Source organism: Capricornis sumatraensis, chromosome 14 (assembly GCF_032405125.1).
Source record: "Capricornis sumatraensis isolate serow.1 chromosome 14, serow.2, whole genome shotgun sequence".
NCBI classification, from domain to species: Eukaryota; Metazoa; Chordata; class Mammalia; order Artiodactyla; family Bovidae; genus Capricornis; species Capricornis sumatraensis.
This window is the reverse complement of record NC_091082.1, coordinates 70,764,760-70,885,938: the sequence shown is the minus strand read 5'-3', so window position 1 is coordinate 70,885,938 and position 121,179 is coordinate 70,764,760. Positions and strand designations below refer to the sequence as shown.

General features: G+C 42.5%; 1 protein-coding gene across 1 annotated transcript; it reads right to left on the bottom strand.

Annotated features, from left to right (window-relative positions):
* Positions 1 to 12,321: 12,321 nt before the first annotated feature.
* On the bottom strand, positions 12,322 to 78,131 carry RGSL1 (regulator of G protein signaling like 1). The gene is made up of 21 exons (XM_068986520.1): positions 78,119 to 78,131; positions 74,680 to 74,762; positions 71,239 to 71,313; positions 69,695 to 69,824; positions 66,556 to 66,717; positions 64,531 to 65,498; positions 57,245 to 57,307; positions 56,589 to 56,811; positions 52,875 to 52,982; positions 42,300 to 42,405; positions 38,565 to 38,758; positions 36,031 to 36,148; positions 35,517 to 35,631; positions 32,959 to 33,085; positions 31,168 to 31,339; positions 28,096 to 28,234; positions 27,720 to 27,844; positions 20,034 to 20,143; positions 14,571 to 14,663; positions 13,472 to 13,538; positions 12,322 to 12,358 (listed from the first exon to the last, which is right to left on the bottom strand). The coding sequence occupies exons 1-21, from the start codon at positions 78,129 to 78,131 to the stop codon at positions 12,322 to 12,324; spliced, it is 3,228 nt and encodes a 1,075-aa protein (XP_068842621.1).
* Positions 78,132 to 121,179: the final 43,048 nt, after the last annotated feature.

Below are 121,179 nucleotides of genomic sequence, written 5' to 3'. Positions count from 1 at the left end.
GACTGTAGCCTACAACACTCCTCCGTCCACGGGATTTTCCAGGCAAGAGTACTGTAGTGGGTTGCCATTTCCTTCTCCAGAGGATCTTCCCAACCCAGGGATCAAACCTGGGTCTCCCGCATTGTAGGCAGATGCTCTACCATCTGAGGCACGGGGAAGTCCAACTAGTATGTCTAAGCACCAGTTATATGAACTGCATCCCTTCTGGAATCACCTGCGCTGGTTTCCTATAACCTAAGGCAGTATTTTTGAACTGTTGACAATCTTGCCCTTCAGGGGCTATTTGGCAGTTAAAATGGCTATCCGAGCAGAGGGTAGGGGGTGGTACTGGCATTGTAGTAGATAGAGGTCAGGGATGCTGCTGAATGGTCTATGATATGCACAGGACAGCACCCCCCAAACAGAATTATCCAGCCTAAAATATCAGTGGCTCTGAGGATGAGAAACTCTGCATTAAGAGGCTGTGACACCTCTGAACTGGCTGGGAGCCCAGGACTATGGAGTGTGTGGCCCACTTCACGAAGGAGCGACCAGAGTTTGATGTCTTGCTTTAGGATCTGCAATGAGACAGCACCAGGGTCACCTCCTCAGGAAGTCCTCTGAAGCCCCTCACTTTCCCGAGTCTGAGTGTCCTGTCTGCTCCCTAGCACCCACAGCCACCCCAGAGCACGCTCCTCTCCACCCAGAGCATCATTCTTCCTCTCTGGAATCTAAGCTCCTTAGGGCCCATGATATATTGATGGGTGTCATTACAGCCTAGCAAAGTGTCTGCCACGTGGCAGTGATCAATAATTATTCACTGAAAAATGAACGACCCATCTTATAGATGAGTAATATTTGTAGATGACATTCTGATGGTGTTTTATAATTTATAAATTACACCTGCATATTTTATCTTTTAGTTTTAAAAATAATCCTATAAGGTAAGTGTTATGATCCTCATTTCGCAGATGAGGAAACTAAGGTTAGAGACAGATTGATTTACTCTAATGCATAGGAAATGTGACTGTCTCAATCTGAAAGGACTTTCTGGCATGAAGTCTTATTTCTTTCTATTTATCCTCACTGGCCTGATGTACTGCAGTTCATGGGGTCACAAATAGTTGGACACGACTGAGTGACTGACCTGACCTGAACTGAACTGAATCCTCACTGTGGTGGTGAGGATGAAGCTTTGTAATGAGAGGACTGGGGAAGAACATGTCTCTTAGGTTCTTTTTAAAAAAGGATGTGGGGACTTCCCTGGTGGTCCAGTGGTTAAGAACCTGCCTGCTAATGCTGGGAACAGGGGTTTGATCCCTGGGCCAGGAAGATTCCACAAGCCAAGGGGCAACTAAGCTCCTCATTGTTGTGTGCCACAACTACTGAGCCTGTGATCCAAAGCCCATGCCATAACTAGAGAAAGCCCAGAGCAATGAAGACCCAGCACGGCCATAAATAAACAGATAAATTAAAAATTTAAAAATGCATACATAAAAAGAAGGTGGTCTCTGTATAGCTCAGGGAACTCGACTCAGTGCTCTGTGGTGATGTAAATGGGAAGGAAATCCAAGGAAGAGGGGATATATGTGTATACATATAGCCGACCCACTTTGCTGTGCAGTAGAAACTAACACAACACTGTAAGGCAACTGTATACCAATAAAAAGAAATAAAAAATAAAAAGGAGATGTATCAACTTCCCCAGTTGTCCAGAGGTTAAAACTCTGTGCTTCCAGTGCAGGGGGCACAGGTTTGATCCCTGGATAGGGAACTAAGGCCCTACATGCCTCGTGGCACAGCCAATAGATAAATTAAAAAATACTAAAAGGAGATGGTCTAAAACGAGTGTTATGGAATGAAATTAACAAGTGCTGGAAGAAACTTGACTTCTCTTTAAGGTTTCAGGAGCAGTAGTTTTAAGTTTTAAAAGTAAGATTTGATTTTCTGATTTGTAGTCAGTATCTAGATATGACAATCAAATGTCCTTTAGTAAAATTCAGTAAAACTTTGAATTATCTAAATGTCTGATTTTCTGAGTGACATTTCCACTTTAGAAAGTGGTGATATCTACAGTAGCAAATGCTCAATGATTAACTCCTGGGTAAATTTTAAGAAAAGCATTCTGCTCTTTAGTAATGGGAGAAGGAACCTAATTTTAGCCCTCCATTAATCTGGGACACCCTGGGTGTCCTTGTAGAAAAAGATCTGATCATTTTTCTCCCTGCTTTAATCCTCGAAGGGTTTCTGTGGATATGCTACAAATATTTCTGATTCAGTTGCCATTATCACAAACATTTAGTGGAGCTTGTAGTTCATGTTAGGTACTGTGTTAGGCACCGTGATTCTGTGCATGGACTTGTCAAGCAGAGGTGCCAGTTACACAGAGATGAGGGGAGCTTGCCTGCCTAGAATGCACTAAACAAGCAACATAAGAGAGAAAATTATGTTAAGAATAACCATTGCCACCTCTTGAGCACCTACCGCTTTTTAGAGCCAAATACTTTTACATATGACATCCTGAAACATACATGACATTGCCATAAGATGCAATTATTCCCATTTTATAGAGGACACAACTAATGCTCAGAAAGGATTGCTAAGTATGGGTAGTAAGTGGAAGAGCCAAGGTGCAAACCCAGTTCTGCAAGTCCACAGAGTGTGGTTTTTCTGGACAGCCAAAGATGGCTTTTCATCATCTAATCCTCAGCTACAGGAGTTCAGGTAGGCTGGGTGGTCACTGTGAGGATGTGTCTCGGGGCTTTTCATCCATTCCTTCATTGAGCCTAGGAGGTCAAAATTACCCATGACCTTCAGAGCAACCAAATCCAATGGTCCTTCTCTGTCTTCATCAAGCTGACACCGCAGCTGATTCAGATAACTGTTCTTTTGCCCATGCCTCTGTCTTCCTTAGCACCCTCAGCATCACACTCACCTGCTTTCCCTCCCCACTGGTTGGTCCTCCACACTGTCCTTTGCCAGCTAGCTCCTCCTCTGCTCAAACGCTAAACACTGAGTGTCCCCAAATTAATCCTCAAGCAAGTCACTCTTTTCTCTTTCCCTGGAGTGTTCAAGAGCCATGACTAGTATCGTCATAAACAGGCAGATGATATCCATGTTCTGAAATTTATCCACCTAATTGCCTACAAATTATCCGTCTTTTGTGTCTCTTTTCCCCGTGCCCCTGCATCCAGTCTATTAACAAGTCCAGTAGGTTCCTGCACCAAAATAAATTCTAAATCTGTTCACAGCCATTTGTGTCTGCTGTGCTCTGACCATCACCATTTCTTGTGTGGAATGAGTCATGAGCCTTGAAATTGGCTACTGTGCTTTCGTCCTTATGCTCCAATAATCTTTTATCCACAAAGTGATCTTGAAAAAACATGGGTCATATTGGATGAAAATCCTTCAGTGACTTTCCATGGCAGTTAGGATAAAACCCAACTGTTGCCACCATATGCAGAGCCTTATGTGAGCGGACGGCACCTATATTATTGTGCTCATTGCTTTGCTCTCTTCCCTGGCAGGCTCGACTCCTCCCATACTGGCCTTGTCTCTGTCCCTCAAGAATGCTGAGACCTTTGCCTCCTGGAGGTTGTGGCTCTTGTTCACCCCTCTGCCTGGAATTTGTATCTAGCTCCTTTTCATCATTTAGTTCTCAGCTACAATGTCTGTACTTTGATGGGCCTTCCCCTTATCCAAAGTTGTTCATTACTGTTGCTATTTTTGAGGACACCATAGCACTATCTGAACGTTATCTGAGATTGTCAAATTTTGTTCACATTAAAAAAAAAAACCTTTCTTATTCATGATGATGAGAACATTAGCTCCGTGATAGCAGTAATGCTGTCTGTCATATTCACTATTATATTCCATCTCGGACACTTAGTACAGTGCCTGGAACAAAGCAAATTTTGATATATTTTTATTGAATGGAGAAGTAAATGCTTCTATGAGTGTAATATATCACCGCTAAGTTAGAATTATCTCATTATAAGCCTTTCTTTAATATATAAACATCTAGAAGGTCGAGATTTTTTTCTTGTTCATGTGTTTGGCACTGAATAGGTGGTTTGGTAAAATTCGTTGTGTTTGGTTGATCCTTCCACCCCCCGGGGGCTCTGTCATGTTAATATGGGTCTCTCAATGAATGCTGAGGACCCGAAAAATATACAGTTGAAAAGTGTGATAGCAGGTGTCGTGTGGGGTGGTAGGGAAGGACATTAGGATGCTTTCTGGTGTCTCTCAAATTATTTCAAGACATTTGCCTATAAGAGAAGCAGATGTCAGGTCCCTAACTTCCCCTGTGGAATAACGAAGTTGTGATAGTCAGGCTCATGGACTCTCAGTCTGGCATCCCTCCCACCAGCCCAGCTTCCTCTGAAGTTTGCAGATGAAACTTTCTTTGGTGTTAGCTTGCACACACTTAAGGCAACAACTCTACCCCACGTGCTGTATTCAGAGGTAGGTGGCATTTATGCCTGTTTCCCTGGAGCCTGGTACAGTGTCTGACGTGTTATAGGTGCATAGGAGATGCTTCTTAAATTCACTGTAATTGATTTTTGAAGGGTTCCTCCTGCAGCCTGGGAAACTGGTAAGTCACGGAGCTAACTCCAAGGGCAGCTTTTTCTCATTGCCTACTCGCCTCCACTTTAGGAGAGTGGGGTTTCAAGATGCTTTGGATAAAGTGCTGCAGAATCTCCCTCCAGAGGAAATGTTGGGAAATCCAACTTTCCCTTTGGGCTCTCAGGATTGCCAACATGGCCAGCACAGTGCCTGATATTTAGTAGGCGCTTAATATCAGTTGCTGCTATTGTTAATCACCTAGCTCATGACAGGCTTGCAGCAAATCTTTTATGCTCCTTCTCTCTTCTCCTATTGGAGGAAATAGAAATATCAAGGGAAAAAAGTGTCACAGTGTCTCATTTCTTCCAGTGTTTTTCACCAGAGTCATGCTTTAATTGCTTTATGGACTGTTTGCTTAGCTTAAGAAAAGCTTATAACAAATAGAGAGAAGTGAGTGGAATAAAACAGGGGGATTGGATTTTCAGAGGCTCTAGAGAAACATTAACAGGATTAGTTATTAATAATACTTATTGTTTTTAAAGATTAGTATGTGCCTATCACTATGTTTATCCCTAATAGAAGCCTATGAAAGCTTAACACAAGAATCTTAAAGTGATTTCGTGTTTCCAGGAGGGATGAACTCCAGCAGGGAGAACTATCGATCCAGAGATTTTCATTCTTTCTTTCTCTCCTGAAAATTCTCTCCTCTTCTGGAGTATTAGGTGGGATTCTGTTTTTGTGATTTTGTAAAACTGAGATAATCAAGTAGGATTTTACTTAGTAGCTCTTTTAATAAAGCCCAAATGAAAGTGACTGAAGTATGATAGCTTTGTATTTCCTTCATGATAAAGCCTCAGTGGCAAGAAGTCCAGGAAGGAGGTGATTATGCCCCATGAGTCATGGCGAGAACAGTGTTTTGCTATCTTCAGTGATTAAAGAACAAGAAACACTACAGTGAACAAACCAAGACCTCTGTCCTCACAGAGAATTAGAGAGGTGGAAGATGGAATTAAACATTAATATAGGTATAGAGGGACTTCTCTGGTGGTCCAGTGGTTAAGACTCTGAACTCTCTATACAGGGTTCGACCCCTGGTTAGGGAACTAGATCTTGCATGTTACAACTAACATTCAGCACGGTCAAATAAATAAATAAAACAATAAAATACAAAAATGATATGGCACACTAAAAGGTGATAATGACCAGGGATGAAAGCATGGTAGATTAAGAAGTTGGAAATTAGAAAAAGTGAAATTAAAATAGGGTGACCAGAAGAAAAAGCTGTGTGTGCTCATTCTCATTGTTAGCTTCCTCTCTTCTTTGGGCTTCCTGGTGGCTCAGCTGCAATGAATCCGCCTGCAATGTGGGAGACCCCGCTTCAATCCATGGGTTGGGAAGATCTGTTGGAGAAGAGATAAGTTACCCACTTCGGTATTCTTGGGCTTCCCTGGTGGTTCAGCTGGTAAAGAACCCACCTGCAGTGTGGGAGACCTGGGTTTGATTCCTGGGTTGGGAAAAATCCCTGGAGAAAGGAATAGCTACCCACTCCAGTATTCTGGTCTGGGGAATTAATGGACTGTATAGTCCATGGGGTTGCAGAGTTGGACACAACTGAGCAACTTTCACTCACTCACTTCTTCTCTAGAAATAAACTATATACAGCACATATCATTAGTTCTTGAAACTAGCTCTGTTAGAATCATTTGGGGCCCGTCCTAGACTAATTCAGAACCTTGGTGGGGCCCAGGCTTAAGCTTTTCAAAAAAAAAAAGAAATCTGGAAACTTCAGGCTTCTTTCTGATCCAGCACATACGGAGCTTAGAAATCATCACTCTATTCTCACGGTAAGTAAAAAGTTGAACTGAAAAATCAACTCATCTTCGATCTGTCAGAGAAATGAAGTCACAGGACAAATGACTATTCCCCAGGCGAGAGAGGTGAATACAGAGAATCCTATCTTCCAGAGCAGAAACCCACCTCGGCGAGCACCAATAACAGGATAGGAAAACCTAAGTTGTCAGTTCAGTTCAGTTCAGTCGCTCACTCGTGTCTGACTCTTTGTGACCTCATGGACTGCAGCACGCCAGGCCTCCCTGTCCATCACCAACTCTTGCAGTTTACCCAAACTCATGTCCATTGAGTTGGTGATGCCATCCAACTGTCATACTCTGTTGTCCCCTTCTCCTCCTGCCCTCAATCTTTCCCAGCATCAGGGTCTTTTCAAATGAGTCAGCCCTTCGCATCAGGTGGCCAAAGGATTGGAGTTTCAGCTTCAACATCAGTCCTTCAAATGAACAGTCAGGACTGATCTCCTTTAGGATGGACTGGTTGGATCTCCTTGCAGTCCAAGGGACTTTCAAGAGTCTTCTCCAACACCACAGTTCAAAAGCATCAATTCTTTGGCTCTCAGTTTTATTCACAGTCCAACTCTCACATCCGTACATGACCACTGGAAAAACCATAGCCTTGACTAGACGGACCTTTGTGGGCAAAGTAATGTCTCTGCTTTTTAATATGCTGTCTATGTTGGTCATAACTTTCCTTCCAAGGAGTAAGCATCTTAATTTCATGGCTGCAGTCACCATCTGCAGTGATTTTGCTGCTGCTGCTAAGTCGCTTCAGTTGTGTCTGATGCTGCGCGACCCCATAGATGGCAGCCCACCAGGCTCTGCCATCCCTGGGATTCTCCAGGCAAGAACACTCGAGTGGGTTGCCATTTCCTTCTCCAATGCATGAAAGTGAAAAGTGAAAGTGAAGTCACTCAGTCGTGTCTGACTCTTAGCGACCCCATGGACTGCAGCCTACCAGGCTCCTCCGTCCATGGGATTTTCCAGGCAAGAGTACTGGAGTGGGTTGCCATTGCCTGAGCCCCCCCAAATAAAGTCTGTCACTGTTTCCACTGTTTCCCCATCTACTTGCCATGAAGTGATGGGGCTGGATGCCATGATCTTAGTTTTCTGAATGTTAAGCTTTAAGCCAACTGTTTCACTCTCCCCTTTCACTTTCATCAAGAGGCTTTTTAGTTCTTCTTCACTTTGTGCCATAAGGGTGGTGTCATCTGCATATCTGAGGTAATTGATATTTCTCCCAGCAATCTTGATTCCAGCTTGTGCTTCATCCAGCCCAGCATCTCTCTCTGCATATAAGTTAAATAGGCAGGGTAACTAATGAATTTCTGGAGGCTCAGTGTGGACAAGTCTGAGAGATGAAAACTCCAGAGGGACTCTACTGTTAAAGGGATGGTAAAGGCTCACACCTCCATGGACCATGTATCTAATTGGAGGAAGTCCTTTTAGAATTTTCTCAGGATTTAGTTCTTCAGTTATACCGCTCCTAGTCAATCACTTTCTTCATGTTCTGAGAAGTTAGGGGAAAATGTGGAAAGAGGGAACCAGCAACTAATGTCCCCTCCCCCAACTTGGTACCTGGTCCCTGTGGTGTGCACTTGGCCTGCAAGACTTCAGCTTAGTCTCCACATGACCCTGTGAGGGTAGACACTGTCACCTCCATTTCACAGAGAAGAGTGTTGGGAATTCAGGGAGGCTGAGTAATTTGCTGGTGATCACAGAGTTCCTAAGGAATGGAGAGAAAACCAGCTTGCATCAGGGGAAAACTGGAACTCTGAAGGAAAGGCAGAAGGGCCTCCTGGTTGGACTCTGCTGCTCAGGGGAGGGACCCATGTGCCAGAGACGCTGGATGACAATGGCTGGCCCCTGGTTTTCATCCAGAATGGGGAGAAGTATTTTTACTAACCTCTTCAATTGGAAGTGACCTTAGGAGTCTTCTGGGAAGTAACATCCCTGTGCTCTTTAATGAGACTATGGGAGGCCCACGATTGTAAACATGGTCGGTCGTCTTCTATTCTGGTTAATGATATGCGGAGCTGGTTGAGTAGGGGTGAGGACTGGCCCCCTCGAGGTGCTGCACAGGAGAGCGCCTCTCTTCTGCAGTGACACCTGGGTCATTTGGAGGCACTCATGATGATGGACTACTGCTACAGAAAGAGGGATGATTTATATCACTTCTAGGCCCACAGAACTGAAAGGTGGAAGACAGAGCTCTCAGGCTCCTTTGCTGTTTCTTTCGGCCAGCCTTCAGTCTGAATGGGTCATATGAGCTTCCTTTAAAAAACAAAGTTCTGAAAGCATCAAGTACTACTGGAATATGAGAATGTTTCATAAGGATATTTGGACATTTCTTCTTTATTGTGCTGGTCACAACTGTATTGATTACTAATTCGATTTTCCGGTCAACAGCACCGTCTACTCTAATGGACTGTGAGGTCAGGGCAGCCATGAACTGCATATTCTGTTTTCTCCACTCCATTCTCAGCGCCCAGTTCGCTTACAAATGCTTTCAATGTGCATTGATGGGGCAACTAGTACGTGCATTACTGTGCTAGGTGTTGGAGGTATGAAGAACGATAGGACATGGTCTCTGCCCTATAGAAGTATATAGCCTAGTAAGTGAGGCACAGACATGCATGTTAAGTTGCTTCAGTCATGTCTGACTCTTTGCGACCCATGGACTGTAGCCTGCTTGGCGCCTCTGTCCATGGGATTCTCTAGGCAAGGATGCTGGAGTGGGTTACCATCTCCTCCTCCAGGGGATCTTCCTGGCCCAGGGATTGAACCCATGTCTCCTACGTCTCCTGCATTTGCAGGTGGGTTCTTTACCATTAGCGCCTCCTGGGAAGCCCATACACAAACAGGTATCTCTGAAAAGTGGGGGGAAACTGTTGCAGAAACAGAAGGGTAAAAGGAGAAAGGAGATAACCAGAAGATGTCGGCGCTGTGATGTCTCTTATCACCCAGTGGAGAAGAAAGGGAAGGTCATTTTAGATAATCGTGTTGCTGGAGGTTGGAGTTCATGAGCAGGAGAGGCAAGAGGTGAATGTGGAAACCTAGCCTGTGGTCGAGTTGTCAATGGTCTTGTGTCTGCCACTAAGGAGCTGAGGCTTTTTCAACTGTGCAAAGAAAGCCTGACAGTCAGCAAGGAAAGAGGACCTTAGTCTCCAGTCACAGGGACTGGATTCTCCCAACAACCTGAACTAGCAAGGACACAGATCCATCCATAGAGCTTCTATAAAGGAATGCAGTCCTGCACATCTTGATATTAGCCCCATGAGTCCTAGGTCAGACTTGTGACCTTCACAACTGTAAGGTAATAATTTGATGTTGTTTTAAGCCACTAAGTTTCCAATCATTCATTATGGTAGCAACAGAAAACAAATACAAGGGATTTCCCTGATGGTCCAGTGGCTAAGACTCCACACTCCCCATGCAGGGGGTCTAGGCTCGATGCCTGGTCAGGGAACTAGACCCACAAGCAACAACTAAAGCCTGCATGCCGCAACTAGAGATCCTGCCTGAGGCAACTAAGACTCAGCGCAGTAAATTAATTAATTAAAAAAGAAAAAGAATACAAGGGACAAGAGTAGACCAGCTTCCTTACCTGTCTCTTCTGCCTCAGCCCTTTCCTTAGAGGTCCGTGGCCCCTGTAGGTCTATTGTGGGGACATCTCTTTCTCCATTCTGATGACCCAGGACCCAAACATAATTTCACAGGGAAAGAAATAGCTCAAAGCAAAAACTGCAGCTCACTGGGCTGTGGACCAAGTATGGCAAAGCCAGGTTTTGCTTAACCTGCACATTATAAAAATTCTAGACATCTCATTCTTTTTTATTTTTCTTTTTTCCTTCCTTTCCCCTTTTCTCCCCCTCTTCCTTCTCTCTCTCTTTCACTTCCTCCTTCCTTTTCTTTTTTTCATTTTTTCCCAAGTAAAGAACTCTGACAGCACTGGAATGGCAGCTCGAGCTGATTGTCAATGTCCCCTTTGAGCTGTGTGATCCAGCTCATCACAGCCTCTACCACCTTGTTATCTCTTGGGGGTTGCCTTACCCTCTTACATGACCCACCTGCATCCCTCAGGTGATTGCCTTTGGGACATTGACCTACTTCTGGTGTTGTCTCTAACACCAGATCTCTGAGGATCTGAAGTTTGGGTCTCTGAAGTGAGAGAATAAGAAACCATGGGAAGCAATCAGTGAGACTCAATAAAAGAGTACAGTTTTTTCCTACTCAGAGTGGTCCTCCTAAGTGTCATGAGGCCTTTTAAATAACATGTTTTCATGTTATGCTTGCATACCTGTGCATGAATACGCCTATGAGTGAGCGTGCAGAGAGAAAGAGAATTGAAAAACAAGTAAAGATCACAGTTTTGAATGAGCCCACTGAACGTTTCTTTTCCTTCAGTGGGACCCACTTACTGCCAGCCTATGGGTCCAGCCTTGCCTCAGCCCACGGCAAGGGTAGGCAGGCAATGGCCCTGAGTCGGTATTATATTAGATCCTTATCTGTCACCTTGTTGCTGGCCTGACATCTCTGGTTCCACGTTCTGATTCCTATTCTTTTGGACCAAGCTCATTCCTGGCACCTCAGTTCCAGCAACAGGGCTCTTCTCCATCCTTTTCCTGGCATCTTGCCTTAGTTTCTTGCCTGAGTTTTGGGAACTGGAATTCTGTCTCATGCCCTCTGCTGCTTCTGTTAACTGAAGCCCTTTTCTGGAGCCCTGGCCCTGTTGGGGGAGGAGGAGGCCTTACTCCCTTCCTCTGGGTCCCCTTATGTTGAATGCTTGCTCTGCCGGACTTTGTCCCAGTGCCCGAGAGGCTCCCCACTCCTCGTCTATATCCAGACCCACCCTAGTCATATTTGCCTACAGTATTCCTGGACCTGTCATAGTCACAGCCCCACCCAGATGATTCTACAGTCCTGGGTGGGCATGAGCCCTGCTGTCCTCACATCTCAACACCTATCATCTTGAGAAAAGTCTAGGGAATAAAGGCCATCAGCATAGCAGGATACTTTGTTTGGAAATTAGACCAGTTTCTCCAATAAGCTTTCTAGTTTTTCCTTGTCCTGCAACCCATGGAATCAATGAGCCATGTGGAGGGCTTATTTAGGATATTCTGACTCATTTTACTCCCAATTGTCTTCAAAGGACAGAAAATGGGCCTGGCCACTCTGATGACAGTAATTTGGCTTATAGGCTAGACATTTTCCTGAGTCTCTTAATCGATTAATTTGGCAAATGGACAGAATTCCAGGGAAGAACTCTTCCTTTGGTGTGGAAAGCTGTGCAGATGGTCACCATGCAATGAGAACTGGCCAGAGAATCGGAAGTGGTGTGTTCTGGTCCAGACTCTGCCACTTACTACTTAGTGATCTTGAGAAATTCATTTACCTTGTCTGTGTGCCAGTTCTTCATCTATTTAAAAATAAATGATCTCAGACATGGTCACTCACAGGGTTGTGAGGATCTGCTGAGACAACAGGGGTGTGAGTCATTGTCCGAACGGGAGGATCCTCGCAACAAAAGATCCGATCTGATAAAACAGTACCTTGCTTCCTAGAGTGTTTAATGCCATCTGCAATAGGTCTCCTGGGATTCTTCAACCACCTTGCGTCAAGGATTTGCTCAAGGCCATGTGGCTGCAGAGCAACAGGTGTCCAGACCCTGAGGGTAGGTGTTCTGTTGCACACCCACCATGGAAAGACTGTCTCTGACTCCAGGACGGAATGGGGTGGGGGGCAGAGGTGCTTCTCTCCACTCCCATCTTAGCCACCGCAGTCTGGTCCCACCATGTCTGGGCTGCTCCCACACTGATCTTTCCAGGGGCAGATGGTGTCAGGGCATTTCATTTCTGACCAGAAAAGGTTCTGTCAGTGGGAGGAGGCTTCTGAGAGATGATGTGTCTCTGTTGGGGGTCTGACTTGATTACTTCTTCCCCTTTTTGGTGCTGGGTAATTTTGGTCTGAAGGAAGAGAGGAGAGTGGCCAGTTATCACAGTGGCATTGAGGAAACTAGTGCTGTACTCTCTGCTGGTTGGTTGCTGTCCTCCCCTTTAAGTGTGGCGATGGCCAAAATCTAAACCCTTTTAACCCCAGCATTCTTATCCTCATCTTCCTCTTCAAGAACTTGTAACTCTGAAGCAACGCATTGCCTTTCTGTGCAAAGAGCCCCCAGGTTTCTGGCTTGTCTTCCAGGCACCAGCACCAGCAAATGATACTTGGGCAGCTCCAAGCCCCTTTTGGACTTGCAGCAGGTTTGAGAAGGTGGGATGGCTGGTGAGAAGCCAGGCCTGCCATTCATAGAGCCTACTGTCTATAAACTTGACCTTCCAGTAGCTCTTTGGAACTGTTTCCATGACACCCCTAGGGACTCTCCTATAGCCCTAATTTACCATCAGTGCCGCTCTGATGCTTGTACCGAAGTGAATTAGGCTAAATCAGATTTTGACAGTCTCAAATCCTTTCTATCCTTACTGCAATATCTGGCCATGCAGAAGAATAGCTCTTCTTTCCTGTCTTATACTCTGGAGGACTGGAGTATTAGTGTGTTATGTTGCTTCACTCAAGTCCCACTCTTTGTGACCCTATGGACTGTAGTCCGCCAGGCTCCTCTGTCCATGGGATTTCTTCAGGCAAGAATACTGGAGTGGGTTACCATACCCTCCTCCATGGGATCTTCCCAACCCAGGGATCGAACTTAATGTCTCTTACATCTCCTGCATGGCAGGCGAGTGCTTTACCCACTAGCACCACCTGGGAAGCCCCCAGAGTATTAGGGCAGCCAGCAACAAAAGATCATCTGGGACACTTCCCCCAACAATAGCATTCTACTGGGATGTGGGTCAGGGGCTCCAATTTCTTAAAAGTGTCCGTTTTGATGGAGGTGGACAACAACCCATAGAGAAACCCTTCCCTCACTAGCCTGACTATAAGCCTCTTGAGAAGCTCAGCTCCTTGGTTCTGTATGCCAAGGGGTGTCGGAATGTGGAGCTAGGCTTCTCCCCCTTCTCCCATCGTGTACTTGGACAAAGCAACTTCTTCTGGACCAAAGAAAAGGACTTCCAGCTCATTCCTACCCTGAGACAGGACACAGCTGCATGGCAGAGATCGCATGTCTTGACTGAGTAAAGCTGCTAGATGAAGCTAAAGACAAAAACAGAGGAAAACACATCAGCACGAATGGCACAGGCACTCATCGGAAGGCCATTCCAGGACAGCCTCCAGGGACGGAGTCGGGAAAGGGAGGGGGGAGCAGCGGTGCTCCAGGGACATTTAGGAGCCTCATTTCTGGGCTGCAATATATGTATATATATATTTTTGTCTTAGGAGACATTTCATTTGGATGCAGAGGTCATGATGCCAACCTCATAGATCCAAGGAAGTAAAATAAGGAGATTAATCTGCCAGAGGAGCACTAGAATCACAAGACTTGAGGGCTGTTTGGATTTTACGGATCATGGGAATGTTCTGTAGCTGCCTCCCTCATTAGGCAACAAGGGGACATAAACGAACAGGCAGGTAGGGCAAGCTGGCACCTCATGCATTCAGGAAGCAGAGAAGCAGTATCTCCCGACCTGGAAACAAATGCTGACAACTGGGATAGAAAGGAAATGCTGGCTGGGAGAGACCGTGTAGACCACAGAGGCAGGTTTAGTGCTTGGGGGTGGAACTGGCTCGAGGCTGAAGATGGGGAAGAAAAAAGGATATAACAAGGACCCCAAAATGTGAAGCTAGAGCTAGAGAGTTTATTACAGGGATAAGAAGATCAGTAGCAGGAGCCTCTGGAAAGTAGATGGTGTGGGGTGGAGGTCCTGTTTCAGTCAGCAGGTACTCTCAGTGGGAGGAAAATGTTCCCATTGGGATGTTACTATTGTCTCTTAATAAGGATCACACACCATGCCTGGGAATGGTCGAAAGCCAGGAGAGAGACAGAGAAGCTTAAGGCATTCCCCTTGAAGGGTCTATACCAGGAGCCATTATCAGGAAGATATAATTATTCAAATGGGAACTGTGCACGGAGCCGTGGTTCTCACCCCCCATCCCTTGTGAGTGGCAGTCACTTCACATTTTGTGGGTCTTGGTTTCTTCCTGGTCAGTAGGGAGACTTGGCCTTCCTGTCACCCTCTAAATGAGCAGTGGACTTTTGATATCAGTGGACTTCCACCTCCAACTCACAGTTTTGGATTGGACTTCCTGGCACATCCCGAGGTAGAGGCTGCAACCACTCAATACCTCTGCACAAGGTGAATCTTAGGATGGCTTGGTCTCCTGGGGAAGGAAGAAGGGGCACAGTACAGTGATGCCCAACAGAGTAAGTCTGTGTAAGTCAGCAAGAAAGCCCCTGTTTACCATTCTTCAGATTATAGGATGTGAGTGATAGAACACTACCTCCAACTCCACCACCTCTGCAACGGAGATCAGGGGCATGAGGCTGAGACAGGGAAGCAAGATGGCCCAGGACTCTCCAGGCTGAGAATCCAAGTGGCCTGACCCTTAGCTCAAGGTGCCTTGCTGCCCTCTTCAGACATCAGAAAAGATTTGGGCATTTACTTCCTGGGAGCTCAGCAGGAGGAAAGGAGCCAAAGGCGGGAAGCTCTGGGGCCACTGCTAATGGACACTTTCTGGCTCTTCTGAGTGAGCAGCACTTGCCCTTCCTGCCTGCCCCGCTCCCTCTCCTTTTCCTCGTACTGCTCCTCTCCTCCCCTGCCCCCACCGGCATCACCAATAAGCCCTTGCACCCCAGGGACATTCTGCCCCACATCCTAAGTAGACTGCTGATTTCCGTCTGCCTATGTGACACTTCCGGCTGCTGAGACAAGGATGACGAGCAGTATTCATAGACCCTCGGGGTGACTGCAGCGAGAGAGGAAGGTGATGTGTTTCGGACTGAGGTGAGGACACGCTCAGAGGGGCAGGATGCTCTACACCAGCCAGCCTTGCTTCCCTTACCATTTGGGGGGTCAGCCAGAGATGGGCTGAGGTCTCAAGGACTCTTGTTTGCACTCCAGGAAGCAGGTGGGGTGCTTGCTTGTGGGGGATGGGGTAGGGGCAGGGGTAGGTATCTGGGGAAGTGGACATGAGAATGGGGCGGCTTAGAGCTGAACCAACAGAACACTCAGCTCCTGTTGTCTCAGGACAGTTCGTGGCCGTTTTTAAGTTTCTTGTCCTGTTTCTGTGTCTTGTCCTGATGCTGGTACAGTTCACAGATCTGTTAGCTTTGTTCCCCAAAATTTCTACTGCAGAGACATCCAGCCTTACCCCTCACCAGGCACTTCCCTGTGAACCCTCCTCCCTCTCTTTAAAATTCCCTTCTTTGCTCAAGTACTGATCTCACAGCAGGTATCTGGGAAGGAGCTGAGTTTAACTGCTCTGCATTAAGAAAACATACATACGTATATATTTATTGATTAATATATGTTAATAATAACTGTATAAGCCTCTCATAATCACACTACCCAGAGATAATTCTATCGATACTATATTTCTAAGTTCTTTCCTGTGTTTCATAAATATTACATAAATACATATTTATATTTACCATGCTAAAATCATACTCTCCCTCCACTTCCTAATTTTCTTACTTAACACTATACCCCATGCCCGAGGTCGGGGTGGCGGCCAAGTGGAACAACCCCACATCCAAGGAGTGATGGCTGTGCAGACGCAGGAGGGCCCAGAGGATCTACTCCATGTTCAGGGTCAGGAGGGGTGGTAGTGAGGAGATACCCCTCATCCAAGGTAAGGAGCAATGGCTGTGCTTAGCTTGAGCAGCCATGAAGAGATACCCCACGTACAAAGTAAGAGAAACCCAAGTAAGACGGTAGGTGTTGCGAGAGGGCATCAGAGGGCAGACACACTGAAACCATACTCACAGAAAACTAGCCAATCTAATCACACTAGGACCACAGCCTTGTCTAACTCAATGAAACTAAGCCATGCTGTGTGGGGACACCCAAGACGGGCTGGTCATTGTGGAGAGATCTGACAGAATGTGGTCCACTGGAGAAGGGAATGGCAAGCCTCTTCAATAGTCTTGTCTTGAGAACCCCATGAACCGTATGAAAAGGCAAAATGATAGGATACTGAAAGAGGAACTTCCCAGGTCAGTAGGTGCCCAATATGCTACTGGAGATCAGTGGAGAAATAACTCCAGAAAGAATGAAGGGATGGAGCCAAAGCAAAAACAATATCCAGCTGTGGATGTGACTGGTGATACAAGCAAGATCCAATGCTGTAAAGAGCAATATTGCATAGGAACCTGGAATGTCAGGTCCATGAATCAAGGCAAATTGGAGGTGGTCAAACAGGAGATGGCAAGAGTGAACGTCAACATTCTAGGAATCAGCAAACTAAAATGGACTGGAATGGGTGAATTTAACTTAGATGACCATTATATCTACTACTGTGGGCAGGAATCCCTCAGAAGAAATGGAGTAGCCATCATGGTCAACAAAAGAGTCAGAAATGCAGTACTTGGATGCAATCTCAAAAATGACAGAATGCTCTCTGTTCATCTCCAAGGCAAACCATTCAATATCACAGTAATCCAAGTCTATGCCCCAACCAGTAACGCTGAAGAAGCTGAAGTTGAACAGTTCTATGAAGACCTACAAGACCTTTTAGAACTAACACCCAAAAAAGATGTCCTTCTCATTCTAGGGGACTGGAATGCAAAAGTAGGAAGTCAAGAAACATCTGGAGTAACAGGCAGATTTGGCCTTGGAATATGGAATGAAGCAGAGCAAAGGCTAATAGAATTTTGCCAAGAGAATGCACTGATCATAGCAAAACCCTCTTCCAACAACACAAGAGAAGACTCTACACATGGACATCACCAGATGGTCAACACTGAAATCAGATTGATTATATTCTTTGCAGCCAAAGATGGAGAAGCTCTATACAGTCAGCAAAAACAAGACTGGGAGCTGACTGTGGCTCAGATCATAAGCTCCTTATTGCCAAATTCAGACTTAAATTGAAGAAAGTAGGGAAAACCACTAGACCATTCAGGAATGACCTAAATCAAATCCCTTATGATTATACAGTAGAAGTGAGAAATAGATTTAAGGGCCTAGATCTGATAGATAGAGTGCCTGATGAACTATGGATGGAGGTTTGTGACATTGTACAGGTGACAGGGATCAAGACCATCCCCATGGAAAAGAAATGCAAAAAAGCAAAATGGCTGTCTGAGGAGGCCTTACAAATAGCTGTGAAAAGAAAAGAGGCGAAAAGCAAAGGAGAAAAGGAAAGATATAAGCATCTGAATGCAGAGTTCCAAAGAATAGCAAAAGAGATAAGAAAGCCTTCCTCAGCGATCAATGCAAAGAAATAGAGGAAAACAACAAAACGTGAAAGACCAGAGATTTCTTCAAGAAAATTAGAGATACCAAGGAAATATTTCATGCAAAGATGGGCTCAATAAAGGACAGAAATGGTATGGACCTAACAGAAGCAGAAGATATTAAGAAGAGGTGGCAAGAATACACGGAAGAACTGTACAAAAAAGATCTTCACGAACAAGATAATCACCATGGTGTGATCACTCACCTAGAGCCAGACATCCTGGAATGTGAAGTCAAGTGGGCCTTAGAAAGCATCACTACAAACAAAGCTAGTGGAGGTGATGGAATTCCAGTTGAGCTCTTTCAAATCCTGAAAGATGATGCTGTGAAAGTGCTGCACTCAATATGCCAGCAAATTTGGAAAAGTCAGCAGTGGCCACAGGACTGGAAAAGGTCAGTTTTCATTCCAATCCCAAAGAAAGACAATGCAAAAGAATGCTCAAACTACTGCACAACTGCACTCATCTCACATGCTAGTAAAATAATGCTCAAAATTCTCCAAGCCAGGCTTCAGCAATACGTGAACCATGAAATTCCTGATGTTCAAGCTGGTTTTAGAAATGGTAAAGGAACCAGAGATGAAATTGCCAACATCTGCTGGATCATGGAAAAAGCAAGAGAGTTCCAGAAAAGCATCCATTTCTGCTTTATTGACTATGTCAAAGTCTTTGACTGTGTGGATCACAATAAGCTGTGGAAAATTCTGAAAGAGATGGGAATACCAGACCACTTGACCAGCCTCTTGAGAAACCTATATGCAGGTCAGGAAGCCACCGTTAGAACTGGACATGGAACAACAGACTGGTTCCAAATAGGAAAAGGAGTACGTCAAGGCTGTATATTGTCACCCTGCTTATTTAACTTATATGCAGAGTACAATCATGAGAAACGCTGGACTGGAAGAAACACAAGCTGGAATCAAGATTGCTGGGAGCAATATCAATAACCTCAGATATGCAGATGACACCACCCTTATGGCAGAAAGTGAAGAGGAACTCAAAAGCCTCTTGATGAGAGTGAAAGGGGAGAGTGAAAAAGTTGGCTTAAAGCTCAACATTCAGAAAACGAAGATCATGGCATCTGCTCCCATCACTTCATGGGAAATAGATGGGGAAACAGTGGAAACAGTGAGAGACTTTATTTTGGGGGGCTCCAAAATCACTGCAGATGGTGATTGCAACCATGAAATTAAAAGACACTTACTCCTTGGAAGAAAAGTTATGACCAACCTAGATAGCATATTGAAAAGCAGAGACATTACTTGTCAACAAAGGTCCATCTAGTCAAGACTATGGTTTTTCCAGTAGTCATGTATGGATGTGAGAGTTGGACTGTGAAGAAGGCTGAGTGCCGAAGAATTGATGCTTTTGAACTGTGGTGTTGGAGAAGACTCTTGAGAGTCCCTTGGACTGCAAGGAGATCCAACCAGTCCATTCTGAAGGAGCTCAACCCTGGGATTTCTATGGAAGGAATGATGCTAAAGGTGAAACTCCAGTATCTTGGCCACTTCATGTGAACAGGTGACTCATTGGAAAAGACTCTGATGCTGGGAGCAGTTGGGGGCAGGAGGAAAAGGGGACGACAGAGGATGAGATGGCTGGATGGCATCACCGACTCGATGGAGGTGAATCTGAGTGAACTCTGGGAGATGGTGATGGACAGGGAGGCCTGGCGTGCTGCGATTCATAGGGTCGCAAAGAGTCGGACACGACTGAGCGACTGAACGGAACACTATAAAATAGATGTGCTTCCCTGGTGGCTCAGACAGTAAAAGATCTGCCAGCAATGTGGGAGACCCGGTTTGATCCCTGGGTTAGGAAGATCCCCTAGGAACGCATGGCAGTCCACTGGAGTATTCTTGCCTAGAGAATTCCATGGACAGAGGAGCCAGGTGGGCTACAGTCCCGGGGTCACAAAGCATTGGACACAACTTAGTGTAAGACTTTTGCTCTTTCAAATGGTAAGGTTGGATGGAGATAGTTGGAGCAGGAACCTTCATCCATGGTAGTGAAGTAGCTTGCCACCTCTGTTACTGACCATGGAGTCTGAGATCTATGTCCCCACAGGCACTCTGGGAGGTACTGCCGGGGAGCAGTGTGTGGGTGGGGTACCCTTTTGCTAGCACTGAAAGCCACTGATAAAATAAGGTGTTAATGAGGGCCAAGTTAATAAGATGGCCACAGCCCAGTAAACACCCTCTGTGAAGTATTACAGCTGGTCCTTCTGGGCTTTGTTCTCCCTTTGTGAGTCTCGTCTGCTAGAGAATGGGGCTGTGTGTCACAGTGAAGCTTACCTCCACTCCAAGGAGGGTACTTGTACACAGGTTTTGGAGAAATTATTACGTCCTTGAACTTCTTTCCCATGTACTGGAAGTAAGACTGGATTGCCTTCCAGGCACAAAACCTGTAAGAAAAATGGCTTCAGGTCACAGAGAGAAAACCACCCACTGAAGGGGCTAGACCACTGAGCACAAAGGAAGTGGGTGGGGACCAGTCCTCACAGAGAGGGGGTGGTGTCCTATAGAGAGGAGGAGAGCCCTGGGCCTCAGAGTGCTGCCTGTCAGAGGCCCTCTGAGGCCGCCTCTTTGTCCAGGCCCAGCTCCAGTGAATGCCTGGCCTGGGTGGGATGTTAGGACTTCCTTCTGGAATCACCAGTGAATGGAGTCTGTAAAGAATATGCAGCGCTGAGGCCTTGGTGGGGCTAACTGCTGGGATGCTGACTTCAGCCTTCGACTGGGGCGGTGGGTGGGGGGTGAAATCACTATCTATGACCCTACCTGGAACAGTCAGAGTGACTGGCCTCCTCCAGGGGCCTGATTCTTAGTTTCCAACCTGTCCCTTAACTGGGGGCTGTGATGCCCTCAGCTCATTCCCCAGAGCCCTTTCCCTGGAGTAGACCCTGGTTCCTCATGCAGACTCACTGCAACCTGGGAACTCTCACTCCCTAGAAATCCGGGAACACTCCCCACCCCTTCCTCCATGGCCTCTAGCCCTTTGCTCTCCATCAGCCTGCCCTTGGATGGCGACCTCTTGGAGGTCAGTCTTGGTGTCTTGACCTCCACCCTTCCTCCTCCTCCCTGAAGGGTACTCTATTCATTCACAGTTGGTTTTTCCCATTCCACTTAGTGAACTGGGTGTCCCTTTCATCATGAACCACCCACTATGCCACAAATGCATTCTTTATGGTGCTTAAGAGACCAAGAGACCTGGCTTCTAGTCCTGGTTTTACTACTTACCAAGTGATCCTGGGCGAGTCCCTTAATCACTCTGAACCTCCGTTTCCTCATCTATAAAATAGTGACAGTAAGACTTTGCCCCACCCACCTCACAGTGTTGATGAGAGGCTGTCGGGGTAATGTGCACGAACACAGTTTGCACAACATGAAACTCTTTGTAAGTGCACAGGAAAGGAAGTAAAGAACCAGCTCCATGAGGATTAGGGATTCAAAGCCTGCCTGAAGCACCTCTATACTTCCTTAATAGGTCTGAGCTGAGCACTGACTCCAACCAGGAACAGCACGTATTTCTCAGGGGCTTCTAAATGTCTGGAAAGTTTTAGGATGAGTTTCCACTGAGTCCTGGTTTGGAGAACTAGAATCAAGTTTAAATTTAAGTGCTAGATAAAAATTGGTGCTCAAAAGACTAACCTGGGAGCTTCCTTCTTGGTCTAATGGTTAAGACTCTGTGCTTTCACTGCAAGGGGTACAGGTTCTATCCCTGGTTGGGGAACTAAGATTCTGCATGTCATGTGGTGGGGACATACACAAAATAATAATGAAAAATGAAAAATAAAAGGCTAAACTGATTATCTTGATCTTAGATTTTTGTATTTTTTAAATTCTACATTAAATAATTTATTACCTTGGTGATTTTAAAGTAAAGGCTGATGATGGGTAAACAACCTGTGGTTTAGTCACTTGCCCGGAGCCAGCGTGAGGAACTCCGCCCATGGCAAAGGTCATGAGGAAGGAGGCTCAGCATACGCAAAGGTGGGATGGAGCCTCAGGAGACCCCCTGTTACCGAGCATTTACCCCCAAAACCAGAGTCTGCCTGCTTTACTGTGTTATGCTTTCCACCTACTCTTATGACATTAACAGGGGGCTGTCCCCCCACCACCTTTTTCTGGAAAAAGTTAATTTAGAGCTTTTAGATAATAAATCTTCTGGGCGTGGTCCCAAAAACTCCTCTGATGGCTCTCTAGCCTGCCTGACAGGATTATCCAGCCACATGTGATTGTTTACTGCCTCCCAACCCGCGCTTGAGGCCAGGGCTGGCACAGGGAGGAGCAACCTGAGGAGCTGTGGCTATGCAGGCACAGGAGGGCCTAGAGGAGCTATCCCATGTTGAAGGTCAGGAACGATGGCGGTAAGGAGATACCCCTCATCCAAGGTAAGGAGCAGCGGCTGTGCTTTGCTGGAGCAGCTGTGAAGAGATACCACACGCCCAGGGTAAGAGAAACCCAAGTAAGATGGTAGGTGTTGCAAGAGGGCATCAGAGGGCAGACACACTGAAACCATACTCACAGAAAAGTAGCGAATCTAATCACGCTAGGACCACAGCCTTGTCTAACTCAATGAAACTAACCCATGCCTGCAGGGCAACCCAAGACAGGCAGGTCATGGTGGAGAGATCTGACAGAATGTGGTCCACTGGAGAAGGGAATGGCAAGCCACTTCAGTATTCTTGCCTTGAGAACACCATGAACAGTATGAAAAGGCAAAATGATAGGATACTGAAAGAGGAACTCCCCAGGTCAGTAGGTGCCCAATATGCTACTGGAGATCAGTAGAGAAATAACTCCAAAAAGAATGAAGCGATGGAGCCAAAGCAAAACCAATACCCAGCTGTGGATGTGACTGGTGATAGAAGCAAGATCCAATGCTGTAAAGAGCAATATTGCATAGGAACCTGGAATGTCAGGTCCATGAATCAAGGCAAATTGGAGGTGGTCAAACAGGAGATGGCAAGAGTGAACGTCAACATTCTAGGAATCAGCTAACTAAAATGGACGGAATGGGTGAATTTGACTCAGATAACCATTACATCTACTACTGTGGGCAGGAATCCCTCAGAAGAAATGGAGTAGCCATCATGGTCAATAAAAGAGTCTGAAATGCAGTACTTGGATGAAATCTCAAAAATGACAGAATGCTCTCTGTTCATCTCCAAGGCAAACCATTCAATATCACAGTAATCCAAGTCTGTGCCCCAACCAGTAACGCTGAAGAAGCTGAAGTTGAACAGTTCTATGAAGACCTACAAGACCTTTTAGAACTAACACCCAAAAAAGATGTCCTTCTCATTCTAGGGGACTGGAATGCAAAAGTAGGAAGTCAAGAAACACCTGGAGTAACAGGCAGATTTGGCCTTGCAATATGGAATGAAGCAGGGCAAAGACTAATAGAATTTTGCCAAGAAAATGCACTGGTCATAGCAAACACCCTCTTCCAACAACACAAGAGAAGACTCTACACATGGACATCACCAGATGGTCAACACCGAAATCAGATTGATTATATTCTTTGCAGCCAAAGATGGAGAAGCTCTATACAGTCAACAAAAACAAGACCAGGAGCTGACTGTGGCTCAGATTATGAACTCCTTATTACCAAATTCAGACTTAAATTGAAGAAAGTAGGGAAAACCACTAGACCATTCAGGAATGACCTAAATCAAATCCCTTATGATTTATACAGTAGAAGTGAGAAATAGATTTAAGGGCCTAGATCTGATAGATAGAGTGCCTGATGAACTATGGACGGAGGTTTGTGACATTGTACAGGAGACAGGGATCAAGACCATCCCCGTGGAAAAGAAATGCAGAAAAGCAAAATGGCTGTCTGGGGAGGACTTACAAATAGCTGTGAAAAGAAGAGAGGCAAAAAGCAAAGGAGAAAAGGAAAGATATAAGCATCTGAATGCAGAGTTCCAAAGAATAGCAAGAAGAGATAAGAAAGCCTTTCTCAGCGATCAATGCAAAGAAATAGAGGAAAACAACAGAATAGGAAAGACTAGAGATCTCTTCAAGAAAATTAGAGATACTAAGGGAACATTTCATGCAAAGATGGGCTCAATAAAGGACAGAAATGGTCTGGACCTAATAGAAGCAGAAGATATTAAGAAGAGGTGGCAAGAATACACAGAAGAACTGTAGAAAAAAGATCTTCATGACCCAGATAATCACCATGATGTGATCACTAATCTAGAGTCAGACATCCTGGAATGTGAAGTCAAGTGGGCCTTAGAAAGCATCACTACAAACAAAGCTAGTGGAGGTGATGGAATTCCAGTTGAGCTCTTTCAAATCCTGAAAGATAATGCTGTCAAAGTGCTGCACTCAATATGCCAGCAAATTTGGAAGACTCAGCAGTTGCCACAGGACTGGAAAAGGTCAGTTTTCATTCCAATCTCAAAGAAAGACAATGCAAAAGAATGCTCAAACTACCGCACAATTGCACTCATCTCACATGCTAGTAAAGTAATGCTCAAAATTCTCCAAGCCAGGCTTCAGCAATACGTGAACCATGAACTTCCTGATGTTCAAGCTGGTTTTAGAAACGGTAAAGGAACCAGAGATCAAATTGCCAACATCCGCTGGATCATGGAAAAAGCAAGAGAGTTCCAGAAAACATCCATTTCTGCTTTATTGACTATGCCAAAGCCTTTGACTGTGTGGATCACAATAAACTGTGGAAAATTCTGAAAGAGATGGGAATACTAGACCACCTAACCTGCCTTTTGAGAAATCTGTATGCAGGTCAGGAAGCAACAGTTAGAACTGGACATGGAACAATAGACTGGTTCCAAATAGGAAAAGGAGTACGTCAAGGCTGTATATTGTCACCCTGCTTATTTAACTTATATGCAGAGTACATCATGAGAAACGCTGGACTGGAAGAAACACAAGCTGGAATCAAGATTGCTGGGAGAAATATCAATAACCTCAGATATACAGATGACACCACCCTTATGGCAGAAAGTGAAGAGGAGCTAAAAAGCCTCCTGATGAAAGTGAAAGAGAGTGAAAAAGTTGGCTTAAAGCTCAACATTCAGAAAATGAAGATCATGGCATCTCGTCCCATCACATCATGGGAAATAGATGTGGAAACAGTGTCAGACTTTATTTTGGGGGGCTCCAAAATCACTGCAGATGGTGACTGCAGCCATGAAATTAAAAGACGCTTACTCCTTGGAAGAAAAGTAATGACCAACCTAGATAGTATATTTGAAACCAGAAAAATTACTTTGCCAACTAAGGTCCATCTAGTCAAAGCTATGGTTTTTCCATTGGTCATGTATGGATGTGAGAGTTGGACTGTGAAGAAAGCTGAGCCCCGAAGAATTGATGCTTTTGAACTGTGGTGTTGGAGAAGACTCTTGAGAGTCCCTTGGACTGCAAGGAGATCCAACCAGTCCATTCTGAAGGAGCTCAACCCTGGGATTTCTTTGGAAGGAATGATGCTAACACTGAAGCTCCAGTACTTTGGCCACCTCATGCGAAGAGTTGACTCATTGGAAAAGACCCTGATGCTGGGAGGGATTGGGGGCAGGAGGAGAAGGGGATGACCGAGGATGTGATGGCTGGATGGTATCACGGACTCGATGGACATGAGTGAACTCCATCTGAGTGGACGCCGGGAGATGGTGATGGACAGGGAGGCCTGGCGTGCTGCGATTCATGGGGTTGCAAAGAGTCGGACACGACTGAGCGACTGAACTGAACTGAACCGTGAGAGGCCCAAGATGCTTTAAAGTTTCTAAAAACGGATTCTTTTGAGAAGTTAGCAACTTAATAGAAGAGTACTAGTGAGTTAGTTAGAAATCATGTTGGTGCAGGGTTTCATTGCTGAGTTGATTGCTGCCAGGCCTCCATTTCCTTAGGCACCTGGGAGTATGTTAATCAATGTAATTGAAATGTAGAAAAGGAAATATAGTGGTTTTGATGTTAGCAATACTAGACTTTTTGAGTTAATGTATTTTCTCTTTATAGATCATTGTACTCCTCTTTCTTTGTTATAAATCTCTGTGTCCTTGCTATGTAAAAATGTAACTTTATCACTATCTTAAGACTAAATAGATCTTAAGGGGAACAACTTTTCTGATCGATTAACCTTTATCAATAGAAAGTAAGGTGGGGCCATAAAAATGTTAATCGGTCTCCAGACCAGAAGATATTGTAAAACAAATGTAAGACCCTTGTAAGAACAAAGATATTCTGAGAACACATTTATCTCTATGTATAACTAAAAGTATAAAAGTGGATTTGGAAAATAAAGAAATGGATCAGTTCCCGGAAAGACTGGTCTCCTCATGTCATTTTTTCTCTCACCTTCTGGCTGAATTCCCATCTGGAGCATGGAGGCTTGCCAAGCCTGCTAATTTTGCCCTGGTTTCTAAGACCCACGCGAGAGGTAGCCCAAGGTGGGGCACCCTCTGCTATTCAAGTGGGTGCCGGTGGCCTATGTAGGTGGTGCAAACTCCTTGTCTCGTTATTTTATTGGTTCTCCGCGTAAACCAGGTTATTCAGCCTCTTTTTTCTACTTATTTTCCTACTACACTATTTCTTTCTAATCTCCCCCCATATTTTTAATTAAGCAATTAATTCCTAGAATGCCGACTCCATCCCCGCTTCAAATTACCCTGGATCTGCCAGGGTCCAGCCGACTATTATGACCCCATGGACTATAGGCTGCCAGGCTCCTCTGTCCATGGGATTCTCCAGGCAAGAATATTGAAGTGGTGCCATTCCCTTCTCCAGGGGAATCTTCCTGACCCAGGGACTGAACTCAGGTCTCCTGCATTGCAGGCAGATTCTTTACTGACTGAGCTACAAGGGAAGTGTAAACAACCTTTACACTTCTATTTTAATGAACAACATTTTTTTTTTTTTTGTAGGAGAGGGGAACCCTTAAGAGTCAGAATCACATAATGGTCTAAATGTCCAAATCAACCTGGTCTGGGAACATTTCAGCCAGCTGTCCTCTGGTCACTATCCCTTAGGGTACTGCCTGTCACTATGTCGATGGCAGGAGCTGGAGCTGGAGTAGACCACAGGAGTTAATAACCGGCTGGGAAGACTGTGAGGACCTGGGCTAGTCTCTCAGCCCAAACCATGACAAGTAGGTTCTGAAACCATTTGGCTTCATGTTGTATCTGTCATGTGGCCATTTGGTTAGTTTAATGTTTGTATTTTGACCTTCACAGATTCCTCACCATGTTTTCACTTTGAGTTAATGGCCACATTTGCTACTTTAATCTTGAGAGATACGGCATGCAAATCTGATTGTCCATCTCCTTTGAAAATGGAAATATCTAATAGTCATGCCCCTAGTGATAATTATGGGATTTCAGCCTAACAGAGCAAAGGTTTTCTGGTTACTGCCTCCATGAGACTCCTTAAGCACAAATACAATTGTGTTGGTCTTGACAGAATTTCCCTCCAAGTAGTTGCAGTCCATTCTCATCCTTGGGGCTTTCCCAGGTGGGGATAATGGTAAAGAACCTACTTGCCAATGTAGAAGATGTGAGAGACACAGGTTCAATCCCTGGGTTGGGAAGATCCCCTGGAGGAGGAAATGGCAATCCACTCTGGTATTCTTGCCTGGAGAATCCCATGCACAGAAGAGCCTGGTGGGCTGCAGTCCATGGGGTGGCAAAGAGTCAGACACGACTGAAGCAACTGAACACACACATACCCTCACCTTTAGGTGAGGAACCTAAACCTAAGAAAACCTAACACCTCTTCCAAGCAAGCCCAAAAGAGAGGGGGATCCAGTTACCCACCGCTTGCATGGGCTTCCACCCTCTGATTCAGTGTTCAGTGTGAGGGATAGAGTGGGTGAGCAGGATAAGGATATATCACTGTAGTTCCCACGAAAGTAGAAACTGAAGCAGAGGGCTAGAGGAAGACAGAAAGGTCTCTCAAAAGTCAAATGTGTTTTTCTGACCTCATGGTCCTCAGATGAAGGGAGACAGTTACCTTTTCCAGAAGTACATAATGATGGGGAAGACAGACATGATAGCCCCATGGAAGATGCTCCGATCCAGGTGGCCGTCTGAAATGGCAGTAAGGATCGCGTCCTTCTGGGCATCAGAGATGTTCACCTACCCACAGAGTGGGAGCCTGTCACTGGCAGAGGTTCCATGGAAGGCAGGAAACCTCTTCTGAAAGTTTTGAAACCTCAGGACTTTTAAGACCATTCCCTCCCCAAAGGCAGAAGTTTTTAATGGGACTGCTATGTAAAGGTCATTGGGTTGACCCAGACTTAGGAGGCGCCTTATGAAAACTTTCAGGATTCTTGTAGGGGCAAATGCTTCTTGGCAAAAGGCCAGAGAGGAGTGGGAGTCCTCCTTACTCTCAGCCTTGGAGGGACATCTGCATGCAGGTACAGCTTTAGGATGATACCAATTTTGGACTTCATTAGGATCACATCATTTTCATTGTATGCCCGGTTGACTTGTAGCACACGAGCTGAACTCACCAAATCATTAAATCTAAAAAGAAGTAGTGAATAGGAAATCAGCAAGGAGAAAATGCAAGATTAAACAGTGTTTCTGGCCCAGATCTGTCCTAAAAACATAAGAGCTAGTCCCGAGCCAGGTCATTCATTCAATCATAATTCATTCATTGGCAAATGCTGAGCACCTACCACATGTCACAGGTTGTGCCCAGTGCTTCTTCAAGTATATTTCTTCCCTGTAAGCTCCCTTATTTATCCCATCCTCCCTTCTTTACCCATCCTGGACCTTTCATCAGTTTTGCCTGCAACTATTTCACGAGCTAAGTGTTATCTTGCTCTTTTTTCCCCTCCTGTGCTGACCCTCTCACAATTACCACCACTCTCTGAAGCAACATATTCCTTTCCTTAAATTTTTTTTTATTATAGTAAAATATGCAGGACATAAGATTTCCAATTTAATCATTTTTAAGTGTAGAGGTCAGTGACATTAAATACATCCATATAAACTGCGACGTCATCACCATCGACTGACTCCAGAACTGTTTTCATCTTCCCAAACTAAAACTCCATACACAATAAACACTAACTCCCATTTCGCCTTTCCTCCAGCCCCTGGCAGCAACTATTTTTTGTCTTCTAGCAGTATATTCTTTTACTAACCCAAATATCTGTCAGTTATACCTTAAGTATGCAGCATAGTTCTCTCAGGCCATTTTAAATCTTAACCGCTTAAAATCTTCCTAAGAGTAGAGTACCATGGGCCTCCCATTATCAGCCTATTCTGCATGTTCATTCATATACTTGATCAGTGGGTAGTTATTAAGATTTTACTCTGCTGGTGCAGTTCCAGGAGCAGTGAACACAGTAAGCAATATCCTGCTTTCCAGGAGCTCATAATCAGTGAGAGGAAGAAGACACAGTTAAGTAAACAGATGGATAATTCAATAGGCAGTAGAATTCTAAGGAGACAACAAAAGGGGATGAGTGATAGGAAAGGGGGTGGGCACTGAGACTTGTACAATGAAAAAGAAAGAGACAGTCATCTGTAGATCCGAGGGCAGGGGCTTCTTCTCACCAAGAGGGCAGGAGTGCAAAGGCTCTGAGGCAGGCACCATCTTGGGAGGGCACTGGTAGGACAGAGCAGAGGCCCTCCTTGCTGGAGTGTGGGGCGAGTGGCGGGTAGCGTGAGGTAAGCTCCCAGATAGAGACAGGCTCTGTTCATCAAGGCTCTTTAGGCAGTGAGAGGATATCTGGACTTCCTCCCAGTGGGAATGGGAAGCTGCTGGCATGCTTTAAACAGGAGAGTGATATAATCGGTCTACATTGAGAAAAGGCTGCTCTGGTTGCTGTGTGGACAAGTTTGTAGACGGCAAGTGAGAAAGCAGAGAGGATGGTAGCAGGACTTGGAGCACCAGGGAGGGCTGTTCACGCTGGTATTATTTTTCTGCCCCTTACTTGCCTCCCCCTTGAACACTTAAAAAAAAACAAAACCTCACTAACCGCTACTCAACCTTCAAAGTTCAGCTTAGGTAACCTGTCTCCCAAGAAACCACTCCTAAGCACTCAGTTGTCTAAATGTACTTCCTGGGCTTGATGTGACAACTATTATCCTACTTCTTAACTTCTATTTGTGTTTTTTGTCTGCCATCCCATTAGTTGGTGGGGTCTTGGAGAACAGAGAACATGCCTTAGCAGGTTTTTTTATATTTGGAATGCTAAATTCAATGCTTAAGAAATAATAAACAATCAATAAATATATGTGAAACTGAGCCAAACCCTTCCTTGGGGTACCAGTGGGAGATCTCTTAACCAAACACCCCTAACTTGTGTGCTGAGTTACCAGGTAGGTGCCCTGCACGTCTAAAGAACACACTGCCTGATACCGATGGCACACCCACCATACACACTGCTGGGACATTTTCATGAACTCTCTCACTTTTCTGTAACTAACTGAGGCAAATAGTTACAGAGAGCTATTCATATCTCTTCCCAAATATTTTTGCCTGTTGTTACTTTAATTCGTAATTTATGAAAATTGACAAACTATGAACATGAAAAGAAAAGGAATTTGTTGTTTTTGTGAAAACAAATTTGAATGCTTTGGGATGTTCCAATAAAGGCAAGTTTCCATTAAAAAAAATTGCTATTGGGACTTCCCTGAGGCCCAATGGCTGAGACTACCCACTTCCAATGCAGTGGATGAGGGTTCAGTCCCTGGTGGGGGAACTAAGATCCCACATGATAACATAAATTTAAAAAAACTGTATTAAAAAATGGCTAGTGAGATCAGCTAGACTCCAATTTTTAAAAATTAAAAAATTAAAAATTACTACTAATTACTAAAATAGTTGTGGAAGGCAATTTTAAATGTTGAAAAAACAAGTATAAAAATCCGGAAGGATTAAATTTCTTTGCAGTAACTATAGTTTCTCCCTCCACTACAGAAGAGAAAACTTAGAAATAGTAGATCATATTTTGGGTATGGTTTACACAAGAAAAATATGTAGACCTCCAATTAGTGGAATGGTTTTGGCTTTACTTCAAGTTTTACAGGTAAATTTACATGGATATGTTTTAACTTAAAAATTTATCTGCTTAATGTCATACATTCACACACATGCATTTTATTGTTATACTTCCTTGCTTTAACGAAAGAACTATTGGTCCAGTTATGCAACATAAGTGGACATCTATCATATTAACAAATAATAGGAAAAAAGTGATCCACTTTCTGGGTATAAATAAGTACATTTCAACACTGGGGACTGCAGAATATGGAGGAGCTTTTAAGATTGAGAGGAAAGAATGGTGGGCATGGATTCAGGGACCTTTCACAGGGGGATTTTCAGGTGGAGACTGCTGCCTGGCAGAGCTGAAGTCCTTGTGTCACTTCCAGGCCACTGCAGCCTTTGCTGGGAGGAACTAAGTGTGGAAAGCCATGAGGGGAAGGAGAAATAGGAAACTTACTTTTCCATTTCAGAAAAGAAATAGAAATCATTGACGGCGTAGTTGATGATGATAACCCTGTTACCAAAAACCCGGCGCTTCATAAGGACTATGTCTCCATTTTCATGATCTGTGCTCCAGACACTGGGATTTGGCATTGGGCGTCCTGATATGATTGGGGCTGTGGAGAAATCTGAGAGATGGGGAGAGGGAAGGAGGGAGAGAGAAAGAGAGAAAGAAGAGAGAGAGAGAGGAATTAACATTTATCAATGGGATCATTCATCACAATTCTATAAAAAAAGCAAGAATACTGACTAAACCTTTTATGTGTGCATGCTGTGTGTTAGGAGTGGGTTGCCAGGCCCTCCTCCAGGGGATCTTCTCCATCCAAGGATCAAACCCATGTCTCTTACATCTCCTGCATTGGCAGGTGGGTTCTTCACCACTAATGCCACCTGGGAAGCCCCTACCCTTTTACAGCACTTACTATTGCCAAGAATAGTTCTAAGAGGCCTTACATGTATTAACTCATTTAATTCTCACAATAACACAATTATTATTTCCATGCTACAGATGAGGCACAAAGTCACTTACACAGGATCCTCCAGTTAGAAAGTGGCAGATTCAAATCTAGGCAATCTGGCTCCAATATCTGTGACTCTCGTTTTCTGTCTTGCCCTAAAAATGGGATGCCATAAGGGCAGATCTTATGCTGCAAATTCATTACTGTATCTCCAGCACCTGGAAGAGTGCTGGCCACACTGTGGATTCTCAAAAAGTGCACTGAATGAATAAATGAACTAATGAATGAGGTAGTTGAATATATCTATACAAATAACATGAGGAAGTAGTTTTGTAACATGTGAGAATTCAAAGTTCTCGAGACTGATCATTACCCCTGTCTTTTCTGGCTTCTGAAATAGAATGCACTGGGCTCACATCCTCAGTATGTGGAACTAGGCTTGCCTTCATACCCAGGACCTGGAGTTCTTGCTAGACCCCAGGCTAATGCAAGCATTGAAAGCAAACAGGACCCTGCAGGGCCTTCCCAGGGACAGACACCTCCACCCCCCCCCTCCCCCCCAATCCCCCCCCCTCCCCCCCGCCCTCACCACCCCATGTCCCGTGCCTCTTGTTTGTAGAAAAGCTTTAGCCTTCTGGGCCTTCTCTGAGTTCCAAAGGACAAATTGAATCAGAGAAGTGAGAAAATGCAGCAACAACTAAGGAAAAGTGTCAAGCAAGACAATAGTGGTTATCATTAGTTTATCCAACCAAGGACATTTGGTTCCTCTTCAAAGGCTATAGATAATAATCTACGTGAGCCATATCCTTGAGTTGTTTTATGGACACTAAAACCCCAGTCAGGTGAAAGAAGTTAATTGCATGCTGACCACCAGCATGTAGATCCCAGACCAATTTGAACTAGAAGGTCGATGAGGTTGACCCCCAATTATCTCACTACCAACCAATCAGAGGAATGTCAATGAGCTGATCAGGTACCCTGCAACCCTCTCGCTCATCTTGCCTGTAAAAATCCTTCCCTAAAAGGCAACAGGAGTTCGAGTCTTTTGAGCATGAGCTGCCTATGCTCCTTGTTTGGCTCTGTGTTGGATGCCTTGCAAAAAATGCTATACCTTTCTTCACCACAACTCAGTGTTAGAAGACTGGCTGTACTGCAGGTAAGTGAGTGAACCCAGGTGTGGTTCTGCAATAGTATGACGTAAAGCAGTAAGCTCTGTAGCTTCTTACCTGGGTTAACCCTTGTAGCTAAAATATCAACAAGGAAGAGGAATAAATAGGGAAGTGACTTACTTTCCTTGTTGTGTACTTCCAGGTGAAGATAGTCTTCAAGTTCCTGGCGTTTATGGGGATGAGACATAAATCTGCGGTAATTACAAAAGCTCCTAATAAAGCTGATCATCTTCAGCCAACCTCTCTTCTGGGGAAAGAGAAAGGAGAGTCACATACTCATTAGCATATCCTGCTGTTCACTGAGTCTACTATGTGCCAGAAACTTGATATTCATTATATTGAATCCTCACATCTCCTTAAAAAGAGTAAGTTTTAGCTTCAATTTAAAAGTAAGGAAACTCAGGTCAAAGAACTTATATAACCTTCCCCAGAATAAGCCAAAATCACCCAGGCATGGTTGAGGCCACTGACAGTGTTCTTTCTACCATAGTTTTCCTACAGTGAAGATTTGAGATGCCATGAATGGGAGAGGGCATGTGAGAGCTAAAAACAGAGAGACAGAGGACAGAGATAAGCATGACTCACAGGAAGGGGAATAATAGATCAAGCAGATTTTGAAATGTTGAAGAAATAAGGAAATGAGTAAATCATTTCTAAGCATTATAAAAGAAAAATATAACTACACATGCACACACTCATACACTCCTCCCCCCCCCTACCACCAACACACAGGGACACATTAAAAATGCATGTTACATTTCTTCACCTATTTCTTAACAGATTACCAGTGACAATTCTCTAGTTTATTTACCCCTTGATAAGCTGATATTCAGAGCCAGAAAGAATCTTGATTAACTAGTTCAGTTGTCTCATTTCATAGAGAGGAAACTTCAATGTAAGCCTGGCTTTAGAGAGCCAGTGAATGAATGAATTTTAGTCGCTAATTTGTGTCTGACTCTTTTATGACCCCATGGACTGTAGCCTGCCAAGTTCCTCTGTCCATAGGATTTCCCAGGCAAGAATACTGGAGTGGGTTGCCATTTCCTTCTCCAGGGTGCCTTCCTGGAGTTCCCTCCAGGGATCAAACCCGCAGTCTTCTGCAGGCGGAGTCTTTAATGCTGAGCTACCTGGGAAGCCCATAGAGAGTCAGTGGCAAAGCACATAAACTACTGGATTTAGCGTCAGAAGTTTTGAGTCTGGAGCCTATCTTTACCTTAATTGGGTAATTTGGGTCAACTTCCTTAATGTATGTCTCAATGTCTCCATGTGAAAGATAGAAACAATAGCCTTCAGGGTTACGGTGAAGGTTAGTCATAATATATGTATATCACTATGTGCAGTGCTCAGCACAAAGCAGGAACTAAGTACGTGCTGAATCCTTTTTACACCTTCTTAACTAACAGCAACTGAAAGACCTGAATTAAAACTCAGCATCCTGGTGTTGGATGCAGTATTCTTTTCACTCTCCCAAGTGATCATTCATGGTACCCTGACATAGAGTTGAGCTGATCCACATATGGAGGAAATAAAAAGGAGAAAGAAGGGAGCAGCGTGTTATTATACCTGGGGTTCGGCATCAGTGGGCATAGGCATTATTTTTTCACTATTCTAATATAAGTGTTTTTATTTCACCCAGTGGGTATATAATTTGATATAGTTGTGATTATAATACATATATGATTTGGAGTTCTGTTGGGTTAAACATTTCTTTGTCACATCTTTTTTAAAAAAATTGAATGAAAATTTCTTTAAACTGTACTCTACAATTTTCAAAAACTTCACACACATGATTTCATATAGTCCCATAATAACTCTTCTTTCCTGACCCTTGTCTTGTTCCTCCCTACCTCTCTCTCCTCACTGGTAACCATAAATTCTTCCCTATATCTGTGAGTGGCATAGGCATTCTTTCCCGAGATTCTCTGGCATGATCTTTAGTGTCAAATAGAGTTGGGTGCAAATCGTTCTGATGACCAGTTCTACAACACGCTGATCAAGTGATTATTTAAGAGGAGTATGTACTTTTTCCCTCAAACCCTATGAAGAGACTTTCCTGAATCTTATTCCTGTCTCCTCTTTCTTTCCTTCTTCTGTCCTCCCATGGGAGAAAGCATGAGTTTGATAATTGATGAGCTTGGAAGCAGGAAAGGGTAGGCTTTGTTCCTTAGCCTCCAGAGTTCTCTCTGGGAGCTGCTGGTCTGCAGACACCTGTGTTCAGACCGACCTTTTGTCATACAGTAGGGAGCTCACCCAGCTAAGTGGGGGTCTAACTGTTCCTCTTTGTTAGTGACTGGACATGTAAGTAAGTAAGGGTACAGAGAGGATTATTAAACCCACTTGACTTCACAGTCAATCCATGTCCCCCAAATCAGCTTTCAGTAGTTAGAAACAAACAAACAAACTGACATTTTGATCTCCATATGACCAGCCTCTGTGCCTGTCATTCAACTGGTTCTAATCACAAATAGTGAAGACAGGGGTTTCTCGAAATTCCCTCTGTAACAATTGCTCTGAGCCTCAAATTCTTCAGTTGTAAATGGGGATTTGAAAACCTATCCCAAAGAGTAGCTGTTTTGATGAATAAATAAGCTAACAGGGAAACTCTTCTGTGTGGTCGGCAACGCCTAGGCAGTGGTTTCCTGGTCCTCAGGCTTGTCTTTGCTATCTTCCCCACTGACCTGGGATTTGTGCAGGTAAACTGCTGTCTTTGAGGGCTTCTTGGGTGAAGCTATTGGTATTTCAGCTTCCTTCTCTGAGGGATGAGGTGGAAACAGTTCTTGGTAATCTTTAAACCTGCCAGCAGGAGACCAGGAATATTAAAGAATGCAAAAACATGGTAGATAAAAGATAACAGTCCAAGCAAACCTCTCTCAGCTTTTGGAGGAAAGGGGAGTTTGGTGAATGGTGAGATATTAAAAAACACTCCTCTAACCATTCCAATCCTTTGCTCACGTCAGTCTGTTCTTCCTGACCAATACTGTAGTGTTCCTTGCTCAGGGAGGTGAACAGAAATGTGTGTGTGTGTGTGTGTGTGTGCAGGTAGGCAGGTAAGAGGGTTCAGGGCAAGTTCAGCTTTTGTTTTGTAGGGACGCTCTGGCAGTGAACCATGAGAGTAGACTCTGAGACTAATGTGACTTTCAGAAGTCAACAAGCAGCTTCAGAGAATCACTGCCTTCACCCAGCAACACTCACCACTTTTCTTCCAGAGATCTCATGACATAGCCCTGGAGCATTAACAATGTTGTTGTGCTGACATGATGCATGAGAGAGACTTCCTTGATAATAGGGGCATTACACTGCAGCATTTGTTCTAAAAAATGCAAGAGAGAAGAAAAGTCATCATCATTTTCTTATGTACCATTTCTGAGGTGGCTAAGATTTTTTTCATCCAAGAGCCTTATGGTTCCTTGTTCTCAATCTGGCCAGATTTAGCTCTCCACAATTTGTTTGAAAATCTCAAAAGTACATTTGGAATGCTATGTGTATGCATATTTGTAGAGCAAATACTTCCTGGTTTAGTCCATTCCAAATTTCAAAGATAAGTGTTTAAGGGGAAAGCAATGTTTAAAGGACTCCATTTCTGCAGCTAGTTTGAAGTTTTCAGTTAAGGAAGAGAATAGAGGAATACAAGATTAAAGTTAAGTGGCTGAGGCAGATGGGAAACCCAAGGTTACCAATAAATATTCTAAGGGCAATATGATTCTCCAGGAGTTCAAAGACTACTGTGTTCATTAAAAAAGATTTAAGAGCTTATTAAGGACAATATCTGCATATTCTTTCTCTTCTAGCTCATTCAAAATGATGCACAAAACTTAATATCCTGAGACTCAACAAATAAATATTACTTACAAGTAAAGACTTGCCCATTTTAGCTTCTCAGATGGTAAAGTGTCTGCTTGCAATGTGGGAGACCTGGGTTCGATCCCTGGGTTGGGAAGATTCCCTGGAGAAGGAAATGGCAACCCACTCCAGTACTCTTGCCTGGAAAATTCCATGGACAGAGGAGCCTGGTAGGCTACAGTCCGTGGGGTTGCAAAGAGTCAGACACGACTGAGCAACTTCACAAGTAAAGATCTGCCCATTTTACTGCTTTTTCTTCTTTCATAATTTATAACCTTATCTTGGTTTAACACAAGCTAAACACACACAAGCCTATCTGTTCATCTGTGTCAAAACAGGCGGCTTCTTCATTGCTTTGCAATAAGATTTGTTTACCTCCAGGATGGGATCATGCTCACCCCTTTTTGTTTTCCTCTAGAATTATGGGTCAGTACTTTAATTGCAGTTTCTGCTTCTGGACAAGATGAATTTACATGGATCAGATTTACCCTCCTGCCTTAGGCAAGAAAATAAGACAAAACTTCTGCAACAAAGATTTTCAGGGAGACAGTTCTCCTTCTCAGCACCTTTCAGTACCCTTTACATCCCACAGATGGTGGACACTCTAGCTTTGCATTCTGCTAACACGTGATTTTGGATCTAACTCCAGTCTACTTGATGTGAAGGATCAAATGACTGGAATTTGAATTCAAGTTTCACTAATTGGACAAGTTAGTTAACTTCTCCATGTTTTACTTTCCTCATTAGAAAAATGGAGTTATTTATCCATACCTTCTAAGTTATTTATACCTATCTCTTAAGGATTAAATTAAATCCTACTTTCAGGGTTGAGAGGATATATTTCACATACAAGTATCTTCTTTTACTTGTGGTATTATATTTTAGATTTGTTATTATTATTTTAGTTTTTCTATAGCAATTTTCCTACTTATAAAAAACTAAATACTAACACATGTTAAGAATTTAAATAAAACTCCTGCGTCAAGCACATTCTGATTTTAACCCACAATCCATTCTGTCTTATCAATATTATACTTCAGAATGGTTACATATAAAAGAACAACAATGCGTGTAGTTTTTTGGGGCCTATGTGTCTTTCTTTCAGTTTTATCTTTAAGAAAAAGAATTATAGATTTGATTTATTTTTTCTTCTTTGAAACACTGCATGTTATCACTTATATGTGGAATCTAAAAAATAAAAGAAAAATGAATATAACAGAACATAAACAGACTCACAGATATAGAGAATAAGCTAGTGGTTATCAGTGGGAAGAGGGGAGGGAGGTGGCACAACATAGGAGGAGGGGATGAAGAGATATGCACTATGTATGAGATAAATGAGATATAAGGATATGTTGTTGGATAAAGAAATGGCAACCCACTCTAGTAATCTTGCCTGGAAAAATTGCATGGACAGAGAAGCCTGGTGGGCTAGTGTTCACGGGAACATGACTTTGTGACTTCACCACCACCACTAAGGATGTATTATATAGCACAGGGACTATAGTCTTTGTATAATATATAACTTTATATAATATAACATATAACTTTATATAATATATGTTATTTATATATAAATATATAACTTTATATAATAATATTATTATATAATATAGTAATTTATGATAACTTCAAGTGGATTATACTCTATAAAAATACTGAATCACTATGCCCTATATCTAAGACAAATCTAATGGAAATTAACTATACTTCAGCTTTTAAAAGTGGATTTGTTATTCTCTGCTTTCACCGTCTTCAGCTTTGTCTCAATACTGCCCCCTGTGGCCGCTGCTCTGTTCTGCTTTCTCAGGGAGAGAGCAGTCTCTTCCCCAAACCTAAGATTCTCAAGGGTAAAGGAAACAAATTCAGGAGAGGAGAATGCATACCAGGAGAGTGTTTGCCGTGGAAGAAAGTCTTGATTACGTTTTCAAAGAGAGACCTATAAATCTTTTCATTTGTCTCAACGCTGATCTTCTGTATGGCTACCAGGAACTGCAGTGGGGTTTCAGCCCTCCGTTCTCTGAGGAACTCCCTGAAGAACTCCAAGTGCTGCGTGTTTAGGAGGACTTCTGTCAAGTTTCTGGAAAACAAGAAAGCATCATTGGCGAAGAGAAAGAGACGGTGACCCTGGATTCTGCTCCAATTAGGAAATGGGGAAGGGCCTCTCCCAGACTTCAGGGCTTCGAACTGTGATTGAAGAGCAGAGTGGATAAATTGGTTACTCTTATTTCCTAGAGATTAACTTAATGTAAATATATATTATATAATTATATATCATATATATTATAATTATATAATATATAATATAATAAGTAATGATATAAATTACTTATTTCCTAGAGATTAACCTAATGTACCCATCCTAAGCTTGGTCTAATCATTTGACAACCCCAATGGAAGAAGAGAAGGAATATTTTAAAGGGGGCTTTTTTTTTTTCCCAAGGAAAACTTCTTCCATTAAGGATTCATTGTCAGTCATTTCAGCAAGACAGAGCATGAGTGACCAGCAGTCGTTATAGATCAATATTTCTAAATTCCCACTGCTGATTTCTTCTTTCACTGTTTCTTGTGTACAGGTGTTGCCCTAATGTTTCAACTCAATTCTCTTGACTCTTGCCTTATGATTTTTTCTGCTAGGTAATCTCTACATCCTCTGTGGTTTCAGTTTTCATTGATATGAGGAAGTGATTCACTGTTATGGTGAAGCTATATCTCTAGTTTCTGTGAACTCCACTTCACAATTTCAGCTGCCCATTGAACCTTATCTTTATGTCATTTGTCATTGGTAGAACCTCTCCATACAAATTCACAAGTTGTCCAACTTGTTCTCCTATTAAATACTTGTCTTGTTAAGAATGATGTTAGCTATAGGTTTTTTTCTTTTTATTTATTTAATTGAAGGATGCTTGCTTTACAATGTTGGTTTGATTTCTCTCATTCATCAACATGAATTAGCCATGAATTAGGCTCCTCTGTGTATGGGATTCTCCCAGCAAGAACACTGGAGTAGTTGCCATTTCTTTCTCCAGGGGATCTTACGAAGTCAGGGATCAACCCCTTGGTTTCCTGCAACTCGTGCCTTGGCAGACAGATTCTTTTACCAGTGAGCCATGTGGGAAGCCCATGAATTAGCCACAGGTGTACATATGATCTTTCCCTCTTGAACCTCCCTCACATTTCCCACCCTTTCCCACCCCTTCAGGTTGTTACAGAGCCCCAGTTTGAGTTCCCTGAGTCAAACAGCAAATTTCCCTTGGCTATCTATTTAATATATGGTAATGTATATGCTTTCCTGCTACTCTCTCCATTCATCTCACCCTCTCATAAATGTACTTTTACAGGATGAGATGATTCCCTTCTAAGTTTATTGAGAATTTTTATTATAAATGGATGCTAGATTTTATAAAATGCTTTTAATGCATCAATCAAGATACTTGTGTGAAGTTTTTTCCCTTATTTTATTAACATGATGCATCATATTAATTTATTTTCAGATGCATTATTTACATTCCTGGCATAAATCTCACTTGGTTATGGTATATAATCCTTTTTAAATGTGGTTGAATTTGGTTTGCTAATATTTTATTGAGGATTTTCATACCTAGGTTTGAGAGCGTTATTGGTCTGTAGTTTTCTTATGATAATTTTGTTTGGCTTTGGGATCAGGATAATACTTGCTGGCCCCATAAACATATTAGAGGCCTTTTTCCTCTATTTCCTCAAAGAGTTTATAGACTATTGATAGCATTTATTCTTTAAATATTTCATTGCTTTCTCCAGTGAAGCCATCTGTCTAGACTTTTATCTGTGAGATTTTAAATTATTAATCCAATTTCTTCTCTTGATATAGAGATTTACTCACATTTTCTATTTCTTGAGTCAGTTTCAGAAATTTGGGTATTTCTAGAAATTTCTCTATTTCCTCTAATTGTCATTGTCATACTCCTTGCATTTTCTTACAAACAAGTTAGTTTCTTTAGGGTCAGTGGTTCTCTCTTCTGGTCCAGGTTTTGGAAATCTGTGTCATCTCACTTTTTCCCTTTTGTCAGTATAGTTAATGGTTTATCAATTTTGTTAATCTTTACAAAAAACTTATTTGTGCTTGGATTGTCTCATTTTTCTTCTCTTCATATTATTGATTTCCACTCGTTTATTATTTACTTCCTTCTACTTCCCCCCAGTTTAGTCTGAATATATCATCCCACCACCTTTAGTCTCCATTTTTTTTTATTGAAGTATGGCTGATTTATAATATTATATTAGTTTCAGATATATAATATTGTATTCACAGACTTGAAAATACTAAATTTTCAAATAGACTTGAAAATCTGTTAAAACATAGAATACACAGGGTGAAGGGACATAAAACATAATAGTAGAAAGCTAGATTGGGGGAATCCCCAGGTAGTCTAGTGGTTAGGATTCCACACTTTCACTGCCAAGGGTGCAGGTTCAATCCCTAGTCAGGGAATTAAGTTCCCACAGCTGCATGGAGTGATCAAAAAAAAAAAAAAAAAGAGAGAGAAAAGGAAAAGAAAAGACTTATTTTATATTCAACTAAACTAGGAGCTACATATTTCTGTAAACATAGTGGAGAGTGGTGAATAGCACAAACTGGAACAGCAAAAGGAATAAATGATTGAATTTCAGGGAACAATTCCAGTTCCTTAAAATAAATAAATGATTGAACTTCAGGGAATAATTTTAGTTCCTTGAAGAGGAGGAAGCTCCATCTAGAGAATTTAGAAGAGACAGAGGACTTATAACCCTCAATGAACATTATCAGTAACTGAAAACATACTTCTGGAAGCTTTCTCTGTACAAAATATTCTACCAGTGACATTGACTAACAGATTTGTATGTGCTAATATATCTCTATCATCTATAAGAGAACTTTTCATACAGCCAGTCATTAATAGATAATACTAAATTAAAAATAAGTGCCTGAATGAATAACGTGCATAAGAAAATTATCATCAAGTTGAGAAGGTGGAAAACATACTTAAAAAATTAAAAAGTAGTAAAAAATGGAACATGGTAAGTTCTTGTATTTTAAAGGTTTATTACTTCAGAGGAGGTGGAAGTCATAGCAGATATACAACTGGAGAACTTTATTTTGTAGAGATGGAACTTATGCTAAGGTGAGTGGAAAGAAAGAGTGGGCATTTCTGAAAGAAAAGATCACAGACTCTTTGTCTAGCATTGGGAACTTATCAGAGGCTGAGACAAGAAGTAAGGAGCTAGTTAGGAGACTACTACAGCTGTATGCAATCCACAAAAACACAAACTGGCAAGGACATCCATACAAAAATGTTTCTTGGAGTACTATTCATAGAAGTGAAAAAGTAAAGATAATATACATGTCCATTAAAAATATATAGTTAAATAAACCATGCAACATCCATAGTATGGAAGAAGGTAAATCTATTTATATTGACATGAAAGGATATCCATGATAGCTTGTTAAGTTTTAAAAGGTTATTGTAAAATATATATTGCATGGTGCAAATTTTAGAAAATAGATAGTGATTTAAAATAACAAAGTATCCCTGTGCATGTACAGAATAATTAAGGAGAGCGTGTGCCTGGACATATTGCTGTGACCAGATCCTATGTCTTACCTGGGTCTTATCGAAGGCTTCCTCACATTAGCCCTTTTAAATACTGACATTCTCCTTTTTGAGGGTAAAATCATCTTTGGTTCTCTGAAAATTTCTACAGTAAAATCTAAAAATAAAATTACAAAAGTATGGAACATCATATTATAAAGAACACTGCAGACAGTAAGAAAGAACAAAGTATGAAGGACATTATCATACATTGAATGTGTGTAGAAAAACCAAAGTCCCCAGTGGCCAGTGGCCTGAGATAGCAGCTATTATGGGGACTTGCTCCCTAAAACTCCCCTTCATGGATCACAGTCTTGTGGCAAAGGGACTTATGTAACCCTATGAAGCTATGAACCATGCTGTGCAGGGCCACTCAAGATGGATGGGTCATAGTGAAGAGTTCTGACAAAACCTGGTCCACTGGAGAAGGAAATGGTAACCCACTCCAGTATTCTTGACTGGACTAACCCATGAACGGTATAAAAAGGCAAAAAGATATGACACCGGAATATGAGCCCCTCAGGTTGGAAGGTGTCCAGTATGCTACTGAAGAAGCGCAGAGGACAATGACTAATAGCTCCAGTAACAGTGAAGCAGCTGGGCCAATGTGGAAACAGTGATCAGTTGTGGACATGTCTTGTGGTAAAAGGCCGATGCTGTAAAGAACAATATTGCACAGGAACTTGGAATGTTAGGTTCATGAATCAAGGTAAATAGGACATGGCCAAGAAGGAGATGGCAAGAGTGAACATTGACATCTTCAGTTCAGTTCAGATCAGTGGCTCAGTTGTGTCCAACTCTTTGTGACCCCATGAATCACAGCATGCCAGGCCTCCCTGTCCATCACCAAATCCCGGAGTTCACTCAAACTCATGTGCATCGAGTTGGTGATGCCATCCAGCCATCTCATCCTCTGTTATCCCCTTCTCCTCCTGCCCCCAATCCCTCCCAGCATCAGGGTCTTTTCCAATGAGTCAACTCTTCACTTGGGGTGGCCAAAGTATTGGAGTTTCAGCTTCAGCATCAGTCCTTCCAATGAACACCCAGGACTGGTCTCCTTTAGGATGGACTGGTTGGATCTCCCTACAGTCCAAGGGACTCTCAAGAGTCTTCTCCAACACCACAGTTCAAAAGCATCAATTCTTTGGTGCTCAGCTTTCTTCACAGTCCAACTCTCACATCCATACATGACCACTGGAAAAACCATAGCCTTGACTAGACGGACCTTTGTTGGCAATAATATCTCTGCTTTTTAATATGCTATCTAGGTAGGTCATAACTTTCCTTCCAAGGAGTAAGTGTCTTTTAATTTCATGGCTGTAATCACCATGTGCAGTGATTTTGGAGCCCCCCAAAATGACGTCTGACACTGTTTCCACTGTTTCTCCATCTAGTTCCCATGAAGTGATGGGAGCAGATGCCATGATCTTTGTTTTCTGAATGTTGAGCTTTAAGCCAACTTTTTCACTCTCCTCTTTCACTTTTAGCAAGAGGTATTTTTAGTTCCTCTTCACTTTCTGCCATAAGGGTGGTGTCATCTGCATATCTGAGGTTATTGATATTTCTCCCAGCAATCTTGACTCCAATTGTGCTTGTTCCAGCCCAGCGTTTCTCATGATGTACTCTGCATAGAAGTTAAAGAAGCAGGGTGACAATATACAGCCTTGATGTACTCTCTTTCCTATCTGGAACCAGTCTGTTAATCCATGTCCAGTTCTAACTGTTGCTTCCTGACCTGCAATTAGGTTTCTTAGGAGGCAGGTCAGGTGGTCTGGTATTCCCATCTCTTTCACAATTTTCCACAGCTTATTGTGATCCACACAGTCAAAGGCTTTGGCATAGTCAATAAACCAGAAATAGATGTTTTTTTGGAACTCTCTCACTTTTTCGATGATCCAGCGGATGTTGGCAATTTGATCTCTGGTTCCTCTGCCTTTTCTAAAACCAGCTTGAACATCTGGAAGTTCACAGTTCACATATTGCTGAAGCCTGGCTTGGAGACTTTTGAGCATTACTTTACTAGCATGTGAGATGAGTGCAATTGTGCAGTAGTTTGAGCATCCTTTGGCATTGCCTTTCTTTGGGATTGGAATGAAAACTGACCTTTTCCAGTCCTGTGGCAACTGCTGAGTTTTCCAAATTTGCTGGCATGTTGAGTGCAGCACTTTCACAGCATCATCTTTCAGGATTTGAAAGAGCTCAACTGGAATTCCATTACCTCCACTAGCTTTGTTCATAGTGATGCTTTCTAAGGCCCACTTGACTTCACATTCCAGGATGTCTGGCTGTAGGTGAGTGATCACACCATCATGATTATCTTGGTAGTGAAGATCTTTTTTGTGCAGTTCTTCTGTGTATTCTTGCCACCTCTTCTTAATATCTTCTGCTTCTGTTAGGTCCAGACCATTTCTGTCCTTTATCGAGCCCATCTTTGCATGAAATGTTCCCTTGGTATCTCTAATTTTCTTGAAGAGATCTCTAGTCTTTCCCATTCTGTTGTTTTCCTCTATTTCTTTGCACTGATCACTGAGGAAGGTCAGGTGGTCTGGTACTCCCAACTCTTTCAGAATTTTCCACAGTTTATTGTGATCCACACAGTCAAAGGCTTTGGCATCTTAGGTATCAGTGAACTAAAATGGATGGGAATGGGCAAATTTAATTCTGAAGATCATTATATCTACTACTGTGGGCAAGAATCCCTTAGAAGAAATGGAATAGCCCTTATAGTCAACAAAAGAGTCTGAAATACAGTACTTGGGTGCAATCTCGAAAACAACAGAATGATTTTGGTTCATTTCCAAGGCAAACCATTCAACATCACAGTCATCCAAGTCTATGCTCTTACCACTGAAGCTAAAGCAGTTGAAGTTGATCAGTTCTATGAAGACCTACAAGACATTCCAGAACTAACACCAAAAAAAAATGTAGTTTTCATCATAAGGGATTGGAATGCAAAAGTAGGAAATCAAGAAATATGCAGAGTAACAGGTAAGTTTGGCCCTGAAGTACAAAATGAAACAGGGCAAAAGCTAAGAGAATTTTGTCAAGAAAATAAGCTGGTCACAGCAAACATTCTTTTCCAACAATGCAAGAGATGACTTTACACATGGACATCACCCGATGGTCAATACAGTAATCAGATTATATTCTTTGCAGCCAAAGATGGAGAAGGTCCATACAGTCAGCAAACACAAGATCTGGAGCTGATGGTGGCTCATGAGTTCCTTAGTGTAAAAATCAGATTTAAATTGAAGAAAGTAAGGAAAACCAGTAGCCCATTCAAGTATGACCTAAATCAAATCCTTTGGGATTATACAGTGGAGGTGATGAATAGATTCAAGGGATTAGACCTGATAGAGTGCCTGAAGAGCTATGGACAGAGGTTTGCAACACTGTATAGGAGGCAGTGACCAAAACCATCCCAAAGAAAAAGACATGCAAGAAGGCAAAATGATTGTCTGAGGAGGCCTTACAAATAGCTGAAACAAAGAAGAGAGATGAAAGGCAAAGGAGGAAGAGAAAGATACACCAAACTGAAGGCAGAGTTCTAAAGAAGAGCAAGGAGAGATAAGAAAGCCTTCTTAAGTGAACAATGCAAAGAAATAGAGGAAAACAATACAATGGGAAAGACCAGAGATCTCAAGAAAATTGGAGATACCAATGGAACATTTCATGCAAAGATGGGCATAATAAAGGACAGAAATGGCAAGGACTAAACAGAAGCAGAAGATATTAAGAAGAAGTGGCAAGAATGCACAGAAGAATTGTACAAAATAGGTCTTAATGATCCGGATAACCATGATGGTGTGGTCACACCTAGAGCCAGACATCCTGGAGTGTGAAGCCAAGTGGGCCCTAGGAAACATACTACAAACAAAGCTAGTGGAGGTGATGAAATTCCAGCTGAGGTATTTCAAATCCTAAAAGATGATGCTGTTAAAGTGTTGCACTAAGTACTATATATTAGCTACTGAATATACTGACTTTACATATAAAAACACATATAGATTATAAGTAAATGGATAAGGAAAAATATACTATGCTAACACTAGTCAAAAGAAAGAAAGAGGACTTCCCTGTAGTCCAATGGTTAAGAATCTGCTTGGCAATGCAGGGGACACAGGTTCTATCCCTGGTTGGGGAAGATTCCACATGCAACTGAGCCCATGCACCACAACCACTGAGCCCTCACTCTAGAGCTCATGCTTTGCGATGAGAAGCCACAGCAATGAGAAGCCCACAGGCCACAACTAGACAGTAGCCCCCACTAGCCTCAACTAGAGAAGGCCTGTGCATAGCAACGAAGACCCAGCATAGCCAAAAATAAGTTTTTTCTTTTTTAAAAGAAGAGTATTAATTTTATACAGAACAGTCTTCAGAGAAAGGAGTGATATCAGAGATTAAAAAAAGTATTACATAATGATAGAGGGGTCAACTCTCTAAGAAGATAGAACAATTTTTAACATACATGTGCCTACTGGAGTATCAAACTATGTGAACAAAACAAGAGTTCTATGTGTGACAGAACTACAAGGAGGAAAATGTAAATCCGCTTTCAAAGTTGGACACTTCAACACTCCTCCATCACAGATGGAAAGATCCAGCTGGCAGGATATCAATAAGGATCTAGTTGAAATCAACAACACCATTAATCAACTGGAGCAATCAACTAGATAGCTACAAACCATTATATCAAACAGCAGTAGAATACACACTTTGCTGAAGCTCACATGAAACATTTACCAGTGCTGAACACATTCTGGGCCATACACATACCTTAAAAAATTTAAATGAATAGAAACCATACATCTGCTGTCAGACCACAAAGCAATTAAACTAGAACTCAATGACAGAAAGATAGCTGGAAAATCTCAAAACACATGGAGATTTAAAAACATACTTCTAATAACACATGGGTCAAAGAAGAAATTTTAAAAGTATTTTAAATTAAATAAAAATGAAAGCACAACTTATCAAAATTTGGGAGATGACAAAAAGTAGCAATTAGAGGAAAATGTATAGCATTTCATGCATATATAAAAATAGAAGAAAGATCATCTAAATCAATCATCTAAGTTTCTACCTTAGGAAGGTGAAAAAAGAAGAGCAAATAAAATCCAAAGTAAACAGAGGAGAAGAAATCATAGAACTTAGAGCAGAATTCAATGAAATTGTAAGGAAATCAATAGAGAAAATCAATGAAGACAAAACACAGTTCTTTGAAAAAATCAATAATATCAATAAGTCTCTGGCTAGGCTAAGAAAAACAGAGAGAGGACACAGATTACTTGTATCAGAAATGAAAGCAAGAATATCACTACAGATACCATAGACATAAAAAGGATGCTAAGAAAAGAATGCTAAGAACAATTCCATGTCATATAGATGAAATGGATCAATTCCTTGAAAGGCACGATTTACCAAAAGTCATACAAAAAGAAATAGATGATCAGAATATACATATATATATATATATATATTTGAAATATGAAGATCTTTGTATGGTATCTCAAAGCCCATCAATAAACAACCACTAAGAAAGAGGCACTAAAGGATCAAGAAGATGGAGGGACTTAGCCAGTTGATATCAGCAAGTCTGATATCACAGTCCATCTGAAATCACTGTCTGTCACAGTCCATCCTAGCATTGGCACAATGAGCTCATGAACAGAGTAGGCAGGTGAAAGGGATGGAGGCTGTGTATGGACCCAGTAGCATGGGCCCCATACTCATTAAGGCTGATTTAGCTACCAATGCTGCCAAATGTTCAACTTGCCAGTAGGAGACAAACACTAAAACTCACATATTTCAACATCCTTCACGGAAAACCAGCTACCCACTTGGTGGCAATTTGATGACATTGGACCTTTTTATTCTGGAAGGGGCAGCTGTATTGGACGGGAACTGACATGTATTTCTAACTGTGAGGTTTCAGTTAGCATTCATATTTGGGGCTTACAAGTGTTTGATCCCCTGAATAGGATCCCCCATAACGTTGCCTCTGATCAAGAGATATCCTTACAGAAAAGCGAATTGGCAAAGGGCATACAATAAATAGTTGGATCCACTGGTTTTGTCACCTGTGAGAGCTGCTGGCCTGGTAGAGTAACAAAGCCATTTTTTGAAGGTCTAGCTGTCTGTCACATCAGCTTGGAGATGATACTTTTTGAAAAATGAGGCATCATCCTCGAGGAAAAACTGAAGACTATAATATGGTGCCGTGGCCCCCAGTGAGTCGAATATTGAATATGAGAATCAAGGGATGACAGTAGAAGCGTCACCATTTACCATCAGTATTGGTGACTTACTTAGGGAAATTTTTAATCCTTACAACTTTAGGTTCTGTGGATCTGGACCCGTGCTGCCCAATAGAAATATAATGGGAGCCACATGTATTACATAAATTTAAAATTTCTAGCAGTCAAATTAAAAACAAACTGAAAGGAAAAGAGTGAAATTAATTTTAGTAATGTGCTTCCAGACTCCTGGAAGAACTGTTTCAAGATGGGTTAAAATTTCCTTACAAAGTAAGTGGACAATACTGAGTGCTCTGGTGCATTGCCTTAGCTCATTTCTTTAGGAGAAAAGCACTCATTTTCCCAGCTGCCTGGAGTTATTGGCTGCTGCCACGGTGAGGTCCCCTCTGGAAATAAGTGTCTTTGGCCAAAGGGCACTGCCTGACCCAAGGTTATGTCCTCCCAAAGTCAGTCACATCCCATGTGAGTCAGTAAGGAGGTACAAGTTTCTTGCCTCAATGAGGGATAACTCTGCGGCAGGGCTGAGAGGAGCCACTCCACATTCAAGGTCATGAGGGGCAGTGGTGAGGAGATACCCCTCATCCAAGGTAAGGAGCAGCGGCAGTGCTTTGCTGGAGCAGCCATGAAGAGATACCCCATGTCCAAGGTAAGAGAAACCCAAGTAAGATGGCAAGTGTTGCGAGAGGGCATCAGAGGGCAGACACATTGAAAAATAATCACAGAAAACTAGTCAATCTAATCACATGGACCACAGCCTGGTCTAACTCAATGAAACTAAGCCATGCCCTGTGGGGACACCCAAGACAGGCGGGTCATGGTGGAGAGGTCTGACAGAATGTGGTCCACTGGAGAAGGGAATGGCAAGCCACTTCAGTATTCTTGCCTTGAGAACCCAATGAACAGTAGGAAAAGGCAAAATGATAGGATACTAAAAGAGGAACTCCCCAGGTCAGTAGGTGCCCAATATGCTACTGGAGATCGGTGGAGAAATAACTCCAGAAAGAATGAAGGGATGGAACCCAAGCAAAAACAATACCCAGTTGTGGATGTGACTGGTGATAGAAGCAAGGTCCAGTGCTGTAAAGAGCAATATTGCATAGGAACCTGGAATGTTAGGTCCATGAATCAAGGCAAATTGGAAGTGGTCAAACAAGAGATGGCAAGAGTGAACGTCGACATTCTAGGAAGCAGCAAACTAAAATGGACTGCAATGGGTGAATTTAACTCAGATGACCATTATATCTACTACAGCGGGCAGGAATCCCTTAGAAGAAATGGAGTAGCCATCATGGTCAACAAAAGAGTCTGAAATGCAGTACTTGGATACAATCTCAAAAACGACAGAATGATCTCTGTTCATTTCCAAGGCAAACCATTCAACATCACAGTAATCCAAGTCTATGCCCCAACCAGTAATGCTGAAGAAGCTGAAGTTGAACAGTTCTATGAAGACCTATAAGACCTTTTAGAACTAACACTCAAAAAAGATGCCCTTTTCATTATAGGGGACTGGAATGCAAAAGTAGGAAGTCAAGAAACATCAGGAGTAACAGGCAGATTTGGCCTTGGAATATGGAATGAAGCAGGGCAAAGACTAATAGAGTTTTGCCAAGAAAATGCACTGGTCATAGCAAACACCCTCTTCCAACAACACAAGAGAAGACTCTACACATGGACATCACCAGATGGTCAACGCCAAAATCAGATTGATTATATTCTTTGCAGCCAAAGATGGAGAAGCTCTATACAGTCAGCAAAAACAAGACTGGGAGCTGACTGTGGCTCAGATCATGAGCTCCTTATTGCCAAATTCAGACTCAAATTGAAGAAAGTAGGGAAAACCACTAGACCATTCAGCTATGACCTAAATCAAACCCCTTATGATTATACAGTGGAAGTGAGAAATAGATTTAAGGGACTAGATCTGATAGACAGAGTGCCTGATGAACTATGGATGGAGGTTTGTGACATTGTACAGGAGACAGGGATCAAGACCATCCCCATGGAAAAGAAATGCAAAAAAGCAAAATGGCTGTCTGGGGAGGTCTTACAAATAGCTGTGAAAAGAAGAGAAGTGAAAAGCAAAGGAGAAAAGGAAAGATACAAGCATCTGAATGCAGAGTTCCAAAGAATAGCAAGAAGAGATAAGAAAGCCTTCCTCAGCAATCAATGCAAAGAAATAGAGGAAAACAACAGAACGTGAAAGACCAGAGATTTCTTCAAGAAAATTAGAGATACCAAGGAAATATTTCATGCAAAGATGGGCTCAATAAAGGACAGAAATGGTCTGGACCTAACAGAAGCAGAAGATATTAAGAAGAGGTGGCAAGAATACACAGAAGAACCATACAAAAATATCTTCACAACCAAGATAATCACGATGGTGTGATCACTCATCTAGAGCCAGACATCCTGGAATGTGAAGTCAAGTGGGCCTTAGAAAGCATCACTATGAACAAAGCTAGCGGAGGTGATGGAATTCCAGTTGAGCTCTTTCAAATCCTGAAAGATGATGCTGTGAAAGTGCTGCACTCAACATGCCAGCAAATTTGGAAAACTCAGCAGTTGCCACAGGACTGGAAAAGGTCAGTTTTCATTCCAATCCCAAAGAAAGACAATGCAAAAGAATGCTCAAACTACTGCACAATTGCACTCATCTCACATGCTAGTAAAGTAATGCTCAAAAGTCTCCAAGCCAGGCTTCAGCAATATGTGAACTGTGAACTTCCAGATGTTCAAGCTGGTTTTAGAAAAGGCAGAGGAACCAGATATCAAATTGCCAACATCCGCTGGATCATGGAAAAAAGCAAAAGAGTTCCAGAAAAACATCTATTTCTGCTTTATTGACTATGTGAAAGCCTTTGACTGTGTGGATCACAATAAACTGTGGAAAATTCTGAAAGAGATGGCAATACCAGACCACCTGACCAGCCTCTTGAGAAACCTATATGCAGGTCAGGAAGCAACAGTTAGAACTGGACATGGAACAACAGACTGGTTCCAAACAAGAAAAGGAGTATGTCAAGGCTGTATATTGTCACCCTGCTTCTTTAACTTCTATGCAGAGTACAATCATGAGAAACGCTGGGCTGGAACAAGCACAGTTGGAATCAAGATTGCCGGGAGAAATATCAATAACCTCAGATATGCAGATGACACCACCCTTATGGCAGAAAGTGAAGAGGAACTAAAGAGCCTCTTGATGAAAGTGAGAGGAGAGTGAAAAAGTTGGCTTAAAGCTCAACATTCAGAAAATGAAGATCATGGCATCTGCTCCCATCACTTCATGGGAAATGGATGGAGAAACAGTGGAAACAGTATCAGACTTTATTTTGGGGGCTCCAAAATCACTGCAGATGGTGATTGCAGCCATGAAATTAAAAGACACTTACTCCTTGGAAGGAAAGTTATGACCAACCTAGAAAACATATTAAAAAGCAGAGACGTTACTTTGTCAACAAAGGTCCATCTAGTCAAGGCTATGGTTTCTCCAGTGGTCATGTATGAATGTGAGAGTTGGACTGTGAAGAAAGCTGAGTGCCGAAGAATTGATGCTTTTGAAGTGTGGTGTTGGAGAAGACTCTTGAGAGTCCCTTGGACTTCAAGGAGATCCAACCAGTCCATCCTAAAGGAAATCGGTCCTGGGTGTTCTTTGGAAGGAATGATGCTAAAGCTGAAACTCCAGTAGTTTGGCCATCTCATGAGAAGAGCTGACACACTGGAAAAGACTCTGATGCTGGGAGGGATTGGGGGCAGGAGAAGAAGGGGACGACAGAGGATGAGATGGCTGGATGGCATCACTGACTCGATGGACGTGACTCTGAGTGTACTCCGGGAGTTGGTGATGGACAGGGAGGCCTGGCGAGCTGTGATTCATGGGGTCGCAATGAGTCGGACACGACTGAGCAACTGAACCGAACTGATAGGATCTGCTGATGTTTATCAAAACTACCTCACAGTTCAGCTTCTACCTCTGCCCAGTTCTGCTTTCCTCACCCCCATATGGGTGTTATTTCTAAGAACATACCCTCCAACAAATTTCCTTTCACAAAACTATGACTCCAGAAATCTTAGTAGGAGACAAATCTGCATTGTTGAAAACCCCAGAATGGTAACTAGTTAAGAAAGTAGGAATTAACAATTTCATCATCGTCTTCATTCATTTACAATTGCGTCCGACTTTCATGATGCCCTTCTTTGGCTTTGTAGGAGAAAAGGCAGACGTGGTCATTCTCTGCTGACCATCCTTCTTTTGGTTTATGCCTCTTGAGATTTCGAGATTATCTCTTACCTGGTTGTCTCACATCTTTCCTTGAGTTTAAACACTTACCTAAATGAGGTAATTTTTCACAATATATTTTGTAGTCATCACTGATCTTCTCTATGGCCACCTTTGGATACTTATAACAGAGTTCCTCAAAGGCCATTTTCTCTATGTCTATCAAATAGGGAAAAACAAAAATGGAGTCTTGTTGTCTACTCTGGTTTCAAAGATTCACGCACTTTTTTTTTTTTTTTGCAAGTATTGTCTTTAAAATGCTATTTAAGTAGGACAATAGTGTTTTACTGGAATGTTTATATAGGAAATACAAGTTTCCTAGGCCAAATTAGAAGCAAGAAAATACTGCCTCCCCTGTCCTCTAGAATGAGGGCTTTTGCCCTTCTTGGGGAGACCTGACCCATGGAAATTTTCTGCCTAAGGATAACTGATATGACTTTGAAAGAGGCACTAAGTGTTAACATATATACTAGAAGGAATTCATCCAAATGAATATGGACCCCTTCAAACCCCATCTGGTATAGGGAGGAACTGAAAATGCATTCAAATATTCTGCTATTGTGCCAAAAAATTTGATGCAATTACCTTCAGAATTGACAACTCATATCTCCGAATATCATCAATAGTTGTGAATAATTGTCCTTTGAGAGTGAATTGTTTTTTTCTAAAGGTAACTATATATCATGTCTAGTCATGCATGGTGAATTGGGAGGGAAAGATTTTCTGTATTCGAAAAGAGATGGGACTGTAAAGCTGAGGTAGCAAGAGAAGTTTTAATGAGGTATTAGGCAATCCTAAAGGAAATCAGTCCTGAATATTCATTGGAAGGATGAATATGAACTGATGCTGAAGTTGAAACTCCAATATTTTGGCCACCTGATGTGAAGAACTGACTCACTTGGAAAAGACATTGATGCTGGGAAAGATTGAAGGTGGGAGGAGAAGGGGACGACAGAGGATGAGATGGTTGGATGGCATCACCGACTTGATGGACATGAGTTTGAGTAAACTCCAGGAGTTGGTGATGGACAGGGAAGTCTGGCGTGCTGCAGTCCATGGGGTCGCAAAGAGTCAGACACAACTGAGCAACTTAACTGGTACTGATCGGCAATGGCAGAATAGCAGCACTGTGCCTACCAAGGTCAAAACACTCATTTGTGTTATGAGCTCTGAGATTTAAGTCCAGGACTTTTTCAGGTTATACTGGTGGGATCTAGAAGGAATATGGGGTGTGGCCCTCTGAATGTCAGTGTCCTTATGTCAGCACTGTCACTGTCATCATAACCATCTCTCAGTCAGAAGGCTCTGCAGTGGTAAAAGCAGTGGATTATTGTTGCTATTGATTCTGTTTTCTAGTCTTTCATCAATCCCTCCCTTGCTGAGAAACCTTGGGCAAGACTCTTACCTCGGCTCAGTTTCTCTACAAGAAATATGAGAGTATTCTAGCTCTGATGCTCAGAGTTTATGGCATAGTCTGAGTGGAGGCATCAGCCTACTTGGGGAGCCAGGGCCTGGACTTGGACAAATGCACGGGAGGCCCTTCATTGGGGTAGATGTGCATTTCAAGAAAGCAATGGCGGAGGGTATGCTGGAGGGAGGGAGGGAGAGGGCATCTCCATGGAGGAGATTACCACTCTTCCTGGTCCCTCCTGGCATTTCATGGCCATCAAGGGGAATGCCCCTTGCCCAGCATGTGTAAGGTCAAATTTATCAGCCATGCTTTCTTTCACTTTTCTCTTGATTCCTGGGAGAGGATTTGGAATGTTTGGGATTTAGAGAAGGGGAAATCCTAAGGTAAACCAGATGGCCTGTTCATGCTAGCTTTAATAATTCATGCCCAAGTATGTTCCCAAGGGCAAGCACCCAAAGCAGCCTGCTTTGTACACAGAGTGCACATCAAAATTTTAAAAGAGGTGAGGGTTACATTTTTAGTGGAATCTAACAAGTACTACTTGTTGAGGACCTACTTGCTGTGCAAATGCATTACTGCCTATCCTTTCAACAGTGTCATCATCCCCATTCTACAGATGAGGAAATGAGACTCAGGGAGATACCGTGGCTGGCCAAGTAAGCTCACAGAGCAAAGGAGTGGTGGAAATGAATTTTCAAAGATCTTGATTACAAATTTCATGGCTGCAATCACCATCTGCAGTGATTTTGGAGCCCCCAAAAATAAAGTCAGCCACTGTTTCCCCATCTATTTGCCATGAAGTGGGCTCCAAAATGGCTGATTGCAGCCATGAAATTAAAAGACACTTACTCCTTGGAAGGAAAGTTATGACCAACCTAGAAAGCATATTCAAAAGCAGAGACATTACTTTGCCAACAAAGGTCCGTCTAGTCAAGGCTATGGTTTTTCTAGTCGTCATGTACGGATGTGAAAGTTGGACTATAAAGAACGCTGAGCGCCGAAGAATCGATGCTTTTGCACTGTGGTGTTGGGGAAGTCTCTTGAGAGTCCCTTGGACTGCAAGGAGATCCACCCAGTCCATCCTAAAGGAGATCAGTGCTGGGTGTTCATTGGAAGGACTGATGTTGAAGCTGAAGCTCCAAATCTTTGGCCACCTGATGCGAAGAGCTAACTCATTTGAAAAGACTCTGATGCTGGGAAAAATTGAGGGCAGGAAGAGAAGGGGACAACAGAGGATGAGATGGTTGAATGGCATCACCAACTCAATGGACATGGGTTTGGGTGGACTCTGGGAGTTGGTGATGGACAGGGATCGCTGGTATGCTGCTGTTCATGGGGTCGCAAAGAGTCGGACATGACTGAGCGACTGAACTGATTACTAATATGTATGTCGTGATTCAACAGAATATCAAAAAACAGTTATTATCAGATTTTACAAAATGAAATGGAATAATATAGAGAGTACATAATCTTATGTAATAAGGACAGGTGTTGCTTTGTGAAAAAATTTTAATATATATTTATACACACATATACATATATAGGTATATATTTCCCGAAATGAAGTCAAAAGTATTTATCGTGCTTTGAGTTTGAGGAATATTGCAGTACTCTGACTGCCTCAGCACTGATAATTAAAGCAGTTTGTTCAATTTGAACAATACTGGCTACTTTTACTATTGCCAAATGTTGTGTTAATAGCTTTCATGGATGGTCTTGGGTCATCTTCACAACAAGCCTATTATTCCTATTTTACAGTTGAGAGAAACGGGGCTTGAAGATAGGTTAAATACATTGTTCAGGTTCACACAGTCACTAGCAGAGCTAGGATATAACCCAGATCTGTGGGACAGCGGAGCCTTGTGTTTCTAACCAAGGCTCTCCACTGCCTGGGTGGCTGGTGTGCTATGTTGGGGGAAGCAAGCGGCTGTTAAAATATATATTCAGAAATGTCTTAGACCTGATTCTGGGGAGGTATGGCACATGTTTTTCAGATACATGAAAGGGAATAATCAGTATAACTGTGGTGATGTCTTGGTGGGCATGAGCCTGGTCAAACTTGAGTTCTCTGGTTCCCTTTCAGAGCCAGTGGGGGGCTCTGCAGTCAGTCAGTCTGGATTCAGATCTTGACTCTGCCACTTACTGTGTGACCTTGGAAATGTAACTTGTGCTTTCTGTGCCTCAGTCACCCTGTACTTACCTCACATGTTATTTGGAAGATCAAATGAGGTCCTGTTTATCACCTTTGCACTGCATAGTGCTGACACATAGTAAATACTTAATGTTAAAATACTAATATTTCACAGCTGCTTGTATGTAAAGTTAAAAAAAAGAGTTATGGTGAGTGACCTTACCTGCCAGAAACACTGGAGACTTCCTTTCTACCCGGAGGGACCCACCTTGCTTCAGGTCCTCAGTAGCTATCTTTTGCCATTGCATAGATTCCATTTCTTCCATGTTAGCCAAACCCTGGCTTAACTCCAGTGATTCCTCAAATCTCTTGTAAAGAAGAATGATATCTTCTTTGCCTATAGATTCTTTTTTATGCCACTTGGTGCTGATGATCCTGCTCTGAGTCTAAGAGAAGGAGATGGTGGCAGACAGCATTTGCTATAGGAACTAGGCCAGAAGCAAGATTTTTACAGCTCGGTCCTTCTTTGCCTCCCTGTCACATGGACTCTGATTATTTTCAGTTTGTTAAGAACTATTGTTCCTTTACAGATACACACACACACACACACACACCATACATACCACACATCTTTGAATCAAACTCCTTCTCTATAAGTGAGAAATTCTATATGAATGTGACTTCTTCAAAGCCAGCTTATGCACTTGAATCTTTTTCCTTGAGAGGTTTCTCTTTAGAACATCAGAGACCATCAACCCCAGTTGATAGAAAAATACTTAACATTTCATTGACTTTAACAAAGAGCACTTCTGAAAGAGCAGTAACTCCCTTTTCTTCCCTCAACCTCATGATTCCTCCCCAACTCAAAGTCCCTCCTACTGTAAAAACGAGAAACCAGTAGTCCTCTTCATCCAGGAATTCAGTATACCAGGGGCTGAGGATCTGAAATCCAAATACAACATAAGCATTATGAGGAGATGCTTGCCCCCTCTGTCCTGCTAGTATTCACATGGGAGAAGAGAAGGCTGCAGATTCTGGATTCTCTAATTTGGAGATATGGAATAGCAAACATTAGCCATGACCAACCAGGAGGCATTCCTTTGTCTCTCTGAATATGACAGCTCCCGTCACAGCCTCTCTCCGAATCTTAGAGAACAGTGATTGATATGTACTTAAGAAGAGGCTTCCCTAGTAGCTCAGATGGTAAAAAGTTTGCCTATAGTGCAGGAGACCAGGGTTCAATTCTGGGTCAGAAAGATCCCCTGGAGAAGGGAATGACAATCCACTCCAGTATTCCTGCCTGGCGAATTCCGTGGACAGAGGAGCCTGGCAGGCTACAGTCCATGGGGTCGCAAAGAGCTGGACACGACTGAACAACTAACACGTTCACCTTCACTTTGAGAATAGAAACAACAAATCCTTTACTGAAGGGCAATTATTTGACATCTACATACTTATTTATTCCTTTGTAAAGTACTATCTCATTTAATTCTTAAAAGGGTCCTGGAAACCAAGCGTCTCTTTTTGGTACGTCTATTCTTAACATCTCCCACTTGAAGCCCTTACCCACTTGAATACTTCCTCGGATTAAAACAAACAAATAAACAATAACCAGAAAAATCCCACAAGTCAGTGCTTAGCTAGATTGACTTATCTGCACTTACTTTCATTCATTTATTAATTTATTTGATAACTATTTTCTGAGCTCCTCCCATGTGCCAGACACCGTGCACATGACTAAGAATACAGAGACCAATAAGCTACAAGCCTGGCTCTCAAGGAGTTCACTTTGTCATAAGACTCGTGCTATGACAGAGGTGAGAACAAAGTTCTCTGGGAGCAGAGAAGAGGAAATAATTAGCTATGTTTTCAGTTCAGAAAATCCAAGAAAAGTTCATAAAGGCAAGAAGAATTAAATCACAATTTATACCTTGCGGTATAAGTAGGAGCTCATCATTCTGACATGGAGTAAAGGGCATTCAGCTAATCGGAAGAGATAAAGCAAAGAGACAGAGGGGAAAGAAAATGTATGAGAACAATGAGTATTCCAGGATGGCTGAGCTGTAGCATTCTTGTAAAGAGCTCAGGGCTGGGGCAATGGCAAGGAATGTGGTAGAGAGGGCCGATTCGGACTGTATATAAGGAACTTGAATGGTTTGATAAGTAGTCTGGACATTACTTTACAGGCAATAAGTTGCTTATAATAATTTAAAAGAAATGTAAGATTGTCTCCAGAAATTGCCCAAGTCATGCTGCCAAAAGGTGAGTTTAAGAGCATGAGTTTTAATAACTTTATCAGATCTCGTTGGCTTCTGAGGAAACCAAAGTGAAGTATATTCCTGAAAGAATTCAACTCAGTGATTGAATAATAGCAGTCTATAATGTAACATAGTGTCACTAATGGATAAGCTCTAAATATCTATGTATCAAATATTAAGACAACATGTGAAATGAGTATTCCATTGATGTCTATTTAGGTTTCAAAGATTTATGAGTGGCGACATCAGCATCATGGTATAACATGCTCCCTTTGTCTCTCTCCTTCAGTTTACAACTAGTGAACACCCACAATTCAACAAATGCTTCTCTGTCCAGCACACCAGGATGCTCACGGGGTCCACCCATCTGTACACTAAAGATGGGTGGACTGGCAGAAGCATCCACGACTCCAGCTCCTTCCCTCCCTTCCCTTCCTTCCCTCCCTTCCCTTCCAGCACCTGATCCAGGTGTTCCCGGACACAGTGCAGATGTCCATCATCCCAGTGCCCCAGGAAGTGATGCCAGTGACAGCAACGGTACCACCAGCAGCAAGGTAGCAGACCCCCCAGAAGCGCAAGCAGCCACCGTGAAGACACCAGGGAGAGCTCTAGCAGAGGTGGTGGAGGACGGAAAGTGCCGATTCTCAAACACAGCCAGAGGCGCTCAGGTAAGAGAGAGCGAAAGCTTGTGCTGTATCACCTCCTACTAAGAAACAACAGAAAAGCCTCTAAGCACCAACTTTTTGAATTGTTGCTGTTTAGTCGCTAAGTCATGTACAGCTCTTTTGTGACCCCATGGACTGTAGCCCGCCAGACTGTAGCCTGGAATTCTCCAGGCAAGAGTACTGGAGAGGGTGGCCATTTCCTTCTCCAGGGGATCTTCCCAATTCAGGGATCGAACCCTCATATTCTCCATTGACAGGTGGATTCTTTATCTCTGAGCTGCCAGCGAAGCCCTTTGAATTGTTATAATCCAGTTATAAACCTTGACCTAAATAAGAAGGATGTTTGCTACTAACACTTCAAATGCACTGGCAGAGGAACAACTTATCAAGCACTATGAAGAACACAGTCACACGATATCATTAGAAGAAAATGATGGTTCTCCAGAAACCACCTCTCCACTAAAGTCATGAAATATTACAATCTAACTGATAGAGAATTAAAAATCATTTCATGAAGAAAATCAGTGAGCTGTAAGAAAAAAATCAGAAAAGCAGTTCAGTGAGTTCGGGAATAACATTAATGAACAGAGGAATACTTTACCAAAGAGACTGAAACTCTAAAAAAAAGTCAAACAAAAATTCTGAACCTGAAGAACTCGATAAATGAGATGAAGAATGCATTGGAAAGCACTGGAGGGAATTCCTTGGCAGTCAAGTGGTTTAAGACTCCATGCTTTCACTGCTGTGGGCCCAGTACAGTCCCTGGTTGGAGAACTGCAGTCCTATAAGCCACATGGCACGGCTCAGGAAAAAAGGGGAAAAAAGCACTGGAAATGGAGCAGACTGTATTGAAGAGAAGATCAGCACACTCCAAGATAGAAATCTGGAAATGGTACAGAGAGAAGAGCCCAAAAAGAAGAAGAAAAAAGAGAAGAGGAGGAGGAGGAGGAAGAAAAAGGACAAGAGCTTCTACAAGAGCTCTGTGATTTCATTAGGAAGGGCAGCATAAAGCATATCCCAGAAGGAGAAAAGAAGGGAAAGGGAGCAGTGAGTTTATTTAAAGAAATAATACAAACCTGGGGAAGGAACTGGATATGCAAGTTCATGAAGCTAAGAGAATACCTAATTATTACACCTCAACCCAAAAGGACATTCTCCAAAACACATTGTTTTAAAACCGTGCAAAGTTGATGACAAAGAATTTTAAATGAAGCCAGAGGAAAAAAAAATAATGGTAACCTACACAGGAACCCCCATTAGGCAACCAGCAGATTTCTCCTATCAATTATCTAATAATAAATAAAATAATATCTAAAAACACCATGATTTTTTTTAAAATTTAACCTACTATTTTTATTTTTCTATAGTTCTTTTTAGTTAGACTGTTAAAAGTTTCCTTCAGAATTGAGTTTGTCCGTCACTTGGTAAATGTTCTTGGCCTCTCCTCAGGACAGCGTGTAAGGAGTTAGATAGCAAATATTTCAGTCTGTGTGGGCCACAGACCACACTGTCTGCTGCAGTGAGTTAACTGTGTAGTTGTAGCACATGACAGCATATAAGCAAGTGGGCATGGCTATGTTGTAATAAAACTTTATTTATGGACACAGAAATTTGAATTTCGTAAAACACCCAAGTGATCTGACGCATTTTTCTTTGGATGTTTTTTTCCTACTGTTAAAAAATGTAAAACCAGGGAGTTCCCTGGCAGCCCAGTGGTTAAGGCTCCACATTTTTACTGCAGAGGGCATGGGTTCAATCCCTGATCAGAGAACTAAGATTCCACAAGGCCAAAAAAAAAAAATAGCCAAAAAAACCAAACCCCCAAAACCCACAACAGCAACACCCTGTCTATTAAAGATATTGGTGTAAAACCAGTCTTAGCTCGCTGGCTATGTAAATATATGAGTTAAGCTGGATTTGGCTCCAGGACTGGAGTTTGCTGACTTTGCAGCAGGATTAGGGGAATCTGGATGCTGGCTCTGCACTTGCCAGGAGACAACAGTGAGAACTCTGACCTTGCTCTGTCATCTGTACAATGAGAGTGGAAGCTGAGGGAACCTCCAGGGCTTCCTCTGATGCTAAGGTTCTATGGATCTGATTAAGGGGCGTTAAGAGGATGAACGTTTGTATGTCACCACTTGTCAGACGCTGCACACACACTGCCTTTCTCTGAGGGGGGCTGTTATAATCCCCACTGTAATGCTGAGGAGACAAGGACAAAGGGACACCACAGCCTTCTACCTCAGATAAAACAGTCTGAAAGTGGAGACGTTGGCCTTCAAATTCACAGCTGTCTGCTCTCTTCACTAAAACTCAATGTCCTTTGTGTCTCCAATCTTACTTCCTCTCTTTAAAAAAGAAATTTTTATTGTTGTAAAATATATATAACATGAAATTTGCCATTTCAACCATTTTTTATGTGTACAATTCAGAGGCATTAATTACATGCATTATATTATACAGCTATTGCCACTGTCTATTTCCAAAACTTTTTCATAACCCCAAATGGAAATTCTGTACTAATTAAGCAACAATTCCCCATTTTCTTTGCCCCCAGCCCCTGGTAACTGTGAATCTATTTTCCATTAGATTTTCTCTTAATTAAGGAACTTTCAGTTTAATTTCTTATCATCATTGTTGGTCTCCTTGTCTATGAAATTCCATATCCCTGACATCTTCAGCACTGTCTCTCAGTCTTCCTCTCCCCATGGCTGATTCATGTCAATGTATGGCAAAACCAATACAGCATTGTAAAGCAAAATAAAGTAAAAATAAAAATTTGTAAAAAAAAAAAAAAAAAGAAAGAAATGCACAGGAATATGGGGGAACGGGGAAAAAAGAAAACAAGAGCCGACTTTAAGACTGATGCTCTGTCTTCCACATCTTTCCCTTTTCATTTATTTGCCTTTTACAGTATAGTATCCTCAACACTTCTATAAATTTATTGAATTCACAAATATAACAACAAAATATGATTTTATCCCAATTCTTATTTTACATCTGAGGACAAGGAGACCTAGGAAAACTAAAGAATTTGGACTTCCTAGTTTGTTCAAGACCACCTAGCCAAATGGTCCTAAAACCAGGATTTAAAACTTTTTCCCTATACTCTATATGGATTCTGTTTTCATATAAGTGAATCAGAAGTTAGGAAATAGACATATATTAGCTGGCATGCTATCAGTATTCAACAAAAGGTAACTGGATAATTGGAGGATGGTTGAACGGATGGATGAAAGTGAGAGTTATTATAGAAACAAGTGTCTCAAACCAGAAAATATTGTCCTGAGCAAAGCCCAAAGTAAGGGTCATCTCCAGCTGGGATTAGTTGATTCAACAAATGACTGCTGAATGTACTATTGAGCACTCAACACTACCCTATCAGCACTATTGAGCACTCAACACTACACTGCCAGCAGCTTTCTAGATGCTTGGAGACTAGTGATGAAACATAAAAACCTCTGCCCTCATGAGGAGAAGGAAAAGAAGCAAAATATGTTAAAAAAAAAATCTACCTATATAACACACACATATATAACATGTATACACATTGTGTATTTATTTAAAATATAATACAGGTATATGTGTATATAACAGATGTACACTGTACACACAAATGCATACATGTACATCATAAGGATTATACATGCATACACACAAAGTGTATGTATGTATGTATGTGTGGAAGGATACATACATGGATCCAGATCATGGTAAGTGCTAAGGAAAAAAGTAAAATGGGGATAGGGCTGAAGATTTATGTAAAGTGGGCAAGTAAGGCCTCACTGAGATGACCTGAGCAAAAACCTGAGGGAGGCAGGGACTCAGTCGCATGGGGATCCACACATTACACACAGCAGGAGCAGCAAGGCTGAGCTGGCCATGCGTCTGGCACGACCAAAGTGATGAGCACGGGGGCAGAGGAAGGTGAGGCGAGAGGAGAGGCAGAGGACAGACACTGTAGGCCTTGCTGGCTTTAGCAAGGACTTTGGCTTTTACTGCAGACAGCCATCCGTCTTCAATGTCCTCACTTTTATTTTCAGTTATATCGCACAACTTATGTTGTGGCCAGTGTGGAAATGGAGCTGCTGAGGGTCAAGGGCAGATCTAGAGGCATCATCCAGGAAGCCACTGCAGTGATCCAGCTGAGTCTGGACAGAGCTTGGGTAAGAGTGGTTATAACAGGTGAGGGGAGGAATATCAGATTCTGCATATTTTTAGGGTTGGACCAACTGAATTCACCCATAGACTAGACATGAGTGGGAGACAAAGAGGTGAGTCATAAATGATATCAAGATTTTTAATCTTAGAAACTGTGATAGGCCAGCATTGTCTAATAATATAAATACCTTTAATATCTTTGCAGCAGACCAAAGGCCAAGGGAGGGAGCTTTGCTGTGTGGATTTGCTGCTGCAGGAAACATAGCGTATCGAAGCATCCATCTAGTTCAAATGCTTCCACAAAGGGTGGGGCAGGTAGGGAGGAGGGCTCTGGAACTTCTACTCGGGAACTGTGCAGAAAGCTTTGACCTCGCACCCCCTGGACAGATCTCATCCAACATTGCCCAGATGTGCAATCCTGGATAATTAAGGTGCCTTGGAAATTGTGCTGGACTTAGAGCCAAGAACTCCTGGGTTCTCACCCTGGTTCCTCTACTAGTCCAGCACAACTTCCAATGCACCTTACTGGCCCTGTGGTTTCCCTACCCTTCTTTGTAAGTAGTCCCTTTTTACTGAGCTCTCTCCTCAATGTGGCTCAGCCACTTGTTTCCGGCCAAGATTTTGACAGTAGTCAACCAATTACTTCCTGTGGGTGTCTAGGACAGCCTCAGCTTTTATCTAATGTTTTGGAATAAGAATAAATCCTCCCACTTGGCCATTTCCATGATGGCTAGTCTAGGAAAGGGAGACCCTGTATTTTGATTCATGACATTTAGCTCAGAGTTCTTAAAACATCCTTCAGTAGAAGAGTCTGAGGCTGGGAGACTCCATATCAGGGGGAATTGAAGGAGAAATAAAAGGGGGGTAGTGACTACTCTTCCACCTTCATCCTACTTCAGTGTTCTGGCTACTTCTTGGGAATTCATATAAGTTACTCATAAGAGATCAACCAACTCGTCAATACGTATTGTGTGGGTCGTTGTATCATTAAGTTAGTCAGTATAGATGACCAGGTAGGATTTTTGGTCAGTCTTGACCTAATCTTCCAGATACCAACCCATTTCTGTGATGCATGGCCTACCTTGCAGATCTCCTTCTGGGTTCTGGGAATCCAGGGGTTCACATCCCCAGAAGGCAGCATCTCCTTCAGACCTTCAATGGTTTGGGATTTGAGTGGCAGGCGTGGACCAATCTGCTCATTCAGGTATAGCTCACAGATCCTGTTGCCCAGCATGTGCCGAAAGATGGCTTTCCCAGTCTTCCTGTTTCTCATCAGGACACTGAGGAAATGATGCAGGTCCTGCCAGAGGTCCAAGAGTTGGACCTCCACTTTCAAATTTAGCTTCTTCAGGTGGTCCCGGAAGGGACTCCCGGCACAGGCATCCGCACACAGGGCCCAGTGGGTGTAGCCCAAGGAGAGGTTCTGCTTCACAGCCTTCTTGATGGTCACGAGGGAGGAGTAATTGATGATGGGGGTGACAGTCCTCAGGCGGGTTGAGAATGCTGTCTCAAAGAGGCCCTCCATGCGGAGGTGGCTCTTGGCTTTCTTCTTCACATTGGACTTCCTGGCATAGAGAACATCCTCTTCTGGGGAACTAATGGTTCTGTCCTTTGAAGAGGCCTCCTTCAGGAAAGGCTTTTGTATAACCACCGTGTCTTGAGAATCCAGCTCCTGGGGGGGCACTGTGTTGGTGTCTGGATGGGTATCCATTTCCAGAGACCATGAGCCACGCTCTGTCAAGTGCCACATCTTCCTCTTAATCTTCCTGCTTGAGTACTTCTTCTGGGGTTGGTGGGCCTTCCTGATGTTCATATTCAGAGGGAGCCCTCCTTCATGGGTACAGCAGATACTCCACAGGCGAGTCTCGTATTCCTGCATCAGAGCCCGGCACGATTCCTCCTGGGCCATGGCTGTCTTGGCGTGGGTGTAAAAGTTGGGCAGCCAATAGCTCTGGAGTTTGAACAGGGCTACTTTCTGCATGTGGCTCAGGATCTCCCTCCTGGTGGTGGACTGGTTGGGATGCCAGATGGACAGGTTCAGCAGGGCCTCTGGGAAGAATAAAGAGAGACAGAGGATGAAAATGATGTGGGGATAGTTAGGTTTTTGAATTTTTCCAAATGTATTTGTGTTTCATTCATTCCTCATGCAACCCTAGACAGGTCAGAGATGAAGTGAACATGATTTTAGGGTTTGTTCAGCACAAAATGACCCCTTATTACTCTCATCACCTTGCTTCTTCCCCAGAGAAATAACCATTTCGTGGGATTCCTCAAGTTACTTTTTAGACTACTGAACATTATTGTAAAGAAAAGCAGTGGTACCAGAGAAACATGTACCTCTGAATGGAATTTCTCAAAGTTAGATCTGACTAAAGGAAGGAGTTTGGACTGGATAATTTGGTAAAGTCCTGACTAGCCCTGATTTTAATATCATCAATTCCCAATTATCTATATAAATAGAGCAGAGTGTGACTAACCCCAAATAGTGCAGCTTCTAGAGCACATCATTTGTATTTGGGTTAGGAATTCCTTCTCGTTTAATAAATAAATACATTTGAATGAATTTGATGTTCTAGAGAAGGAGCTGGCAAACTTTTTTTCTATAAAGAGTTAGATAGTAAATATTTTAGGCTTTGTGAGCCATTTATAGTCTCTGTTGTACAGTCTTCTTTAAGCTTTAAAAATACAAAAACAGTCTTAGCTCATAGGCCACATGTACTGCATTTGGACTGTGGAGTCCTGTGGACTGGAGTTTGTTCTAGAGAATCCTAATTGAAAACAAAACAAAACAACAACAAAAAAACACAAAACAAGCCATGCAGGCTTAGAAAGTGCAGGAACTGTTCAATTACCTTGTCCCAATTCCCCTTCACTCTTTCCAGCTAACCTTCACTAACAAGCAACATCTCAGGAAGAGGCACACACCAGCTTAAGGCCAACTGTCTCTCTCAACTGTTCGCTGTTAAGGGTTGGGGTTCCCACTGGCATCCCTAATGGAGAGAGGAGCAGTCTACAAGGCAAGGGACCGAGGACTATCAGACATTGGATTGATTTTTTTCTTGCATCTCCCAGGGATTTCACCTTAAATATGCTTTATGATTCTTACTGATGTTCATGTTGCAGAGAGTCACCACCCGTGAGCTTTCCTGCAGATGGGTGGCCTTCAGCACAAAGAGGAGGGAAAGGTAGTGGTCTCTCACTTCCAGGTCCATCTCATCTATGCTCAGGATCTTCTCAACAAGAATCCAGAAATCCACCAGTTCTTCACCTAGGGATCAGACAGGATCACCTATGGATCAGACAGCAGACTGAGCTGCACCCCAAGCTTGCCCCTTCAGTGGCTGCATCTGAGTGCGGCAGCTGAGACCCCCACCCCACCTCCACCCCCAGCCTGCTCTACTGCCTCCAACATCACCTTGAGCCATTCCTTTGGCTTAAGGGGTCATTTCCAGAAATGTCCTAATGCAGGAGCTGATGGGAGATATACAGAAAAGGGGCTTAATGGGTAGGACTCTTTCATGATTTTGGGTGGGGAGCGTTGTAGAAAAACTGTCAGTTTAGGAAAAACCACATGAGAATAGATCATTAGACATGCAAGTTTTGTCCAAAAAATAAAGATCGGGGTAAAAAGAACACTTCCTAGATCATGGACCCAGAGCAGCCTGCAGAAGGACACTGGAGCCCAAAGGTGCCAAAGACTACATTCCCCGTTTTACAGCTTTGCCAGGGCTGAAGTCTGAACGACAAACTATAACACAATCTGTCTAGTTCTTCCCTGCCTGACCCCTGGAAATCCAGAATTTCACCTTTATACTAAGATGTGTTCCTGTGTCAAATTGAATGATGCTGAACTGGAATGTCAGCTAGTATTCACTGCCAGCCTCCTAGACTTCTCACCTACTGGACCCAGTAGAATAGAAAGCCCTTTTGCTACAGGGATTTGTGTATATACTTGTTCCTTGTCTGTCTCCCCACTGTCATGGCAGCTTCGGGAAGCAGGGACTTAGGGCTCTTGTCCACCTTTGTATCCCCATCTGCAAGCGCAGTGGCTGCCGTACAGTGGTGCTCAATAAACAGTGTTAAATGAATGAATAAATGAAAGGGACTCAGTGCTTTTGCCACAACCTGCACAATAGACCCCAGTTTCCAAAGACTTCTACCCAAGCTGTATTATAAAACACTTCTTGTATTCACCATAGATACACAGAACTGTTAGTAGCAGCAGCAGAACTGCTCCAGGGTATCCTGGAAGCTGTTAAGAACTTGCAAAGGCCCCAGGAACAAGTCCAAGAACCCACCTGCACTGCCCTTGAGGTAGGTATAGAAGCGCCACATCCCTCTGACCCCGCCAATGCATTTCTGGAGTAGCCACTGGTCTGCCATTTGCCATCTCATCATCTTGGCTGCCAGGAAAAGTCCATGGTAAGAGATTGAGAATGAGCTCTTCCCCCGACCCATCTCTCAGGCCTGGCACATGGCCAGACTTCCGTTCACTCAACAGGAGTGAAGAGAAATGGTGGCCAGTGAGATGAGTAGGGCTCTGACTACATGGTGATTTTGAAGCCAGACTCAGGCCTTCTAGTGACATGCATTAAGTGACATGGGGCGGGGGTGGGGGGGGTGGGGGGGGGAGTACCTACAAGCTACGTACAATCCACAGATCAAAATCATCCTCCAAACAAGGCCCCTGGCCTTCCATGATCCCCACCTGACAGCTAGTTTTCCAATACATGTGTTGAAGGAGGGAGATGAGTATAATGGGCACTTTGTTCCAATATTTTACCCAATGGGATTTCCCAAGTCGTCACTTTTCCTAGTTTCCTTTGGCTAGTTGAGCTGAGTCAAGTTATCAATTCAACCCTAGGTGAAAATTTTATTCATTCATTCTTTCAACAGGCATTTATTATAGGCCTACTAAATGCTGGGTACCATTCTAGGTGTTCGGGATACATCTCTAAACAGAACAAAAATCCCCACCCTCAATGAGCTTATATTCTAGCAAAGGAGACAGACAATAAAGGATAAGCATACTAAATACATTTTCTAGTAAGGGTGAAGGTTATAAGCACTATAGGAAGAAATGAAGAAGCGAAGGAGGGTATAGGTAAAGCTGGGCAGGGGCTGGATGGGTGGGCAGTGGGCTTCCAGGGTAGCTTTCATTGAGGAGGTGAGAAGTGCACAGAAATTTAAGGTGAAGGTGGGGCACCAATGTGAATATATTGGAGAAGCATCGCCCCAGGCAGAGTGAACAGCCGGTGCAAAGCGTTGAAATACAAATGTGCCCAGCATGTGTGAGGAACTGCAGAGGGCAAAGTGGTTGGAATGGAATGAACGACGGAGAAGTAGGAAAAGATGAGATCAGAAAGGAAATGGGGCCAGGTCTCTGGGACCTGGAAAGGCATTTCAGGGGCTGTGGATTTCAGATTGCAATGGGAGCCATTGGTGGTGGTGGTGGTGGTGGGAAGGGACAGTGAGCAGAAGAGTGACATGATCTAAAGGAAGCTTTAAAAGCCTCCCCCTGGCTGCTGGGAGACGAGAACGAGAGCGTGAGCAAGGAGACTGATTCAGAGATGACTTCAATAGCCAGGTGAGGCAGGCGGAAGACAAACTTGTGGTTGCCAGTGGGGAAGGATGGAGGGAAGGGATAGTTAGGGAGCTTGGGGTGGACATGCACACACTGCTATATTTAAAGTGGATTACCAACAAGGACCTATTATACAGCACAGGGAATTCTGTGTAATGTTATGTGGCAACCTAGATGGGAGGAGAGCTTGGAGGAGAATGGATACATGCATTTGTATGACTGAGGCCCTCTGCTGTCCACCCGAAACTATCACAACATTATTAATTGGCTATATCCCAAAATAAAATAAGAAGTAAAAAAAAAAAAAAAAAAAAACCAGCCAGGTGAGAAATGATGGTGGCATAAGCCAGGTGATAGCAATGAAGGTGGTGAGCTACCTTTGATTCTGAACATATTATAGGCATTTCGGCCATCATTACCTTTCTCATTTCTAGCTGCAGTGAGACAAATAGCCCAGCCCAACTAACTTCTGTTTCTTGTTCTTGGTACCAGTTTTTCAGCCTAAGATATCACCTATTGCCTCAATACAGGCTAAGCCACCCACACATCTAAGGCTGTAAAGGCAGCCAGTATTTGCACCTATATATAGCACTGAGAGACATAGGATGGTTTGCAACCTGGCTCCCCATGTTTCTATACACACATGCCCCCGCATGCTTACCTCCTTCTGGGGACTTAATGAAACTGATGAACTCCTGACAGAGGATGTAATGGAAACATAAGTTGGCTTTACAGAAGTAAGGTAATCGATATTTTTCCAACCAGGTCAATAATCCTTTGTACTTTGCAATCTAGAGTCCAAACAAAATAGGAACAGAAAGGAGAAATGGAACTGAATTACTAAGAAATGCAGCTTAGCAAGGAGCAATTAGATAACCTTATGCTTGTAATATTTGGCCCAGAGGTGTGTTGATTAAAAATAGTATCTAAGAGGCTCTCAAAGGAGTGAATGGATTGGTAGGAAAGAAAAGACTTTTTCCTTCATCAAAAAAATCTTATTCCTGAGTGAGTTAAGCAAAGACCTAAGTAAAAAACAAAAACAGAGCAATGACATAGTCCTAAGCTTTGCTTGATAGAGGAGAAGCAGAAGAGATTTTGGTCCGTGGTGTCAAGTCATAACTCTACTCAACTTGCTTCTTTGTAAGCACACTTACAACTTTTCACTAGCTCCCAACCCACATCAACTGCACAACATGTACAAAAACACACAAAGACTGACACAGACCACATAAGTAAGGGAGGAATACCCAAAGGATCGAATCCCCAGAGATGGGATAAGAAGATAAAATTTTTGAGTGTTGGGATTCTCCTTGGGAAACCAAATACATGCATAAGAATCAGAGTGCAGTGTCTTCCTCAGAAATCCAGATCCCAGAGAAAAATAGAACTTTGCTGTGAGCCTGGCTTCGTGCTTAGTGTGATTGTTCTGATCCCACCTGTCACAAAAAGGGCATGAGGGAGGCGTTGCTGAGTCCAAGGTCTACAGAGTAGTAAAGGAGAACAGGAAGGGGAAGAGAGAAAGACAGTGGACAAGGACAAGGAAAAAACGTATAAAAAGAAACGACTGGGGGAAAAGATATGCCCTGTGGACAAGTAGTCATTAGGAACTGTCAAGCGTCATCTTGACTTGAGCTACCCTCGTTGCGAAGATCCCCTGGAGGAGCGAATGGCTACCCCTTCCAGTGTTCTTGCTTGGGAAATCCCAAGGACAGAGGAGCCTGGTGGGCTACAGTCCATGGGCTCACAGAGTCAGACACGATTGAGTGACTAACGCTTACATTACAATGCAAATAATTGCTATGGGCCCATGGGCTGCACTTCCTTTCCCACACCCATGCAGGTATTGGCCATCAATTCCCAGACTCTTTCTGGCTTAGGTGTGGCCTACAGAGTTCTTCTCAACACAGTGCTCCAAGCATCTACTTCCCAACCATCACAGTGGACATGAGAGGTTAACTTCTTTTGCTAACCATGGACTAAAATACAGAGGAAAGAACTCAGCAGCAACTGCCTAAGAGATAAAAATGCGAAAAGGAGAAATGTCTACCTGGCTTGATTCTGCTTGTCCTACTCACCCGCTTTGTAGTTTCTTCCATAGTCACCCTGTCATGAGTTCCTGTCCTTTCCCCTCCCCCAATCCACACTTCAAATCCATCTGCCTCTTCCCCCATCCCAAACCATCCACCATTCAAGAATCATGCTCACCAAGTCATGGGGTACTTCTGGCCACAAGGTCCACTGTGAATTTTCAACAGTGTAAAATGGTGTCTGGCCAAAGACCTGAAAAAGAAAGCTAAGAAACAGCCAAAGGGGTCTGAGCATCTCTTCGTGAAAGTGTCATGGCCCATCTGTAGTCACAGGGGAAGAGAGGTTCCACTGCTTTCCTATTTCAAGGGACATTAATTCATAAATTTATTCCAGTGAATCAACTTGCTTTGTGCAAAACAACAAAGAAAGATTAAATTACAAGATTCATTTATCTTTTGGCTCCATCCTGCCCTGACCTGGGAGTTATCTTGTCTGTGTGCAAAGGCCAAAGCTCATGACTTTAAAAGGTGTTTACTTTGTGTATTGCATTATTCATTTCTCCAGGACCTAGAAAGTTAGGGCAAAGGCTTAAAGCCTTTTCATAAAGAGAAACATCTTTGGATTTGCCTAAACTGTTGAACTGGAGAAAGTAGAGAGGACTGAGGAGGTGAGGAATAAGTGTACAAATTATTGATACTTAGGGGAGCATTCAGCTCAGTTCAGTTCAGTTCAGTCGCTCAGTCATGTCCAACTCTTTGAGACCGCATGAACTGCAGCATGCCAGGCCTCCCTGTCCATCATCAACTCCTGGAGTTCACTCAAACTCAGGTCCATCGAGTCAGTGATGCCATCCAGCCATGTCATCCTCTGTCATCCCCTCCTCATGCCCCCAATCCCTCCCAGCATCAAAGTCTTTTCCAATGAGTCAACTCTTTGCATGAGATGGCCAAAGTACTGGAGTTTCAGCTTTAGCATCACTCCTTCCAGTGAACATCCAGGACTAATTTCCTTTAGAATGGACTGGTTGGATCTCCTTGCAGTCCAAGGGACTCTCAAGAGTCTTCTCCAACACCACACTTCAAAAGCATCAATTCTTCAGCGCTCAACTTTCTTCACAGTCCAACTCTCACATCCATACATGACCAATGGAAAAACCATAGCCTTGACTAGATGGACCTTTGTTGGCAAAGTAATGTCTCTGCTTTTTAATATGTTTTCTAGGTTGGTCATAATTTTCCTTCCAAGGAGTAAGTGTCTTTTAATTTCATGGCTGCAATCACCATCTGCAGTGATTTTGGAGCCCCAAAAATAGTCTGACACTGTTTCCACTGTTTCTCCATCTATTTCCCATGAAGTGATGGGACCAGATGCCATGGTCTTCGTTTTCTGAAAGTTGAGCTTTAAGCCAACTTTTTCACTCTCCTCTTTCACTTTCATCAAGAGGCTTTTTAGCTCTTTACTTTCTGCCATAAGGGTGGTGTCATCTGCATATCTGAGGTTATTGATATTTCTCCCAGCAATCTTGATTCCAGCTTGTGCTTCTTTCAGCCCAGGGTTTCTCATGATGTACTCTGCATATAAGTTAAATAAGCAGGGTGACAATATACAGCCTTGACATACTCCTTTTCCTATTTGGAACCAGTCTGTTGTTCCATGTCCAGTTCTAACTGTTGCTTCCTGACCTGCATACAGATTTCTCAAGAGGCAGGTCAGGTGGTCTGGTATTGCCATCTCTTTCAGAATTTTCCACAGTTTATTGTGATCCACACAGTCAAAGGCTTTCACATAGTCAATAAAGCAGAAATAGATGTGTTTCTGGAACTCTCTTGCTCTTTCTATGATCCAGGGGGGCATTAAGAATATCCAAAATCATATAGAAAATTTTAGGCTACTGTCCTCTTTTGTCATGGAGAAGGGACTGAGACCTAGGCAACCAGCTTTGAGACTAACGGGAAATGGCTTCTATGTTTACAGGTATCTATGCTTCTATGTTTCTATGTTTACAGGTATCTATCTCACCACGGTTATCAAAATGTCTCAGAATATTCCCACAGTATTTGTGATAAACTAATGGAGAAGGCGATGGCACCCCACTCCCGTACTCTTGCCTGAAAAGTCCCATGGACGGAGGAGCCTGGTGGGCTGCAGTCCATGGGGTCGCAAAGAGTCGGACACGACTGAGCGACTTCCCTTTCACTTTTCACTTTCATGCATTGGAGAAGGAAATGGCAACCCACTCCAGTGTTCTTGCCTGGAGAATCCCAGGGACGTGGGAGCCTGGTGGGCTGCCGTCTATGGGGTCGCACAGAGTCGGACATGACTGAAGTGACCTAGCAGCAGCAGCAGAGAGGCTAAAGCTACAATTTCTTGCTGAACTCTTGGCGTATCGCATTTCTAAGGCATCTTCTTCTCTTGCTACTCAGTCCTCTGGTTGTTTCTTCTTGCTTCTTTATCCAGCCTCTTCCCCCATATTCATCCTCAGCCAGTTGTCAAGTACCTAGTCTTTTTTCAAGCTTTGGTTTGTGTCACCTCTTCACTCTTCCCTTTCTGACTCTCCCAAGTAGGAATGGCCTGTTCTTCCAATGTAACCACCTCCTAGAGATGTCAGTCATGTCACACGCAACCCTTTTTTGCACTCACCTTAAATACTGGTCTCCACATTAGACTGGGAATTCCTTGAAGACACGATGGTATATAATTAATATCCATGTCCCCAGTACTAAGCCTAGCATCTGGCACAAAATGACCACCCAATAGGTATTTGTGGAATAATAGTGTTTTTTCCTAGTTGTATGAAATTTCAGTGAGGTAGCATTCCATGAAAAAAGGTGCACTGAGGTGAACAACTATTTACAAGGCACCAGCATTCAGATGTAACCAAATATTCCAACCAAAAAAAAACCCAAAAAAACCAGGATTGGTGTAGGCCTGGGTTTAAAAATATTTCGAGGTATGAGGTTTGTTTTGGTTGCATAGATTAAGAAGCTATATAGATTTGCTTCCAGGTAACAACTCAGCAATTGCTATGTGTTAAACATCCAGTGAGGGGAGTAGAGCAGAGTGAATAATCCATGGTTCTTGTCCTGGAGGAATTCACAATTTCACAGTCCCGTGGAGAAAACACACATATACAACACGAGAGAGTAGCAAGGTGTCAAGGAGCACAGAGGCAGGGGGAGCTAAGTTCTGACTGGGAGGACCTGGGAATTCCTTAAGGAGAGCAGGATTTCAGTAGCTGTCTGAAAAATGATTAAGAGTTTGGTGGGTAAAAATATGGAAACTTAAGAGCCCAGCCAGGGAGAGGCATGGAGGGAGAGAATGCCAGGTGAATACCCCCTGCAGGGTAGAGATGGATGGAGCGCTAGGTACCAGCAAAGGGTGTGATGAGAGATAACTATGGACAGGTAAGGAGGCTGGGGATTTGGGATTTTATTATATCAGTAATGGAAACTCCTGGAGATTTTAGAGGATTTTCTGATTCATATTTATTTGCTCAAATTGAAATAGTTTTGATTTGATATGAAGTTTTTATTTATTTTTTAAAAAGGCACGCAGCTCAGTGATATTCACTATTTGGCTGTTGATGAAACATTTGGATTTAAGTCTGAGAATGCTTACCGGGAGAGAAAGAAATGTGTTGAAAAAATCGGCAAAGATTTCATCCTCTAGCAGAATTATAAGATTTGTCGAACCAATTATCTCTATTAGGGAAGAAAAAAAAACTCTTATAAGCAGAATTGCATTTAGGATGAGAAAATGAAGCAATTGAATGGGTCATTTCACAAGGGCAAATTTCCACATGATGATGGCCTTTAAAGTCATCCAACTCAATTTCTCCCCCCTTTCCAGAACCCTCCTCTGCAACCCTGCTTAAGCACTCCCAGCTGTGGGAAGCTTGCCACCTTACAGGGCTGCCCATTCCATTTATGAAGAAATAAAATAGTTTTTTTCATTCTGTTCATGGGGTTCTCAAGGCAAGAATACTGAAGTGGTCTGCCATTCCCTTCTCCGGTGAAACTCTCCAATACTTTGGCCACCTGATGTGAAGAATTGGCTGATTGGAAAAGACCCTGATGCTGGGAAAGATTGAAGGCAGGAGAAGGGGATGATAGAGGATGAGATGGTTGGTTGGCATCACCGACTTGATGGACATGAATATGAGCAAGCTCCAGGAGTTTGGTGATGGACAGGGAAACCCGGAGTGCTGCAGCCCATGGGGTTGCAAAGAGTCAGACATGACTGAGTGACTGAACTGAACTGAACTGAAAAGAAAATAGTTTAGTAATATCTTTCCTGTTATGAACTGCCTTCCTTTATTTTCTTTTCATTTGTTGAAATTCTGCCCTCTGAAGCTGGACCAAATTCACCTAAGTTCACTTTTAAAGGGCAATGCTCCCATATTTATAAAGACATCACAACATTTTGGTTACCTCTGCCCACTCTGGCTAATCACTAAGCATTTTTCAGTACTTCCTTGCGTGGCCTTCTTTCCATTTGACTCCCCTCTCATTGGCTGGAGGGGCACCCATAATTCAAGCATTTCACATTCTTCCCAGGGAAGAGCATAAGACAACTATTGCCCATCTTCTAAATTATACTAGTGTGGCCGGAAATGAGGTTAGCTTTGGGCACTCTCACATTACACTATTCACTCCACCATCTTTAATTTATGCAGTCACTTTACCAAGAAACCAAGTCAAATTTCAACTAGTTGGTTTTGGCCCGACATTAAAACCCCCAAAGAGCTTTTTTGGAAAAATATTGGTTATGTAACATATTTATTATTTCTCTCAAGCTTGATCATTGTGCTGCCCAAATTAATACAAGGAAAAAATGCTGACTGTCTCAAAGCCAAGCATAGAGACCACCGGTGGCTTCTCTAAGTTTATTCTAATTCACTGTCTATGCTTTTTAGTGTATAATGTTAACTAGTGAATAGTAAGTTAATTGTCCTATTAATGGCCCAGCATTTTTCTATCATACCTAAAATTTATAATGAAAGACTTACAAAATGAGAAACCTAAATATTAGACACTAGACCTATTTCTCAGTCTAGCCAAATGTGTGATGAGAAGAGTAAGTGTCACTCCACTAGGATGAAGTTACAGTAACATAAGAAAACTAAGCAATTCCCTTTATTGCTTTTCCTAATGATACTTTGGTGGTTATTATTTTCTTGTAATAGAAAGAGAAACCCGGACAATCAAACACTATTATAATAGAGCAGATGCCAATTTTTGCCCTCTGTTCCACAGATGTCTTTTTTGCTATCCAGTGTAAATTTTTATGTTTTTCTGTCTCTCTCTTCAGCCCTCTCCACATCTTTTTATAATTCCCTGATTTATTTAATCTAGTCCACATGGATAACTTAAAAATCTATGTTCTCAGTCCAGACTTCTTTACTTGACTCTAGGTTTCAGTATCCAATGAGCTATGGGATGTTTCCACATGACACCCATCAGGCACTTTCATCTCAACATTTTCAAAGCTGATCTGATAGTTTTTCTTCCCAACCTGCTCATTTCCCTATATTCCCAGTCTCAGTTACTGGAACCACCATCCAACTGTCTGAACCAGAAACCTGAAAATCATCTTTGATTTCTCTTGCTCTCTGTTTTTCTCTCTCAGTACTCCCACATGCAATGGAGCAGCATGTGCTTTCTCCTTTTATGTATCTATGGCGCCTATTCTTGCATCTCCATCCACAAAGTCACTTTCTTATTTCAGGCCTCTATCATTTCTCATCCAGACTGTTGTATCAGTTTCTTCACATGTTCTTGCTATTTCTAATCACTGCCATCATATTATTGCTAAAACTCTTCAGCAATTCTTCATTGTCCTACAAGATAAAGACTCAGTTCCTTAGTACAGTATCTAAGGCTTCACCCAATCTGGTTTTCATGTTCCTTCCAAGCCTCACCTGGGAGGCTCCATTCCATGTTGCCTCCTGTTGACCAGCCAAGACATTGCTCTTTCCTGCACAAGCTATGCACTCTCACATCCAACCTCTGTATCTTTGCTCCCACAGTCCCATCCCCTGAAACATCCTCTCAACCCCAGGCTGCTTCACAAATTGCTATCTATCAAGAAATGGTTTACATGAAATCTCCCTGGTGAACCAAGAATGGCAGAAGGTACCACAATAGTAAAATTGATCACTACTCCCCGTCACCTCACATGGTCATGTACAACTTCCATCACGACAATGAACAAGTGATTGTTTTCACTCACTGATGCATCTATCTTCCTCACGAGACTGAGCTCCACGAGAGGAGAGACTTCTGTCTGTTCATTGTTTTTCTTCTAGACACTAACGGTGTTTGCAAAGTGTTCTGTAAGTGTTGGGTGAATTGTTCTTGCAAGAGAAGATCTTCAATCTTCTGGACTCTTGTTCACTTGTTTGTCATTCATAAAGCCTGGTATGGATTTGTTGAACAGATTGTTGAGAGGATCTGACTGCAGGAAAGTGGTGTTTGGAAGAAATTTCTCAGTCAATTGTTTTGTAGCCACACAAACACTGATGGTGAAAGGGACGGGACTGTGGCAGTGCTCGGTATTAACAAAGCAGTCTTCATGGGGTGTAGGAAAAAGGCTCTCCGCATACTCCCCTTCCCCATCCTGCACTCCTATTTCTCCATTCTTACCATTTCTGCCTTCAAACTTCAGAATAATCTGAGGTTTTCAACATTCATTCTATACAATAGTGATACTGACTCGGTAATAAAGAAATTGTTGGATAACCCCAAACCTCATGCCAGCCTTCTCCCTGGAAGAGGTATGACACGCAATGGTCGATATGCATGTTAATTCTTTCCTCCTAGGTATTCCTCCTAGTTGCCTTTGTTGTGTTATCAATGGGACCTTATCTGATCCTCAAAGATCTGATGGCATGGGGTGGGGGAAGGGGAAAAGAGAGAAGAAAAACAACGGGCAGGAATAACACAGAGTCTACATGTGGTGTCCCTGATTGACTCATTCCTGTTGACACTGCAAAGGTGAGTGGTTTGCCTTACTTGGGATGCTCAAAGCTGCTGAGACATCCCTTTCAGAGACTCACCAGCATTGCTCATGTCGCCTTGCTCTTCCTGCTACTGATTGTTTAGGAGCGGAATCAGCACCCAGTCAACAGAACCCTGCCGCTTACGAATGCACAGTGACACTTCCTGCTAGGGGTTCCAGATTCTATGCCTCTGGTATTGAACTCAGTCTGAAGATAAATCTTATTTTAACTGAGCTCCTGAATTCCCTTAACTATACAGACTCTTCCTATACCTAGGGCTTTAGTCCATACTATTTGGTGTGCATTGACAGTTTCCTTTTAATTGTTGTCTAATTATAGATCCTGAGTTGAAGTTCTGTCTCTTGAACTTGACTTCATTCTTTGAGGGAGTAGGAATCTGTTAACTTCTGATGTGCCTTTTGGATCTAATATTCTTCTAGAAATTTAACTGGTATTCAATAAATATTTAATGACTTGACTCTCAGATAAGCTGGAAAATTCAACCTAATATCCATGCTGTTTTCTACCCCTTCTCTTCTTTTCCAGATAGTTTCCTCTGGTTGGTTGTGGGTTTGAAAAGAGATTGAACACACATTAGCTTTCATGTAGAGGAATTAGACTACGTGTTTGTACTTGATTCTCATTCAGTTCTTAGTGATGCAAAATAGGGGTTATCATCACCTCCTTTTCAATGCAAAATAGTAAATGCAACACTGAGATTGGACTCTGCCTATCTGATTCAAGAGCTTGTGTTATTTCAAATATGCCAGTAAATCAAACCTTCCTTTTACATGAAAAACATACTTTAATGGGGTTAGAAATAGCTCTCCTGGACTTTCTCATAATAATGTAATTTTCTGTATAATTTCTTCCACTACTTCTTATGTATATCCTTATATGTTTAATTAGACTTTCCCATAGATGTTATAAAGTAAGATGTAAACAATATCTGTATGGAAAGGAGCTACTTAGAAAAAGGTATCCCACATATTTAAGAAATTAAGTGTAAGACTGAAACAAAGCTATTCAACATTTTCATCTAATCACAGCATACAGATGAACTGGAGATTTTCTGTGACCAGTTTTGATCAAGAATGTTCTATTCCTGATCAATTCCTCATTCATTTAGGCCAATTACTCCAAGAAAACAGAGGTAAGCAAGAGGCAATATGGGAAAGTTATAATTCTTTCATTTTAATTTTTCTCAGGATGGTATATGTGTGTTTAGTCTCTGTCGTGTGCAACTCTTTGCAACCCCATGAATTGTAGCCCGCCAGGTTCCTCTGTCCATGGGGATTCTCCAGGCAAGAATACTGGAGTGGGTTGCCATGCCCTCCTCCAGGGGATCTTCCCAAAACAGGGATCAAACCCAGGTCTCCTGCACTGCAGGCAGATTCCTTACCAACTGAGACACCAGAAGCCCAAGGATGGTATAAACGGTATAACGTTTTTTCAATTGTAAACTGGGCCAGGCCTACTTCTGGGGTCATGAGCAACTCAAAGACAAGAGCAGAAAGTCTTTTGTCTACATGGAAAGAGTCTTAGAGATGAAGAACAGTAAGAAATGATGAGAAAATAGAAATTTCTAACATATTCCCAAAGTACCAAGGTCTAAAACATTTGCCACAAGTTGGAAATGTGGAACTCAGCATAAATTTACTCACAGAGAACGACCTGTTGTAAGACAAGTGTTCAGAATATTTTAATGTGGAAATTAACTTTTGTTACTCATTTTTTATTGCCTTCAAATGGATTTGGGTAGTCCCAGCTTTGGGTCTGATTTGCACATTTAGATCCCTCCTCACACTGTCCTGGGATACACATAAATCAGCCCCAAGAGGATCTTGAACATCGAAGGGGTCAGGAATAAGCGCATTGACTTGGGGTTTTGTGGAGTTTTGTTTTGGTTACTCAGTCTCTGACCATTCTCCTTATTTGAGATGAAAAACCGTGTGAGTCTTAGAGGGACTGTCTCCCATTATAAATGCTTGAGGGACCAGACAGCCTCTCTGCTCTCCTGGCAGCAAAGACTTGGACACCTGTCCTAGATTCAGCAATCAGATCCTCCATCCAGAACTTTTTATTTTTAAGGGGTGACTCAAAAGCTCAGGGGCAAGGAGTGACAATGCATGGCCTATGACAGCAAATGCTCACTGGTGATGGTGCCAGCAGAAGTGGCAGGCTGGAGATGGCCACAAAGGCGGGAAGGAGATGATGTGGTTGCAGATTAGCTTTGATTTTGTTGGAGCAAAAACATAAATGAGTGAATGGCTTTTGGCACATACCAACCAAACAAGCCTGAAAGAGTTAAATAATTTTGGTTATTCTTTAGCTGTTACTGCTAATAAACACTTATAACTGGACATGTCCTTCACAAAGCTACACAAAGCTAATTGCTCTCTGATTCCATATAGATTATACTCTGCACCTGGCATTCTTCTCCCCCTACACTCTCTTCCAGCATTCTGCATTTCAGAAAGAAGGTCCAGGACTGATAACTTCAGGGACACCAGGCCTAGTTGCTGAGTTGCCTGATGCTAGCTGTGGTCATTTTGAAACTTTGCAGGAGAAAAAAAAACATGCAAGACCTTCATAAGGATATAAAACCTTTCCCTATTCCTGAGAGATGGTGGCACAATTATTGAGGTGCTAGCCTGTTATGTTTCACTTTTGCCTGGCAGAAATAATAAAGATACTCTTTCTATTTTCTCCAAATTCTGTCTCTGTATTTCTATTTGGCATCAGTGGACTGAGAGCCAAGATTTTGGCAACAATTTTTAATGTGAGGTGCTGCTAACCACCAAAGGTAAAGTATATGTTGATATCATAATAGTAACTATGGGGGCTTCCCTGGTGGTCCAGTGGCTAAGACTCTGTGCTCCCAGTATAGGGGCTCTAGTTCGATCCCTGGGATCTAGTTCAGAACTAGATCCCACATGCCACAACTAAGAGTTTGCATCCAAAACTAAAGATCCTGTATGCTGCAATGAAGCTTGAAGATCCCGTGTGCCACAACTAGAACCCAGCACAGCCAAATAAATAAATCAAATAGTAGTACCTATGGCATGTGGATATCAGAATGATCCAACACACAGGTTCTTGGTGGTGGTTACTGATTATAGAGTCCCTTGGAAAAAAATCTGTGGCAGCTCACTCAGATTCTAGTTGAGCACATAAACTCCATGGTGGCAGGAATTTTGTTTTGTTTTGTTTTATTTAATGATGCATCCCAAACATCTAGAGCAGTTTCTTTCACATGGAAGTGCTCAAATAATTGAGTGAAAGAATTAATATGAATACAAACCAAAAAATGAGCTGTCCTGTAGAATTCTAGACCCCTCATCCAATTTTCAATCCTGAGTCAGACCTAGAAGGTCTTAAATAAAAAGAAAGTATTTTGCTCTTTAGGAAGAACCTTGCATTATCTTTCCAAGTATTTACTGAATCTCTTCCAAACTTTCGTCAAAGAGATTACTGGAGTAAAGTAGATTCCCAGAGCTTTGGGAAATCATTGTTAAGCTGGATCTGATCCAACACACAACTGGGAAGTGTTAGAGCTGAGATGTGAGCTCAAGTATAATTTTTTTTTAAACTATATATTTTATATTTGCCTGATAATAATAACCATCTGGGAACTTGTAAAATATACAAAACTCTTGAACCTCACCCAGGCTTTTCTACCAGAGCAGAGACCTGGTAATATATGTGTTTAATCAACACCTTGGGTGATTCTTATCATCACACAACGTGGGGAGACATCTGGCACCATTTTACTTTGGGAATTCTAAGGTCTTGAAAGGGTCAGGAATCTAACTGCACGTAATTCATTTTGGCTTTTAGTCCTTGCTATTACTGGGGTGACAGCACTCTATTTGCTTGCTAACAGCTCCAGCAGTCAGCATCCCTGAGCTGCAGGGGAGACAGTAGGGCAGTGATTCAGAGTAGAGAGAGGCTTTACATAGCTTTATTGAAGGCAAGTCTAAAAGCATAGTGTCTTAAGGAATGTGGGTATAGATCAGTGCTGAATAGGCCACCCTTTTAGGAAGAGAACTAAAAGAATTTCTTCTGCCCAGGTTATGCTAGCTGTTTTCCAAAGAAGTGATAATCTAAGGAATAAATGTGATTATTAAGCTATCAAGAGCTTCACCCTGAATTCTCTTAAGATGAGTGAGCATGTGTGTCTGTTACACTGATGAATGAATGAGGTAACTGATGATTGAAGAAACAGGGTAGGCTACAAACATCTTGGAATACATTAAACATTGAGAAACACATGTAAACATACTTTTTAAAAATGTGTGCTATTTTGTGGATGCTGTTTTTTTATATAATAAAATGCTTAATTTTTGTTTCATATTTATTTTAAAGTCTGACATTAAATTTACAAGAGACTTTTGAAGTTCTTAGGAGAATTTTCTTTGTTAGGTTTGTAAATCTGCCTGCTATTTAAAGTTTTTTTGAAATCATATTTTCAACTCAAAATATGAAATGTCTAAGAAATGTTAGTTAACAAAATATGGAAGTGGTATCTGTTTAGGAAAATTTATCCAAATTATTGAAAAATGAGTACAAGTGAAAGCAATTTAAAGTAAAATTATGTTTATAAGCAATTTTGTATGCTAAGTTTAAAAGTTTAATAATTAGTTTATTAAATATGTACCATAATATATTGAATACTGATTATAACACAAGCAATACCAAACATTTTGTTGTTGGCACCATGCTCCCTTGTAACAGCCTATTAACCTGAAAAGTAAATTATCAAGCTTTCCATAAGACAATTTGCAGGGTTCTTCCTTAACTACCTTTCTTAGGTGGGGCAGGAACTCAGTAGTTTTCTCTGGTACTATTAGGCCATGAAATTCCATCCCTGGAACTGTACCACCAGGCTTATGAATACAGGATGTACGACCTCAGTATGCCTGCCCTGAACTCCTCTAACAAACTCCTGCTTATCCCTCAAAACCCAGATCAGAATAAAACTGACATTTCATCCACATTATACCTACACTAGATACTTTATTTACACATTCAGTCAACTATTCATTGTATGCCTCGTCTGTGATGAGCTAAACAAGCATTTTGATGATTTTTATAGAGTTGCTTAAAAAACAGTCATTTTTGCTCACACGTTTTGACACTGCTATATTTTGGAGACACACACATATTTGTGTGAATATAGCTGCCTGTATCTATCTCTGTCTACATAGATATCTGTATGCCTATACATCCATCTACCTGTGTATCTAGGCATATAGAGCTATACATATACACCCTACGTCTATGTTGAATCTATGCTTATTCATGTCCACACGTCTAAGTTTAGTAGGAAACAAATAGACCTTCATGATGCTTACTAGATGCTTGGAAAACACTCACTTATACATTTTCCTACCTTCTTCTTTGCACCTCCCTCGTTTCTTTTAAATTGATGTGTGTGTTAGTCGCTCAGTCGTGTCCGACTCTTTGCAACCCCATGGACTGTAGCCCGCCGGCTCCTCCGTCCATGGGATTCTCCAGGCAAGAATACTGGAGTGGGTTGCCATTACAGTACAGAGAGCAAGTGCCCCTTTTCCAGCTCATGGAAAGATGGTGCCCTCTGGTGGACAATGGTAAAGATCACACCTTTCTCTCCAAAATTCTACTGGAGTCGTTTTTTTCCAGATTTCTCTTCAGTTGATTTTGCATTCTGCCGTGATTAGGGTTACTGTCAGAGTGCTCGTACCTACCATGATATGAGGAATACAGAAAGTTTCGTATAACCTGAACAGGCCTGCCTATTCCATTTTATCAGGCCTCAGTAATAATCCTTTGTGGTTTGAAGGCCCCTGCCTTCAAATTAGTAAATATTAATTTATTATTTCACCTCAGAGATACATGTTGTGAGACATAATAATATTTGAGGCATTAATTTACTATAAGAAATGAGCTCATCAGTATCTGACCTCAAAACTATTCAGAAGAGAAACATCTGAGAAACTCAGAAGAGAGACATCAAAACGTCGCTTTGGTATCATTTCACCTTTTATATTTATATAGAGAAAAATTTTATATTTATATATAGAAAAAAATACCTTAACATATTAATATTTGGGCTTTTCTTGTCTGCCCTTATATATAACTTTTCTCTTAATTAGTGAAAGACATTGCTGCAAGATGAGGTCATATTGTAATGGCAAAACAAAAATTAATTTTTAGGTTAAAAAAATCCAAAATACACTTGCAATATAAAATAAAAGAGCAGGTCTAAGTGAAGTAGAAAATGGAGTTTTGCCAAATCACTAGGAAGGAGTGTAGATTAAAAGCAGACTCCCTACTACCCCAACCCCAAGGCACTGAAGGAGTATTAGCTAGGCCACGGGAAGGAGGAGCTGCAGGGCTGGACAAGGCCTGAAAAGATACCCAAGGTTGTGGGTGAAAAACAAAGGGAAGGGACCCAGAGGTGACAACCAGGAAGAGGGTAGAACCTCCAGGGGAAAGTGCGGAGCTCCACGGTCACCAGGAGCAAGAAGAAGCACAAAACTGGACTAGTGCCTGGAGAATATTTTATTTCCACCTGGTGGGGTGGGGGCGGGAATCATGGCTCATCTCTCCTGTGGAGCAACATGGTTACCAGATCATCCCTCCAGTGCAAGGTGTGAGCTTCTGATGGAGAGCTAATCCCTGCTTGCACAGTGGATGTTCAGCACATGCATACCAGTCCTTCCCCTCATCCTGAGACAGCGCTGAGCCCCCTGTAAATAACAATGAAAGTACCTGCTTCCTTTGCAATTCTCAGAATGCTCACAAACCCCTAAAAGCAGAGGGCAGAAGCTTGTAACAGCCAGACAATTTACCCCTGCTACACCTTAACTTTTTTTTAAAGGCTTATTGAATTTGTTACAATATTGTTTCTTTCTTTCCTTTCTTTTTTTTTGGTGGCAAGGCACGTGCGATTCCAGTTCCCTCACCAGGGATCGAACTGCATCCCCTGCACTGGAAGGTAAAGTTCTAACCACTGGGCTGCCAGGGAAGTCCTTACACCTTCACTTTTGAACAAGAAAATTAACAAGGAAGAATAAGTCAGAACCAAAGGAAAAAGGCTCCATCTAGTTTTCCTAGGAATTGGAAGCAAGGGGGAGTCATTGGGAGGATAATGACTCTCTAGAATCCCTGCCCCAACCTCACTCCATCTAAGCATAGATATTTTAACTGTGACCACGAATGAGGAAAGCTTAGATTCTCCATACTCTGGGGACGGGAGGGAGCGATCCGGATGGGTGGGCTAAAGACATTCTTTTACAAGTTCCCAATAATTTAACTCTACTCCTCAGAATTCCATTCCCTTTGACATGCAGCTACTAGCATTGTGTGACATGGCTAAATGTCTAGCTACATTAAGCCAGCTTGTTAAGACTTTTGAGTTTTAGGTTATCATCTATAAGCCTACCTCATACAATATTTGTGAGGATTAAAAAGAAAAGTGGGGGGAAAAAAAGTGGGTAGAATAAACAAGCCATAGGATTTCATTTTATACGAGACCACCCAAAAAGGAGTGGGTCCTGGTGAGTCTTACTTGGAAATCGGTTGAGGTGTGTGCAGAGCAATGGGTTGATCTACCCAGGTAGAAGAATCTGGCAGGCACTACACTGGGTGAGATGGGGTGGAGAAATTCTGGAAGCAGGCAAACCCTTCTGAGCCCTCACTATGTGCAGGCTTCTGCTCTGTTCTACTAGACCCTGCAGAGGAAACTGCCGGATGGACTTTGGTGATGGTGCTGGTGGTTTAATTGCTATGTCCAATTCTTGTGATCCCATGGACTACAGCCCTCCAGGCTCCTCTGTCCATGAGATTTCCCAGGCAAGGATCCTGGGGTGGGTTGACATTGGATGGTATCACAATATATTTATGCCAAACTCATCAAAATGTATACATTATGTCCAATTTTTTTTTTTTTTGGTATATTAAGTACATCTCAACAAAGCTTTAAAAAAAAGCATCTGACTTTCTGTTTGATAAACCATAAAGTAATCAAAAGAAAGGCCTCAAAAACAGTTCTGTGAGTTCTAGATGGTCAAAATATCAGTTCAGATTTAGTATGAGTATTGAAGCAATCAAGAAAGAGAAAGGATGAGGGGGTAGCTGAGGGGGTAATTTGATGATAGGTACATTATTATGCTTCACTAAAGACTTTAAATCATTTTAATTACTAAATGTCAGTGACCAGTGGTAGGTATTCTATGTGGTGGGTGAGGGATATTTATAAAAGCCCAAAGACAGGATATAGTACATTTATTTTCACATTCTATTGGGTTGCAGGGGGTGAGGAATACAGAGGTGAGCACAGCAAGCAGATGCTGTGGCTGAAGCTGAGGTGAGATGGGGAAATACTTGGGGAGTTGAAAGTGTAGGTCACAGGAACAGGCCTCTTGGGCTTCATTTGCTTTTTCTCTGCTCACTGCTTAGCAAACAAGACTGAGAGAAGCCTAAAGAGGAGAGAGTCATATGCCCTTGGCACTTCTGAAAGAAAGATACCCGGTCTTCCTCTCTGACAGCTTCTCATCCCTCAACTTCTCCAGATATTCCAGAATGTGCAGGTGACAGGAACCATTCCAGGCTCACCTGATTTGGGCATCAGCAAACTTATGGCAGAAAGTGAAGAACTAAAGAGCGTCTTGAAAGTGAAAGAGGAGAGTGAAAAAGTTGGCTTAAAGCTCAACATTCAGAAAACAAAGATCATGGCATCTGGTCCCATCACTTCATGGGAAATAGATGGGGACACAGTGGCTGACTTTATTTTTATGGGCTCCAAAATCACTGCAGATGGTGATTTCAGCCCTGAAATTAAAAGACGCTTGCTCCTTAGAAGAAAAGTTATGACCAACCTAGACAGCATGTTAAGAAGCAGAGACATTACTTTGCCAACAAAGGTCCGTCTAGTCAAGGCTATGGTTTTTCCAGTGGTCATGTTGGACTGTGAAGAAAGCTGAGCACCGAAGAATTGATGCTTTTGAACTGTGGTGTTGGAGAAGACTCTTTTGACAGTCCGTTGGACTGCAAGGAGATCCAACCAGTCCATCCTAAAGGAGATCAGTCCTGGGTGTTCATTGGAAGGACTGATGTTGAAGCTGAAACTCCAATCCTTTGGCCACCTGATGTGAAGAGCTGACTCATTTGAAAATCCCCTGATGCTGGGAAAGATTGAGGGCAGGAGGAGAAGGGGATGACAGAGGATGAGATGGCTAGATGGCATCGCCGACTTGATGGACATGGGTTTGGGTGGACTCCAGGAGTTGGTGATGAACAGGGAGCCCTGGTGTGCTGCGGTTCACAGGGTCGCAAAGAGTCGGACACATCTGAGCAACTGAACTGAACTGAAACGTAATGATACCACCAAAAGGAAAAGCCGTAGATCCAGATCATCAGCATGGCAAGGGAAATCACGTGCCAGCAGAAGAAGGTGGTAACAAACAGAATATCATTTTTGTCATCATCCATCCATTTGTGGCCAGAGATTGGTTTGAACAGCATAAAGCCTATCTGAATCAGCCAAGAGCCTGCAATCATATACAGAAGAGCCTTCATCACCCAGAACCGCAGTGAGTTGGGAGCCCACAGCTCTGTGATCCCCACCAACAGCAATAGGAACAAGACCTGGATGAACAGGATGTGACTATATAGCTCCACTCCTTCTGCGTCCTCCACGTGAGACACCATCATGGTCAGAATCAGAAACATGCTCAGTGCTTGGGCGCCTTGCTCCAGGGCAGGAGCCCTTTGGGGCAACACATTCTGGCTCACCACGTCTACACATCCGCTCAGGAAGAAGGTCGCGTAGAAAGTAAGATGCTGCCACTGTTTGTCGTAAATAAAGTTTCTCTGATGAAATATCTTGCTGATAAGTACAAACTGCCCTTGAATGCTATGCAGTTCTTGGGCCACTAAAATAAAGCTGCTCAATATCTTCACCAGCCCCACATAGTGTATTTGCTGCAGTCTTGCCCATCTTCCTTGGCTCCGGGGACGATGTGGTGGATACTGGACAGGGCTGTTGCAGATCAAGGCCTTGGAGATGAGCCGTGCATGATAAAGTCCATAGAAGAAGATAGACAGTCCTGGGAACAGATGACCCTCGAAGCCTCCCATGAAACTGAAGGTAGGTCTGACCACAGGCAGAGACAAGAGGCTCAGGTGTGGTCACGTCAGGCTCTAGAGTCTGCAGGGAGCCTGTAGACTTTTGGAAGTCTACTTATATTCTCTATTCAGCTCACAGCATCCACATACAGATGGAAAATGATCTTGGAAAACACCCACTCTCATGGTGGGGTGGGTGTCATGGTTTCCGTTCTTGTCTTCTGCTCTGGTTCACTGACAGCTAATCAACCATTACCAGATGAAGAAATAAACACATTATCCAGCACAATGCTTGGGCAACTTCCCTTCTCAGAGACTATGCTTCAGATTTCTAATTTCTACCTTCCTTACTTCCTTCCCCAATTCACAGAATGTCAGGAAGTACTCAGAGAAAGCAGGGAGAACACACAATATACGTAAACATCCTCATATATAACTTCATACAAATATTAGGAACAAATGTGCTCTTCCGGTTATAAATAGTTAAGACTCACAAGTAAACATACACCGCCCAATTACTCTGATATTTGAGGATGACCAGAAAAATGCTCACTCCTGAGAATCTTCTGCTCATCTCCAGATAGACCTAAAGTGCCACCACTTGAGGTTCCTTTGAGTTCCAGTGTTTTTTCAAATTATACAAGCAAATAGGTGCTATGTAGAGGTTTTGTTGTTGTTGCTCAGTCATGTCCGACTTTTTGCGACCCCTGCAGCACGCCAGGCTTCCCTGTCCTTCACCATCTCCCAGAACTTTGTCAAACTCATGTCCATTGAGTCAGTGATGTCATCCAACCATCTCATCCTCTGTCAAACCCTTCTCTTCCTGCTTTCAATCATTCCCTCCACTGGGGTCTTTTCCAATGATTTGGCTCTTTGCATTAGGTGGCCAAAGTATTGGAGCTTCAGCTCCAGTATCAGTCCTTCCAAAGAATATTCAGGGTTGATTTCCTTTAGGATTGACTAGTTTGATCTCCTTGCCGTCCAAGGGACTCTCAAGAGTCTTCCCCAGCACGACAGTTCGAAGGCATCAATTCTTTAGTGCTCAGTATTTTTTATTGTCCAGCTCTCACATCCATACATGACTACTGGAAAAACCATAGCTTTGACTATATGAACCTTTGCAGGCAAAGTGATGTCTCTGCTTCTTAATACACCATCTAGGTTTGTCATTGCTTTTCTTCCAAGGAGCAAGTGTCTTTTAATTTCATGGTAGTCACCATCCACAGCAATTTTGGAGCCCAAGAAAATAAAGTCTCTCACTGTTTCCATTGTTTCCCCATCTATTTGCCATGAAGTGATGGGACTGGATGCCATGATCATAGTTTTTTGCAGGTCGAGTTTTAAGCCAGCTTTTTCACTCTCCTTTTTCACTTGCATCAAGAGGCTCTTCAGTTCCTGTTCACTTTCCGCCATAAGAGTGGTGTCATCTGCGTATCTGAGGTTAATATTTCTCCCTGCATGCTTGATTCCAGCCTGTGATTCATCCAACCTGGCAGTTCACATGATGTACTCTGCATACAACTAAATAAGCAGGGTGACAACACAGCTTTGACATACTCCTTTTGACATACTCCTTTCCCAATTTTGAACCAGTCTGTTATTCCATGTCTGGTTCTGACTGTTGCTTCTAGACCTGCATACAGGTTTCACAGGAGGCAGGTAAGGTGGTCTCGTATTCCCATCTCTTTAAGAATTTTCCACAATTTGTTGTGATCTACATAGTCAAAAGCTTTAGTGTAGTCAATGAAGCAGTAGATGTTTTTCTGGAATTCTCTAGCTTTTGCTATGATCCAACTGACGTTTGCAATTTGATCTCTGGTTCCTCTGCCTCTTCTAAAACCAGCTTGTATTATCTGGAAATTCTCAGTTCACACACTGTTGAAGTGTAGCTTGATGGATTTTGAGCATCACTTTGCTAGCATGTGAAATGAGTGAAATTGTGCCGTAGTTTGAGCATTCTTTGGTATTGCCTTTCTTTGGGGTTGGAATGAAAACTGACCTTTTCCAGTCCTGTGGCCACTGCTGAGTTTTTCAAATTTGCTGGCATATTGAGTGCAGCACTTAACTATGCAGAGGTACTGATTTGAAATCTCTTGCAAAAAGCATTTCAGTAAAAATTCCTAGGAAATTTTCTTTTTCAAAATAATTTTTATTCATTGATTTGTTTTTGGCCATGCTGGGTTTTCGCTGCCATGCAGGCTTTTTTTCTAGTTGGGGAGAGCAGGGGCTGCTCTCTAGTTGCAGTGCGCATGCTTCTCATTGAAATGACTTGTGGAGCCAGGCTCTGGAGTGTGCAGGCTTCAGTAGTTGCAGCACATGTGCTCAGCAGTTGAGGCTCCTCTGCTCCTGTGGTGCATGGGCCTAGTTGCTCCACGGCATCTTCCCAGACCCATGTCTCCTGCACTGGCAGCTGGATTCTTTCCACTGAGCCACCAGGGAAGCCCAGGTAATTTTCTTATGCATACTAAGTTTTGAGAATCACTGAGTAAAATGTAAGTACTTATAACAAAGAAGATCCTATTAAGTTAGTAACCTTCATGAGAATTAATCATCAAATATTTTCTCTCATAGGGAATCCTCCTACACTGTTGGTGGGAATGTAAATTGGCACAGCCACTATGGAGAGCTGTATGGAGGTTCCCTAAAAAAACTAAGAATAGAGCTACCATAAGACCCTGCAATTCCTCTCGTGGGCATATATCTGGAGAAAAACATGATCTGAAAGGATACATGCACCCCAGTGTTCACTGGAACATTGTTTACAATGGCCAAGACATGGAAGCAAGCTAAATGTCCATCGACAGAGGAATGGGTAAAGAAGATGTGGTGCATATATACAGTGGAATATTATTCAGCCGTTAAAAAGAGTGAAGTAATGACATCTGCAGCAACACGGATGGACCTAGAAAGAGTGTCACACTGAATGAAGTAAGACAGACAGAGACGGAGAAATATCATGTGAGATCCTTTAAATGTGGAATCTAAAAAGAAATGACACAAATGAATTTACTTACAAAACAGAAAGAGACTCAGACTTAGGAGATGACTTATGGTTGCCAAGGGGAAGGGATAGGGAGATTGGTATGGTCATGTAACACACTGCTCTATTTAAAATGGATAACTAACAAGGACCTATTGTATAGCACATGCAACTCTGATCAATGTTATGTGGCAGCCTGGATGTAAGAGACATTTGGGGGGAAATGGATACATGTGTATTTATGGCTGAGTCCCTTCACTGTTCATCTGAAACTATCAGAGCTTTGATGATTGGCTACGTGTGCATGCTAAGTCGCTTCACTCGTGTCCGACTCTTGTCAACCTGATGGATTGTAGCCCATCAGGCTCCTCTGCCCATGGGATTCTCCAGGCAAGAATAATGGAGTGGGTTGCCATGCCCTCCTCCAGGGGATCTTCCCAACCCAGAGATTGAACCCGTGTCTCTTATGTCTCCTGCACTGGCAGGTGGGTTCTTTACCACTAGTGCCACCTGAGAAGCCCATGTTAATTGGCTATACCCTGATACAAAATAAAAAGTTCAAAAAACGTATTTTCTCTCATGAAATAGCATTCATTTAGAGTGGTGATGGTCATATTATCCTTCGTAACAGTCAATCAAATACAAGGAATGTCTCAAATTAATGACTTTTATACTGATCCTGTAGATTTCCATATTGGTTTATTTATCTTTTGTTGCTACTATGAATGGATCTTCCATTTTACTTTCACTATATAAGAAACTATAATATTATATTGATCTTTATATTAATAATTTGCTGCATTTACATACTGTTCTTACTAATTTCCAAATGCTCTTATGTCCTCATATCTGTAAATAATGAAAAACTTATGTCCTTTTAGATATACTTTTGTCTTTTCTAAATGCCTTTCCTAATTGAGTTGGCATGGTATAAATCTATTGCTGTTTCGTTTATGCAAGCTTCCCTCTTCTGAGAAGTGTCCCCCTCACACCATTTCAGTTAAGTGGGAGCTATCATCTATTAATAGATTCTGCTTTCCTAGTAACAGATCAGTCAAGGAATGGGCACTTGGTCCAGGGGACACGGGTTTGATCCTTGGTCTAAGAAGATTCCATATGCCATGGAGCCAACTAGGCCCATGGCCCACGACTACCAAGGCCGCAAGCCACAACTGCTGAACCGCAGCTACTGAAGCCTGGGTGCCCTAGGGCCTGTGCTCTGCAACAAGAGAAGCCACTGTAACGAGAAGCCTGCGCGCCTCAGCTAGAGAGTAGCCCTTGCTTGCTGCAACTAGAGAAAGTCCATGCGCACCTACAAAAACCCAGTACAGCCAAAAATTAACTCATTTATTAAAAAAAACCACATAATGCTGAGAAGCTATTTTTCTTTAGGATAGACAACCATAAATGACTTACTGAGTCATAGAGGAGTATTCCCTTTCTTGGTTTTAATAGTGATAAATGTCCCTTCAAAGCGGTGGTATCAATTTTCATTCAACCCAAACTAATCAACAAGTTCTCTAGATTCTCCTTCCTAAGTAACTTTTCCGGTCTGTTCCTTCTAGTCCAAACCTACCCACCACATTTGTTCAGGGATCACCAACCCTGCATTGTTGCAGTATATCTCTTGACCAGGTTCCAATCCTCATCAATTTCTATCTACATTGCCACCATAGTGAGGCTTGGGGAATAAAGACCAAATCATGCAGTGGTTACTTTGAATTCTCTAGTGGCCTCCCATGACTTGTGGATAAAATCCATGCCCTTAGAATGGGCTTCAGGGCCTTGGCCTCATTTCCAGTCTCTTCCCACATGTACCGTTGTCTCCAGGCATATCGGAAGATTCCGGCTCAGTCTAGAACGGACTTCCTATTACATGTTTTTTCTCTACCTGAGAAACTCTGCCTTTCCTTCAAGGTTCAATTCAAACACTGCCTCCTCTCAGCTGGGAAGGATTCCACTCATGCAACATCTTCTCATCTCTATAGTTACACTTGGCACCCTGTTTCACCAGTCCTTATTTCCTGGGAAGTCTTTGAAGCCAGAAACCATGTCCTGTTTTGCCTCTATCTTTTTTTGAATTTTTATTATTTATTTACTCATCTTTGGTTGTGCTGGGTCTTCACTGTTGCACACATGCTTCTCTGGTTGTGGCAAGTGGGGGCTGCTCTCTAGTTGTGGTGCACGGGCTTCTCACTGCCGTGGCTTCTCTCAATGCAGAGCATGGGCTCTAGGTGTGCAGACTTCAGTAGTTTCAGCTCACAAGTTCAGAAGTTTCAGTGCACAGACTTGTGTGTGTCTGAGTTGCCCCTCAGAAAGTGGGACCTTCCTAGGCCAGGAAGAGTCCCCTGTGTTGGAAGGTGGATTCTTTAACCACGGGACCACCTGGGAAGTCCTGTTTTGTCTCTTTAGAATCTAGCTCCACGCCTGAAGATACTCAATGGTTGTTTGATGGATGAATGAATACATGAATAAATTATCACATAAACACATGGTCGCTACCATAAAATGCTTATAATTTAGTTATAAAGAGAGAATGAATACATACAAATGATACATACTAGGTCACTAATGCTAAGAGTGAAATACCAAATGAGTGAACAAATGACCAGAATATGCAATTAGAAGAGAAAGCTCACTCCAGCTATAGAAGTCAGGGCAAATGGGATCATTTCCAGTGCAGGGCTAGGGAGACTGACTTTTGTGAGTTCCATTTGTCCTTAATTAAACAGAGAAGAGGCAGAATGAAGGGACGTGGATGACATGGCATAATTATAACTTCTCAGAGACACAGACTCCTTTTGTATAAACCAATGTTTTTCAACGCTTTTCTTTTTTTTTGTCCTCCCTAAGAAAGCTTTTCAACATATGTTCCCTTATAATCCCTTCATGAAAACCTAATACCTAGATATACTGTCTATATTTTTGTGTCCTATGGCCCTTTGGAAAGCCACAAACCTTTGTAACATCTGAAATCACACATTTTTAATTCCTCTGGGGTGACAGTGCACCCTTTGAGAGCACATGGTGTAAACCAAGGGCGGAGTATGATCCAGCAAAGAATCTGTACTCTATACTCTGATGCAGTACAGAGCTCACCTTCAAAAAACGTTTTTCTTTCAACAGTAGGCAGTAAGGGCTCCTTAGTGAGAGGTACACGAGATGGCTTCTAAGATTCTTCCCAGTTCTGGCTGTCAGAACCTAGAGATCTCAGGGGGAATGTCCTGGTATTTAATTAGAAAACTTATTTAATTAGTAAACTAAACCCATTAGGAAACTCATGTTCTATTAGAGGGATGTGAGTGAAAATTGCTTTCCTCTTATTCCTCTCTAGTCAATAACAGGGTGACAACTGTAAGAGAGAAGGAAGTGTCATCAAAAAGTATATCTCTGGTTTGGAGGTTTTTAGCCAAAAATAGATGAAATGCAAATCAGGAGACTCTGTTTGTCCAAGTGTGGTAGAAACCAGGAGCTCCCCTCTATTAAGCCAGACATAGCACTGATGGGGGTACCCACCAACGATGGGGGAAGAGCAGGTGCAAGGCTTGCTCGCTGATGCTCTGTGACCCACAAGCAAAGGCCTCTGCCTGAGGCAACACTCCTGGAACTACTGTGGATGCCTGGCTACTCGATGGTTTGCCCCCAGGGACAGAGTCTAATGGGCACAGGTCTCAACAGTAGAGCATGCATCTCGCTACACATCAGAATCACTCAAGAAGAACTTTATTGAAATGTAGAGTACTATGCTTTCAAAAAATAGAGAGAGAGTATTCAGGGCTTCCCTAGTGGCTCAGAGGTAAAGAATCCACCTGCCAATGCAGGAGAAACATGAGCTCGATCCCTGGTCTGGGAAGATACCATAAGCCATGGAGCAACTAAGCCCATGTGCTGCAGCTATTGAACCCGTTCTCTAAGAGCCCAGGAGCCACAGTTACTGAAGCCCTCCTGCTCTAGAGCCCATGCACTGCAACAAGAGAAGCCACTGCAATGAGAAGCCCGTGCACCACAACTAGAGAACAGCCTCTGCATGCCACAACTAGATGAAAGCCCACGCAGCCACAAAGACCCAGCACGATCAAACACAAACAGATAAGTTTTTTTTTAATGCAGGGTACTCAGAGTGACTCTCCTGAATAGTCTTTAAGCTGGGGTCCAGGAATCCGCACTTTGAGTCACATGCCCTCTCCCAACACTGGTGGTCCCAGTGCAGGCCATCTTTCACCTGATGCTTGGAAACCGTTGCCCTAGATTAGAAAGCACCACTCTGGACATCAGGCCACACCTGGAAGCTATCTTCCTGCCCTCACTGACCCACAGATTCCCACAGGAGTGTGGGCAACATCTTTATAAAAGCATAATCCAAAGTATCTTACCAAGAAAGGCTGGCATGCAGGAGGAAAAAGGAGGATAGGGGAGGAAGGCGGCTAAGAGGGGGTTGGGTTGGGGAGGGAGGGGGAAGGGAGGGTGGAGGAGAGAAAGGTAGATGGAGAAGGTGAGGGAGAACAGAGAACTCTGCAGAAAGACAAAGAAGGTAAACACAGCCCAGCCCCTGGGAGCGAGAGGTTATAAAAGGGGGAAACAAGGGAGCTAGAAGGCTGTGCTTTCTCTCTCCAGGTAGGAGAGAAGAAAGAAGTCCTCCTTGTCCAGGCTCAGAAGACAGTATCTGTCGGTGATTAAGAAAATGGATGTATGAGACCTAATTTGGCTAATTGCTGGGCAGATGTTTTAAAACAAGGTATTTATCTTCTCTAAGACTTATTCTCCTCATGAGTAGATGTGGAATTGTAATTGTGAGGATTCCATGAATTAGTGCATTTGAAAGCAAGTTATAAACAAAAGCTACTTTAAGCTGTTAATCTCAGAGCTGGATGAGACCACAGGGTCTATTTCCTCCACGTCCCTGTTTTCTTATAGGAAGAAACTGAAGCCCAGAGAGAAGTGACCACAGGATGTCACATGGTGACTGGTGAGTGGGTAACAGTATATGCTGAGATACTCAGTCACAAGCTTTCAAGAAGTTCAAGAGAACCCCCAGGCCAGCATCAGGCAAAAGGGGCAGGAAGCAGGGGAAGGCTGTTTCTCAGTCAGCCCCCTCAACTGACGGCCCCGAGGCCACAGGAAAGCCAAGTACTCTGGCTGGTCCACAAGTTGGGTCTTGGTCTGCCCCACCTTGCCCAACCCCTCAGCCATCTCATTAAGAGGAAACGCCAAGTGAGGCATCCTCAGAATTGGGGGACAGTGAGAGTCAGCATCAAATGAGCAGAAGCATCCCACCCCCACACACACGTCCACCATTAAAACGCTCACTTGAATGCACCCTCAAGACTGGAATGCAGCTGGAAAAGGTTCTAATGAGAGCAGGCTGGGCTTCCTGGTAGAAGGATGTGTTGGCTGAAGTTTGCTAGAGCGGCTAGTCAATATGGACTCCAGAGCACAGATACTTAGAAGCAGGAATGTGTCTGTCTTTATCCAGAGCTAACCAAGGAGAAAGACTGGATCGGGGAGGAAATCCATACTACATTAAAGAAGTCAAATCTTTTTGGAGAAGGGACAATTTATCAAGCCTTTCCTTTACCTGCTTTATTTTCTCCATGAGTACATTTAGTTATCTGTGTCCTGAGTCAACGTTCTGAACTAACTTATCCCTTGCTACTGTGATCTCAGGTGAGGAGCAGGATGGGAATGGAGCATGGATGGGTGGTGGGGGGCATGGGGTGTCTTATAGGCAGGCACAAGTAATTCAGTCCTTGGAAAGACATATCCTTTAATGTCAATGAACACACTTGGCCTTCTGGTTTGTAAATGTCCGTTAGTCTTTCAGAACCTAAACAGACTGATAAAAGTGAACTTCTGGATCCATAAAGCTGAGGTGTTGGTCCCATTCAGGACTTATCCTGCCTTCCTGTGAGCCCCAAGCTCTGTCCCAGCCTACTTTCCACCATCTCAGCTAAATAATACTCTAATACTGCCCAGATCACATACTTACACTTAAGGGAAACACCCCAGAAATACCAATGCCTTAATCCATTTCATTTCAGCAAGTGTGTATTAACCAGCTATAATCAGCCAGACACTATACCAAAAGCCAGTATTACAAAGATAAGTAAGACATAGCACCTGCCTTCAAGGGACTCAGAGGCAATACCTTGTCACTCCAAGTGTGATCCATAGACCACCAGGGTCAGCATTACTGCGGAGCTTGTTAGGAATGCAGACTCCCAGGCCCCAGGCCACACTTACTGAATCTGAATCTGTATTTTGCTAGGATCTCCAGGTAATTTGTACGCATATAAAGTTTGAGAAGTACTGATTTAGTAGAAAAGATCCAACTAAAACTATCTTGAATTAAACTTTGTGGAGGTGAAATAAACCAAGTATGGTAGGAGTAGCAAGAAGGGTCTGGTTAATTCTGAGGCAGGAGTAGCCACTGGCACTGAAACTGAGCTGGCCAACAACTTGGGGCTGGAAACAGCTGAGAGTAGGCAGGAGCTCTCATTCACGGACCAGGGCATGAATAAAACTGTGAGTGTGTGTGGTGTGTGGGGTGCGGGTCAGGGTGGAGGTGAGGGTGAGGCTAGGCCACGTACAGAGTCAGACTGGGACAGACTGCAACAAAGGTCTTTCAGGAGCTCCTAAATCACGGATGGCTGCTCAGCCTATATGTGCTGTGTTCTTTCCACGGCCCTTGTCACCAGCCTTCCACTCTAGGATCCGACCAGTGCATGGACAGGGACAAGCTTCTTCCCAATTCCTGGCCCTCGGTGACCTCTGGAGGATGAGGGGCTGATGTTTGCAGACAGACAGCAAAGGATGCCGAGTCTCAGATCTCATGCCAGGCCACCTGGTTGCTGGCAATGACTCTGCAGAATGACCCTGGTAGGAAGTGGATGCACAGATTCCCACAGATTCCCACAGATTCATGGCAGCCCAAACAGCCTCGGGGGAGAAGGCTTATTCAGCTTGTGAGAGAAGCTGACTCTGGAGAAAGTCGAGAAACTAACGACATACAATGGAAGGGGACTGAGGCAGAGTCTGGGCTGTCCTGACCCAGCCTCTAGCTGTATGACCATAAGGAAGTCTCTGGGTCTCAGGTGTAAAATGAAGAAGATGGGCCAGGTGATTCCTAGGTCCTTTCCAGCCCTGACAGCCTGTGATTCTGGAGACTTCTAGTTTTAGAAAGGTCTGCCATGTACCCCTTTTTTTCAAATAACTTAGATTCTTTAGGACTTTACTGCCCAGTAGCAAAATAAAACATCTTGGAAAAAAATCAGAAAAAAAAAAAAGAGACATCTTGGGAACAGGATCTCCACGCAACTAACAAGAGCACCTGGATTATATTGTCCATCAGGGTTACATTTAGAGGACTAGATACATAGATAGATTATAAAACAGACATTAGACATCTACTATGTGTTGTGTTTGGCAACTGAGCACCAAAAATGCAGTCTTTGATTCTGGCCAAAATGTTGTCATATATATTTGGAGAAATATGACACGTATTAGTAAAGAAGAAGTGAAGTGAAGTGAAGTGAAGTCTCTTAGTCATGTCTGACTCTGCAACCCCATGGACTGTAGCCTACCAGGCTCCTCCGTCCCTGGGATTCTCCAGGCAGGAATACTGGCATGGGTCGCCATTTCCTTCTCCAGGAGATCTTCCCAACACAGGGATCAAACCTGGGTCTCCCGTATTACAGGCAGATGCTTTACCATCTGAGCCACCAGGGAAGCTCAGTAAAGAAGAAAGCAGTATATAATTCCTTAATAAAGTGTTCTGTCAATGACCATTGTTAACATTTCACAATGCTAAACATTTTATAGGAAATACCACATTTACCCCACTCAAACCTATGAGGTAATAAATCATTTAACACATTTTTGCCTGTAAATAATAGAAAACCCTGCTGCTGCTGGCTTAAGCATTAAGAAATTTACTCTCTCACTGAACAAGAAACCCAGAGGTAGTGTAGCTTCAGAGCTGATTAATATGATGACTGAATGAAATTATCAAGGGTCCAGTTTATTTCTAGTTTTCTTCTCTGACATTCTCTTTGGCCTTGTGCTCAGATTAGCAACCATCATGGCTTCAAGATGCTGCCACACTTAGAGACACCATATCCTCATAGAATGTCCAGTGGCAGGAGAAGACAGCTCTATTGTGTATGTAAAATACTCCTTTATGATGGAATTGTTTACCAAAAGAACAAGAACAGGCTTCCCCTCCCATCTCTCTGCCCAGACTTGGTTTTCATTCCACCCCTACACCCACCAGCAGCAAGGGAATCACCACTAGGCTCAGACGGCTCTACTCCACTTTACTCCTTGCCCATGGCTGGTAAGCAGGCCCACCTCTCTCTGAGAGGGAGGAGTGAGCTAGTGAAGAAAAAGGGAGAAGGGAGTGTTCTATAGGAAGAATAGAGAGGCAAGCAGTTGTTAAGGCAAAAAAATATATATATTTTTAAAGTGTTAGAAATGGAAATTTCAAGAATTAAGTAACTTGTTCAAGGTCAAACAACTTGTGAGTAGAAGAGCTGGGATTCAGAACAGAGCCCATACCCTGACACATTCCAAATCAGGTCAAAGTCACCTGCCTTCTGCAGCCTCCTCTGCCTTCCTGACCTCAGCCTCCAGGCAGTTACTTGCTCTGGGGTCAGAGGCTTCTTGCCCTCTCAAGGCTGCAATGCACAGATGCTATTACTCTCCACGCCTCCTCCAGGGCCAGGACTCATCCATCGTTTTATTTCTCTTTTCCCCCCCTCTTCCCCAGGCTTAGTTACTTTTAAAATAAGCCTCCATCTACTTTCCTCATTTTCCTCCTCAGTATGAAACATTCCTCTTTTTTTTTTTGCCTCTTCCTCAGTCTTACCACTGCCCAGAACTCAGTCCTAATACCAGGAAATGTTTAGAATAAGCCAAGGCTCAGACTTTGGACCCTGACAAGCCAAAGTTCCAGTTCTGGCTGTGCCATGTACTAGCCATGTGACTTCAGGCTAATGACTGAACCTCTCCATGCCTCAGTCTCCTTACCCATAAAATGAGGATATTTACCACACATGGTTATAGTAAGACTTGAATGAGACGAAGTTTATCATTGCCCTCAATAAATGAGAGTTATTTGCAGCTCGTCAGGCTCCACTGTCCATGGAATTCTCCAGGCAAGAAGACTGGAGTGGGTAGCCATTCCCTTCTCAAGAGGACCTGACCAACCAAGGGATTAAATCTATGTCTCCCACATTGCAGGCAGATTCTTTACTGTTTCAGTCACCGGGAAACCCTATTTTTCTTAATTAGTATGATAAAAATAAAAACTCATGTTACCACAGTTTGTGGAGCTTTCTCCACATTATCTGGCTTGATCCTCACAACAGCCATGCTAGGGGGAGGATGCGCCCTCCCTGTGATGCTGAGGAGACTGTGTCTGAGAGAGGTGAAGAGCTTTGTTTCATTCAGATTCTTCTAGTACATTCTATGGTCCATCCTCGGGGTGCTAGTCCCTCACTGTGTGTCAGCTCACCCTCCTTGTTGCGGATTATCTGTTATGGACTGGAATGTGTCTGTTTCCCACTCCTAAACTCATATGTTGGAGTCCTAACCGCCAATGCCTCAGAATGTGGCCTGATTTGGAAATCGGTATATTGTAGATGTAACTGTATGAGTGAAGATGAGATCAGAAGGAAGTAGGTTGACCTAATACTAATGGGACTGGTGTCCTTACAAAAAGAAGAAATTTGGAGCACGTCCCTGGTGGTCCAGTGGTTAAGAAGATGCCTTGCAATGCAAGGGGATGATGGTTCGATCCCTGATTGGGGAACTAAGATCCCACATGCTGCAGAGCAACTAAACCCGCAAGCTGACCAAGCCCACAAGCTACAACTAGATAGCCTGTGCGCTGCAACAGAGATCCCATGTGCCACAACTAAGACCCAATGCAGCCAAATAAATAAATACAATTAAAAAAAAGAAAGAGGAAATTTGGACACAGAGACACACATATGCAGAACACCATGTAAATGAGGGCAGAAATTGGGGTGATGTTTCTACACCACGAGGAACGCCAAAGATTGTCAGTAAACCACCAGAAGCCTCGGAAGGAACCAACTCTGCTGACACCTTTATGCAGAAATCTGTGTTTCAGTTCCCCCTCATCCATACTCTTGGCATGAACATCCTAGCTGGTAGGGTTTCTCTGTGGGTTCAGCCCTATTGCCTGCCCCAGGGTTAACTCATGAACCTGGCATCTAGCTCTGTGTTACAGTTTATATTTTATCACCTGGGGATTTGGGGCTTCTTTAGAGCTTGGATAACAATTGATAATCTGTACCATTTTTCTAGATTCCTTATAGATGCATTAATATACAATATTTGCTTCAGGAAACTCAACTCAATGCTCCGTAGTGACCTAAATGGGAAGGAAATACAAAAAAGAGGTGATATATATATATCTATATATATATCTATATATATAGATCTATATATATATCTATATATATAGATATATAGATATATATATCTATATGATTTCCTTTGCTGTACAACAGAAAATAATACAACATTGTAAAGTAACTATACTCCAAGAAAAATGAAAATATAATAATCTTGTTTGCTACTTCTTATTTATTTTATCCAGCATTGTTGTTGTTTAGTCACTAAGTCAAGTCTGATTCTTTGTAAATCTACAGACTATAGCCTGCCAGGCTCCTCTATCCATGGGACTTTCCAGGCAAGAATACTGGAGTGGGTTGCCATTTTCTTCTCCAGGGTATCTTCCCAATCCAGGAATAGAAACTGGGTCTCCTGAATTGCAGGTGGATTCTTTAGAGTCTGAGCCACTAGAAGCCTGGAATGGAGGTGGGATATGGGATTAAATCAATCTGTTATGTTGCAAAAAAATGGAAGTCCTTGAAGTAGATATAAAGAGAAGCTTATTTTCTAATTCATTTATGCAAACAAATTACTTTTTAATGAAATGAAACCTAAGCTTATTTGTCATCAAATTGTCCAGGAAACAAATTAAATAGGGTGTTTATTTTCAGTTTTTAAAATGATTTTAGACATTAGTATCACTAATTTGTGTTGAAACATCTCTGGTACCTTTAATAAGGTGTGGTGAATAGAGCTTAATTTTTTATTTTTAATGGCTCAGTTAGTTATCTAGTTGTACCATCATATAGTCAGGGACATCATAAGGCAGGGAGTGGGATACACAGGGGGTGCTGTGATTATTCACACTTCAACTCAAACTGTTAATGTCATTTAAGTTTTGTTTTGCTTGTCAAGAGTTTCCCTCCCCCCCCCCCCCCCCCCCCCGCTTAGGCTACCAGCTAGTTCTTATCTGCTGTCAATATGTCAATTTTCCCTTCAATTAATACGCTGTTTTAAATCTATGACCTAGTCAATGAATTAGGGAGATACACTTATTAACATTATATATAAAAGATTGGATAGGTGCTGAGTGAGGTTTCTAGATACCTCTCAGCAAGGCTGAGGTCCACTACTTGAATTTTAGAAAGTTAATTCCGGTTAAACCGTGTGTGTGTGTGTGTTTAATATTTATTTATTTGGCTGCACCAGGTCTTAGTCGCAGCATGTGGGATCTTCAATCTTCATTGCAGTATGCAAACTCTTAGTTGCGGCATGTGGGATCTAGTTCCCCGACTAGAGGTTGAACCAGGTCCCCTGCACTGGGAGTGCAAAGGCTTAGTCACTGGACCACCAGGGAAGCCCCAGCTAAAGTTTTTAAGAGTGCTGTTTTCTCTTACACCTTCTCTATGTTCTGGATACTTGAGTTTTTCTATTTATAATCTTCCAAAAGTAAGTGAAGTGTAACTATGGATATTATTCTCTCTTCAACACTTAACTCCATGCATAAAAATGTGGATTTGAATGCTCCTTCATTTTTCCTTCTGTGTGCCATGCCTCTCCCAGCTAATACTGCTTTGTCCTCCTCTCTAAGCATACATGCAAGCAGCAGATTGTTATGAAATAAAATTGCCTTCATAAAACAATGATGAAATAAAATAATAAAATTGGATCCCCTAGTCAAATTCCTAATTTTTCTTATGACATAAACTTGGAAAGTCATATAGCTGCTCTGAACCTCAATCATCTAATTAAAAAGAGTGATAATTCTTCTTAGTTGTGAGAACTGAAAAGTGGTAATGCTTGTGAAAGCATTTTCTAAAAATATTGTCATCAACCAGTGTAACGTTCTCACATATCCCTGCTAACAATTATTGAGAACTATTCTGTGACAGACAGTGAGTTAGGCTTTATAATATTTTTCTCATTTTGTTGTTCTGTCCAACTCCTTGTGACCCCATGAACTGCAGCACGTCAGGCTTCCCTGTCCTTCACCATCTCCTGGAGCTTGCTCAAACTCATGTCCATTGAGTCAGTGATGCCATCAAACCATCTCATCCTCTGTCATCCCCTTCTCCTCCTGCCCTCAACCTTTCCCAGCATCAAGGTCTTTTCCAGTGTGTTGACTCTTTGCATCAGGTGGCCAAAGTTTTGGAGTTTCAGCTTCAGCATCAGTCCCTCTGATGAATATTCAGGATTGAATTCCTTTAGGACTGACTGGTTTGATCTCCCTGCAGTCCAAGGGACTCTCAAGGGTTTTCTCCAACACCATAGCTCAAAAGCATCAATTCCTCAGTGCTAAGCCTTCCTTATGGTCCAACTCTTACATCCATACATGACTACTGGAAAAACCATAGCTTTGACTATATGGATCTTTTTCTCATTTAATCGTCACCAAAAAATCCTAATTTATGCTAACAATAATGCTAATTTTATCCTCGTTCTGAGAATGAGAAAACTGATGCTTAGAAGGGCTAAGTACTTAACCCAAGTTCATGCAGGTAAAAAGTGTTACAGTTAGACGGTTTTAAGCTCGGGCAGGAGGATGCCAGGCCTGAGCTCTGAGTCTCCATACAATGGCAGAATTCAGATATTTTGCTGGTGGCATCAGGGAAGGAGGAAGGGGAGCAGGTTAGTGAAGTCCCCCTCAGATTACATCCCTGTGCATGGCTGTCTCTCCACCATTCTCTCTTCAGGCACAGAAGCAGTTCTGCCCCCACATTCCCACAGCCAGCTTTCAGAGTGACACTTCAAGAATAAGTCACATAGAAACTAATGAAAATGAAAACACAACAACCCAAAACCTGTGGGACACCATAAAAGCAGTGCTAAGAGGAAAGTTCATAGCAATACAGGCATACCTCAAGAAACAAGAAAAAAGTCAAATAAATAACCTAACTCTACACCTAAAGCAACTAGAAAAGGAAGAATTGGAGAACCCCAGAGTTAGTAGAAGGAAAGAAATCTTAAAAATTAGGGCAGAAATAAATGCAAAAGAAACAAAAGAGACCATAGCAAAAATCAACAAAGCCAAAAGCTGGTTCTTTGAAAGGATAAATAAAATTGACAAACCATTAGCCAGACTCATCAAGAAGCAAAGAGAGAAAAATCAAATCAATAAAATTAGAAATGAAAATGGAGAGATCACAACAGACAACACAGAAATACAAAGGATCATAAGAGACTACTATCAGCAATTATATGCCAATAAAATGGTCAACGTGGAAGAAATGGACAAATTCTTAGAAAAGTACAGCTTTCCAAAACTGAACCAGGAAGAAATAGAAAATCTTAACAGACCCATCACAAGCATGGAAATTGAAACTGTAATCAGAAATCTTCCAGCAAATAAAAGCCCAGGTCCAGACGGCTTCACAGATGAATTCTACCAAAAATTTCGAGAAGAGCTAACACCCATCCTACTCAAACTCTTCCAGAAAATTGCAGAGGAAGGTAAACTTCCAAACTCATTCTATGAGGCCACCATCACCCTAATACCAAAGCCTGACAAAGATACTACAAAAAAAGAAAACTACAGGCCAATATCACTGATGAACATAGATGCAAAAATCCTCAACAAAATTCTAGCAATCAGAATCCAACAACACATTAAAAAGATCATACACCATGACCAAGTGTGCTTTATCCCAGGGATGCAAGGATTCTTCAATATCCGCAAATCAGTCAATGTAATTCACCACATTAACAAATTGAAAAATAAAAGCCATATGATTATCTCAATAGATGCAGAGAAGGCCTTTGACAAAATTCAACATCCATTTATGATAAAAACTCCAGAAAGCAGGAATAGAAGGAACATACCTCACCATAATAAAAGCTATATATGACAAACCCACAGCAAACATTATCCTCAATGGTGAAAAATTGAAAGCATTTCCCCTAAAGTCAGGAACAAGACAAGGGTGTCCACTTTCACCGCTACTATTCAACATAGTTCTGGAAGTTTTGGCCACAGCAATCAGAGCAGAAAAAGAAATAAAAGGAATCCAAATTGGAAAAGAAGAAGTAAAACTCTCACTGTTTGCAGATGACATGATCCTCTACATAGAAAACCCTAAAGATTCCACCAGAAAATTACTAGAGCTAATCAATGAATATAGTAAAGTTGCAGGATATAAAATCAACACACAGAAATCCCTTGCATTCCTATACACTAATAATGAGAAAGTAGAAAAAGAAATTAAGGAAACAATTCCATTCACCATTGCAACGAAAAGAATAAAATACTTAGGAATATATCTACCTAAAGAAACTAAAGACCTATATATAGAAAACTATAAAACACTGATGAAAGAAATCAAAGAGGACACTAATAGATGGAGAAATATACCATGTTCATGGATCAGAAGAATCAATATAGTGAAAATGAGTATACTACCCAAAGCAATTTACAAATTCAATGCAATTCCTATCAAGCTACCAGCCATATTTTTCACAGAACTAGAACAAATAATTTCACAATTTGTATGGAAATACAAAAAACCTCGAATAGCCAAAGCAATCTTGAGAAAGAAGAATGGAACTGGAGGAATCAACTTGCCTGACTTCAGGCTCTACTACAAAGCCACAGTCATCAAGACAGTATGGTACTGGCACAAAGACAGAAATATAGATCAATGGAACAAAATAGAAAGCCCAGAGATAAATCCACACACATATGGACACCTTATCTTTGACAAAGGAGGCAAGAATACACAATGGAATAAAGACAATCTCTTTAACAAGTGGTGCTGGGAAAACTGGTTAACCACTTGTAAAAGAATGAAACTAGATCACTTTCTAACACCACACTAAGAATAAACTCAAAATGGATTAAAGATCTAAATGTAAGACCAGAAACTATAAAACTCCTAGAGGAGAATATAGGCAAAACACTCTCTGACATAAATCACAGCAGGATCCTCTATGATCCATCTCCCAGAATACTGGAAATAAAAGCAAAAATAAACAAATGGGATCTAATTAAAATTAAAAGCTTCTGCACAACAAAGGAAAATATAAGCAAGGTGAAAAGACAGCCTTCTGAATGGGAGTAAATAATAGCAAATGAAGCAACTGACAAACAACTAATCTCAAAAATATACAAGCAACTTATGCAGCTCAATTCCAGAAAAATAAATGACCCAATCAAAAAATGGGCCAAAGAACTAAATAGACATTTCTCCAAAGAAGACATATGGATGGCTAACAAACACATGAAAAGATGCTCAACATCACTCATTATTAGAGAAATGCAAATCAAAACCACAATGAGGTACCACTTCACACCAGTCAGAATGGCTGTGATCCAAAAATCTGCAAGCAATAAATGCTGGAGAGGGTGTGGAGAAAAGGGAACCCTCCTACACTGTCGGTGGGAATGCAAACTAGTACAGTCACTTTGGAGAACAGTGTGGAGATTCCTTAAAAAATTGCAAATAGAACTACCTTATGACCCAGCAATCCCACTGCTGGGCATACGCACCGAGGAAACCAGAATTGAAAGAGACACATGTACCCCAATGTTCATCGCAGCACTGTTTATAATAGCCAGGACATGGAAACAACCTAGATGTCCATCAGCAGATGAATGGATAAGAAAGCTGTGGTACATATACACAATGGAGTATTACTCAGCCATTAAAAAGAATACATTTGAATCAGTTCTGATGAGATGGATGAAACTGGAGCCTATTATACAGAGTGAAGTAAGCCAGAAAGAAAAACACCAATACAGTATACTAACACATATATATGGAATTTAGAAAGATGGCAATGACGACCCTGTATGCAAGACAGCAAAAAAGACACAGATGTGTATAACGGACTTTTGGACTCAGAGGGAGAGGGAGAGGGTGGGATGATTTGGGGGAATGGCATTGTAACATGTATACTATCCTGTAAAAATGGAATCGCCAGTCTATGTCCGACGCAGGATACAGCATGCTTGGGGCTGGTGCACAGTGATGACCCAGAGAGATATTATGGGGAGGGAGGTGGGAGGGGGGTTCATGTTTGGGAATGTATGTACACCCGTGGTGGATTCATGTCAATGTATGGCAAAACCAATACAGTATTGTAAAGTAAAATAAAGTAAAAATAAAATTTTAAATAAATAAATACATATTTATTTATTCTCTCTAATGTTAAAAAAAAAAAAAATAAGTCAAACTCCCTTCCAGGTAGAGAGGACAAACCCACCTCCCCATTGTCCATGTTGAATTTTCATGGACCCCTGTATGCAGCTGCCACTGCAACTTTCCCATGGTGCAGTGAGTCAAGCAAGGCCCTAACACCTATGGAGATACTTCTGGTTGTTTCCATCACTCCAGCCAGCAGCTGATGATCTAACAGAAAGCTAGATTTCTACAGACTTGTATATGGCTCCAATCTGCTGTCAGAGCCCAATGTCACAGGTTTACAAACACTTTTTTTGCCTGCTCTTTCCTTCTAGCTATGCACCTGACTAATCTCTCTATGTGAAAAGCCCCAGGATCAAAAGAGGATATTGAGTTATAATCTAATAATCTAACAATCTAAAGAAATCAGCAATGACTGCAGTCTCCTGTGAGAGCTTTCCTTACAACTTGGGCCACGTGAAAAAATAAGATTACTGAAGACGGGACTATAATCTGAAGCTAAGTGGGGTTTAACTAGATGGAGCTGTCACCTTCTGGCCAAATAGTATTGCTGCTCTCTCTTGTGGTTCTCCATTACTCCATCATTTATCGACTCCTCAGAACTGGATGGCATGTAAACATTAACTAATGGCACTAATAAACCTTCTATGTAACACACTCTGTGAATAGCAGATCCTTTCAATAAGCATCCTCCCTATTTGACAGACAAAGTAATTAAGGTTCAGGGACTTGTCAGAAGTCACATAGGCAGGAGGTGAAAGACTGGGATTTAAACCCAGGTTGAGTCAGGACCATAGCCTGGTACTTGTTCCTGAGCCACACTGACTCTTGGACTGACCCTCATCACTCATTCTCTGGGTAACTGGACTGTGTCCATCTTGCCTGATCAGAATCTCAATACTACACGTGACAAGATGAATAACCCTACTTCTGAAATACCAGCTGGGTTGCAGTTTTCTCACCCTGATTCACGGAAATGAAGAGGCATTGTTGGGCATCTAGGCTCCTGACTGAGAAACCAGCACCTGCTGCTAACAACCAGCTGACAGCACTGCCTGGCTTTCTGCAGAAACAGTCGTTTTAAAGCCAGCATCAAATGTACTCATTCGGAAAAACTCCTCCCCAACCCTCCTTAGATCCCTGGTGAGTTTCTATTTCCTATTAATCTTCCCAGAATTGTATTCCCAGAATGGACCTAACTCAGGGAAAAAGCCAAAGGTTGGATTCGCATTAAAATATGTGCTTTTCATTAGATTGCTGGCAGCACAAGTTATAACCTGCCCAACTTCAACACTTGGAATAGAAGCGTAACACATAGTCTGAGAAACACAATCAATGCTTTACTCCCACTATGTCCCTGACTGCTCAAGATCTCTGGCTCCCTACTGATTCATCAGACCCAAAATAAATGCTAGTCTGGCATCCAAGGTCTTCTGTTATCTCCAGCTCTCTCTAGTCAAACCTAGCTATTCTTCCAAAGCTCCCTAGCTTGGCAGGCAGTCCCCTCCCCTGCCCAACTCTTCCTCTCTGGGTGCCTTGGCTCATGCCTGAAATGCCTTCTCACCTCTATCCTCCCCTCTAACGCCATCATTTCTTTTAAGACTCACAAGCCTCCAGGAAGCCTTTCCTGACCAGCCTCTATGTCTGCATTTCTTTTCATTAGCTCTTATTCAGTGAGTCCAAGCTCACTCTGCTCACTGCACAGCAGGCTAATAAGTCTACAGACAAGGTGTTGAGGCAAGGAATATGACTTTATTTGGAAAGCTGGAAGATGAGAAGGTGGTGGACTAATGTCTCAAAATAACCATCTTGTTGGGGTCTGGATGCCAGGTTCTTTTACAGAACAGGGAGGGGGAAGCGAGGAAGTAAAATAAAAAAAAAGCCATTAACCTTACAAATATCTCCTAGAATGGCCAGTCTGGAGGAGGGAATGTGTTAATTTCTCCCTTCCTATAGCCCCTTCCACAGGTGTACAGGGTTCTGAACAAAGGCATTTTAGTTTAACAATTAAGTAGAGGGGCAGGGTTCCCCAAGCAGGACATTATGTATGATTATAATAACAAAAGTAATGAGAAGCAAAGATTAAAGTCAAAGAAACAGATCCAACATGTAGTCAAAATTGGCTCTTCCCCTATAACAAACCAACCAATACTGAGCACTTCCATTAAGTCATCATGACCTTCTTTGCCCAACATTTTTTAAAGCCTTTTCTGTGTGCCAGGCACTGAGATATGTACGTTGCAAATCATCCTCTTGCTCTGCTCTCCTTTATAGGAAACCCCCTCAGAGAAGTTGTTTATACTCATGTCTCAATTCCTGTCCTCTCATGCTCTTTTGAACTAACTTCAAACAGATTCTTGCCCCCACCTCTCCACTGAAATTGTTCTTTTCAAGGTCACTAATGATTTCTATGCTGCTAAATCCAATGGTCACTTTCCAGTCCTCTCTTTTATTGACCTTTCAACAGGATTTGATACAAGCATCTGACTCTATCACGTCCTCTTATAAAGGGTAAGTTTTACTTAAGAGAAGTTAGATAATATTCCAAAAAATATCTATCTCATCCTCTTTGACTTTATGAAATAAAGGTGGAATACACACACACACACACTTACAATTACTATAATTGCTTTAGCTGCAACTGTAACCTGATATAAGGATGGCTACTCAAATAATGGGTCTTGCTTCTAACAATGTATTTTTTCCCCAAATAGTAACTTTTGATAAAATCTTGTGCAAAGCAAAAGTACAATGTTCCTTTCATTTAAATGATTAAATATTAAATGTATATTATCATACTAAAAAGAACATTTTGTAAAGCAGAAATAGAGTCTAGTTTCAAATAATTCAAATAATTATGATTTTTCACTTAAGTGAATGCCTGACAAGAGAGTAACAGTTGTGTGGGACCTGAGATCATTCTCTTTGTGTGATATTGGTCCACACACATCAGGATATCGAATAGTCCTTGATTCTGCTCATGAAAAGCCAGTAGCACCCCCAATCATTAAAAAAAAAATGTGCCCCATAGAGATTTCCACAATGCTCCTTTGGGAGTGACACCGTGTGAGAGAATTCTCTGTGGTCTTCTGCATGTCTGAACAGCCCATGAACAGAGATGTGGACTGTCTTTTCAAGGACATTAGTGTAGCAAACAGCTTTGGAACATACAGATAGGGTCTGTCTCAGAGCAGAGGCTAGGCACGCTTGTTGCTTATTACAAAAGCTTCAGGCTTCCTCAGCCTGGGGTTGTTTTCCTGTCATGCAACCCACTGTGTGTGTGCAGGTCCCTCTGGCCCTCTCCACATTGCCTTAGGGAATTGAGAGTCAGGGAACAGGGCAGGGAAAGGCGGGTACTCTGTCTACTGATATTACTGAGAGTAGCAAGGTCTTGTCAGTGACCCCAGGAACTCATGTCTTCTGTCAGCTACCATTAGGCTGTGGTAAGCTGACCTTAAAACTCACATCCTTCACAGTTCCTGAGAATCACGTCACTGAAAATCAGTAGAATTATATGCTAGCTCTCATTTCTGTATTCTAGTCCTGACTTCTCCCTGAGCTCCTGATACTTATAACCAATTGCCATCAATACTTGATTGGAGTAGGAAATGGCAACCCACTCCAATATTCTTCCCTGGAGAATTCCAGAGGAGCCTGGAGGGCTGAAGTCCATGGGGTCGCAGAGTGGGACATGACTGAGCATGGTATCAATACATCAACATCCAACAAGCATCTCAAATTTAAAGTGTCCCCAAATAAACTCCTTGTCTTTCCCCCAAATCCTTTGTATCACAATAGAAGGATATCATCTTTCCAGTTCCTCAGGCTAAAAAATTTTGGTGCTGGCTTTTTTTTTTTTCTTTTAAATGCTTTTCTTTCTGTTATACAACACATCTAATCAGTCTCTTAATCCTCTTGACACTACCTTCAAATATCATACAAACTCTGACCACTTCTCACCATCTTCACCTCTCTCATCCTTGTCCACACCAGTATCAATTCCCACCTGGATAACTATTATCTTCTTAACTGGTCCCTTCCCCAGCAGAGACATTATTTTGCCAACAAAGGTCCATCTAGTCAAAGCTATGGTTATTCCAGTAGTCATGTATAGATGTGAGAGTTGGGCTATAAAGAAAGCTGAGTGCTGAATAATTGATGCTTTTGAACTGTGGTGTTGGAGAAGACTCTTGAGAGTCCCTTGGACTGCAAGGAAATCCAACCAGTCCATCCTAAAGGAAATCAGTCCTGAATATTCATTGGAATATTCATTGGAAGGACTGATGTTGAAGCTGAAACTCCTATTCTTTGGCCACCCGATGTGAAGAGCTGACTCATTTGAAAAGACCCTGATGCTGGAAAAGATTGAAGGTGGGAGGAAAAGGGGATGACAGCGGATGAGATGGTTGGATGGCACTACTGACTCAATGAACATGAGTTTGAGTAAACTCTGGGAGTTGGTGATTGACCAGGAGGCCTGGCATGCTGCAGTCCATGGGGTTGCAAAGAGTTGGACACGACTGAGCAATTGAACTGAACCAGGTTTCTGAAGGATTCACTAGCTCACCTCACTTCTTTTACATCTCTACTCAAATGTCACCATTATCACATAGGTCTTCACTAATTACCCTAATTAAAACAACAACCTCTCACAGGCCTGGTGAACCCTATTCCCTTTCTCTACTTTATTTCTCTCTCTAGACTTTACCAGCGTCCAATATATACATACATTGCTTGCTTATCTTTTATTATCTATCTCCTCCCATTAAAATATAATTATGTGTTGAATGAGTGAATCAGTTTAATCTTCACAACACACCTCTGTAATTGCAGAAGTAAAATTTGAAATAGTTGCTAGAACTGAACTGCTCATACCATGTGTGGAGGGAGAGGATAAAATGCCATGAAGCAACTAACAAATGAAACCTTAAACCAGGAAGCCTCGGGTTAGATCCTAGTTATATCGTCAACTAGCCCTGTACTACTGGTTAGGAGAATAACATTGACCAACAGTTATTTCATTTGTTAAACAAGTACATTCCCTGCCTATCCCATGGGTTGTAGTAATTGTCAAACTTAGTAAAATATCCCTAAAAGCTCTGCAAACTGTAAAGAATTTGTTTTCTGGTTTTTATCTTTAAAATATACCACATTTTTCATTTATTCCCATTGACACAAGTACAGCCTTAATGATCTTGATCTCCAAGCATTCCTGTGCTTTCTTGTACACCTGTTTGTCTCAAGCAGTTCTGTCTGTATTAAATGCCTTTGCTCCACCTGTGCTACTTGCCCTGACTCAGATCCCCTACTACAAAAGCTCCAGATGGTAAGAGAATCTCCTTTCCATTTCCCTACATGACACTGGAATATCACTGTCAGGCTTTTCAGGGTGTGCATGTTATTAAAGGTGTTCCTGTTCCCTAGCAGCTCCCAGGTTGCAGGTATTGGGCCAATTCACCTTTGCGACTCCCACCGCTCCTAACACAGCATGGTGATAGCACAGCCTCTAGTTGGCTGAGTGAGGTCAACACGTCAGGGAGCAAGCTAGATGGAATTTATGCTTTCTCACTGATATTCTCTGCAAAGAAATCCCCACTTTCCAATCTCTCACCAATCTTAACTTCTTACATGGGTTACAGCTGGGTGATGGGCAAAAGGCAGCAGTGTGACTCCAAATCTTCCCTTTGAAAGTCTTGCATAGAGGTTCCTGCACTTCCCCTTGGAAGGACAATGGGATTTCCCAACATGGTTGTATTACTGGCCTTTGAAGTCTCTGTTGAAGCTTACAGAGGCAAAAGTGTAAGCTACAGTTAAGATCTTATTTCAAGTGTTTGTTGAATTGAATACCAAAAATGGAAAATGACACGACAGAGCTCCAGATGAGGTCTATTACTCTTGAGACAAGTCCAGATGACCACCTCTGCTAGGAACACAACGGCTGATGGATTCTTAAGCTCCTTTCTGGAAAAGTCTTTAACGAGAAGACTGGGGAAACAGTGAAGAGAATGTCTTTGAAAGAAGTGATGATGTAGATGTGATGATACACTTGGAAAAGATACTCATGATATCCTGGAATTTGTAACAAGATGGGAATAGTTCTAACCTGGACACGAGGGTCCTTTGATTAAAAGAGAGAACTGCCTCTGCTGGGGACTGCCTATGGCAATCCTATACCTCCTTATTTAAAATCAGTATATACCTGCAGATCCCTCCCCTTTTTGCCCTCAAAATTCCATGTCCCAGTAGAAATTCCTGGGAATCTGCTTTTCACCAGCTTAGGGCCTGGAATGAAGGGGAGAAACAGAAACAGGCACGAGGGACACAAATTACCACTATTCAAGCATATACAATGATTCACACACTTGCCTATTACAAGCCATTTAATCTATTAAAAAATATTTATTGACTTATTTAGCTACACTGGGACTTAGTTGTAGCATGTGGGACCTAACTCACTGCCCAGGAATTGAACCTGGGCCCCCTGCACTGGGAGCACAGAGTCTTAGCCACTGGACCACCAGGGAATTCCCACAAGCCCTCTAATCTTTTCAATTCTTTCGAGAAATATACAGAACTCGCCCCATGGGGAAGCTGAGCTCAAATTATTCAGATTTCCCCATGAAAACATAGGTAGAAGAAACAGGGTAGGTACAACTTGGTATTCGCAGAACACTCCCTGGACTGCCCTGTCAGTGCTCATTCTGTGCACTCCACCGGAAACACCGCTGCTCATTTCTACTGGTCCAGACCCCACTAGTCTTGAAAGGATAGCTCCCATCTAACAACCTGCTCACAGCAGTTCTTGGTTCCTTCCAAGGTGGAAACAGTTGCTTCTTCCTCGATCAGATGGAACTTTGTACCTCTTTTCTGGCATGTCACAATCCCCCCATAACATGGCCATTTGTGTACATCTTATTTCCTCTGCTAGAACAAAAGAATCCTTGTGGCTGTGACAGTGTCTTATTCATCTTGGTACTACTTACAACATGTAATAAAAGCATTAGAGCAAATTTCTTGCTCGGAGTAGGTATTCAACACATGTTTGTTGAATGAGGAACACAGAGGCATTGCAAAAGGTGAAATCTCAGGTATGCTGGTACCAGAACTCCTTGTATTCAGCTCAAATGAACAAGATCTGAGGGTTCGCTGTCATCAAAAGCAAACGCTGGCCCATTTCCAGAGGGCATCTACCCCTTCCTGGCTTCTGCTTCAAAGTTTCCCCTAAGTCCCAGTTGCAGCCCTCTTGATCTTTCCCTGTTTGCTCATTAATGTTAATTTGGGACATGAAAAGATCCAGGATTGAATATTTCATTCAGGCTAGGCCTTCTTCATCCAGAAATTGCAGACAAAACGTACAGAGAGGGCAGAGGTTATCAGGATGAGGCCAGTGCATGTAGCACTTGTTTAAACCCTGGCCCCTCTGTTCATGGATATACATCTTCAGTCAGCTTTGAGATGCTAAGAAGATCAGGAGAAGTAGATTATATCTCTTCATAGAGATGTCATGAGTCTTCAAGAAGTTCCACAGCTCTCCTTCAGGGAGGGATTCATAAAATGCCAATTTGTGTGAAAATAGCTTTGTTTTGAGTCCTGGCTATGGTCTAAGATCACTCTTAAGAATATCCATTATTGGGACTTACCTGGTGGTCCAGCAGTTAAGACTCCCAGCTTCCACTGCAGGGGTTACAGGTTTGATCCCTGTCCAGGGAACTAAGATCCCACATGCTGCATAGTGAGGCCAAAAATATATATATATATCATTTATCATTTTCTGAGTTCTTACTATATGCTAAGTATTGTGCTGAATGTTTTCACATGGATTACCTCTTTTAATCCTCACAGTAATCTTCAGGGAGATACTATAATTGACATTATTTCATATGAGGAAAGCATGGCCTAGAGAAGTTAACTTACTGGCGTGATATCTTATAACTATTGGACAACAGAGAAGGTAACAAAGCTGAGATTCCAACCACAGCAGAGCAGGCCCAGGGTCTGGACTACTAACCACCTCATCTTATTGTTTCTTAGGATGTCTCAAAATGTTTTCTTAGCAGACAAAAAAGATACTAACCAATAATGGCTATCTTAGATGCTACTGCTCTGAATGAAGTACTGGTGGGGTAAGGCCCTGGTTTTTATTAAATTCCATATATGAAAATTCATTTATTTGCGGAATGAAAGAACAGAAGTTGTCATGTAAACAATTGGTGCCATGACAACGCAAGGACAACTCTGCCTATCTGACATGCCTGTATGTCAGTCATGTCCAGGTTCCAAGATTCAGCAGGACGGTTTGCAAAGTTTTACAAAGCTGGAGCCAGAGAGGTGAGTAAGGGTAGAGAATGTAGAGGCACAGTAAAGTGTTGCCAATAACAACACTTATTGTTAACAAATGTTGTTTAATAACAACAAATAGTGTTGTTCTAATAAATGTAAGTTACTCAGTCCTATGGAAATCTTCTTAAAGGAGGAATAGAAGTTAGGATGAAAATAAGAAGTAACACAAGCATAAGATAAAATTCTAAAAATAACTATATCAATGATCACAATAAATGTATCTTAAATTCCCTTGTCAAAGTAACAGATTTTCAGAACATGTTAAAATACAAAGTCAAGCAATATGGTTGATTACAAGACATATGCTTAAAAAACTGGGCACAAAGGTTGAAAACATAGGCATTAAAGTAGATTAGAAAAATAATAAAAGAAAGTAGATGTTACAATACTAACATCAGACAAAACAAAACTAAAGATGAAAATCACTAACAATTAAAAGGGACAAATATATTTTCTCTTTTCTATTCAATTCACAAAGAAGATAAAACAATTATCAATTTTAACATATTAATATTAACACTGTGGCATCTGTATGCATAAAATAAAAACTGATAGAAATAAAGAGAAAAATGAAAAAATCTGGAGTCATAGTCAAAGAATAGTCAAAGAACACAACATGCTCATCTCAGAAATCATCATATATATATCATATAAAAATTAACAGGAATATAGAATATTTCAATACTTCCCATGGAACATTTATGAAGGAAAAACAACATATTTTTAAGAAGCAGAAATAACATCAACATAAAAAAGATAACAAAAGAAAAAAGAAACAATTTCTTTGGAAATTAAAATATGGTCTTCTAGATAACTTTTAGGTTCAAGAAAAAATATAATTAAATTAAAATGAAAAATTATCCAGAAGTGAATGACAATGAAAACACTCTATGATTCAAAGCCCATGGGATGCAACCAGAATGGATTCAGATAAAGAAGGAAGTCTTGAGAATTCCCTGGCAGTGCAGTGATTAGGGCTAAGTGCTTTCCCTGTTGAGGACCTGGGTTCAATCCCTGGCTGGGGAACTAAGGTCCCACAAGCGGTGCAGTGTGGCCAAAAAGGAAGAAAGTCTCTTTGACATTTCCTGAGCTTTCAGTCTCTTTACACTAGAGCTGCACCATTCAATACAATGTCCACTATCCATATCTGACTAGTTAGATTTAGACTCATTACAATTAAAAATTCAGTTTCCAAGGTTCCTTGGTGGCTCAGTTGTAAAGAATCTGCCTGCCAATGCAGGAGATCAATCCGTGATCCAAGAAGACCTTACATGCCATAGAGCAACTCAGCCCACATGCCACAACTACTGAGCCTGTCCTCTAGAGCCTGGGAACCACGTCTACTCAGCCCACATGCCACAACTACTGAGCCTGTCCTCTAGAGCCTGGGAACCGCGTCTACTCAGCCTACATGCCACAACTACTGAGCCTGTCCTCTAGAGCCTGGGAACCGCGTCTTCTGAGCCCACATGCCACAACTACTGAGCCTGTCCTCTAGAGCCTGGGAACCGCGTCTTCTGAGCCCACGTGCCACAACTACTGAGCCTGTCCTCTAGAGCCTGGGAACTGCATCTACTGAGCCCATGTGCCACAACTACTGAGCCTGTCCTCTAGAGCCTGGGAACCGCGTCTACTGAGCCCATGTTCCACAGCTACTGAGCCTGTCCTCTAGAGCCTGGGAACAGCATCTACTGAGCCCATGTGCCACAGCTACTGAGCCTGTCCTCTAGAGCCTGGGAACTGCATCTACTGAGCCCATGTGCCACAACTATGGAAGCGCATGTGCCCTAGAGCCCGTGCTCCAAAACAAGGGAAACCACCACAGTAAGAAGCCCATGCACGCCAACTAGAGAGTATCCCCTGCTGCTAAGTCACTTTAGTCATGTCCAACTCTGTGAGACCTCATAGATGGCAGCCCACCAGGCTCCCCCGTCCCTGGGATTCTCCAGGCAAGAACACTGGAGTGGGTTGCCATTTCCTTCTCCAATGCATGAAAGTGAAAAGTGAAAGTGAAGTCGCTCAGTCATATCCGACTCTTAGAGACCCCATGGACTGCAGCCTACCAGGCCCCTCCATCCATGGGATTTTCTAGGCAAGAGTACTGGAGTGGGGTGCCATTGCCTTCTCTCCAGATCACCACAACTAGACAAAAGCCCATACAGCAATGAAGACCCAGAACAGCCAAAAAGAAATAAACAATTAATTTAAAATTTTAAAAATTCAGTTCCCTAGTTGTATTGGCCACATTTCAAGTACTCAATAGCTGTAAGTGGCTAGAAGTTATCATACTGGACAGCACAGATTATGGAAAATTCCCATCTTAACAGAATGTTCTATTGGGCACTGCTTCTTTAGAGTTTGCCAGGGCAGTTCCAATATGTCAACTTAGCTTGACTGTAGGCCACCATTGAGCCCAGGTTTCAACTGGCCAACCCGGCCAACTATTTATACCATTCCCAGATGCTCAAGGCACATATTGAGCCTAGAATCTCAGGAAAGTAAACTCACATGTGGCCCTATCAACTCTTCAGTTTCACTTTACACGTCAAACACCTTTAGAATTCATCCACGTTCACATTTCCCACACTCTGGCCAGGGCTGATTGGTGAGCTTTTATGATTCTTTTGGTGTCTTGATTTCCTCTCTCACCTCAGACCGGGTCTTATACATTCTTGCCTGTATTAGGATCTACTCTTGTTATGGACACAAAGGCAATAAGAGTGGTGGGAGTAGGTCCCACAAAGACTGGCATCCATTGATGACGGATCCCTCTTGGATATAGCCATTGAAAGTTCTCTGTGCAGGGGAAGACCTTTTCTCTCAGGTGGGAATAGGTCTTTCCTCCATCAGAAAGAGAGGTCCTATGGAATTTGGGAGTTCAAATTTCTCAGCTTCACTTATTTCCCCCATCCCAAATCTCAGGGTCCCATTCCTTCCCCCACAGGTGAGCCAATCTTATCATTAGAGATTGGTGGTGCTCAGTCACTCAGTCGTGTCTGACTCTTTGTGGTCCCATGGACTGTAGCCCACCAGGCTCCTCTGTCCATGGATACTCTTCTGTCCATGGATACTCCTCTGTCCATGGATTCTTGCCCAGGCAAGAATACTAGAGTGGGTTGCCATTTCCAACTCCAGGGGATTTTCTTGATCTGGGGAGTCAAACCTGGGTCTCCTGTATTGGCAGGTAGATTCTTTACAATGAGCCACCTGGGGAAACCCCCAGAGACTGGTAGGGCAGGCATTTAATTGGCCCTGCTCTTCTACGACCCAGCCAGTACAGCACTGGGTTCTTAGCCATATTGGCCCTGCAACGATAAGAAATGAAGAATTCTTCTAAAGTTGGTATAAAGACTTTTGAAAGAACTCGACACTAAAAGCTTCCCTGAGCTTCTGATAGTTTTCTAAGACATACTGACCAGTGACCCTGACTAACCTTGACCCTCCCCCAGGAACACTCCTGTCATGCCAAAGAACTATTCTAACCTGCACTCTATGCATCACTCAGCATAACATTCTCTAATTAATGTATATGTTGTGTATTTCCTGTGCATGTCTGAGTCTACTATACTTTTAACTATACCAGAAGCTTTCTGAGGTCAAGATTTAGTAAATTCATATTTACTGAACTCTTGAAGGCATTCTGGCTCATTTGGATATTTCATGCCAGACAAATGGCAGTGGCTGTGCCTGGGGCCCCTTGAGAACATGGGGTGGGGGCTAGGGCAGGCAGGTCTGAGGCCGAATCTCGTCATGGAACAGCCAGACCATGAAGGACTTCCGTGGGCTCCTGTGGTCAACCTGAATTTTCCTCATGAAACTTTTTCCAGGCACTCAGTGTCCACAGACCCTGGAGCTGTCTGCCAGCTCTGCTAATCATTCACTACCTCTGACTTCCTTCTTGGCTACTCGTGGGCCCTGTCTGGTTTGGGGTGGGCGATTCCTATCTTCAAAGTCTTGATCAGGATGTTCATGTTTTAATGAACATCATGCAGCTTTGGTGCCTGGCCAAGGTGGGGGCCTGAGAAACCTGGATGGGACCTGAAGTGGGGCTCCTTGTCCTCATACGTGCCACTTTCAACCTCACATTGCTGCTGGGCCAGTGCTACTGTTCTCTCTCATCCTCTGGCCGCTGACTCACAGTTTCCAGAAATGGCCAAGAGGTGGAGATAAATATGGTGGTCAGGAGATGAGTGGTGTCTGCTTATCCCTCAATGCCCACTATGTCACTTAGACCTACAGCTCTGATGTGCTGCAGATCTCATTATGAGTGATTTTGTGACATCTGCAGTCCCAACGAGGTAGAATGGGACTACTCAGAAAAGTGCACTGGCTCTTTGCTAATGGCAAATAGTTGGTGGAGCAATGGCCTTTGCTGCACGGAAGGCCACGTCTGCTCTGAGCAGCTCAACAACTCCCTAGAGCAAAGGCAAGAACCAAAGAGGGTACCAGTGATTTCTGCCCCCTTGTTTGCTCATCACAGTGTCATGTGCATGTCACTGTACCTCCTCTGCCTGAGAGTTCAGCTCTTCGACATTGTCTGAGTGTTTGATCACGAGCTAAGAAGGAAAAATTGTGGGGTGACAAAATCACTCCCTTCTAGGCTACAACTGCATGTTTCCCTCCCTCTTTCTCTCTCTTTCTCTCCCTTTTCTCTTCTGTTTCCTTTCCTACCCTTCCCTTCCCTGCATCCTTCCTCCCCTCCTTAAATAACACAGATGACAAAGCTCTCCCCTTTTTCTAAAGAGAAACTAAAGCTCTGGTATTTAGGAGGAAAATAAGACTGGATTTCTGATTTACTTCCAGTCATTCCCCACCCCCCACCCCCGCCCCCCCGCCACCATTTCACCATACTGCCTTCTTAAAAGCTAGGATTCTATAGTAAAATATTAACAGTGGTTATCATTAGGTTTGGAATTACTTGTTTTTTCTCTAATTTTTGCTTATTGATTTTTTACAATTTTCCTATAAAGACTACACATAAGTTTTGCATTAGTTCAGGTAAAGTAGCTGCTATAACAAACAATGTGAAAATTTTCCATTTCTTAATCAAAAAAAGGTTTACTCCTTGACCACATGTAGTCTAAAATGAGTATTCCTGAACAATGTACAAGCCTGCTAAAAGAAGTATCCCAGGAAACCTGTTCCTTTCATCGTGTGGCTCCTCCAACCTCAACACCATAAGACTTTCA

Excerpts from the sequence above, each read along its gene's own strand:
- RGSL1 (XM_068986520.1), bottom strand. Across the intron at positions 42,406-52,874 it reads TGAAAAATTACCTCATTTAG|ATTTTACTGTAGAAATTTTC; the intron begins GTAAGTGTTTAA and ends TTTTATTTTTAG. Across the intron at positions 12,359-13,471 it reads CAGCTGTGTCCTGTCTCAGG|ACCAAAATTACCCAGCACCA; the intron begins GTAGGAATGAGC and ends CTCTTCCTTCAG.